We start from the raw sequence: 144179 nt of genomic DNA on the forward strand, positions 1-144179 counted from the left end.
CGGCGCCTGGCCCAGGTGAGGAAACGCTGGCAGGATATCCGGTGCTGGACGCGGAGGATTGCACGGCTCCTGCTGGGGGACTCACCTGAGAGCCACAAGAACCGCGGCCGCCGCCGTCTGAGCCACCTCCACAGGCGTGTGCTGCCGGTGGTCTTTCCAGACCTGGAGAGGCGCTTACAGGCGATGCAGCAGCCGGAAGGGGGTAGGTACATGTGTGTTTGTTGTGTGTCACCGGCATTTGTAAGGGCACAGTAGCATGAATCCACTGGCAGGGTTTAAAGGTGCTGTGCAGATCCTGTTTGCCCCAGTATAGCGCTGTGCCCCTGCCACCCTTCCCCTCCTTGCAATGTGTTCCCTGGTCTGTGTGTAGTCACTCCTTCCCAGGGTAATGTAGGCTGGCGCTTTGTCCACGGGAACAATGTCTGTAGCATCATGTGTGGGGGTGGTGTGTAACAGGTTGTGGGACCTTGCCTGTGCACTGTCAAGTTCACTGCATGTGGGTTCCATGTCAGTTGGCACTGATGCTGACTCCAGACATGGGAGTAGGTCTCTCATGTGTCATGCCTTACAGCGCGCATGTCCTATGTAGTGGCCTGTGACATGATGTGCATGACTGTGCGATACACATAGTGCAGGGATGGTGACGTGTGTTGCTGTCATTACCATTCAGTAGCATGTAGTTGCGTGCCCACTACTGTCCCCTGGGGCACCTTTTCCTCAGTGGTGTATGTGTCATCATGAACGTGGCCACTGTCAGTGTCTACAGCGTAAGTTGTGCTCTGTGCCATTGTCCCCTGTCACCATGTATATAGACGTGCTAATTTGTACAGGTGTCCACTGTGCAGCCTGACCTGATTGTCCTTCTTCATACTCACAGTTGCCAGTGCCTGTGTGTCTTGTTATACTCATCTGAGGATGGGCACTGGTACCTCATTATTTGTACAGGCGCACCTTGGCTGTTTGGCGTCCAATCTTGCTTTTTGCCTGCCCCTGTGTGTATCACCCAGACCATGAGATGTTGGTGCCACCTGTGTCTCCACAATTTGCCTCGTGTAGGGTCTTGTTGGGGCGGGCAATGCCTATGTGTTAAATCCTGATTACCACTTGCTGGGTCTGGGCAGTGTGTGATGTGCCTGGACACACACGCAATGTGCAGTGACCGAGTCATGTTGTGCATGTTTTCAGCATTACCTATGCAGCATGTGTCTCAAGTTCATGGATATGGTCCCTGGTCATCGGTATTTTCGCAAACGCTGTGTGGTGCAGATGCAGTGCTGGATTGTCCCCAGGACCTGGGTGCTATGTCAGACTCCTTTTCCTGTGTTTAGCTATTGTCTCATGCTCTCCATGGTATTTCAGTGGCATGGTGGCTCAACCAACTATGTGTTGCATGCCCTACATCGGTACCCTGTTCAGTAGATGTTAGGGATCTTCCTTTTCAGGCCATGCAATGTTACCTATGTAGATTGGACTCATGTGACAGATGTGTACAGGTGTCTGAATAATTTCTGTCTCTCCACCCTGCCCACAGCATCGTCGGGGGACACAGAGGGAGACATGGACACAGACCAGGCGGAGGGACCGAGCACCAGTGCCAGCCGTGACATCGGGTCTGGCACATCGAGTGGGACAGAGGCGGAGGAGAGTGTGGCCGAGGACCTGTCGACTGGCACATCAGACTACGAAGCTGACAGGTCCGGGGACGATGTCTCCGAGTGGGCGGAGGCTGCACCAGCAGCTGACAGCGGAACAACACCTCGCACCGCCCCCTCAGTTTCCACCAGCCGCCTCCCACTTGCTCGTGTCCCTTCCCAGCGTGCCCGGTCACAGCATGTCTCCTTCCTGCCAGGCACCGCGCCCCCTGCCCCTGTCTCCACTGCTGCCGCCAATGCAGAGTCTGTGGACATCCAGCGGCAACTGCAGGTTGGTCAGGCTGCGATCCTTAATGTCCTCCATGCCCACGGCAAAACCCTCACCAACATCGAGGCTTTCTTGGAGGGCATTCATTCATCGCAGGCTGACCAACGCAACTTGCTGAGGTCCATCGACTCCACACTGACTGCAGCAGTGGGTCTCCTGCAGCGCGACCTCCCCCCACCTACCCCTGCCCCATCCACACTTCCCACTCCCATGCCTGTCACACGTACACCCAGACGTCGGCATGCACCCACATCAACGGACACGGGCACCACACCAGCAGGGAAGGTCCACCGCACTCCTCCTGACACGCACACACAGGGTGAGGTAGGCACACCCACTGGGTCGGGGGGCAAACGTGTGACACGCAGCCATAGTGGGAGTCCGCATTCCACCCAGTCCACTCCCTCCAAATCCCCTCCCCTCAGCTCTCCTGGCCACATCTCCCCCAAGGACTCCTTCATGGCCGCTCTGTCCCTGAGCCCCACAGTTACACCACCACGCAAGCGGTCACGGAGGTCCCCGGTCAGGGTGGTTGAGTCTCCCCCCCTGTCTCCACCCTCCCCCGGTGGCGCTGCGACCCATCCCTCTGACCCCCCCCCCTCCTTGGGGCCTGAGGTCCCTTCGGGTGCAGGGGACTCCCTGGATGACCTTGCAAAGGTGTGTAGTGCCATCCTGGCCTCCGCCTTTGGCACTGACCCACCCCCTGTGGTGGACTCCTCCATCCCTGCACCCACAACGCCGCCCCTTTGCCCTGATGTCCCTGCGGTGCCTGTTGCTCCCCCCCCCCCCTGATGCCCTCACCAGTGTGGAAGACGATGCCATTTGACTGTGCAGGCAAGGTAGGGGACACGCATCCCACTGTGTCCCCCATCCAGCTGAGAATCATTGACTGCCCTATGGGCTTTGTGAAGATTGAACTGCCTGCGATCCACGGACATTGTGCTCCTGCTGAATAAAGCTTAATTTTGTTTTCATTATCACACTACTGCTATGCTGGTATTGGTGTTGGTGGGGCTGCTACATGGTTTTGGGTGGTGTGTAAGGGTTTGGGTGTGTGGGATATGTAGTAGTGTACTGCTCATTGGTGGGACCCTGTGATCTGTGTGCCATCACAAGGTGTTGGCTAACTTTCTTTGTTCATGTAGGCAGTTACTGCATGGTGCACTTGTCCAAGGGTGTATTCCTTCCTCTGTGTACCCAGCTTTCTTCCCTGCAGGGTGTTCCCAATGTTTAGCGCAGAGCTGTGTCTACATGAGCTGTGTGTGTGACGGAGCCCTTCTACTTTGGCCATGCATGCAGGGCCATGTCTCCACCTGCGACAATCGTGGCATCCTTGGTGATCACTGTACTTGTGTGTGGAGTCTGTTGACATGAGTTCATGGGGACATGTTCCCTTGTAGCCAGTATGCATGTGGATAATTCTGGCCTCACACACATGTGTTACACCCCTCCAGTCTCAGGGCACTGCTGGGAGGACTCTGCACCCACCCCTCCTGTCTCAGGGCACTGCTGGGAGGACTCTGCACCCACCCCTCCTGTCTCAGGGCACTGCTGGGAGGACTCTGCACCCACCCCTCCTGTCTCAGGGCACTGCTGGGAGGACTCTGCACACACCCCTCCTGTCTCTGGGCACTGCTGGGAGTGATGGGCACCCACCCCTCCTGTCTCAGGGCACTGCTGGGAGGACTCTGCACCCACCCCTCCTGTCTCAGGGCACTGCTGGGAGGACTCTGCACCCACCCCTCCTGTGTCAGGGCACTGCTGGGAGGACTCTGCACACACCCCTCCTGTCTCTGGGCACTGCTGGGAGGACTCTGCACCCACCCCTCCTGTCTCAGGGCACTGCTGGGAGGACTCTGCACACACCCCTCCTGTCTCTGGGCACTGCTGGGAGGACTCTGCACACACCCCTCCTGTCTCTGGGCACTGCTGGGAGTGATGGGCACCCACCCCTCCTGTCTCAGGGCACTGCTGGGAGGACTCTGCACCCACCCCTCCTGTCTCAGGGCACTGCTGGGAGGACTCTGCACCCACCCCTCCTGTCTCAGGGCACTGCTGGGAGGACTCTGCACCCACCCCTCCTGTCTCAGGGCACTGCTGGGAGGACTCCACACCCACCCCTCCTGTGTCAGGGCACTGCTGGGAGGACTCCACACCCACCCCTCCTGTCTCTGGGCACTGCTGGGAGTGATGGGCACCCACCCCTCCTGTCTCAGGGCACTGCTGGGAGGACTCCACACCCACCACTCCTGTCTCAGGGCACTGCTGGGTGGACTCTGCACACACACCTCCGATTTCTGGATATGTGCGCTTGGCACATACACGGTGGGGTTACGCACACTGCATTAGAGGTGAGGGTACGAGTCTACTGACACTGGTGTGGTGGGGGTACGCTCCGTACGTCCGCGGGTGTGGGTACGGGTCGTACTTACACTGTTGGGCAGGGGGGTACGCTCCTTGCATTCGTGGGTGGGGGTTCGAGTCGTACTTACACTGTTGGCATGGGGGGTACGCTCCATGCATACGCGGGTGGGGGTACGGGTCGTACTTACACTGTTGGGCAGGGGGGTACGCTCCTTGCATTCGCGGGTGGGGGTACGGGTCGTACTTACACTGTTGGGCTGGGGGTACGCTCCGTACGTCCGCGGGTGGGGGTACGGGTCGTACTTACACTGTTGGGCTGGGGGTACGCTCCGTACGTCCGCGGGTGGGGGTACGGGTCGTACTTACACTGTTGGGCTGGGGGTACGCTCCGTACGTCCGCGGGTGGGGGTACGGGTCGTACTTACACTGTTGGGCTGGGGGTACGCTCCGTACGTCCGCGGGTGGGGGTACGGGTCGTACTTACACTGTTGGGCTGGGGGTACGCTCCGTACGTCCGCGGGTGGGGGTACGGGTCGTACTTACACTGTTGGGCTGGGGGTACGCTCCGTACGTCCGCGGGTGGGGGTACGGGTCGTACTTACACTGTTGGGCAGGGGGGTACGCTCCTTGCATTCGCGGGTGGGGGTACGGGTCGTACTTACACTGTTGGGCAGGGGGGTACGCTCCTTGCATTCGCGGGTGGGGGTACGGGTCGTACTTACACTGTTGGGCTGGGGGTACGCTCCGTACGTCCGCGGGTGGGGGTACGGGTCGTACTTACACTGTTGGGCTGGGGGTACGCTCCGTACGTCCGCGGGTGTGGGTACGGGTCGTACTTACACTGTTGGGCAGGGGGGTACGCTCCTTGCATTCGCGGGTGTGGGTACGGGTCGTACTTACACTGTTGGGGTGGGGGGTACGCTCCTTGCATTCGTGGGTGGGGGTACGGGTCGTACTTACACTGTTGGGCTGGGGGGTACGCTCCTTGCATTCGTGGGTGGGGGTTCGAGTCGTACTTACACTGTTGGCATGGGGGGTACGCTCCATGCATACGCGGGTGGGGGTACGGGTCGTACTTACACTGTTGGGCTGGGGGTACGCTCCGTACGTCCGCGGGTGGGGGTACGGGTCGTACTTACACTGTTGGGCTGGGGGTACGCTCCGTACGTCCGCGGGTGGGGGTACGGGTCGTACTTACACTGTTGGGCTGGGGGTACGCTCCGTACGTCCGCGGGTGGGGGTACGGGTCGTACTTACACTGTTGGGCTGGGGGTACGCTCCGTACGTCCGCGGGTGGGGGTACGGGTCGTACTTACACTGTTGGGCAGGGGGGTACGCTCCTTGCATTCACGGGTGGGGGTACGGGTCGTACTTACACTGTTGGGCAGGGGGGTACGCTCCTTGCATTCGCGGGTGGGGGTACGGGTCGTACTTACACTGTTGGGCTGGGGGTACGCTCCGTACGTCCGCGGGTGGGGGTACGGGTCGTACTTACACTGTTGGGCTGGGGGTACGCTCCGTACGTCCGCGGGTGTGGGTACGGGTCGTACTTACACTGTTGGGGTGGGGGGTACGCTCCTTGCATTCGTGGGTGGGGGTACGGGTCGTACTTACACTGTTGGGCTGGGGGGTACGCTCCTTGCATTCGTGGGTGGGGGTTCGAGTCGTACTTACACTGTTGGCATGGGGGGTACGCTCCATGCATACGCGGGTGGGGGTACGGGTCGTACTTACACTGTTGGGCAGGGGGGTACGCTCCTTGCATTCGCGGGTGGGGGTACGGGTCGTACTTACACTGTTGGGCTGGGGGTACGCTCCGTACGTCCGCGGGTGGGGGTACGGGTCGTACTTACACTGTTGGGCTGGGGGTACGCTCCGTACGTCCGCGGGTGGGGGTACGGGTCGTACTTACACTGTTGGGCTGGGGGTACGCTCCGTACGTCCGCGGGTGGGGGTACGGGTCGTACTTACACTGTTGGGCTGGGGGTACGCTCCGTACGTCCGCGGGTGGGGGTACGGGTCGTACTTACACTGTTGGGCAGGGGGGTACGCTCCTTGCATTCGCGGGTGGGGGTACGGGTCATACTTACACTGTTGGGCAGGGGGGTACGCTCCTTGCATTCGCGGGTGGGGGTACGGGTCGTACTTACACTGTTGGGCTGGGGGTACGCTCCGTACGTCCGCGGGTGGGGGTACGGGTCGTACTTACACTGTTGGGCTGGGGGTACGCTCCATACGTCCGCGGGTGTGGGTACGGGTCGTACTTACACTGTTGGGCAGGGGGGTACGCTCCTTGCATTCGCGGGTGTGGGTACGGGTCGTACTTACACTGTTGGGGTGGGGGGTACGCTCCTTGCATTCGTGGGTGGGGGTACGGGTCGTACTTACACTGTTGGGCTGGGGGGTACGCTCCTTGCATTCGTGGGTGGGGGTTCGAGTCGTACTTACACTGTTGGCATGGGGGGTACGCTCCATGCATACGCGGGTGGGGGTACGGGTCGTACTTACACTGTTGGGCTGGGGGTACGCTCCGTACGTCCGCGGGTGGGGGTACGGGTCGTACTTACACTGTTGGGCTGGGGGTACGCTCCGTACGTCCGCGGGTGGGGGTACGGGTCGTACTTACACTGTTGGGCTGGGGGTACGCTCCGTACGTCCGCGGGTGGGGGTACGGGTCGTACTTACACTGTTGGGCTGGGGGTACGCTCCGTACGTCCGCGGGTGGGGGTACGGGTCGTACTTACACTGTTGGGCTGGGGGTACGCTCCGTACGTCCGCGGGTGGGGGTACGGGTCGTACTTACACTGTTGGGCAGGGGGGTACGCTCCTTGCATTCGCGGGTGGGGGTACGGGTCGTACTTACACTGTTGGGCAGGGGGGTACGCTCCTTGCATTCGCGGGTGGGGGTACGGGTCGTACTTACACTGTTGGGCTGGGGGTACGCTCCGTACGTCCGCGGGTGGGGGTACGGGTCGTACTTACACTGTTGGGCTGGGGGTACGCTCCGTACGTCCGCGGGTGTGGGTACGGGTCGTACTTACACTGTTGGGCAGGGGGGTACGCTCCTTGCATTCGCGGGTGTGGGTACGGGTCGTACTTACACTGTTGGGGTGGGGGGTACGCTCCTTGCATTCGTGGGTGGGGGTACGGGTCGTACTTACACTGTTGGGCTGGGGGGTACGCTCCTTGCATTCGTGGGTGGGGGTTCGAGTCGTACTTACACTGTTGGCATGGGGGGTACGCTCCATGCATACGCGGGTGGGGGTACGGGTCGTACTTACACTGTTGGGCAGGGGGGTACGCTCCTTGCATTCGCGGGTGGGGGTACGGGTCGTACTTACACTGTTGGGGTGGGGGGTACGCTCCTTGCATTCGTGGGTGGGGGTTCGAGTCGTACTTACACTGTTGGCATGGGGGGTACGCTCCATGCATACGCGGGTGGGGGTACGGGTCGTACTTACACTGTTGGGCAGGGGGGTACGCTCCTTGCATACGTGGGTGGGGGTACGGGTCGTACTTTCACTGTTGGGGTGGGGGGTACGCTCCTTGCATACGGGGTGGGGGTAGGGTCCGTACATATCTGTCCCCACGCTATGTGATGTTTGTGCGGCCCGTACCCAGGCCTTTGCCACGTGGGTGCGATCCGTCCCGCCATTGTTGGGGTGACGTGTGTGGGCGTGGTCCGACTCGTACCCACGCTCTTCAGGCGTGGGTACGGGACGTACCTGTCTGGTTGTGTTGCCGGTTCGCGTGGTGACGGACTTCCGTTGTGGCGGTCGCTGGATTATCAGGACACGCCCCCACCCCCTCGTGGTGACCAGGGCAAGGGAGTCAGGTATGTCCAGGCCATGTGTAGTGTGTCACTCATGTGGTTGTTTTGTGGCCTGCCCTGGTAGTGCCACCCCCACCCCACCCCACTTTCCCCCCTCCCTTAGTTATTCTGACCTTCTGCGGCGTCTGCGTCGTAACCTGTAGAGGAGGTGGACTGCTATGAGGGCAGGGATGACTCGTAGGTTCGGGTCCATGTCTGTCCGTCACGTACTGGTCCTCCTTGTTCGCGTCGTCGTCTGTCCGTCGCGTACTGGTGGTCCTTGTTCGCGTCGTCCTGATTTCCCGGCAGTTTTTGGCTGCCGCAAAATATTCACCGTGCGGGGTGACGTCGGTGCGAATCGTGATTCCTGGGTCGTGAATGGCTGGCTGCGTGCGTCCCGACGTCAGGTCGGCGCTTTCCCGGATCGCATTGGTAGGTGTTTTTTGTTCGGTCGGGCTTTTTTACGATTCGTACGGTAATGGTGTACCCGTGCGAATCGTAATTCCATGTTTGTATATTTTGACGACCGGGTACGCGTCGGACGGAGAATATGCTCCGTCCGACGGTTCGTACCCGGTTTTTACCGGATCGTGATCGGCACCTTTAACTTTTTAATTTCCCCTTGCCGGTCAGCCAGAGACGCAAGTGCCCAACCCCCGGTGTTATACCCGCGAGGGAGTCCGTGCATGCACCATGTACATGCACACCCCCCTCCCATATGACTTCCCCAGTGGCTAAGTTTACCTCTGGAACGGCGGCCAGTTTCTTGGGTTGTGCTGAAGAACTAGAATCTAGAAATATTAAATATGTTAAATATTAAAATTAATATAAAAAATAAAGTAGATTGTATATAAATTTTAAAAATATAATAAATAAATGTAATTCAAAAACGTTTAACACATACATAATAATTCATAATACATTAATTAATAAACTATTACTTTTAATTTATTTTATCATTGTTAAATTATATTAAAAATTTGAAATATATAATATTACTATATATATGTGTAAATATATATATATATAGATGTATATATATATATATATATATATATATATATATATATATATATATATATATATACATCTATATATATATGTCCCAATAACATAAAATCTAATTAAAAAAATTCTATTATAAATTAAAACGTTTAACTATTTAAAAATCTTCAAACTTACATTTACCACTCCAGTAAGTGCAACAGTAGAGGAAGTATAGGATAGCGGAGGGGTAAAAAAGTACTATTCCCACTAGAGTGAGTGTAGCAGTAGGGAAAGTGTTGGATAGCGAAGGGGTAAAAATTACTATTCCCACTCCAGTGAGTGCAACACTAGGGAAAGTATTGGTTAGCCGAGGGGTAAAAATTACTATTCCCACTCCAGTGTGTGCACCAGTAGGGAAGTGTTGGATAGCGGAGAGATACGAATTACTATTCCCCCTCCAGTGAATGCAACAGTAGGGCAAGTGTTGGATAGCAGAGGGGTAAAAATGACTATTCCAACTCCAGTGAGTGCACCAGTAGGGAAAGTGTTAGATAGCGGAGGGGTAAAAAATACTATTCCCACTCCAGTGAGTGCAACAGTAGGGAAAGTGTTGGATTGCAGAGGAGTAACAATTAATATTCTCACTCCAGTCAGTTCAAATTTAAAAACAAACAACATTTTAACAGCAATAAAAATATTTAGAAAACACAAAAAATTTAAAATATAGAAATATGTTAAAAATTCAAATACAAATATATTTAATATTAAACTTAAAAAACATATTATGTTAAATACATATACCAAATACCTACAAATATCATATTAAATAAAATAAAAAATAATTTCCAAACAAATAAATATTTTCAATTATTTAGAAACAAAAACCTCATTTATTACATACATTTACTTTTTGTATTACCTACCCTATAACACCACACAATTCACAATCCACATGTAGATTTTTAAAAAAATTTACTTCCTCAACTAACATCATTAATTACCAATTATAGAAATATTATTATGAAAAAACAAATTAAAACTCATAAAAATTATTTAACTTCCCACACTTTACCCCTATAATCCCGATAACCCACAGCTAAAATTAAACTGTAAAAAACTTTATTATACAACTAAAACTTATTTTCAATTTAAAAACTAATAGTATTTAACAACTAATTATAAAGTAAGTAAAATTAATTTACTCCCCACACTGTACTCCTATAACAATAAAACTCATACAAAAAAAGTAAAAACAAATACCCTAATTAAATATAAATTAACTAATTAATTAATATTAATTACTAATTATTAATTAATTAAACATATATTACTTTCCACCCTTCACCCCCTAAACCCCAGAACCCACACCAAAACAAATCACACAATTACCATAATTAATTATTAATTAATTAGTTAATATAAATTAACAACTAATTATTAATTAATTGAACATACATTTTTTCCCACCCTTTACCCCTATAAGCCCCACAACACGCACATAAATAAAATACACAATTACCTTGATTAAGTATCAAATAATTAATTAATATTAATTAACAACCAATTAATAATTAATTACAAATATATTACATCCCACAATTAACGCTATACAATCTAAATTAAATAGATAAAAATTAATCATTATTTTTTATAATTAAATTACTTCCCACCCTATTCCTCCAATAACCCACAACCCAATACAGAACTAAAAATGCTAAATTTAATTAAAATACATTTTGTAACTACTAAAAATGTAACACATATATTAAAAACATAAAACATACATCACATACATTTAAAATATAAACTAAAATACATAACACTAATAAAAAAAATCGATATTTAAACATTAATATTTTTGCAAACATATTAATGACTTTCATATTTTTAAAAATGATATTTCTTACCTTAAATTCGATATTCTTGACCTAGATATTCTTGCTGTCAATATTTCTGACTCACGATATTTCTAACTCGATATTTGTGGAAGTCGACATTTCCAACTAGATATTCTGTCTCAGCACCGTCTACCAGTAGGTAATATACATATTTATATATATGCACAACTTCTCCTGCGCTTCAGCAGGAAATACTCGAACACTCATGCATGCTTCAATAAAGGTTTTAATGGCTCCAAACGACGCGTTTCGGCTTTTGCCTTCCTCACGCTTATGAACAAACAGTTGCATCATTTGTCATTATAAACACTTCACTTCACTTTTAAAAATAGTAGAATGACTTCACCTGTATAGTGTATTGTATCTATACCCAACAATGTGTATATTGCTAAACAAATAACAAGTGACCATTTATACGGCCCAAATTTCATATAAAAGCATAAGAATAACTGTAATGATTTAAATATTCATCGATCTGATGTGACGATTCTGTAGCAGCTATAGCACATTCTAAATGTCATTGAATATGTTAATGCACAGACAAAATAACAGTGATATACCATAGCATGTCTCTATGCCAAACATTTAAATAAACTCATGATAATCTTTCAACACCATATTAAATAATGTGCAAATAGACCCCTCACATTGGTTAATACTGCATCAATTACAACCATTCTCAGTAATTTTTCATCCTGGAAGTGGCAATCACAGAAATGGCGTGCTACAGGATATTGCCTATTGTTATGTCATATAGCATGAACATGTTCTAACACTCGTTTTTTCTCACGATGTATCGTGCTCCCTATATATAACTTATTACAGGGGCAAATTAGAGCGTAAACTCAGTACATGGTATTACATGTTAGGGGTTTCTTAGTCACGAATTCCCCGCTAGAATTCGATATTGTCAAGCTTTGCAGTTTTTACAGCAACGGAATCCCGGGGGGACAGTGTTGCTGATCCTCTCACAACTAGTTATTAAATTGTGGCTCAATTCATCACACAGCGAGCGATTTTTCTTAAAAGTAACGTGGGTATTGCAGTTTAAGTTTTTCTTTAGGCTATCATCTGTCATTAAAACATGCCAGTGTTTGCTCAGTATTTTACGCCTCTCCTGTGCCTGACCAGAGAACGTAGTTATATAAATCTCAGAGTCTCTGACTCATCCTCTCGTCTCACTGGGTGTAGAAGCTCATTTCTGATGACCTCCCGTGAGGCGTGAAAATTGAGGTATCGAGGCTGACCCCTGATCTGAGTGTGACGTCGAGGCATTGAGGACCTGTTGCGAGTAAAGGGTCCTTACACCGATCTGCACCTGCACATGAAGGTATCAAATGCAGTAGGGTAAACCCAATGGTCAGAACGAACGAATTGTTACGCAGCATAACGCCCTGGATATCTGGACCTGAGCTGAGTAGTCTTTCCTGGTGCACCGGGATGGTATACGATGTCGGAGGACCCGGAAGACGATTCTGGAGGCACTGGTAGGTGTTAATCTGGTCCGGGTCTTGTTAATCCAGTGTGTGGTTCCTGCTAATCAGAAGGGCTGGGAGCTGACTTTAACACAGGAGTCTTGTAGTCGGCGCTTGCATGCAGCATTTGAATATAAAGAATAATGGCTGCAGCTCTTGAAGCAAAATGGAAAGAAACTGCCAACAAATTATTCTTCACACAATTGGGGGCCAGTGGGAGTCTATCAACCCCAACGCAAAATATAACGGATGAGATAAAAGTGCAAACCTTGTATAACCAATTGGAAAAATTACATAAAAAAGAATTTTCCAAATGGTGGGAAGTGGAATCGCTTCAGAGATATATTGATGTAGGGCGAGTGCCCAGAGGTCTACAGATATTTACTATTCTGACTTACAAAGATCCGGACCCTGACATAAAACAGTGGTCCAACAACTCTGCCGCGTGTTCACTGACAATGATGCGCATTCTTGTTAAATATGACTTAAAAGATAGAAGCAAACTCCTTGCTGAAATTGACGGAGTTCTTGTTGTACTAGGGAAACTGGTAGCAAATGTAGCATTGGAGGAATTTATGAAAAATCTAATGACATGGATGGGTAAACTAGAAGAGAAGATAACAGCGAAAAAGGAGCGCAAATTCCTCAGGGACTTCAAAGATTACCAGGCTGGTCGCACTTTGACATTTCACAATAACAATACCTATTTCACACCTACCCACTTTGCAAAAAACAGGCCAGTTTTGAGTAGAAAACTGTGATGTATCCAGGTTGTGTTTTGGGCCGCTTGCTGTTGCGTGCAATATGCCTACCAACAAAAATGAGGTTCCATTTTTATCAGAAGACTTGAGGGAATGCTGGGTGGAAGGAAGTTGTGGCTCCCCACGGATTCCATAACTTTCCATCAGAAATGTGAGAAAAATATGTTTTTTATGCAATGCGTGATGTTTGCAAGGGATTCTGGGTGAATCAACCTGGTGAGAGCCAATCAAGACACCCCATCCTGGTTTACTCTAGGTGTCTAGTTTTTAAAAATGTACAGTTTTGCTATGTTTCTCTAGGTAACGTCCGTGTTGCATTTTAGGCCGTTTCCTGTCAAAAGCTAGTTACCATTTTAATCAGAAGACATGTGGGAACATATAATAGTATAATATTTGTTATTGACAATTGGATTTTGCTTCATTTGTGCCTTCCAAAACTCCAGCCAGCGTGTAAGAAAAAAGATATTTTGAAAAATACCCTCAAAATCATATGCTTGTACGGGTCCCCACAAATTCATAGATGTACAAATAACCACTGCTCTAAAAATCCATATTTTGGGTACATTTCAGAAATACATAGGTTTCTTTGATACCCATTTTTACTCTACATATTTCACCATATGAATTGGTCTATACTCAGTACACAATGAAAAACTATTTTACGGTGCAGCTCAGATGTTGGCTCTGGGTAGCTCGGATTCTTGGAGAACCTACAAGCCCTACATATCCCCACAGCTAAAAGGGTCTACCGAACGTAATGGTACATTGGTTTTGTAACTCCGCCATCGTGACAAAATGTTACAGATGAGAACATCTAGGGGAGCACGCCCCACAGCTTGAAGACCTTTGGTCTAGAGTGAGGGGAGGCTATGGACTCACTGTGGGGAGCAGTGTCTGGTCCTCCGTGGTGCTGAAGGGGGTAATGAGAGGGAAATGGTGCACCTGTGCCCTCAACCCCTGCACCTCTTCACCCACGGTTTTACCGGGTGTGGATCTGCAAGAAGTAAGCCTTAGTCCAGTGTATCGAGAACTACGCTTTTGGGATTAGGAAACATTAGACTACTCATAGTTGCCTGGACGGTATCCCCCTCCCCAGACATACCCCTCCAGACAACTTGTAATAAGGACTTTTATATCAGAAATGCATTCACAGGTCATTATAATAATCAGTACGTCTCTAGAGATGCCACAGCTCACTGGTGTACACACAGATGAGAAAACGTAAGTCTGAATATAATTCAAGAAACAGTACTTTATTTACATAATAGAGTCGGCATGTATGTGTTCTAGCAGCAGTGAACAGGAGCGTAAAAGGAAACCCTTGTTCGGTGTGAAACCATTTGAAGTTCACCTGCTTTTCTCTTCATTGTTTACTATTGCAAAATTTGTCTAGCACTTCCCGTCCCCTGAAGAAGGCCGGAATCACTTTCTGGATGGTCAAGGAAGTAGCTATTCTTTTATGCATGATTTGAGGAGCGCTGGTTAAGGCGTGGTCTGTTCGTCATATGTTGTAGTGCCTAGAGCTTAATTAATAATAATTTAAGTGCTAGGACCTGAGATATTTCTCAAGAAGCCACTATTGGTGGCTGCCACCGAGTAGTATGAGTGGGGCATGGGGGGGATAGAAAAATAAATTAAACTTGGTCTGAGCGCTGTGGTTTGGCACTTAGACAGGGACTATAAGTCTGTGCATGTCCTCCTCCCAGTCTGTACAATACAGCCGGTGGAGAACATGCTAAGTGCGAATGACTGTTTGACAGGCCCAAGACGGCTGGCCAAACCATCATCCACACTTAAGTCCCCCAACCACCCTTCCCCAGCTGCCTGAGATGATGACAACCCAGCCCGCACCGTAAACCTGCCTCACAACAGAAAAATAAAATGATATTAACATAGTGTTATCATTTTATTTTTCATTTTTCCACTGCTCAATGAGCAGTGGGGCGGCGCTCCTCCGCCTTAGTGCAGGAACTGCAGCTAGAGGCCACCATGGTTGGCACCAACCACTATACCTGGCAGGACTGCCAAATTCTAAACATCACACAATACAACCATTATATCTTGATTATTCCAGGGCACTTTGTTTGTTTTTTGTTTTTAAGTTTATTGAATACTGAGAAAGGTGGTAAATTTACTGAAATTTGCTGGCACAGATAGTGAAAAAATTAGAATGTCCCAGTAAATTAGGCATGGCTAGTTACACTAGCTATGGGTCCTACCATCCAACCAGTGGCTTACTCATAGCAGCCAAGTTTCCACATCCATGCAAAATGTGTTGAGCCAGTCTATGTTTTTTCCTTTGAAATCTGAAACTGGTCATCCTGTTTAATAATGGAATATACAAGACTACAAGTGCCAGAATTCAAAGAAAAAACCTGAACTAGAGCAGCGCATCACGCATGGACATGGAAAACTTGACATGGCTGCTTACTTCTACTAGCCTCTTTCAGCCGTGGGCTTCACACTTTGTCAATTACATCTTGGCTTAGCTTAGTGCCATAGTCCTCTCTCACCTAATGCTACTGACTGTCTGGATGCAGACTTCTGTCTCCGCACCAGTGCTTGCACAGAACTGCATAAAGGATTACATCTGTAGCCCTCTCTGTCCTCCCCGTCTAGCCCTCTGTTGTGAAGTGCAGGAAAGTAGGGGGATCGTGCAGGATCCTTGTTCTGGCAGCTTTTTCTGGGCCCGATCTGGGACCCTGCCGACCCATTTGTCCTGGTGTCATTTTCTGACACCAGGATACAATTCAGCAATGCCCTCCATGTTGTCTGCATTCCGTTAGGTGCAGCAACCAGCAACTTCTACCTCGGCACAAAAAAAGGCCAGATTTAAATGGCCATCAGTGCCCTCTTTTGTTAAAGTATCATCCAGACTGGGGGCCATCTGAAACCAAACACCCAGATGTCAATACAAGGAAAGGAAACAAAGGCTCATAGCTTATCAATTCACAAGTACTTTACAGAAACTATGACTTGGAGGATGGTTTTTGACTTTGTCTTACTCCCACACCTCCCTATATAAGAGATGTACATGCACTCTAAGAATGCATGATATATCTGTTCGTATGAGTAATCAAATTAATAATGATTTAAATGGCACCTACTAGTTTATGTTTTATTTAGTTCTTTTATAGAGTTTGTGCTGATGCACCTGCACCCAGTGAGTGGTACAGAGACCTGAGAAGACTTTGGGAAGCATTTCCAGCAACCCCCAAAAGACTTGTTACTCTTTACTGATGAAGGAATAAATACAGAAACACATGTCTAGAGTTACACAGCACTGGCTGCACCAACAAGGCGGGACAACGGTCACCCAGCATTCATAGCATAGACTATTATTGAAGTAAGTGTTATCATGCACTGTATTTTACCATGATGCATTTTGGCAAGTTGAGTGCTGTGATGTGAGGATGTGTGCTCCAACCCTGTAGGAAAGTGTCTCTTTTTGCATGGATAGTCACACTTTTTGCCTGATGCCTGATGTAATTTCGAACTGTACGTGCACTGGGTCTCTGTTAACCAAGTCCCCCGTGCCAGATCTCTTTCCTAAAACACTGTACCACGTTTGGCACACCTTCAGCTAGCCCTGTAAGTCCCTAGTAAATGGTACCCCTGGTGCCTATGGCATGGGAACTGAAGAGGGTCCTCTAGGATTGCAGCACTGGTTGTGCAACCTCAGTTTCCCCTCACCAAGGCTACACACTCTGCCACTGCAGGCTGGGTGCAGGAAACCCACAGAGTCAACACCATACCACCCCTACACTGTATAAGATAGGTAAGCAACCCTTACTGTAGGCCTTTAGCCCTAAGGCAAGATGCGCTATCTCCTATGTCTGGGCACATCAGCATGAGCAGATATGCCCGTACAATGTCCAGTCCATTCTATGATGTTGTAAGTAATCAGGGAAGCCATAAAGAGGACATGGACAGTTGCTCGTCAGCACGAGATCCGTAGCTCCATGATGGCTTCACTGATTTCCAAGATGTTTGGTACCAGTGTTGGATTTATTAATACATTCACACAGGAGACACTTTTAGAGGATCACCTGAAACCTAACCAAACACTAGTGGGGTTTCTCTCCGGTTGTCACAAACCTGCCACCACTAGACCTGTTTCCGACCTCATGGGGTGAGAGCCAGCACTCTCAGAGGACAGAAACAATACCTACTCTGGGTGTGGGTGTTTCCCTGCTCCTCCAAGACTGATGTCCTTCCCAGGTCTGAAGCTTCAAAGGCAATGGCGCTTTTGAAATCCAACCTGGGAAACCCCAGATAGTGGAGAAGGCCAATCCCCCTTACCTACTCCAATTTGGCAGGAGGAAAGGTGGGAAAATTAGCTAGATGAGGAGCAGGGTCCTCCTTCAGCCTGCACCACCCTAGGACGGGGCAGGCGAGGTGAACACCTCCCCTGAAATTCCACCATCTTGAGATGGTGAGAAAACCACCAATTAGGGCTAGGGTAGTGCCTCTTACTGTAGGAAGTAGTCACTAGTGGGTGTAGATACCCTAACATTAAGTAGCCCACTAGCTAATGCCTGTCTCCCATTGTAACATCCCTACATTCAGTATGTAGGTGGATCCCCGAAACCTTGACTTTAGATTCCACAGACCAAAAGGAGATACAGGAAGAAGACGTGCTGCTGAACCAGGAATTGAGCCCTGCTGCAGAAGAAACCGGCGCCAAACACTTCCAACTCCAAAATGACTCGACAACTGTGGCCTGCCGTCCCTACCTGAAACCGGTGCAGCCTCCAAGAAACCCGGAGATCTGTCTACCTTTGCCAATTGCCTGGGACCTCCCTTTGGATTAGTGGCACTGGTCCCTGGCACACCACCGGTAAAGACCACTGGGCTGAATAACCGCACAGACCATGTCAACGTGATGCACCCCGCCAACCAAAAGTTGCAGCAGCCAAGGCTTGTTGGCCACCAGACCAGTAGCCGAACCCTATAACGCATCAATCTGCCTGAGGGATCCTCACAGTATCTGCAAATGACACTGGACACAGCCTGTACCAGCTTTCTGGTGGCGTTGACTGCATGAAAGCAGCAACTTGGGCATGACTGCACCTGTAGCTGAACGCTGCTAGTGAAGAACCAATTCTGCATCCCAAGACACCTCCGACCTAGGTAACCCAGAATTGCCTACTGTGCCCGAGCCCTGAGACTTCCACAACTCTGACTCCTCTGGAGTAGAACTTTCCCTAAATGCTGGGCGACCGTTGGTCCCCAAAACCCCCTGGTGGAGCATTGCTTCCATCGACCGTAACGGTAAATGTGTTGTCGGTACTCTACTATCTCACCCTGTGTTTTCTTCCCCTTGACCGCAACGGTCTCTGTCTGACGGTATTGGCTGCTGTTGCTTAAAATCTGTAAGCATTTGTGTCTTGATCTGCAGTTGGTTAACAATCGACATACAGAGCAATTACTATCTATTGAACAAAGTACTTGTTTTCTAAAAAATATATATAAAGATACAAGTTTATTTTCCTGTTTGGTCTCGGATTTAATCTTGAGTGTATGTGACAACAAATGCTTAGCTCTACCCTTCGATAAGCCTAACTGCTTGCCCACACTACCACAAAATGAGCATTAGAATTATCTGCTTTTACCTCTGCATGCCTATTGGGTATCCATTGGATTCTCCGCACAGTGAACTTAATTTTAGTGCGCTGCATAGAGAGCCAGCGTCCTACACACCCTCATTCTGTTTGAAAAGGCTCCCTTGAGCTACTAACCTGACAAGCTTGAGTTGCTGCACTTTCACCCAGTGAGTGGTACAGACACCTGAGAAGACTTTGGGCAGCATTCCCAGCACACCCCAAATGACGTGTTGGTCTCTACTGATGAAGGAACGAATCCAGAAACACATGTCTAGAGTTACAGAGCACAGGCTGCAGCAAGGGTGAAACATTAAAGACCACTACTGAAGTAAGAGTTATCATGCACTGAATTTACCATGATGAAGGGGGAAAACGGAGTGCAGGGATGTGAGGCAGTGTGCTCCCACCCTCCTTCTATACTCAGAGTATGACTATGGGGCCACTTGCAGCCCTCCTGACCTTTACATATGGCCCCATGGTGAACAGCAGCACTGGATTTCTTTTTACTTGACTAAGCACTAACATTCAGAAAGCTGTTAAAACAGAAAGTAAAGGGAAAAAAGCAAGTAGGTGTCCTGCACCAATTATACCAATTATCTTTAAGGATGCTTTCGTTGTTAAAGGTATTGTGCAATAAACATGTAAAAATTTGATAGTCTTTTCAAAATTCTAAAACGTTTATCTCCTTCACATGCAGAATGTTTCATCCTAGTGCATCAGACTATAGCATCGCATTAAGAGGCATTTATTAAAAATTATAGTTTTCAAACATGAACTTAGAAACCTTAATTCCTTCTCCTACCCGGACAACAATACCATTAGTGAACCTTGTGGTAAGCCATCTGCTGTGGTGTGCACCCTGTGGATCGCCTAGGTTTCTATTATACATGGAACAACATTATATTTTATTATATCAAACATAAGAGGCTTGTACAACACACATCCCGAGCTCATGTATTTCAAAGTACTCTCATACGTGATAATGAACAAAAAGGCATCAAACTGAAAAAAACAATTGCGTAGGATCACACAATTCGATCAAGTGGGAATGCAGAGATTGATCCTAGACTTTGTGGTTTCACATTGTGCCATTCAGCCCCTAAACAGATATCTCTTTCCCTTTACATCAAAAATTAATGTTTTGTCTTTAATCGTTGCCGCATAAGGTTAGAGTGTAGGTGGCAAACAGAAGTCACATTAAGGCTCAGCAAGTTTTGGGTTTGAGGATCCAAGGCAACCTTGACCTTAGCCAGAGTCAGGCATCTGGTTCATACTCGGTTCAAGCTCTGAGTGGCGATCTCACTTACTATCACATAATGACAATTCAGGGGATAAAGGCGTTGGAAGGATATGATTTGACTATCATCAAACAATTTAATGAATCAGGAGTGCCAACACCACAGTGCAGGACTCCTTGTTTCAAGAGTCATCAATTTATCACTACACCATATTTTAGTGAGTGGGCAATGAAACTAGGTGTTCTCTCCCCCATGAGTAAAAACATATGTTTGTTGTGTTGCAGTCCAGTTGTTTTATCACATACTTACTACAAGTGTTTTTATTTTGATTTGATTTTCCCCACATCTGTTAAATATAAGGAGCAGAAAAGTCTTGTCAGAAAGTCATTACCCAAGAGTGCACATGGCGAGGCCGATATTAATTTAAAAAAAACTGGCCTTCTGTTTCCATTATTTCCATCCTGCTCATTGCACAACAACTGAGGTGTGAGTGATTCTGATGGTGAGACTCAGGGACTACTCTTGCTAATGAAATACCATTATTCTGGGGATCCTGCCCATACTTAAATAAATACGGAGTTTCGGACCAGCGTATTTTGGCAAAATGGTTAAACCACGATAAAACGTCAAATGTAATAGTTACATAGCTGAAACTTTCCCACTGTCCCAAGCCTACAGATGGAGGTTGGGTGTTTGTGTTTGCCCACCTCAATGAAAGTTAGAGGGTCTTTGTCAAGTATTGCCTTTAAAACCTGGTGCCTTGACAGTACATATTTTTAAGCACTCCTAATGTTAATAGATAAGAGACTAAAGGCATAAGGAGGTTTTGAGGCCTAAGATTCTATTTAATTCCATACTCAATATTCAAGTTACGTCCTTTGTACACTTTACTCGCCAAGGTAGCAATATCAAGGAGAGAAGGCTTATTCCAGGGAGTGGTAGAGAGAGAGCAACTCAGATACAGCATAACATAGTATTGCCAAATGTATGAGCCTTCTAGAGACTAGCAGCTTAATTTATAAAGCTGTATGGAATGAAACCCACCAAATACCTCCATGACTAACTGACCACCCAGTGTGAGTGCTTCGCCTGCCCAACATCTACCTTACACCTTCCCAACCCTGGCCACTGCCTTAATGGTGTTAGTGTGGCCCTCAGTCTCACCACAACCCATACATTTTGGCCCCATGGAAAATGTTAGTGAGTACCCATAAACATGACTTAATTAATTCCCTAAGAAGCCCTTCTTTACAATCTTAGAATAAGAACAGATTAAGAAAAAAGCAATAAGGATCTAACAGGCACATGCATCATCATAGGGTTTTGCGATTCCTTAATAGCGATTATTAAGGAATCGCAATTAAGGAATAGCAAAACCCTATCAGGCACATGCATCATCATAGGGTTTTGCGATTCCTTAATAGCGATTATTAAGGAATCGCAATTAAGGAATAGCAAAACCCTATGCATGTAGGAATCGCTAAAGAAATAGCGATTCCCACAAATTCCTTAATTGCGACTAGCAAATTGCGAGTCGCAATTAAGGAATGTCTTCCCATTCATTCCTATGGGCCTCCAGGCCCATAGGAATGAATTAGAGAATGCGGGAGCAATTTGCGAGTACCAGTAGGCACTCGCAAATTGCTCCCGCAATTTCGGTGGTGCAAGGGTGTCAAAATGACACCCTATTGCACCCATGTATGTTCACTCTGCACAAATGTTGCATACACACATGCTCTAAGGGCATGTGTGTGGGCAACATGAAACTTAGAAAAATGCAAATAAGTGCATTTTTCTAAGTTTTCGCAAATTACCATGAGGTCCAGCCTCATGGTAATTTGCTCACGCTAATAGTGAAATCGCTATTTTTTAAACTGTAATGCATTGCATTTAAGGAATCTCAATTAGGGATTCCTTAAATGCTATCGCTATTTAAGGAATCGCAATTTAAAGATTCCTTAAATAGCGATTTTTGCATTTGGGATGATGCATCCCAAATGCAAAAATACCGGTCGCAAAGGGGCAGATTCTGGGAATCTGCCCGTTTGCGACCGGTATTGTGCTTGATGCATGTGCCTGTATGCATGTAGGAATCGCTAAAGAAATAGCGATTCCCACAAATTCCTTAATTGCGACTTGCAAATTGCGAGTCGCAATTAAGGAATGTCTTCCCATTCATTCCTATGGGCCTACAGGCCCATAGGAATGAATTAGAGAATGCGGGAGCAATTTGCGAGTACCAGTAGGCACTCGCAAATTGCTCCCGCAATTTCGATGGTGCAAGGGTGTCAAAATGACACCCTATTGCACCCATGTATGTTCACTCTGCACAAATGTTGCATACACACATGCTCTAAGGGCATGTGTGTGGGCAACATGAAACTTAGAAAAATGCAAATAAGTGCATTTTTCTAAGTTTTCGCAAATTACCATGAGGTCCAGCCTCATGGTAATTTGCTCACGCTAATAGTGAAATCGCTATTTTTTAAACTGTAATGCATTGCATTTAAGGAATCTCAATTAGGGATTCCTTAAATGCTATCGCTATTTAAGGAATCGCAATTTAAAGATTCCTTAAATAGCGATTTTTGCATTTGGGATGATGCATCCCAAATGCAAAAATACCGGTCGCAAAGGGGCAGATTCTGAGAATCTGCCCGTTTGCGACCGGTATTGTGCTTGATGCATGTGCCTGTATGCATGTAGGAATCGCTAAAGAAATAGCGATTCCCACAAATTCCTTAATTGCGACTTGCAAATTGCGAGTCGCAATTAAGGAATGTCTTCCCATTCATTCCTATGGGCCTACAGGCCCATAGGAATGAATTAGAGAATGCGGGAGCAATTTGCGAGTACCAGTAGGCACTCGCAAATTGCTCCCGCAATTTCGATGGTGCAAGGGTGTCAAAATGACACCCTATTGCACCCATGTATGTTCACTCTGCACAAATGTTGCATACACACATGCTCTAAGGGCATGTGTGTGGGCAACATGAAACTTAGAAAAATGCAAATAAGTGCATTTTTCTAAGTTTTCGCAAATTACCATGAGGTCCAGCCTCATGGTAATTTGCTCACGCTAATAGTGAAATCGCTATTTTTTAAACTGTAATGCATTGCATTTAAGGAATCTCAATTAGGGATTCCTTAAATGCTATCGCTATTTAAGGAATCGCAATTTAAAGATTCCTTAAATAGCGATTTTTGCATTTGGGATGATGCATCCCAAATGCAAAAATACCGGTCGCAAAGGGGCAGATTCTGAGAATCTGCCCGTTTGCGACCGGTATTGTGCTTGATGCATGTGCCTGTTAGCCCATAACTTACAGTTTGCATGTATCTCCATTGATGACAGTAAGTAAATTGTTGTGCTATATTAGAAGGATTGCAACTTATGAATAGGAAGTAGCAAAATGATCTTGGTGTCAAAAACAGTAGCCCACTTACCTATCTACATATAATACACAAATGTGATCTGCATTCTCCTGGGTGTGCTTTGCAGAAGGCACAATAACCCTCTATGCTACTTTATGAGTCAAAATTGAGATTGAACAAAACACAGAACCCTTCTACAACTGCATGAACCACCAGCGTTCTCGTACCGCTATTATAATCCCCTCAAAATTGCTGGACATAGTAAGATCTTAAGCAGCAGGTATCTTCGCCCTGTAAGAGATTCTAAAATGCAGCTTCTTTGTCACCAATTAAGGAAGCTAGAACAGATTTACTGTTTTATATGTCAGTATTGTTCAGGGGTGGTTTCTCCATTAGGGCTCTGGGGCGGCAGCCCACTGAAATTCCTACACATTTCTACATAAATATTAAAGAGATCAATTTATTTAGAGATACAATCATATCTCTAAACAAATCGATGTATTTAAGTCTGAGCTGTCTGACCCAGGCCACCTGCCCTGCCTCGCTCTGAAGCAAGAGACAGAAACCAGGCAGTAAATCAACTTTATGAATTGTGATATACGATGCACGGGTTAGGTTTCCAGAGCCCTTCCTTTCCATTGTGATCTATGGCAGAATCCACTGTAGGCCAGTGACTCTTTTTGCATCATGGTTTCGGGCGCCAGAGTCTCCATACCTACGTGATTCCAGATGTTCATCATTCACAGGCATAGATCCCACCCTTTCTCATCGGTCACACGTAGGAGTGGATGCAAGCATATGTGATTTGGTGCCCTGTCCTCTGTAATGGTAAGTGTGATAATAAGAATCTTGGGTTACGTATATTGTGCTAAGACCCCTCATCACTCTAACCTCCCCCACTGTGACACCCCAGGCCCTGGCTGCACATCGCTGGCCCCTTCAGAAGTGGAGCTGCTGCATTTGTTCCCCTGCAAAATTGATCCAAAAGAAGAGCAGGGTCTTTGTTCCCTTGCGAAGTTGATCCAAATATCTTGTGGGCACTTACTTTAGTTGCTGAATGCTGGTTATCTGTGCACTTACCCTGAAAATGCCCTTTTAGTATTTTATTGTTTAAAACTTGCATTCCCCTATCTGTTAGAATGGCCCCCCTCATCTTAGGCCCTCCTTTGCAGCAGACACCAAGTTCCAGTTTGATTCCAGGTAGCAAGGTGGCGTGTAGTGCGCAGAACACATTTCATGTTCAAATTAACATTTTTAACCAAATGTCCTTATTTGCACATAATTGTTGAAAATGCCTTCCTCCTCAGCTCTATTTTTCCTTCACTTACTGGGCTGCAAAGTAACCCTGTCTAAACAGTAGTAGGGGGGGTTTATAAGTGCTTGCTTAACTTTATGATAGATTTTGCATTACATAATTAAATGTTTTTTTTAAAAAACTTCGGTGGATCAGTGAGTTAGACGCTCACCCCATTAGTTGCTGGTTCAGAGAACTGAACCTGTGCACCGGGGTAGGGTTACAGTGAAATGACAACCAAAGGTAGCTTAAAGACAAGAATCTGCCAGCCACAGAATACTTCCTGGGCATAGATGATGGTTGGTATATCCCTGAAAATTAGGAAACGTGAATGACGGCCATAGCCTCACATTCTACCCAAAATGTTAATTAAAGGGAGCAAGCAGAAGATGGATGCAGCGTTCTCCTCCTTTTACCAACATCAGCTGCTTGTAACGTATAGTTAAAAGTAAAAATAACATATCTAAAGCATGACAGACCTGTCTGTTAACGCGCAGCACGCATATTCTTATTCAGGAAACCAGTGTGGTAGCAGTGTAGGGAATATACAAATATCCAAGTCAAGCACATATTTCTTCCTTTGTGCTTGACTTGGACATTTGTATCTTATCTGCTGTATGGCGATAAAAGTGTCCGTATCTTAATGCCCTTAACATTAATGTCAAAAAAATGGATTGATTTACAAACAATTAATGTTAAAAATGTAGAGGCAATGCATATCAGCAATTTAGTTCCTCTTTTTTTCACATGCTTTACTTACTCTTGCATTTCCCAAGAGTGTTAGCTATTTCATCATGTGTTTCTGTGTTTGCTTCATCCATCTTATTACTCTCATATAGTGCATACTTTGAGTCATGACAGGTGTTCTTGAGAGGCTTTGATTGAGAGTCTGGCGCTGAGGCTGAAGGCAAAGCAAAGTGCCTGTCAGTGGGTTGTCTTCTCTGCAGAGTACACAGAACAATGGTCATGTATTCCAGTTGCAATTGAAATTCTATGAAAATGTGTATGAAGGGGGTACACAAATGTTAAAATATTTTCAACGCAAAAGCAAAAGGAAATAAAGTGCTTAAATGTGAGTGAGAACTGTGTATGTTTGGAAGTGGTGATTTCAGGGAGATGCAAGGGAGTGTATTCGGAGAAGAGAAGAAAAAAGTGAGGCGGTTTAGGATGTGCAGATGGACGAGATGTGCAGAAAAAAAGGGCATACATATCTAACATAAAGAGCACATAACTGAAGGCCAAGACTCCTTGTACAGTTATCTATGCTTTTTAACCAAAAATTATTAAAGGGCCCCCTTTACACACAAATGAGAGGCATAGGACCAGGGGGAGAAACCACAACAAATTATTACAGGAAAAGGGGTCCTACCTACCTATATTACTGTTCTACAAGGAATAAATCAAACAGTACCATACCACACTACATATTTATAAAGGCATATTACGTTGCCATATAGTCTTTATTTATATACTATTTTTTCATTTTGTACTTTTTTTTTTACTATAAATTCATTATATACAATCCATTGTTCATTTTCTAATTATTATATAAACAAATGTAAGTACATTTCTTCTTTACACAAATCTGACTGCACACTTCAAATAGCTTTTCATTCTACACATTCATGATAGGATTTAAAATATTCAGTTTGAGAAACCACTCATTCACTTTGCCTCCCGTATCGCACTCACTACTCACATCCCACTCATACTACAAAACATTCATTCATCATCAACCAGTCCGGAAAAACAACCGCCAAAAGTACACCATCAAGGTCTCTATATATTTCTCTTTCTGGTGTAATGGCACTGGACTGAACACACAGATAGTCGATGCATGTTTCGGTGGTCTATATCAGTGGCTCCCAAACTTTTGACTCATGAGGACTCCTATTGAGTCACTATTGGAAGCCAAGGACCCCCAAACAATTTGTACAATTTAAATTTTAAATATTAAAACAGTAGTTTGAAAACAGTAAACACACACTTGTGCACACCAAACAAATACTCAAATCACTAAAGATTTTAATATTTTATATAGAAAGAATTAGCAAAATCGAAAACTTTTAATGGGATGGTTAGTGCTGCATCTCGGCAACTAACTTTTCAATATTCTTTTTCACAGTATGAGGCTCCTGCCAGGGCCAGACTGGAAACCCAAAGCAGCCCTGGCAAATGTTGTCATACTAGTCCCAGTACTGAGTGCAGTGAGTGAGCCTGGCCACTGCAAAGCAAACTTTGGGGGGGCTCTCCCACCAAGGAAATTTGGGAAAAAATGGTGCATTCTGCAACACATTTGTCATTATATATTGAATTGAATTTGCTTTTAAAGCATTGTAAATGATGACCTTACTATACACCAATACAACAATCTTTTTTGGGCTCTTTTATGAATCCCTCACTATCACTCTCCAAGAGTGCCTCTCTTCTCTCAATATCCCCTCTGTCACATGTATTTCAACTGTTTTATAGCGTCTCTCATACAAGTGTAGGGTGTCAGAGCACTTTACATCACACACATACAGAGACAATGAATCGTACGTCTGTAAATCGGTGCATAGAAAATGTTATGTTATATAAGGCAAAGGGGACTTCAAGGTGTAGGATTCACATGTCATCCATACTGGTGAGCATTTTTTAGGAGGGCTTGGTCTGGAGAAGCACAACATCTTGATACAGAATGCAACATAGGGGTTAGCTTTGACTTTAATTATAACAGTTTGATTCTACCCAAACAAACCTTTTTGGTAAAATGAGGATTATGAAAGACTGGGAAAAAAAGATAGCATACTAATTTGTACAATGCAGTTTGCATTCAGCTGTTTGATGGCAGGTCATAGCTTAAGGTGCTAGATTATGATTGTAACTCATAAACTGCACAATAACAAAATAATCTCTGTGACAAAAGCAGTAACCCACTGAGCTTTGCACATAAACTACTGGTTTTTTTTAATGCATGGTACACATTCTTTGCAGCAGGCATCTTAACCCTCTGCGCTACCTTAGATGAGTCAAACCTGCTACTGAACAATACAGGCTTCTCTCTCCAGCAGGTACATTAATCACTGGATGGTATCTTGACACTTTTATAGTTGCACGAAAACTACAGATTATTCAAGGAACTTTGAAGTGCTTTTAAAACTGTTGCCTGCGGACCCCCTGGGAATGTGTCCCCGGACCACAGTTTGGGAAACACTGGTCTATATAATTTGTAACCATCTTCTTCAGGACTAAATAAATGATTTATATTTTAATATAATACAACAGGAGGGCAAGGAAAGAAATCTAAAATGAGAAATAACATAACAAACTATCTTTAATGTAATGCCAAAGTGTGGTCACAGACTGTTATACAATACAGAGCACAAATGGTTGAGCTTTAACATTTCTTTCTATAACCTCCATAACTGGATTATCCCAACACTGATAGACTTTAAAACATACCATACTACCAAGCTATCAAGATATCAAACTCCCCTTGTTGCGTAGGGTTCTGTAGACAGCAACCTATACTATTCACAGAACTAATCTGAGACAAAATCCTAAATTTACTAATTTTGGTAATCACAGAAGGCATTTAGTAGTAGTAAAGTTAGGATTTTGTCGTAAATTAGGATTTCGTCTTACGACCATACTTAAGTTTAACTTAAGACAAAATCCTAACTTAAGACAAAATCCTAACTTTACTACTACTAAATGTCTTCTGTGAATACCAAAAGTAGTAAGTTTAGGACTTTGTCTCAGATTAGTTCTGTGAATCGGCCCCATAGAAAGGAGGGGAAATGGAAGGGACAATTCAAATAGTCACTATGTGGCTATATATCACCTTATGTCATCATTTGGAGCTGTCTAATGTTGATCAGTTGGCAAATATCTAATGTATGGAAGTCTTACTCTACATTTGCCTAAGCCACAAAATTGCACAGTGCTATGTTTAACACAGTGAGGGGAGGCTAGCATGAGCATAACCTATACATACATTACCTTCACTCAGGCTTCAGCAACTTTCAAGGGAAGTGTTTTGGTCTCTCATGGTCCTGCTCTTACCACAGATGAATCTCTGTCTCTCTCCTATACGAAAGATAAAACATAACTATGAAGGGAGACAGAGGTCCCTAGAGAGACTCGCCCACTCCATAGTATTCAGTAACTCACTTGCGAGTACACCATAATTATGTTGTACGCTGTAAAACTGTGACTATCGCACTCTTCCTGCCGATTTGAATTAGCTATCAATACTACAGTCTTTATCTACCATACATACCCTTACCTCTCTCCATGGATTTCTAAGTTCTTCTGTGATCCAATATTCGCAGGGACTATATGTCACATGTCTTGCGGTTTTAAACAGTTACTATCTAACACGCGGACCGTAAAAACACATAGAACGGGGACCATTTCCTTTTTCCGTTCTCATCAAGCAAAAACTCACTTCCTCTCTGTGCATTATGCAAGGCGTCTCTCAGAGTCAAAACACCAATGAGTCTATTCAAACACTCCACCTCACCGTAAAGACATCTAGAAGGATGACCACTTCCGGTTTCCATTTTCAACATGTGAGGCCCCACCACCTCTCTGGGTAAAACACGCCATGTATCTCAAACTCCCATAACACCAGTTGCATTCGTTCCAACAGCCCACGTAGCAGCCCATCCCCATCATCCGATCGCACCTATCCAAAGCAGGGATTTGCACACTATAAGTCAAGAGGTAAAATAACAGTTATTTTTTGGGAAAAATATCTATCGGAAGTCAGCACTGATTCATTGCAGCCTTGAGATCGAAGAAGAGGATAACATGGGCACCTCAATGTGGTGCTGGGAATCACTACAGATATTATGGTGCCTACTTGAGAACTTTCTGATGTTATCCCTCATGCCATAATATTTCCTCATATTACCCATGTTTATTCATTTTAAGAGAAAACATCCAAATAGTTTCTCTTTCTTTGTGTTGTTTTGTATCTGTATTGCCTGGCTTGTTTTTAACCTCTTCCAGTTTTAGCCATTTTATTTCTGTCTCTTTATGGTTCATTTCCATAGAGTGCTTGACTATTGGTGCTTGCATTACTTAGTCTGTGTAGTGGACTTGTGCTCTCCATATCTTGTACAAAAATCTCAGCCTGTTTCTCCAACAAAGCCAAGGATACAGGGACATAAGATGAAATACACAATATTGCTACTTCTACAATTCGTCATTTCACGCAAGATAATGGAATAGTTGTTATTTTCTCACTTCTCTGTTTTTATCACTGTGACACAGGCATGGCAGGTACCACAATGATGATTAACTTTCAGCGCGACTAAACCTGTGATGGTACACTGAAATAGTTTCTATTTTTGTGTCACAGTAAACAATGCTTTCTTACCTGAAGTCCACACTGTGTGCTTCCCAGAGACATTATGTACCAGCATGTTAGCACCCTACCTTATAACTTGTGCTGTAATAGTATCACAAGGAACCCTTAGTAGCGTTCAAGGAGGAGGGACGGATGATGGACGCTCAAGAAGTCCTTGTTGTGGACCTGCAAGGCAACAAGAGAGTTCTATTACGTTTCCTTATGAAGTGAGACTCCCTACACTCCTTTCCTGTATACTATAACAACTAACCATGCAAATTTCTGTTGAATCCTAACAGCGATCGAGTTTGTAGCTTTTAAACATCCGTGGAGTTTTTGGGTGAAATTAACAGTTCCGGCGAATATTCCTTGGAACTTGTAGAGTGTGATGTTGAACTGGAACAACAATAAGAGACCATTAATCGGTTGCCTGCACTTTCCTCACTACTAACCATGTAAGATACAGTGTAATAATATACTCACAAAACTACACATCCGCTGTGGAGGCTTCTTATATCACCAACAGAAAACAAAGTGCTTATTCAGAGAGAAAACAAAACTCAGCACAATACTCTCTGCTGTATTGGAAACATAGATAGGGAAATATAATGTTCAAGTTCTGAGCACAAAGCACTGTCAAGTCCAGGACAGTTTCCAAATCTCTTTAGTGTCTTTTAAATTTAAAGAGGAGGTTCCAAAAATGATTCTATAAAAATATCTTACATGCGGTAGGTGCCGAAAATCTAGTAGTTACTTTTCTTTTTTACAGGGTCCAATTCCATTGAAGAAGATCATAGCGCTGTTACCGGGAAACCAGGAAACCGAACGGAAGAGCAGTCACATTGCTGTTCAGGTAAGCATCCTTGGTTACAGGCTGGTAACCGCTGAAACTCCAGAAGGCTAAGCACCTTCTGGAACCGGGGTGTGGCATTAAATATTCATGCCACACCCAAGATGGCCGCCATTTACATTCTTGACGTTCGCGTCATGTCCTGCCATGACGTACAGCCAATGCAAAGTTCCCATTGTTCTGGCATGGCGAATGCGAAGTGTGCGAAGGGGGAGCCGGACTCAGTTATCCTCCTTTTCGTATATTGTCACATTTCTATGCGATTGCATTGAAATCTATTTCTTACTGCATGGCATATTTCTACATGGCATATTTCTTAATGGCTTCAAATGTAATAAACAGACATTCCCATAAACACATACAATAAGTACAGAGGATGTCAACACTAATGAGAACCAAAGTCAATAAAACGCATAGCTGTTTGGCAGTGCTGGTTGCATGGGATAGGGGTGGGCTTTACTTGATGGGCAACAACAGAGAGGACTTTCCACGCACATTATCCAATGTGCGCAGGGCTTCTTCAGGTTATATCACGGGCCTGCACTGGAGGTATGGAATCATGACATTTTGTGACATGTGTGAGTGGACTAATTTTTCCCTTAGAATTGTGTTTCTCCTTTATGCACATGTGGGTTTCTCCAATACCCAAGACCGTATTGAGGATGTTCCAATTTTTATCAAACATCTTTTTTATCTTAAAATGAAGGTTTGAGTGGTTGATATTACACACCACTTCCTGTTCATCTACTCTGTTGTCTTGTTTTGTAAATAAAGCTTCTTGGTTGTAAAACTTGGCTCCCTTGTAGGCTTGCTTTACAAGTCTTCTATGGTAGCCACGAAGTATGAATTTCGTTTTCAGTTTCTCGCAATTCTCAATGTAATCCTCCACTCTGGTGCAATTCCTTAGAAACTTTCAGTAGGGGACAGAGTCCTTCTAACAATTGGGTTGAAAACGCCCAAATTCTAATAGGGTATTTTTGTCTGTGGGTTTTCTATAGAGCACCACTTCTATATGATCTTGTACTCACACAATCCATATATCAAGGAATTTCACACGTTGTCTTCTGTATTTTTCTGAGAACTTCAGATTCTTATTGCTAGCATTCAACCAGAGAATGAATTTGCTTAGTTCTTCTTCCTCTCCTGACCAAATGAAAAACATATCATCAATGAATCTCACCCAGTTCTTTATATTTACAAAGAAGGGCGCAAGCTCATTCAAGATATGGATTTCCTCGTGCAAGCCCATTTAGATGTTCGCTATGCTGGGGGCACAAGACGCCCCCATCCTAGTTCCCTTAATCTGATGGTATATTTCACAGTTGAATTCAAAATAGTTGTTGAATAAAATCACTGCTAGACAATCTCGAATGAAACTAGCGGGTCTGTTGCCCAGAGTTATTTCTAATAGTTGCTCAACAACTTCAATAGCTTCTTTTGAGGCACGCTAGTATATAACACCTCAATATCAAGGGTTACTAAAATGTATCTGTTAATATCAAATGGTATATTCTCAATGTTGCTGATATTAAATTTCAATAGGCACATCCGAATTGTCTAGACATAAAAAAGCAAACTATCATTCCATTCAAAAGTTCCTTTTCTCATTTTTACATTGCCGTTAAGCACCTTCAACTGGTTTGTGTACTATATATGAAACTTATTATTTATACCTCCGCCTCATATTCAATACAAATTGTGCAGGTAATCAACTTAGTTACAACACTTCTCTTCAACATGAGTCACTGACTCAAAACAGACCCATAAGTTTCCGCTTTTTACACTTTCATATTGGTCGCAACAATTTACGTAAGCATGAATTGCTAAATAGCATCTTATTAGTCAAAACCGTCCCATATGTGGCAGTTGTGCTGCTCGTGCTCCATTCTCTGAAATCCAGACATCGAATACCTAATAGAAACACTTACCAATCTGCGTTGCTGTACACTCTCTGTTTTGCATGAATTGAAGATACCATTAACTATAATGTAAAGAGGAAATCCTTGTGATCACAGACTCTGTTAAGAATTGCAATGTGTACAGTATTAGCTCACTCACTCCAAGAATTATAAATATAATCATTTCTTTGGAACAATGTTACCATTCTTATCATGCACACGCCCAGTTCTTGACCCACTAAGGAGATAAACTAATAGTAGTACCTCCCTGCAATGGCTTTAAAGTTATCATTAGCTACACTGCATACAGAGAGCCCTATTCACATCTGCTCTACTCTTGTTTCCAACACATGTGGTGATAGCTCGTTCACTCCAAACTTTTGTTCGTTTAGTCGTTTGTTAAAAACAATCTTGCCACTTAAATCATGCACACGTCTAGTAATACCTAGTTCGTTTCCAGAGGTGATGCCGTTGGTCGTTGATGGAGATTCGCATTGGCGGTCACCGTGGGCTGTCCATGGCATAGTGCGAAGTCCAGATCTCGCATTGCCGGTCGTCACTAGCGGTCACTGTAGCATGAAGAGTCGAGTTCACCAGAGCTTCATGTTGGTAGCCGGCTTGGGTGGCAAGATCTTGACACAAACTGGCACATTTGCGGTCCCAAAGAGCCCAAAGTTTCAGTATTTCTTACCTTCTTCAAGGAGGGGCTCAACTAATGCCACACCAAAGGACCAGGACCTGAGGGGCACCTCTTGATGATCAGGAACTCACTCCTGTCGTGGCCAGCAGGACTCAGACAGTTCAGTCACAGGTCCATGTGCAGGTCTAGGCAGCAGGTCAGCTGAGCAGAAGTAGGAAGGCCTCTGCAACTTGCTAGATCCCTGTACCCCAGAACAGGAGGTCAGTCAGCTGACCCTTGGAGTCATTTTAGCCCAGGATGAAGGGTGCAGGTCCAGTCTTCCTACTCAGGAAGCAGGGCGGGTCTCATGCAGCAGGGCGTCCTTCTTCTTTAGTATCCACAGGTCCAGGAGTGTACTGAAGAATGGGTCTGAGTGCCCTTTTTATACCTGGTGCCTACTTTGAAGTGGGAGAAACCTCTGGAGCTTCCCTCCACAGAGGTGTCTGGAATTCCCTGTCTGCCTGCCTTAATCCCAATCTGTCTGGGGACACGAGGCTAGTGTGAAGTCCTTTGTGTGTGAGATGAGCCAGTGCCTTTGAAGTGCAAGTGTGGTAGGTGGCAGCCCCCCCCCCCATTAAGTTAGGATGGCCCATCCTGCCAACACTCAGACCCTCCATTGTGAAGCTTTCTGGGAGGAATACACAAGGGCCAACTTCAAACTGTACCCTTCATGTGACCCAGGAACAGGCTGCAGGCATCAAATGGCTAGGACAAGAAAATGCCAACTTTCTAAAAGTACCACAAAGGGGGGCCCTGTATCACACAGCTAGATTGGGCGAATAAATACACAAAAGTGAGGTATCTAGCTGACTATTTAATTTTGCTGTCAACTATTCAACAGACTCAGACCAAAATCCCGGATAAGATGGTCTACATCATTTAATGATTCCTTATTGAAAAATTGTTATACATGTTTGTTAGAAATACTCCTGGCGGAGATGTGCAACACTTCACAATTTACACAGTGTAACACTTTAGATTAAAAAACCATAAAAGAACAAGCATTGGTATAGCCAATAGGTCTCGCCTTTGAGACCTTATGTTTATGTTGATATGTTTCTAAAGCGCTCGAATGCCGAAGCGTCTTGGCGCCGGAGATGTGGTGGCAACAGGAAACAAGGGTCAGCTGCTTATGTGGCTGCGAAAAGCTTGGTTTTTAGGTTTTTTCTGAACATCTGAAGATTGGATTGGAGCCTCATGGACCGGGGCAGCTTATTCCAAAGTCTAGCCGCGCCGTATGTGACCGTCCGGCCTCCCCAGCCTTCTCTTCTGATCTTAGGTACTCTGACTAGACCTCTGACTAGACCTTGGGTGGCCGATCTTAAGGTGCGCAACGGGACATAGGGTACAAAGAAACTTTCCAGGTCCTCAGCAACCCCCCCCCCATAAATTGCCTTATGCACATATGTAAGCGCTTTGAATTCTATGCGCTGCTTTATAGGCAGCCAATGGAGGGATAGTACCCCATCTGAAACGGGCTGTCCTCTACGTAGGCCCAATACCAGCCTGGCTGCAGCATTCTGCAATGATTGCAGTTTCAGCAATTGAAACCTATTGATCCCCAATAACAGGGCGTTTGAATAATCCGGTTTCGAGAGAAAAAGAGCCACAATCACAGTTTTTTTAAGCTCCTGAGGTATAAAGGGGAACATTTTTCTCAGCGTCTTCAAAAGAAAGAAACACGAGGACACGAGACTATTAACTTGTGCAGCAAAATTGAGCTTGCTATCGAAAAGAACCCCCAGGTTTCTGACCTTCTCTACTGGGGACGGACATTCTCCCGCCTCCACCGGCCATCATGATTGATTCCACAAGGGTGGACCCAGCCCAAACTCCATCACCTCTGTTTTGTCTGTGTTTATTTTTAAATAATTCTGGCCCATCCAGGACATGATTTACGTAAGACATGCATAAAATCTACGTGCAGTGATTTCGAGCTGATTGGTGGTAGATATAATCAGTTGGGAATCGTCAGCGTACGATACCAAAGCGAAACCATGTTTCCTGACAAGGTCGGCCAGAGGTGTAACATATAAATTAAACAGAGTTGGAGATAGGGCTGAGCCTTGTGGAACTCCGCAGGGGAGGTGGAAGCTGTCAGATTTCATACCTTACCAGAACAACCTGTGCTCCCTATTTTCTAGGAAGGAGGTTAGTAGGGACAGAGCGGTCCCTTCCACTCCCATGTCCCTCAGCCGCTGCACCAGCACCATGTGGTTGACGGTGTCGAAAACGGCCGACAAATCAAGGAGTACCAGGACCGCCTTCCCTCCGCCATCCACTACCCTGCGAATCTCTTCAGCTGTTTTGACTACCGCTGATTCAGTCGAATGGCCATGTTGAGAGGAGTCTAGCAAGCCATTTGTGTCTAGATGGGCAGTAAGGGTTTTGTTCAGGTGTTTCTCTAGGACCTTAGCTGCCAGCAATAGGGCGATAGTTGTTGGGGTTACAAGGGTCCAAACTTGGTTATTTTAGCAGGGGGATAATAACTGCCTTTTTCCAGGTTGTAGGATATTGTCCAGAGATTATGATTTGATTTAAAATGGGAGTGAGATGTTTAGAAATCGGACCTACAGCTTGATGCATAATAGTTGGTGGACATGGATCAGTGGGTGCCCCTGATTTTAAAGAGAGGAGAGTTTTACTGACCTCCTCTTTGCTCATCGGCTGGAAGCTAGTCAGCTTACAGCTGGAGTATATAGTGGGCCCTGTCGAGTCCAAGGGTTTTCTGAAGTTCGGGAAGTTGTTATATATTTTTTTAACCTTCTCTTGGAAATGGTGCGCGAGGGTATTGCAGAAGCGTTGGTCTGGCTTGAAGGTACTAACTTGCTGGGGTTTTGCCAGCAGATTGACCGTCTTAAACAGTTCTCTGGTGGAATTTCCCACACCCTTGATTTTAACTGTAAAGAAGTGTTTTTTGGCAGCCACTATAGCCTCTTTGTATATTCTAGTAGCGAGACTATATAGAATTTTCTTTTGGCTGTCATAGTCTATCCTCCAATGCCGTTCCACCTTTCTGCATTTAATCTTTAGGCCCTTAAGTTCAGGGGTGTACCATGGAGCTGATGTCTTCACTCTTTATTTTAATTGTTTTTACTGGAGCAACCCTATCGGCTGCTGCCAATATCCAGTCGTTAAACTGCTGCACTGCCTTATTGTTATCATGTTCTAGTTTAATTGGACCCTGATCGAGAGCTGACTCAAATGCCCCTTCCTGAACTTTGCCCCATCGTCTTATTGGACGTTTGACTAAACTTACTTGTGCTTTGGACTGTGACTGAGGAATTTTAAGATTGAGATGGATAGCCTTATGGTCGGTCCATGGCACGTCCAGTGAGTTAGAGAAGATAATATCTGGGTCATTGGTAAAAATCCCATCCAGCGTGTGACCCGCTGTATGGGTGGGGCCAATTATCACTTGTTTTAGGTCAAAAGCCATAAGATTGTCTAGGAGTCTGATAGTATCTGGATTACTGTTTGACTCAAGATAATAATTGAAATCACCTAAAACCGTAAGTGAGTGGGAGTCCGTATATGATTCCGTATATGATTCCAGGAGGGTCAACAAAGCTTGTGAAAAGGCGCCTCTCGGACCTGGAGGGCGGTAAATCAATATGCCCTGGAAGGTCTGCGCATTGTTAAACTTTATACGGAACTGTGATGCCTCTGCCGGGAGGGTAGAAATCGATTCTGTGTGCAGTTTAAGGTTAGCTCGATAAATAATGGCTATCCCCCCTCCCTTGCCTGATGCTCTATTTTGGTCGAAGTATGCATATCCGTCTGGGACAGCAATGTTCTAGTCGGGGGCAGAGGCATTGTCCATCCAGGATTCTATTAAGAAGACTAGATGTGGTGTAGAAAGTTGAATAAGATCCTCCAATTCGTATTTGTGTTTAACCACGGAACGAGAGTTAACTAAAAGACATTTAATGTGTTCAGGTGTGGCTCCTTCGAAGTTGTCGGATACCTGCTCTATATTTTTCACACTGAAACCTGACTCAGCCTCCGTGTTGTTGTCCTGAGGATTGCCCTCTGTCCTCCACCTCTGAGTCTAAAGGTGCAAACTGGGCACCCGACATCAGCTCTAATGGCCGGGACTACCAATAACTTTTTGTGAGCGCATGGGAAAGGCTTTAAATCAAGTAGAACTTGCCTGCCATATCTAACTGGGCCGTAAGAACCAGGGGTCTGGGCGCTGGTCGCGCTCTGGGCGCCAACGGGCTTGCCTTTGGCGTGCCTTAGGCGCGCCTCCAGCGCACCCGCTGCGCGAATGCTCCAGCGTGAAAGAAATAGCAAAGGCGATCTGAGCAACTAGTGCGTCAACCCCAGGTGCAGTGCGGTCCCGATCTACTTCCGGGACCCGCAGGGGTCGAATGCCGAAGTATTCTCTTTCGAGTTAGGGCAAATTAATACAAGCAAGTATCACAAATAAGTAAAAACGATTAAAAATACATTTGGGAAGTAATACAAATGAGCAGCTATTTGTGAAATAAAGTGCAATAGTAGCGGAGGAGTGCAAAATGAGCAGCGTTTCACCTTAAAAACAACGGAGACACTGATGCCCTGCCATATACATGCTGCGCGAAGGCTCCAGCGTGAAAGAAATAGCAATGGCGATCTGAGCAACTAGTGCGTCAACCCCAGGTGTGAGGAAATTCGATTTTCGATCGAATCGATCCGCCATTTTGTGCTCCAACGCCATTTTGTGTTGCCCTCACTCAGGCAGCACGGCGAACATAGTCTTTTCTGCTTTTTCTGCAGCTTCGCGTCAAAATAAGCCTTCTGCCTCTATTTACAAAGCTGATGTTAGCACTGGCCGAGTACACTAATCCCTGTCTGGTTTTTCTAATCCCTGTCTCAACTATCTGTTGGTTCACACTATTCTCTTCTAACTTTATCTTATCGTCTGGCCTTCACTGTCCTCTGCTCGTATTCTCTCGTTTCACAACTGTCCTCCAGAACACACAAACGTATCTCGTCACCTGCGAGTCGACCACAGACCTGTTAATGAATTAGTTCGTGGGGAGGGGTGACAAACACAGTTAGAGGAGAGGCTCTTCGAGTTACCCGATACTTTGTTTTCAAACCTTTCCTATAGTTCTATTCTGTTTTCCAACCTTTCCTATTGGTTCTTTCTATATGTTTTAAGTGTGTTCTTGGTTAATGTATATTTCACATATGACCTATATAAGATTGTGCGCCACGGAGTGAAGTGGCAGTCTCCTGAGAACATACTGTGTGTACTTCTAGGACAACTGTACTAGCTGCAGCTAATAAAATCTGATCTTTTATGCCGACAGAGTGTCCCCGTGTCTCTGTGTAGCTGAGCAGGAGAACCCAGGAGATTAAGGCGTACCCTGCGCCGCCGGACCCGAAAGGTTCTGGTTCTTCAACTGGCGCCCAACGTTTGGCGGCTTCAGTGGTACCGGTTCTGCCTGAAGGTCGTGAGAAACCCCGCAAGAAAATTCTGGAGGAATCGCGAGTCACATTAAGCGACCCCTGTATGTCGAAAGTGGTCCGAAGGTCTTTTGCAGCGCGGTTACTCCTTCCTGACGGCTACTGACGACTGCTGCCCTGACTGCCGCCCTGCTTTGGAGCTCTTTCGATGATGTATGGTAAGGCGAGACGATAAACGGGGCCTCTGTTGGCGTAAGAAGACATCCTTAGTTAAGTATTTGGTGGGTCGCGCCCACAATTTTGGTCCTTTGTTTTCCTCCGGTCCTTAGATTTGACTATTGCAATAGCCAAAGCCGAGGGTAAATTCCCGGCTAGAGGACTCTTGTCCGATTCCTTCGGTTGGAACTCCCACTTATGAGCTCTATTCTAAACATGGTGTTGGCCCCATCGCCTTTAACGAGGTATGGATCCGATACACGAAGCATGATGGTGTTTTAAAATGGCCAGAAAATGGTAGTTTTGAGCCTGATATATTAGATAATTTGGAAGCAGTTTTATTCAAAAGAAAAGCCCGGCCGGCAATGTTTGACTCTTTCCGCCTTTGGCGTAAGGAAGCCAAACAGAAGAAAATTAAGCACGAAAAACGAGATAAGAAAGCACAAGGTATGACTATTATACAAGCTGCTCAACAGTTTGAAAATGATGAGGTCGATAATGCGATGGAGATTTCAGAGAGACAGCATCGTATGACAATAGATAAATGCTATCCGATGTTGCCAACTTCCTCTTCCGATAAAAGAAAGGATTCAGAGGAAGATCCCTTGATGTCGCACCTATTGAGATTGCCTCCGCCCTATGCACAAGGTGCTAATGCACCCCCGTTGTTACAAGCTGTTCAGCCGCCAGTTGTGCCTCCGCCTGCGGTTTTTCTTCATTTGCCTCCTCAAGTATTGCCGCCTCTGCCGGCTTTTCCTTAGACTCCTTTGCCTTCGTCTTCTTTGCCTTCTGCTCCTCCGGTAATTACCGATTCCTTTCCCGTTAATTCGCCCAATACTTTGTCCCCTATTCTTATGTCCAATTCTCCATCTATGCGTAAACGACTTACAGAAACGGTCTCTGGTCTTTTATCTCCTTTCCTTGAGGCATTAAATATGTCTCCGGCATTTTCTCGAAGACAGTCTCGCAGTCAGTTCCCAGATTCCGAAGAACGGGAAATGTTGGACTCTCTTGCTCGAAAATGCATTGAAAAGGGTCCTCGGTATAGTGTACCTGATATTATGCCTACCTTCTCACAGTGGAATGCTCCTACGCAGAGATATGTTTTCAATGCAATGTGCGACACTCTTATTAAAGGATGGGAGGGTATGGACTTGGGTTTGGTTCCTCAGGGTCTTTTAGACATTCAGGCTAATTTTGATAAAGGTCTCATTGTGGGTTCCAAGGTTGAGGATGCTGTAAAGACACTTGTTTCCTTTAGAACCTTATTTTCCTCACAGACTTTTCTAGATTCTGATCCTTCATTTAGGTTGACACTGAAAAATTATCCAATGAGAGAGGTCCCTCCAGTGTGGAGAGAAGAGGTCGCGGGAGTAGGTGGTAATCAACCTATTCCTGCTCACTTCCAGCGAATATGGGTACATGTCCCCTGGAAAAGGTCTGAAGTTTTAGCCCTTAAACAGTCTCTACCAGATCCTCGTAAAAACCCTGCAGGGTATTATAAAGAATTGTCACAAACTGTTGAAGCCTGCATCATGAATTCAGCAGATATTGACATGTTGATGGGGAATGTAGTTCGACAAGCATTATGGGCTAGGATTCATAAAGAAAATCATGCCCAAGAATTAGGTGGAAATTGGGATGCTATCATCGCCGCAGATAGAAACCAAGTGGGTGGTGCGAAACCTGACGCTTTGATTTCAGAACTCCCTGGTAGGATTATTACCTTAATGAAAACGATGATGCCTGCCTTGAGAGTTAACTGGGATAAACTAGCCGCGTGCAAACAGAAGAAAGATGAGAGTGTCTCCGATTTCTTTACTCGTTTCGAGGAGACATTCATTGATCACAGTGGTCAGGATATGACTACGGAAGGTGGACAGCGGTTATTTGTGGATAAGTTCGTATTTAATTTGCTTCCCGAGCTGTCACATAAGTTGAAAGACTCCGAAAGTTCATGGGCTGTTTCTTCTTCAGCCCAGATATTGGCTACTGCTCAATATTATGAAAATAGAGATAAAGAAGAAAGAGATAAGCAAGAGAAAAAGACTAAAGAATTAAAAACTAAGGTTCTCTTGCAACAGGCTTATCCACCTCGTTATGCTCAGCCTCAGTTTCAACAGCCTCCGCAGTTTCAGAGGGTGTATCAAAAGCCTGAGCCATATATTCCGCGACCTTTGTTAGGACCTAATCAATGTGCCTATTGTAGAGAGGAAGGTCACTTCAAGAATAGTTGCCCGGTTTTATTGCAGCAAAATGGCACACCATCTGCCTCACGAGGTCGTGCTGGCCTCCAGTCAGCAAACAGAGGTAGAGGTCGAGGTATGTTGACCCAAGAACAGCGTTCTCCTCCTCCTTCTAATTCCGTGAATTACTTTGATCAGCAAAACGTTCGGTCTACACAATATTACAATGAAGATTGTTACATTGAAGACGGAAATGAAAGTCTTCATGCTAACTAGGACAGCCATGGACAAAGTAAGGGAGTTGTGTCGATTCCAGTAGATCAGAATGGACCTTATGTGAATATCACTACAATGGGTGTTTCAGAGCCATTTCTTTTAGATACTGGTGCGATGAGAAGTTCTATCATTCATTCAAAACTCCCTGGGGCACCTTTGTCTGGCTTAACGAATGTATCTGTAGGATTTTCTGGCGCCCCTATTCGTAATCCGGTTTCTTGCCCTTTGCCCATTTCAATTGGCCCTTATGATTTGGAAGCTCCACTTCTTTTGACGAATGGTTGCGGTGAGACTCTGTTGGGTTTGGACTTATTGAAAAGAATGCATGCTACGATGTATTGTTCTCCTTCTGATGTACATCTTACTTTAGGTCAGAAATTAATTTCTCCAATGTATTTGTCCAAAGATCAGTTTCCATCTGAATTGCTTTCTCTTCCAGCAACGCTTTGGGCCACGGGTCCGAACGATGTGGGCTGTCTTGAGATTCCACCTCATGTTGTTACTCTCAAGCCTAATGTTGAATTGCCTCGTATTCCACAGTATAGAATTTCCACTGAAGGTGAAAAAGCGCTTTTGGAAATCATTCATGATTTGATTCAGAAGGGTGTGGTTGAAGAAACGAGAGGAAACATATGCAATAGTCCTATTCTTCCTGTTCTTAAATGCAGTGATCCTTCTCAGCCTCCTGTATATCGTTTCGTAATTGATCTTCGGGAGGTAAACAAAATTGTTGTACCACAATTTCCTGTTGTCCCAGATATCACTGCTCTGTTGACAATGATACCTTCAACAGCGACTTGGTTTTCTGTTATCGATCTAAAGAATGCCTTCTTTAGCATTCCCATTGCAGAAGAAAGTAGAGATATTTTTGGCTTCTCTCTTGGAGGCCGAAGCTTCCGGTTCAAGCGCGCACCTCAGGGCTATTGTGAAAGTCCCTCTATTTACAGCCAAGCTTTAAAATGTCATCTTGATACTTTTCATTTGCCGTCTGGTGCTGTTCTTATCCAGTACATGGACGACTTGTTAATCGCTGCTGATTCAGAAGATATTTGCAAAAACGTGACTGTTGCGTTGCTACGCCATTTGTTTAATCTGAATCATAAGGTTTCACCTTCCAAACTACAATATGTTCGTCGAGAGGTTACCTACTTGGGTCATCTCCTATCAAAGGAGGGACGACGATTAACCCCAGAACGAATTCAAGCGATTGCGCAAATGTCTGTGACATCCACACAAAGGGAGGTACGTACCTTCCTGGGCATTACTTCCTATTGTAGACAGTGGATCCCTAACTTCTCTCTGTTGGCCAAACCTTTGTTGGCACTTACTCTGAAAGATACGCCTCAGCCCCTTCCTTGGACTGATGAATGTCAGAAGAGTTTCACTGACTTGCGTGCTGCGCTATGTTCTGCTCCTGTATTGGGTACTCCCGATTACAGTAAGCCATTTACGCTATATGTTCATGAAAAAGAAGGTTGTGCGTTGTCAGTTTTAACGCAGCGTTTTGGAGACAAACAGCGACCATGTGCATATTTTTCAGCTACGTTAGATCCGGTAGCTAAAGCATTGCCTAGTTGCCTTAAAGCAACAGCAGCAGCAGCAATTTCTATTCGACAGTCTGCTGGAGTAGTGTTAGATAACACACTTATTGTTATGGTGCCGCATGCAGTGGATACCTTACTAAACCGAACGAAAACGCAGCATCTTACGAGTGCTCGTTTATCTGGATATGAGTTGACACTTTTGGCTAGTCATGTGCATATCAAACGATGTAACACTTTAAATCCAGCTACTTTGTTGCCTCTTCCAGTAGATAAAAATGATGAAATACAACATGATTGTTTCCTCCGTACTGAGGAAGAGACAAAAGGAAGAATTGACTTGAAAGATACGCCGCTAGAAAATCCGGATGGAATTCTATGGGTGGATGGATCTTGCTTTAGGCTTCCTAATGGAGATACAGCTTCAGCCTATGCTGTTACTACTTTACATACAGTTGTGGAAACAGCCCTTATCAGACACAATTCAGCTCAAGCAGCAGAACTGATAGCTTTAACAAGAGCATGTGTGTTGTCAAAAGGAAAAAGAGTGAATGTGTATACTGACAGTCAGTACGCCTTCGGTGTGGCGTTCAATTTTGGGCGTCTTTGGAAAGAGAGGGGATTTCTCACTTCACATGGCACTAAAATACAACATGGTCTGCTGGTGACTGATCTTCTTGAGTCACTTTCTTTACCTGCTCAGATTGCAATTGTGAAGTGTAGTGCACACAAAAAGATTACAGATGATGTTGGTCGAGGAAATGCGTTTGCAGATGAAGTAGCGAAAAAGACAGCAAGAGATGCTACAAGTCGAATGTATGTTGCGGGTCCTGCGAACTGGGTTAGAGAGAGAGGAATGTATGAGGATACAGTGGAAAGTGTAAGGTCGATTCAGGAAGAGGCTACAGAGAAAGAATTGAGCAAGTGGAAAGAAAGTACAGGAATGTTAGATGAGATGGGATGTTGGGTGGAATTATCTGAGCACCAACGTTGGCTGTTACCAGATGCCTATGTACTCCCAGTAGTTACTATGGCGCATGGTCCAGCCCACTTAAGTACGAAAGGTATATGCAAGCTTCTGGCTCCAGTGTGGCAAAACGAAGGAATCCCAAAGTGTGCAGACAATGTAGTGAAACATTGTATTGTTTGTTTGATGTACAATCCAGGAAAGGGAACCCCAACTCCAGCGGGTCATTTTGCTCCTCCGACATAGCCATTTGAAGTATTGCAGATCGATTACATTCATATGGAGAGATGCAATAACCTCAAATATGTTCTGGTGGTAGTATGCGCTTTCTCTAGGTGGATAGAAGCATACCCTCCAAAAGACAATACAGCCTTATCTACAGCCAAAGTTCTACTAAAATAATTTTTCCCTAGGTTTGGTTTGCCGCGCATTGTCTGGAGTGACAATGGAAGCGAATTTGTGGGCCAAGTCATGCAAAAAGTTTGTGCGGGTCTTTGTATCAAGCAAAAGTTTCATGCGGCAAACCATCCACAATCAGCGGGTTTAGTAGAATGTTACAATGGAACCTTAAAGCTAAAGCTAGCGAAAGTGCAGGCTAGTACAGGACTTAATTGGCCCGATGCTTTACCATTGGCTCTTCTATCCACCAGAACTGCTGTACACTCTCGTTTGTGACTTAGCCCTTACGAAGTAGTGTTTGGACGCCCAGCTAATATATGGGGAGTCCCTCGCCCTAAGAAATACTCAGACTTGCCATATCCAATGTTGATCGATTACTTGCATGAACTTACGACTAAATTGCGTGTTCTCCATCAACAGGTTCAGAGTGCTCTGCCGGAGACCTCCACAGACCCAGGTCATTCCATCCGACAAGGTGACTGGGTCTGTACAAAGAACTTCCAAAGGACGAAAAATTTGGAGCCCAGGTGGAGGGAGCCTCGATTGGTTCTCCTCACCACGAGAACGGCAGTAAAGGTCGATGGGAAGAAAAATTGGATTCACGGCGTGCATTGTAAGAAAGTGCCTTTGCCCCTACCCTTTGATCAATGGATGCGTAAAGGCATTAGTGACTCTGAGAGCGAGAAGGTTCCACGATTTGTACCTTTCAGTGATGCACGCCTGAATGGAACATTATCAGAGAAAGAGGACGACGACATTCTTCAGGGAGCAATAACACCACATCGTCGCTTGAATACGACAAATCCGAGAACATTGTTCCGAGACCAAACTGTACCTGACAAAGAACACTATAACCTAAGACCTAGACCAAAGAACACTTAAGATTTTCTCTCTCCTATGTAGTGTTCTATCCCGGTTGCAGGGTCACGGTATGAGTCTTGATTGTGACCTGAGTAGTGGCAATAGGCCTGCAGGACTTGCAGTGTCATAGGACGGCAGATAATCATAATTAAGTGATTGAGGAAAATTGCCGTGAGCATCCATTAGACAGATGGAAACTACATTAGGGAAAAGAGAGAAAAAGGATAAAATGAAGAAAGAATTCTGTAAATTAATGTACAATCGTTTTAGTGTAACCTTGTGTATTATTATATTATTGTGTATTCTTTTGGCGTGTATAAGTTGGATTATTTACGCTCTACAGCAAAAAGTTGTCTCTCTTTCTACCTCTTTGTCTTCTTCTACTGTCTCTCCACATCTATTTCATACCCTACCTCAACATGAACTCATTAGAAGAACCGAGTATTACAACAATTCATTTGTCCAGTTATTACATCAACACCAATTAGTGATCAATACAACTGACTGTTGGGTGTGTGGATTTATGCCACATACCACAGAAAAAGGAATGCCGTATTTAGTTCTCCCGTTCTCTTATGAGGGTTCTGCTTGGGCTTATTTTGTTATCTTCTCCAATGCCTACCAAAGCAAATTCAGACGATCCGTTAGTTCATATATTGGTGGTCCGGATTTCAGTCATAGTTCACTGATTAAGGGAATGGTAGCTATGGCTAAAATCATGGAGAATAGTAAGATTTTCGTTGACGAAAGAAAAGCGTACACCAATTGGAACGTCACCCATTATGTCACTAGCCTTAGTGATAAGGTTAAACAAGGAAAATCTCCACCAATTTGGACTATTCCTCATCAGGGAAATCTCTGTTTGCAAATTAATGGTCCGTCTACTGACACCGTACAAAGAGACAACTGTACCCACACATACGTCTACTCCTCTCAGAACTCGCCTCCTCTAGTACCATCCCAAGGCACGTATTTTATCTGCCACAATAGGGCTTACACGTGGTTGCCAACTGGTTTTTCCGGTACCTGTTATATAGCTTTCCTTCTTCCCCCTACATACACCGCTTCTGCGAATCATCATCGAAACAGATATGGCAGAGGGAATATTGACTCTAAAGACACAGCAGGACAAGAGGGAGGAGATTTCCTCAAAGGAATTCTTCCTTTTTGGGGTCCAATGACCAACAGCAGAAATATAAGGCAACTGGTTTGTGTCGTAGAAACCACTATAGACATCACTGTAGGAGCCTTAAGTAATATCACGGCAGAACTACAGGCAGATCGTCTTATGACGTTACAAAACCGAGTTGCGTTAGACTTTGTTCTTGCGGATCGTGGTGGAGTATGTAAATTGATCGGGTCAAGTTGCTGTATTTTCATACCTAATGACGCTCCGACAGTATACCAAGCTATCTCTAAGTTACATATAATCTCTGAGTCAATTCATCAGGACGAAGGAGATTGGTCATTATTGGAGTGGTTTTGGGGACTACAGTCCAAATGGGGTTGGAAGGTATTGACATTCCTTGGAGTAGTTTTGACCATCATTTTCTCTTGTTGCCTTTGTATGCACTGTGGTCCCGCCGTCTGCGACCTGTGTGCTACTATGTGCATCCCTAAAATCAAACCACAAGTAACAGAGAATATTAGAATGATGTTACAGCAACCGCTCGATGACCTCATGGCCATCGACGTTGATTCAGATTAACGTGAGTCTATGTATCTTGCCTGAGTTCTGGCAAAAGGAGGGTCTGAGGAAATTCGATCGTGATCGAATCGATCCGCCATTTTGTGCTCCGCCGCCATTTTGTGTTGCCCTCACTCAGGCAGCACGGCGAACATAGTCTTTTCTGCTTTTTCTGCAGCTTCGCGTCAAAATAAGCCTTCTGCCTCTATTTACAAAGCTGATGTTAGCACTGGCCGAGTACACTAATCCCTGTCTGGTTTTTCTAATCCCTGTCTCAACTATCTGTTGGTTCACACTATTCTCTTCTAACTTTATCTTATCGTCTGGCCTTCACTGTCCTCTTCTCGTATTCTCTTGTTTCACAACTGTCCTCCAGAACACACAAACGTATCTCGTCACCTGCGAGTCGACCACAGACCTGTTAATGAATTAGTTCGTGGGGAGGGGTGACAAACACAGTTAGAGGAGAGGCTCTTCGAGTTACCCGATACTTTGTTTTCAAACCTTTCCTATTGGTTCTATTCTGTTTCCAACCTTTCCTATTGGTTCTTTCTATATGTTTTAAGTGTGTTCTTGGTTCATGTATATTTCACATATGACCTATATAAGATTGTGCGCCACGGAGTGAAGTGGCAGTCTCCTGAGAACATACCGTGTGTACTTCTAGGACAACTGTACTAGCTGCAGCTAATAAAATCTGATCTTTTACGCCGACAGAGTGTCCCCGTGTCTCTGTGTAGCTGAGCAGGAGAACCCAGGAGATTAAGGCGTACCCTGCGCCGCCGGACCCAAAATGTTCTGGTTCTTCAGGTGCAGTGCGGTCCCGATCTACTTCCGGGAATCGCAGGGGTCGAACGCCGAAGTATTCTCTTTCGAGTTAGGGCTAATTAATGCAAGCAAGTATCACAAATAAGTAAAAACGATTAAAAATACATTTGGGAAGTAATACAAATGAGCAGCTATTTGTGAAATAAAGTGCAATAGTAGCGGAGGAGTGCAAAATGAGCAGCGTTTCAACTTAAAACCAACGGAGACACTGATGCCCTGCCACATACACGCTGCGCGAACGCTCCAGCGAGAAAGAAATAGCAATGGCGATCTGAGCAACTAGTGCGTCAACCCCGGGTGCAGTGCGGTCCCGATCTACTTCCGGGAACCGCAGGGGTCGAACGCCGAAGTATTCTCTTTCGAGTTGTAAGTGTTTAGCCATGCAACAGTTGATGTTGTTGCACCAAGGATATTTTGCTGCATAACTTAATACTTATAAGGTCCCAAAGATGCGACCTATTGGCTATGCCAATGCTTGCTCCATGTTCCCACTCTCGGTCCTCCTGGTGCTTTCCAGATGCTGTGCAGCATTGATAAAGAAAAATAAATGGCACGGACTCCTGCGCCTTTTTGTGTTCTACAAAATGACATTGTACTTTACTTTTTTTTGTTTACTGGTCAAAGATGGATTAGTAAATGAAAAGGAAAACAAGCAGACAGGTTTGACCCAATGACATTATGCTCCACAGTCTAAAATATATATATTTTTTCACTAACCTCAAAACAAAGGCGAGCTTTGTTGTTCCCAGAGAAAGAAGATCACACATTCATAGGGACACTCACTGATATATTTTCACCCACTGGCCTGAGAAACCTAAAAAATGCAACATCAAAAACAAATCCGTAAATTTTAGGAAACATCTGACCGGCAACCATGCAACACATAAAAGGACTACTTTGATAGCGATATACGCATATTTCTTTGAATCTGGAGTTTATATGAAATCTGCCTATTTTGATCAAATATGTGTATCCTTGTGTTTTAACTCCATAGTGTATCTCATAATCTGCTGCACAACTCAAGAAAATAAAAAGAAACTTGCCTATTGCCAAAGCAGGAATGTTGGGAAGGGAGTCGGAATTAACACCTTTGCTTTACATTTTGTGGCAGTGAGAGTTGCCACCTGGCCAATTTTTTGCAGATGTGACACGTATCGTAATGTCCTGGCCAGTACAAAATAAGGAAAGGAACACTGGGGAGGGTGGGGTGGAATGCCGAAGCGGTATGGGAGGGGACTTGAAAGCTACAGAGGGGAGGGTTAGAAAGGATACGAAAGCAACACTGGTTTGGCGGAAAGCAATATGGTGGCCGCAGGTGGTGAAAGCATTGGGGAGAAGAACACAGGCACGCTCGAGGGAGGAGGGTAGGGAGGAGCAGGTGGGCAAGAAAGAGTAACACAGAGTGCAGCGGGAGAGATAATCACGAGGGCGATAAATAAACAAGCGCGCACATATCTGCATCGACGCAAAGACTACATGAAGAGCCGGCAAGAAAGTGAAAGCGACAGCGACCGTGAGCAGGCAAATGTGAGATTAACACCTTTGCTTTACATTTTGTGGCAGTGAGAGTTGCCACCTGGCCAATTTTTTCGCAGATGTGACAAGTATTGTAATGTCCTGGCCAGTACAAAATGAGGAAAGGAACACTGGTGAGGGTGGGGTGGAATGCTGAAGCAGTATGGGAGGGCACTTGAAAGCTACGGAGGGGAGGGTTAGAAAGGATACGAAAGCAACACTGGTTTGGTGGATAGCAATATGGTGGACACAGGTGGTGAAAGCATTGGAGAAAAGTACACAGGCACACTCGAGTGAGGAGGGCAGGGAGGAGCAGGCGGGAAAGAGAGAGTAACACGGAGTGCAGAGGGAGAGATAATCACGAGGGCGATAAATAAACAAGCACGCGCATATCTGCTTCGAAGCAAGAGCCGGCAAGAAAGTGAAAGCGAAGCGACAGTGACCGCAAGCAGGCAAATGTAAACAATCGCGCGCTGCCACGCTAATTACAAACAGATGGCCCTTGCGCGCCGCTGCTCGCCCCCGCACGGTGGATGTCACCACACACACAAGTGTGGGCAAAAGTGCCGACCGATTCCAAAAGGTCATCTCCTAGAGCAGCGCTGATTGTGCTACCTACAGAATAGCCCTGTAGGCTCGACCTAAAAACGATACATTGGTAATTTCACAAAGAAAGACTTCAGAATACAAAATCAAGTGAAGACACAAATACATATATCAACTGAAACTATTGCCAGTCAAAGGAAAAAAGGCAATACGGTACCCCATATAACCGAAGAAACTTATTTAAATGGTACAAATTTGGGATACCATCCAACGGGGGTAATTTGTTTTTATGCAAAAGGGTATATACATTTTGGAGCCATTATTCCCCTTAAGTGCTATACACTTTTTATATACAGCGAACTTTTCCACTGTTGGTAAAAATAGTGCCAACTCGTTTCGAACCCCTTTTTGTGTTAGGGCTACTCTTCAGGGCTGTGACTGGGTTTTGTGAAAGCAAACAGAAAAAAGTTCTTATTTAAAAAAGGATCTTTTTTAATTAAACATTGACCCTTCTATCTCTTCTGTTTAGACACACAACATGTATCTGTTATTCCTAAAGGCTATTTCTTCATACTTGTAAAGTGCTCGATTTATTCACGCTGGCCTGAAACATGAACAGTTCTTCACACAATTAGGAATAAAGGTTGTGGTTATTTTTAGGGAGCACACATTTATCATGCAAGTACTTAATATGCACTTACTCGTGGCTCCTGTTAGTGTTGGCAGAGCTAGAAGAGTTTGAATAAGGCAGGTTGTTGCATGTAAAAAACCACAACCCTTAATTGCAACCCTTATATGCATTAAGAGAGCCTTTAGGTTATCTACCATTGGTAGCACTTACTTGGAAACCGAACGTACAAGGACATCCATTTTTTTGTCCCTTTGCTCTAGAAATGGCAGTCCTCTTCATAGCACGCTTTGAAGAAAAATTTGTTTTTGGAAATAACCCTTACAAGAAACATCGGGCTAATCACCAATGTATCGTTTTCATTTATGTTTTTTGTTCACTTTTTTTAATCTAAAGTACTACACTGTGTAAATTGTAAATTGTTGCCCATCTCCACCAGGAGGACTTCTAACAAGCATGTATAACAATTTTTCAATAAGGAATCATTAAATGATGTAGACCATCTTATCTGGGATTTTGGTCTGAGTCTGTTGAATAGTTGACAGCAAAATTAAATAGTCAGCTAGATACCTCACTTTTTTGTACTTTCTAAAAGTAGCATTTTCAGAACTATGACTTAAATTCCAACTTTACCATTAAAGACAGTTTTAAATTACAATTCCTCAGACACAGAAAATGACATTGCTACCTGCTCCGATACAAATGCATACAAATGCGATAAAATAAACCTGTTGCCAGGTTGAAAAGGCAGTTTGAACTGCACACACAGCCTGCAATGGCAGGCTGGGACATGTTTAAAAAGGCTACTTAAGTGGGTTGCACAATAAGTACTGCCTGTTCATTTAGTGATGGCTGGTTTATTGGCTGCACAGTATTGGTGATGGACAATTCTCGCAGCAGATATGTCTTATGTGAATGTAAGAGGTGTAAATTACAGTTGGCTGCCGACTTCCGAGTGTTATGGTATTAGTATTGGTGTAGGCCAGAAATGTTATGTATGAATCTATGTAACTATGTAATACCGTGGCAAAAAATAGGTCAGCTCTCCTTAACTTACCTGCCTTCTGGAAGTATTTTGCTGGTTGAGTTGCTTCCAATCTGTGGATCGTAAGCTGCAGATTGAGTTTGAGGGTGCAACTGTCTTTCCAGGCTCTGTGGCAGGGATGTGTGGTGGTGGTGTAGTTATCTTGGACATAGCCATGCTTTCAATCGTCTTCTGAAGTGTATAGGTTCCTTGAAGCTTCAAATGCAGTGCCTACTATGGATTTCTTATGGTAAGGTGGTATGATAATTGGTGAAAGCCTGGAGTGCAGTGTACTGATTTGTTTTTATTGCTTGAATTTAGCTCGTAAGTATAGGGGACCTTTTCTTGGAGGCTCTGTGAACAATGACATGTGTCTGGAACATTATCTTCCTTACTATAGATAGCCAGTGGAGTGATTACAAGACTGTAGTTGAGTTTTCTTGGGTGAAGGCAGAGAAGAAATATTGCAGCAGTATTTTGGATGAGTTGTATTTTACGTATTATAAATGGGGGGGTGCCAAGGTATAAGCTGTTGGCATAAACAAACTTGGAGATTACAAGTGAGAGGATGGCTTGCAGTTTCTGTTAGTATACAAGGTATGGAAGGCTGCAACATAGTGTTTTCATTGTATAGGATGATGCTCGTCTGAAATAGCGGATCTGTATTTATTGATAACGCAATACACTTTACCCTTAGAGGCTAAGGAAGCTACGAAATTGACAATTAAAGTGACATGTGGTCTCAAATATGGGTTGGTTTGAATCCAAGGTGCCCCCTAGGTTTCTGGCTTCTTTTGCTACTGATGGTGGTAGGCTGGTATTTTTGTCACTGTCCGCAGGTAATAAGCTCTGTCTTTGTGGTATTTAGCTTTAGATGGTTATTCATCAACCATGTGTTTATGGCCTGCAGGTAGTCATCAAGTATTAAATTGTACAGGTCTTTCAGACCAGCCATTTTTAGAAATGATTTGGGTGTCATCCACATAATTGTAACAGGTGTTGTTGAATAATTTAACCATGTGGGTAAGGAGGTTAGGTAATTTTGAATAACAGAGGGGATATGATGGACCTCTGTGAGACACCACAGTGTTGCATGTAAGGAGCTGATAGGAAAACAGACCTACCAGTCATTCACAACCCATGCCCAATCAGGAAACTCCATATTCTGATATGGCATGGTGCTTTGATTAGCCTATTTTGCTGGGTCATATCACATGTCAGGTGCAACTTATATTTGACCGACATTGTTCCAGCCTACACTGGCCTGTTGTGAAATATAGCCTGGTGTAAATAGGTGTCTTTCTTACAGATTGTTATTTTATTTGCAGTAGCCACATAGTTTGTTAGGTTAATTTGCCTACTGCAGAGGGGTGCAGATACCCTAACTAGCAGCAGTGTGAATCTGAAATGACCCACTATAGCCTGCCATTTCACGAAGGGCTGCTATAACAGACAATCTTTCGGACATGGTTTAATATCTAGAAAACCCTGTCAGTGACCTCATAGCAGATAAATGTACCAAATGCAAAATATATGGTGAACATTTAGGGTAGTGTTTGTATTGCGAGAAGTGTAAGAACACTTAGTGATAGGAATTTTATGAATCTCACAGATTCCAGGTTTTCCCTTCACATAAATATGAGGAAAATAAAAAATAGCCAACATTTGAAGTTTGCAGGCCATTTTGGGTAAGAATTGTAAGATAGATGCAGCAGCAAACAGAAAGGGATAGCGAGAAAAGGCTGAAAGAGGCAGTGGGGCAGTGATTTGGAGTGAACAGAGAAGGTAAGAGAGATCCTAACGGAGCAAAATGATAGCCAGGTAGATGAAGACAAATGGTAATTGGTGATGTTAAGTGGAATTTATAGCTTATCATTTTTGGCTAATACACTTAGCCCAATGTGATTTCAAAGGGCAATTTTGCACTTTATTTTTAAAAATAGATCTTAGTGTAAGATCCATAAATCACCTTATATAGTGATATTCAAAATTCTAATAAGGTCTTACTATTATTACTTGATCCACGTTGCATTTTGCATAGTGCTTAACAATAGCCCCCCCTTGTTATTTGTTACTATATGCTCTTTGTGAGAAGAGCTGAATCCTTCCATTTTAAAACATATCAGCCATGTCTACATTTGTAATTGTAATTGTAATTGTAATAAGATTTCTAGAGCGCATGGCTGCCCTTGAGCGTCCCAGCGCTAAAAGATGCACCAGAGAGATCAGCCGATTGCGGAGCAGAAGGTTATGGGAACAGCCATGTCTTTAGTAACTTTCGGAAAGGCAGCAGATTGTGTTGGGCCCGAAGGTCAAGCGGGAGGGTGTTCCACAGCTTGGACGCGTGATAGGTAAAACACGGCCTCCGGAGCGAGCTTTCTTTATCCTGGGAATTTGGGTTAGATGGGCGTTCGAAGATCGGAGAGTTCTAGACGTGGTATGCGGGACAACAAGGTCCTTAAGGATTGACGGGGCTTTTCCCTGAAGGATTTTGTGGGTTAGGCACAAGGCCTTGAAATGCACCCTTTGCTCAGCGGGCAACCAATGTAATGCTCTAATCGCTGGTTTAGCAGAGCAGCGGATCTTAGTGTTGGTAAGAATCCGAGCAGCAGCGTTTTGCACAACCTGTAGCCTGGCTGTAACTTTCTTAGGTGCGCCGAGATATAGAGCATTACCGTAGTCCAGTCTGGACAAGATGAGACCCTGTAAGAGAAGTTTTCTTGACTGAAAAGGGAGCAGGGGAAGGATCTTGCGGGTGGTACGTAGGAGACCAAGGCAGGTTCTAGCAGTTTTTCTTGCCTGGGTGTTTAGGGTAAGATTGTGATCGAGCCAAATCCCCAAGCTTTTGATTTCGGCTTTGGGGGTTGGGGGCGGGCCCATGCATGGGGGCCACAGAGACTCCTGGCGGAAATGGGACTGGTTGCCCATCACCATTATCTCCGTTTTGTCACCGTTGAGTTTTAGGTGGGATGAGTTCATCCAGCTGACTATGTCCCCCAGGCAGGAATAGAGATCGATGGTGGGATTATCCTGCTGGCTGAGGGAGACAACCAGCTGGGTGTCATCTGCGTAGGTCAGGAGTTTGATACCATACGGGATGACAATCCCTTCCAGTGGTGACATATACTCGTTGAAGAGCGTTGGGCTCAATGAGGAGCCCTGAGGCACTCCGCAACGTATAGGAGTCTCCCTGGAGATGAAGTCGCCCTCCGCCACCTGGAAAGAGCGGTTGTGAAGATAGGATTTTAGCCACGACAGGGCCGGCCCCGAGATACCAAGGTCACTGAGCCGCTGAGCCAAGATACTGTGGTTGACGGTGTCGAATGCCGCGCTGAGGTCCAGAAGGATCACTGCCACTGATCCTCCTGCGTCAATGATCTTCCTAGCCTCCTCGACAACCGCCACCATCGCTGTTTCCGTACCTTGGCCCGGGCGGAATCCTTTCTGTGACGGTTTTAGCAATTCGTTGATTTCCAGGTAGTTTGATAGTTGGCTGTTGATAAACTTTTCAGCTATCTTGCTAACGCATGGGAGAAGGGAAATTGGCCTGAAGTTGGCAAGATTACTGGGGTCAAGATTGGGTTTTTTGATTAAGGCTTTGACTACCGCCTTCTTCCAGCTTGGCGGAACCAATCCGCTTTCTATAGAGGAATTTATCAGATTCACCATTGGTGCGAGAATGGTAGGAGCAACTTGTTTAAGGTGTCTGACCGGTGCTGGTTCATGCGGGAACCCGCTTTTGAGGGATTGAAGGATGGGCCTTAGGGTTTCCTCACAGATGGGAGAGAACATATCAAGTTCTGTGTTCGGGTTCTGGGTCTGCCATGAGTGGGTAAGTGGGGGGTCATCAGGAAGAAGGGGGGGAGATGTTGGAGGATGTTTTGTATTTTTTGATCAAAAAACGTGGCTAACTCATTGCAGTGGTTGTCCGAGAAATTAAATGAGCAGGATGGTTCTGGGGTTTTTAAAAGTTTTTTCATAATTTGGAACGTTTCTCTGGACGAGCAGGATGCCTTACTAATTTTATCATTAAAGAAGGCTGTTTGAGCATTTTTTAGGGCTTTTTTGTAGTTAAGAATAGCCCGTTTATATTCACTTTTGCTGTTGGGATCGAAGTCTTTCCTCCATACTCTTTCCGCTCTCTTGCAGTTTTTCTTTAGGAGGCGGACCTCGTGTGAAAACCACGGGGAGGTGGCTTTTTTCCTGGGTTTTAGATACGGTTTTTTGGGCAGAACGGTATCAAGGGAGTTTTCAATCCAGGACGTGAACTGCGCGTCCGCAGAATGAGGGTTACTTTCAAGCTGTGGCCTGGTGTGCTCTAGTGCATGTTTCCATTTATCAAGGTCAAGTTTCGGCCAGGAGCGAGAGAGTCTGCCCGGTGCTTGGTTGGGAGGAGAGGAGGTCTGGATCCGCCAGCTGAAAGGGATAAGCCGGTGGTCGGTCCAGGGCACTGGTATAGGTGTTCCCACCCTGAGGTCGGAAAAATTGCAAAATATTGGATCAAGCAAGTGCCCGAGATTATGCGTGGGAATATTGTTTTGTAAGTGAAGTTGGTGGGCTGCAAGGTCTAGGATCAGATCAGTTGCAGTGTCATCATTGCTATTGTCAAAATGGACGTTGAGATCTCCTAGAATTAGGAAGTTGGGCCGGGTGCTAGCCAAGGCCACGGAGCATTCCAAGAGTGAGTTATGGAACTGTCCCATGGCTCCTGGTGGACGGTAGATGAGAACTCCTGAAAGGGAGTTACAGGGGGAGATTTGGATAGTGAAGTGCGTGTTTTCACAATCCGTCATTGGGCTGTCGAGAGATCTACAAGAGAAGGATTCTTTAAAGATGACGGCTATTCCTCCTCCCCTACCCTTCGGACGGTTTAGATGTTGTATAAGGAAGCCTTGGGGCAGTGCCTGCACGATGTCGGCGTCTGAGTCTGGGGCAAGCCATGTTTCTGTGAGAAACAGGATCTCTAGATGGTGCTCCTCAATGAGTAGATGTATTTTGTGGGCGTGTTTGGGCAGTGACCTGCAGTTAATCAGAGCCATATTTATGATCGTCTGAGGGTTATGCTCGTTTATAGAGGGGGTGAGTTTGAATGGACAGTGGAGACAATTAGTACAATGGGATTCGGCTCTAAGTGATTGGGAGCATAGGTGTAAGAGAGGCTGATTGAGATGGTGTACGGATTCTCTGGAGTATGTAAGCTTCGACTACTCGCTAGTGCCTGGCTCCTGGCTCGGTCTGGCGCGGACGGGCGCAGACGGGCTTACCTCTGGCGCACCTCCGGCGCGCCAACGACGCCGCCGCTGCGCTCGTCCGCTGCGCTGCCGAAAAAAAGCACATGATTTATAATTGCGGATGAGAAAGATACGGGGCGTGGCCTCAATGAATGCCGGAATGGCGGCAGCGCTGAACTCCGCTGCACAGCCTGACCAGGTGAGCCTAATGCCCAGAATCAAAGTGCCAGGAGGGGGGTTGTGGAGGATAATAACACCAGAAATACGTGACTCTCAAAGTTTTAAAAGTTCCAAAACACACACACTCCCGGCTTCCGCCTCAGGAGAACTCACATGCATCAACCGGCGCTTGTATTCAGCGCCTTATGTATGCTCGGCGGTGGGCGTGGCCTAGATAGGGTCGTGGCCTCAAGAAGGGGGCATGGCCTCAATGAACGCCGGAATGGCGGCAGCGCTGAACTCCGCTGCACAGCCTGACCAGGTGAACCTAATGCCCAGAATCAAAGTGCCAGGAGGGGGGTTGTGGAGGATAATAACACCAGAAATACGTGACTCTCAAAGTTTTAAAAGTTCCAAAACACACACACTCCCGGCTTCCGCCGCAGGAGAACTCACATGCAGATATAGTCGCTGAAAAGTACAACCTACTTGCTGAGAACTTAACGTTCTGTTAATGAGGTGATATGGTTATATGGCTTTCTAGTGTACATTTATTTATGGCAGTCTCTTAACTGTTTCATAACATGAAGCTTGACTTTGATCTGCACCTGTAGTAATGTCCTTCTGCAAGTAAATACTTTCCATTTCTAGTACACATGGCAGGCTTCCATGCGTTCTGCATTCACCACTCAGAAACATGCATTGTCATCCAAGTAATTTTAGCCATATATTGGGTGCCATCTTGAGGGTCCTATGCAAGAAGTCTACTGTATGTGAAAGAAAAGAGAATGTCCATAATTCTGAAGTGGCAGACTCTGCAGTATCTAAATGAGAGGTACCATGCAAGCACTATCAAAGAGAGAAGTTATTACAGAGCAGGAACCTAAATGGAAAATAGTGAAACCACCACTCAGAGCATTAGAGGCAGTTCTGCTGCCAGTGACCGCAGCCAAGTCACAGGCCTCATGTGGACCCATCATGGGCACCTATACTTTATTATGCCTACCTGTCTTGCTGGTCGATGTCTAACAAGTGTCTTCTTTTGTACAACACCTTTCGCGTTAAATGCCTGTTGCTATGAGGGGTATATGACAAAGTCAGAGCTTGCTTCAATCCATGCAGTTTATACTGAAGCTTTTGATGAAATGTAAGAGCACTATACCTCTTTTCTCACAGTCTTACAGTGAAATTAATTGTGGGAACTTCCCAACTTCCCCTGTAAGGTGACACCCAAATTCTATTGCAAATTGGGGTATCTAGTTGGCAAGGGTTTGCACCTATGTCCGAGTAGGGACCCTTCTTCCTAATCAGGTAAGGAAGTTACACTCCTAAAATAACCCCTGCTCAGCCCCTTGGTAGCTTGGCACGAGCAGACAGGCTTATCTCAGAGGCAGTGTGTAAAGCATTTGCACATACCTACCGATAATACAGTGAAAGCACTACAAAAGGACACCACACCAGTTTAGAAAAATATCAAATATTTTTGTATATCCAAAATAAGACCAAAAACGATAAAAAACCAACATACAGCACTTTAAAGAAATATTTACTTGCAAGATATGCTTATAATTGCAGAAATACCTCAAATACACAGTTCGTACGAGCTGGTAGCTCCGTCTGAGCCTACCTCGATGCTGAAACCAACAGAGTCCAACGGTTCCAGCCGACCGCATCGGTACGGGCCAGCAAAAGCGTAGACAGACTCTGTAACAGTACCTTTCTCGTGGCGGCCGGCAGGTTGGTGCGAGCCGGTTGTGGCCACCGTCGCGGTTGTTTTACAAAATGGAAGCGGTGCAGGGTGCGCTGCCGCTCCCTCTCAATGCAGTGCAGGCAGCGGCTCGATGACGATCGTTCAGACAACGTCGGTTAGACCAAGGTTTACGGTGCAGGGCGAGGCGGGGCTCGATGCTGTGCTGGCGGGTTGCTGTGCCAGCGACAGAGCCAGTTAGCGGGAGCTGGCGTCAGTCGGCCCAGACTGCTGTGTGGGATAAGGCAGTGCGTTGTGAAACTTATGAGCAGCGCCCCCGGTCACGATGCGGACACGGTTGTTGGAGTCAGCAGCAGAGACAGAGTCGGTGAGACCAAGATGGCGAAGTGAAGTGAGACGGTGCAGAGTGTGGTGCCCACAGGTCACGGTGCAAGCAGCGGCTCAGTGGCGGCGGTCGCTGTCATCAGTGAGACCAGGGTTGCGGTGCAAGATGTGGATGATGCCTTCTGCGGTGCTGTCAGGACACAGAGCCAGCTACGGAGTCAGTTGCATTTCCCTTCTCTGTGGCAACTGAAACAGCGGTTCCAGGAGCGGTACCCAGAGGTTGGTGAAGTCTTTGCAGTCCCTGAGACTTCAGAACAGGAGGCAAGCTCTACTTAAAGCACTTGGAGATACTCCACACAAGTAAAAGAAAGTTCAGTCCAGTCCTTTCACTACCTAGGGCAGAAGCAACAACTGCAGGCCATCCCAACAAAGCAACAACACAGCAAAGGGGCAGTACTCCCCCTGGCAGCTCTTCCAGCTCTTCTTCTTGACAGGTTCCTTGATTCCAGCGAGTTTAAAAATTCTGGGGTCTAGGCCCCAATATTTATTCTCAAAATCCCTTTGTTCTCTCAGGCAGTGAGTGGCTGTGCTTAGTCCAGACCGGTTCAGTCCTCCCTGGCCCAGCTTCCTGGCAGGAGGTGGAGAAAGCATTGTTAAATGTAGACAAGGCCCATTCAGGAAATCTCCTCCCACTACTCTAAATGCAGCCCAGGTCTATTCAGCCCAGCCCTGACCCATCCAGACTGTCTGGAGCCACTGCACATCCCCTGTCACTCCAAAGCCATACAGTCAATCAAGAAAACCAGCGGAGGCACACTGGATGGCTAAGCAAGAAAATACCTGCTTCCTAAAAGTGGTATTTTCAAACCCAGAATGTAAAAATCACCCTTACTAAAAAATGCATTTTAACATTCTGAGTTCAGGCTTACTAAACTTTATTTTCCTACCTTGTTCCCACGGGTAGTTATGTTTATAAGATGTTATAAGCAAACTCCCCATTCTATCCTATGGGAACAGGTAGCCTTGCAATAGTGAAAAACAAAATTGGCAGTATTTCACTATCAGTACATGCCACACACACTAGGGCATGTCCTATCTTTCACATACACTGCACCCTATCCACAGGGGTACCTTGGGCCTATCTTAGGGATGATTAACATGTCAGAAGAGGGAAAGTTAGGGCATGCCACGTGGGTGCACTTGGCAGGTCGATATGGCAGTTATAAACTGTGCGTAGACTCTGCAGTGTCAGGTCTGAGTTACCTTTACAGGACTACTTCTGCTGCAGGCCCACTAGTAGCATTTGATTTACAGGCCAGGCACTCTCAGTCCACTTTACTAGGGACTTACCAGTAAATCAAATATGTCAATCATGGAAACACCAATCCATACAATTTACAACGGGAGCACTTGCACTTTAACACTGAACAGCAGTGTGAAAGTGTGCAGAGACACCAAACCAGCAAAAACTGAGTCAAAACCAGGAGGTCAGAAAGCAAATAGACAGGGGAAAACCATCAAAAGATGCCAAGTCTAACACTAGTTAAATTAAAACTTCACTTACAAAGTTTGTCGGGATTAGGAAACTCCACACTTTATAAAGCAGATGATGTTTCTTAACTTTACTTGATGTGAGGTTTATCCTTTCTGGCCTTCCGCGTGTAATGATTTCCTAATGCAGAATGTCCCAGGTCAGACATCCTCCAGCAGAACAAATTTGAGTGTTGAGGTTGTATATCCAGCACCTCAGATAAGAGGTGTGAAAGGGAGTGTTCTAAGCTTATTAGATTTTATTTTTATTTTTAAATGATAGGCTTAGCATCACAAAATGCTTGAAGAGTTTGGAAAATACACAACGCTGCCAGTCAGCCTACTTTACATCCTTCTATTTTAAATCCCATCTAACTATTTAATGTTGGATTGTGAAAAGCTGATTTACTGTGCTTAAATATGAACCTCACAAAATCCACATATTCCTTCACATAGAATCACACTGTGTACACCCTGGTAAAATCAGAATATCGATGACAGAATATCATACTGAAAATATTGACAGGTAAATAAGCATAGTTTTTTTATTCCTTACACAATATAAATATATATTTCTGGTATGTAGATGTGGAGTTTGGAATCCCAAATCCATACTTCCCTATTTGCACTTACCTTTCAATATTCTGTCCTCAATACTCTTGTATCACAGTATTCTGGGGGTCATTATCTAGTACTGCAACCAGTATTTGGGAAAGAATGCACCTATAGAGCACAGCTTTGATGTTTGATCATAGCTGTAGGCCATGCCCCCCCTAAAAATATGCTTCTGGATAAGGCCTGTGTCACGTTAGGTTACTTCATTATCCGTTTTTGTTATTTTATCATATCTGATACTTCATTAGGTTTTGTTATATTACTTTACCATATTCTGATATTGCATGTTACTTTGGCTCTACTGTCTTGCTTGCATGCTGCCCCTAGCCGGAGTATTAGCTGGTGTGGTATCGTGGATTTGTTTTATCACCGAACATGATGGTATCATCACATTGTGTTATTTGTTGTTATGTCATTGTGTGCTAGGTCATGTTATGATATTCTATGCAGTGGTTTATTTTTTACATAGATGGACAAGATCACCATATATCCTATAGCCACTGGAATTATGCGGAAGTGGGGGGCCAAATTATGTGGCAGGGAAGGACCAAATTATGCTGCAAGAAAAGACAAATCATGCTGCATATTGTGACATAATATGTGATAGTATTACCTCATTATTTTGTCAAAGGTTTTGCCTCACTAGTACCAGTATGACACCTAAATACACCAACAAGCAAGAGAAATGTGACCGGTCAACCTTAGTGGTGTGCCTTCCACTGTGCTGCAAAATGTGCTGCTGCAATTTTACTAACATTTGATCTGGTTTAGCTAGAAACATTTTTCTGTTAAAATGTGCAGATTATGCAGCAGATTATGTGGTGAATGTGGTAAATCCACACTTATTTATCATCGAACGGGATGTTATCATCACATTGCGTTATCTGTTGTGTTAGATTATGTCATTGTGTGATTGGTCATGTTGTGATATTCAATGCGGTGATTTATTTCAATATAGATGGACAAGATCACCATATATCCTATAGCCACTGGAATTATGCGGAAGTGGGGGATAAATTATGTGGTAGGGGAGGACAAAATTAAGCTGCAAGAAAAGACAAATCATGCTGCACATTGTGTCAAAATGTTTGATAGTAGTACATCATTATTTTGTCGTTTTTACACTTTAACACAGTCTGGGCAAAGGTTTTGCCTCATTAATACCAGTATGACACCTAAATACAGCAAAAAGCAAGAGAACTGTGACCAATCAACCTTAGTGGCGTGCCTTCCACTGTGCTGCAACATGTAACATGTAACTTCCCCTGAAAATAGCCAACAGGAAGACGGGGGGCCCCAAATCCTTATGGTTCACCCCAGAGCTGGGTCTTCTGAGAAAAATTTGTAAAAAGAAAGAACGTGACTGGCGGAAAAACTGGGCAGGAAACTCCAAAGAAGAGTACAGGGCAGCCATGAGAACTTATAAAGTGGCGCGCAATGCCACCAAAGCGGCCTACCTTGAAAATAGGATAAAATCATCAACCAATTCTTCAAGGGAAACCTATAAAATTCTCAAAGAGCTGCTCAAAGTTCCAGTATCTCCAGAACCCTCAGAGGGGAGTACGGACCGCTGTAACCTTCTGGCCCAGTACTTTGACCAGAAAATTCAAAACATCATAGCCGGCCTCCCCGTGTCCCGTCAGAGCCTGCCCTTGGGGGAGAGCCGTCTGGCCACTGATAGAGCCGTGCTGGACAAGTTTGCCCCGATCACCAGGGAAGCTTTCTGTAAAGAGTTGGCCGCGCAAAAAAGTGGCTCTCCGACGGATCCCATGCCTATGTACATCCTAAAGCAGTTTATGGATGTCATAGCGGGACCGGCAGTAGATCTACTCAATGCTTCCTTTGCCGCCGCCAAGGTCCCCCCCAGTTGGAAGCAGGCTATAGTAAAAGCCCTGCTAAAAAAAGCGGGGCTTGATCCCACCGATTTGTCCAACTTTCGGCCAATCTCCTTACTGCCAGGGATGGGAAAGATTGCTGAGAAATGGGTTAACCGGCAACTCTCGTCCTTTTTGGAATCTAACGAGTTGTTACGGCACACCCAGACTGGCTTTCGGCCCGGTCAAGGCACTGACTCGGCGCTGATCACCATGGTAGAAGAGGGCAGGTGCATCTTAGATTCAGGAGGATCAGCAGCCCTGGTCCTCCTGGATCTGAGCGCGGCATTTGATACGGTGGATCATAAGATCTTGATCCACCGGTTGGAGGAGCTGGGAGTAAGAGGCCTGGCGCTCACCTGGCTAATGTCATTCTTGAGTGATCGAACATATCAAGTGTGCGAGGGCAACTATAGATCAGTGCCCACCCCCCTTCAGTGTGGTGTCCCGCAGGGCTCTTCACTGAGCCCTACGCTTTTTAACGTCTACATGGCCCCACTGGAGGGGGAGGTCGCACCCTTTGGAGTGAAACTCGCAACGTACGCGGATGACACCCAATTGATTGTTTCGCTCTCGCTCGCAGAAAGCCATGGTGAGAAGTTTGCCGCCTGCCTTACCAACATCATGGCATGGATGGCCGACTCAAGACTCAAGCTTAATGCCTCCAACACCGAGGTGATGTTGCTGGGAAATCTCTGCACCTCCCTCCCCAAATGTATGTGGCCGACTTGTTTAGGAGATCCTCCGACCCCGAAGGGATCCATAAAAAGTCTCGGCGTCTGGCTTGAACCGGAGCTGTCGATGCACACTCAGGCGAAAATAACTGCAGGGTGTTGCTATGGGCTGCTCCGCTCAATACGGAAAGTTATGCCCTTACTCCCATTAGACTCTAGGAAATTGCTGGTACAGGGCCTTATTCTGTCAAGACTGGATTATAACAACGCCCTTTTCCTGACTGCACCGGAATACACCTTGAACGTGCTCCAGAGGGCACAGAATGCAGCTGCAAGACTGCTGACGAACACACCTAGAAGAACGTCAGCAAAACCGGCCTTGAAAGCGCTCCATTGGCTGCCCATAAGAGCGAGAGTGAAATTCAAAGCGCTCTGTACAGTGTTCAGAGTCCTCCAAGGCACAGGCCCTCCGATCCTCAGAGATCTGATCCGCCCTTACAAATCAGTACGAACGCTCCGCTCTGGCGAGGAAAACCTGGTAGCTATCCCGAGAGCAAAAAGAACAAGGACCGGAGGACGCCGCTTTTCAATAAACGCGGGTCAGCTATGGAACTCCCTCCCAACATCAATGAGGAAAGAACCTAGCTTGACCAGATTCCGAAAATCCCTTAAAACGTTCCTTTTCCCCCAGAATGACTAACATCTCTGGATGCGGCTCAGAGGAGGTCTGTCTGTGTGTACACGTAGCGCTGGGACGCTCAAGGGCAGCCATGCGCTTTAGAAATTCTTTTTCATTTCATTTCATTTCATTTCATAATGCTGCACTTTTACTAACATTTGATCTGGTTTAGCTAGAAACCATGTTTTGTTAACATTTGCAGATTATGTGGTGAATGTGGTAAATCCACAATTATGCAGAAAATGCAGTGACCAACAAAGTACAACATTCCAATGGCCCTACCTGTAATTAAAAACATGGAGTATTAGGTTCAGTGCGTGAAATGGCAATGTGGACTTGCAGGTACTCACTATGTTGGAGGACCGGTTTGCTACTGAGAAGTGCCAGCACTAAGTATTGCCCCTCGCCAGAGAAGTGTAGGTACTCTCCCTTTAAAATGATAGACGTGCAGGTAATCAGTCCCCGACAGTGGCTGCCCATTTAAAGCACTCATTAGATTTAAAATTCGAACCTGAAGCGTTTTTCTGGGCAGCCATTGCAATAAGCACATCACTGTCTGTCTTTTTACAATGGGCTCGGCTGGGGAGGCTGCCATGTGGGATTAAGATAAAATGTTTTCCAAGATCTACTTCGTGTATCTATAGGTTCCCGAATCTAATTTAAAACACTGTCTCCTTTTATAAAAGTATATCTTAACGAGCAGTGGAAATAATCAGATTTCGCATCAAGGGCACCTTACAGGAAACCTCTGGCGTGTCACAGATCAGAGGTGCCATCTGCTCCCAGACTCCTCTCTGCTAATTGTTGTAAATTCCGCAATTTGCTGCAGGTAAAATTAGTATCAATTGACATTGTTTAATAATGGTTGCAAATATGCATGGCAATTTTGCTTGATACCATTTGTTCCATAAAACACACAAAAGCGCACCTCTCACATCCGGTTAACATCAGTCACTAACAAGTGGATGGAGCAAAATTCTTTCCTCATTAAGGTTTGAGTAAAGCAGTCAAATAGTTCATTGTGAATAGATTACTAATCTCTCGTATTGCAATGATCTAATGAGTTTTACATTTAAGCTGCAGCTGTGCCCTGGATGACGCAGAATGTATGCAGGTTGGAACTTGGAACTAGACTAAAATACTAAGGTTAAGCAGAATTTCTGAATCTAGACCTCAGAGAGTACAGCTATCCCTCAGGTATCACAAAGCATACCATCTCAGGCATTAAATCTGTATAAGAAATAGCTTTACTGCAGGAGTCTTAACCTTTTTGATGCCGAGACCCCCTTGTCAAACTTTTTAGGCGTATGGACCGCTCCTGATAACAATTTCTAGAACCTGGTGCTCCTCATCCTCGACAACTATCGACAACCATAAACACCCCCCATACCCATAGCAAATCATTTTTACGGTGGGCAAATAATATTAAACAGTGTTTAGAAAACTTAAGGTCAGTGAACGTGTGGGCGTGGTCATAGGTGTAGCTAAAAACAAAGGCCCTTATTTATGAGGAATTGGCATAGGGCAGCACCGAAAGTTAATTTCTGTGCTGCCCTATGCCAATGTGAAAGGGCAGGAATGTACCGTATTTATGAAATACAGTGCATTTGTGTCTTTTCCCCTTGCATTGGTGAGCATTGCTTAGCACCAACAAAGGCAGGATTGCTGTTGTGCACAAAGAGGCACCTTCCTTCACAAAAGCAATCCTGAGAGGCATTTTCCTCTTTCTATGTGAGCAGCAGAATGTACATGGAAAGAGGAAAAAACAAAGAGAAATTAAAACATTTCTCCTCATTACGAAGGTTTTGGTGCTGCCCCAGGTTTATTTGATTTTGTAAATCTGGGGCAGCATCAAAATCCTTGGGTGTTGCATGGGAACTCCCACGCAACTCCCATGGAACTCCTCCTTGACACAGAGTAAGGCAACAGTGACTTGCGCTGCTTTGTCTTACTCCATATCTATAAGGCCATGCAGGGTAACTTTGCGCCACCTCATAGGTATGGTTGAGATGCTTGCGATGCAGGAGCGTAAGAAAGAGATGCTCTCGCGGTGCAAGCCTCTCATAAATAAGCTCCAAAATATTCTGCACGTTTATTAGGGGTTTCACCCAGGGGCGTAACACAGGCCCCTGCATCCCCCGCAGTGCGGGGGGGCCCCAAGCTCCAGGGAGCCCCCTCAGTACTGCACTTCGGCCGGGGAGCTCCTGATAGAGTCCGGAGGGGGCCCCTCCACGTACCTTGCAGGGGGCCCCATCAATTATCGTTACACCACAGCTTTCAACATCAGGTAGCTACTTATAATATAATGGCATCTTAAATGAAAAATACATTTAAAAAGTTGTTACTCTGTGGGAAATGCACTACAGTACATTATGTAAACTCTATTACTTAATGCACTGTAGAGGTCTGTGTGCAACCAGAGAGCCACAAAATTAAATCTTGGTTGGTGCACTGGAGAATAGTGACTTGTGCATTTTTAGTGCGACAAGGTTACAGCCTTCTGACAGAAAGCACTGTGAATATATGTCATTATTTTATACCTGCATTACACACAGTATAAGATAGGCTGCTACAAAATGTGCAAATAGTTTTACAATAAAATGGTGCTTCCAAAATGTACAATTTAGTAATACCAGAGCTGTGTACTGCAATTATTTTTTACATAACTGTCCCTTCAACACCTCCTTAGGGGTAGTAAGGGCTGTGTAAATACAACTATGATTAAAAGCATCACAGCCCAGTTGTTAACTCTTTGCACTACCACTCAACAAAAACAAATCTTTCTCATCACAAAGCTTGGAGTAATTCGATCAAAGGCTCCCAAGCACCCCATACACCCGCGTGTATATTTGCATTTCATTAAGGAAAGCAGGTGCACTAAAGCTTTTCACAGCACGGGAGACTCAATTAATGAAACTTCAGTTGAAGCATTTTAAGGATCAAAATTAGCAATCACTGGACGGTTGTCTTTTTCCAAAATTAAAACAAACTTTTTGGATTTCAGGTACAAGGCTGAGGAACATGCCCCCCTAGCCAGGACTCCACGCCCCCCCCCCGAGGGTCGCGCCCACAGATTGACGCACTCTGCTTTAATTTCTGAGGCCATGGACAGCAGAGGTAACTCTTGGATTGTTCTCCTCACATGACATGAGTGACTACACAAACAACACAATATCTTGCACATGATCACAATAGAATTCTGTAAGGAATCATGAAAGCTGAACTTTAAAAGCTAGCCCTTCCAGAATGACATTCAATAGGAGATTCTCAAATTTTAAACATTGTTTTGGTTATTTTAATTTCTTTTGTTAGTTTCAATTCGGCCGAAACCCCATTTCCTTTATACTACATTAAGGCTAAACTCTTATGCACTGCTTCTCCCTCCCTCTGTTTCTCTCTCTCTCTCTCTCTCTCTCTGTCTCCTTCACTTTCTCTTACTCCTCGTAACCAGAGGAGCTGGTGGAGAGGTCAGTAACAGAAGCCATCCCACAACCAGCAGGATGAAGAGAGCAAAAAGTATAACTATCGTGGAAAGGAAACATTTATTGTTCAGAAGTTTGACATATTTCTTGTGCGCTTCAGATCCTCGGACTGCTGCCATTGTGCTCCGCCTGTTGTCACTAAAAGGCTGACTGTGATTGGTGGTTGCTTCACTGGATGTGGATACCAAGAGTCCTATGGACATCCCCTTGGTCCAGCATACCAGCACCAGTCTCAGCCGGGATATCACAGCCCTATAGACACCAAACGGGGTCAAGGGCCCGCCCCTTTTCTTGGTCTAAAGTTGTAGCGAGTGGAAGAAGGTATGGAGTGGTCTGGAAAGAGAGCTTCTTGTTCCTTCCCCTGATCCTGCAGAGGAGGGACGACTGGACCCCCCAAGATTCGATCAGTTTCGGCTTCCGTAGTGGTGTAATGAAGTCGAGCATCACTGAAAGGGACAAAGGTCGGTACTACTTCTGTGTCGCAATCCGGCAGTCCTTCTTTCACTCATTGGTCGTACGGAAGGGGGAGAGGCACCCTCTTGCAGTGGGTAGCATGAATCCAGTTCTTTCTTCCTTCGACTTTTACAGCAGTGCGGGTGGCCAGAAAAACCTGTTGGGGTTGCGGCCAGCGGGGCTCCAGACACTTGGTACGCTGGAAATTTTGGATTACCACCCAGTCACCTGGCTGGATGATGTGACCCGGGCCATCGCTCTTGTCGGGAATAGCAGCGTGTACCTGATGATAAAGAGTATGAAAAGAATCAGTTAACTGGTATAGGTAATCAGTCAATACTGGGAACTCAACATCAGACAATTTCTTTGGCCTTGGTACGCCCCATACATTAGCTGGTCTACCGAATACCAATTCGTAGGGAGATAATTCTATCCTTGAGTGGGCAGTCATCCTTACTGACAAGAGAGCAAGGGGTAGGGCATCTACCCAGGTAACACCTGTTTCCACCACTATTTTGGCCAATTTTAATTTAAGTACCCCATTGTATTTCTCCACCAATCCGGCTGACTGGGGGTGATTAGCAGCATGAAACTTTTGTCTGACACCCAGCCCGGAACACACAAACTGGACGACATTGGCTGTAAAATGTTGGCCATTGTCACTCCAAATCAAACAGGGAAGCCCATCTCGGGGAAAATATTCTTTCAACAAAACTTTAGCCATTGTAATAGCTGTGCAATCCTTGGTGGGGTAGGCCTCCACCCATCTGCTGAATGCACAGACCACTACAAGGACATACTTCAAATTCGCACACCTGTCCATGTGGATATAATCCATCTGGATGGCCTCAAAAGGAAACGTGGGAGGAGAGAAGCCACCAGCGGAGGTAACTGTACCTTTTCCTGGATTGTGCATAAGGCAGATCATACATGACTTAACCACTCAGTCAGCATATAGGGTATTTTTTCATTATACCATGTTGGCTCTAGTAACTTGCATATTCCCTTCGCACTGATATGGGCAGGGCCATGGGCCATAGTGACAACCGGGAGGACATGACTGTCTGGTAACATCCATTGCCTCCCTTCGGATATACGCACTCAACATCCCTCTATCTCTTTCTCTGCCAGATGTTCCTCCCATGTGTGCAGTTCTTTTGCAGTGGCATTGAATCTCAACCACACTCTCACTAGTATTTTCCAACATTTCTCCTTCTACCACCCATCTGGCTGGTCCTGTCACAAACATTCCATCTGATTTACTTAGAGCAGTCTGTCTTGCTGTTTGGTCTGCAAGGGCATTGCCTTCCCCTACATCATCAGTCACATTCTGGTGGGCTTTACATTTAATTACTGCAACTTTTCTAGGTAATGTCAAAGCGTCTAGAAGTCTGTGTATCAGGGGACCATGTTGTATTCTAGTCCCATGTGAGGTGAGAAAATGTCTTTCTTTCCAGAGTCTGCCAAAATTGTGAGCCACCCCAAAGGCGTATTGACTGTCCGTATAGATATTAACAGTCATGTTTTTAATGATTTCACAAGCTCGTGTCAAGGCCATTAATTCAGCCGCTTGGGCCGATGCCTGTGGAATTTGTGCTTCTCAACTACTGTAACAAGAGTGGTGAGGGCATATGCAGCAGATGTAGTTCCATCCGATCTTTTAAGACATGAACCATCTATGTATAGTGTTCCCTCAGCGTCTGTTAGGGGGGTGTCTTGTAGATCCACACGACCCTTTGTCTCTTCTTCAGTCCGTAATATGCAGTCATGAGGGTCAGAATTTTTCCTTGTGTCTCAGTAGGGAGTAGTGTAGCTGGGTTTAGAATATTACATCTCCTAATGTCAATGTGACTGGTAAAAAGAGTGAGCTCATAACCTGTAAGTCGTGCACTGGTAAGGTGTTGTGTCTTGGTGTTGTTGAGCAAGGTATCTACTGCATGTGGGACCATTAAGGTCAAGGGTGAAGACATAACAATACCTGCGCTCTGGCGAACCATAAGTGCAGCAGCAGCAGTTGAGGGTAAACATCCAGGGAGGGCTCGGGCTACTGGGTCAAGTGTAGCTGAGAAATAAGCACAAGGCCATGTTTGTCTCCAAAAATCTGAGCTAAGACCGCGCAAGCGCAGCCATGTGTCTCATTGACAAAAAGAAAAAATTGTTTGCCATAGTCTGGGGTGCCTAATACTGGAGCTGTACATAAGGCATCTTTGAGTGCCCATGGAAAATTTCTTTCTGGCATATCTTTAGTAGTGAGAGCTAAAAGAGGTTTGACAATGGCCGAGAAGTTAGGGATCCATTATCTGCAATAGGAAGTGAGGCCTATAAAGGCACGTACTTGTTTCTGTGTCAAAGGGGGAGGCATGGAGGTAATAAGGGACACTCGGTCAGCGGTAAGTTGTCTTCCCTCCTTCGAGAGGAGGTGGCCGAGGTAGGTCACTTTCTCTCGACAAAATTGCAATTTGCTCAAGGAAACCTTATGATTGTGGGAGGCAAGGTGGTGAAGCAGACGTACTGTTGCTTATTCACAAAGTGAAGCAGAAGTGGCTGCAATTAAGAGGTCATCTACATATTGCAACCGAGTGGTTCCTGCTTTGAGTGTCAGGGAGTCCAACTGATTCTTGAGAGCCTGACTATAGATGCTGGGGCTTTCAGTAAAACCTTGGGGGGCACAGCAGAACCGGAAACTCCGCCCTCCAAGGGAGAAACCAAAAAGATGTCTACTGTCCGGATGTATGGGAATGCTGAAAAACGCATTCTTTAGGTCAATAACAGAAAAATGAGTGGCGGTCGCTGGGACGGTAAACAGTCATAATATTGAAAAAAAAATATCGACTGGACAGAATATCGAGTTTTTAATATAGAATGGACAGAATATCGAATTGCCAAAATATAGTGGTGAAGAATATCGAAAATCGATTTACATAATATAGAAGTAAGTAATATCGACAGTCATAATATAGTTGTTAAAAATATCGCATTTTTTATAGTGTTTTAAGTGGTAGTATATGTGTTAAAAGTATGTATTAATTTTGGAATGTATGTTTGAATATTTTTAAAGTAATTAATTTTATGTTATTTAATTTTTGTGTAATTTAATTCCGTAGCGGGTTGTGTGTTTATAGGGGATTAGGGTGGAAAGCAATTTAATTGTTATTAAGTAATTATTAATTGGTATTGAAAATTAATTGGTTGTTGATTAATTATTAATTGGTAATTAATTTGTCTTAATTGGTAATTAATTTGTATTAATTGTTTAATTGATAATTATGTTAATTGTATTAATTAATTTATTATTTGTAGCGGGTTGTGGGTTTATAGGGGAATATGGTAGGAAGTAATTTAATTGTAAATAATGAATTATTAATAGGTAAATAATTTAAAATAAAATAAAATATTTATTGGTATTTATAATTAATTAATTATTAAATATCGTGTGATTAGTAATTAATTTTGATACTTTTTATTGGTATTAATAATTAATTTATTTTTAACAAATATTAAATTATTATTTTCCCTACTATTGCACTCACTGGAATGGGAATAGTAATGTTTAGCCCTACGCTATCCAACGCTTTCCCTACTATTGCACTCACTGGAGTGGGAATAGTAATTTTTACCCCTACGCTATCCAACGCTTTCCCTACTGTTGCACTCTTTGGAGTGGGAATAGTAATTTTTACCCCTTTGCTATCCAACGCTTTCTCTACTGTTGCACTCACTGGAGTGGGAATAGTACATTTTACCCTCCCGCTATCCAACGCTTTCCCTACTGTTGCACTCTCTGGAGTGGGAATATTAATTTTTACCCCTACGCTATCCAACGCTTTCCCCACCGTTGTACTCTTTGGAGTGGGAATAGTAATTTTTACCCCTACGCCATCTGACGTTTTCCCTACTGTTGCACTCACTGGAGTGGGAATAGTAAATGTTGCCCCTACGCTATCCAACGCTTTCCCTACTGTTGCACTCTCTGGAGGGGGAATAGTAATTTTCACCCCTACTCCTTTCAAAGCTTTCCCTACTGTTGCACTCTTTGGAGTGGGAATAGTAATTTTTACCCCTACGCTATCCAATGCTTTCCCTATTGTTGCACTCTCTGGAGTGGGAATAGTAATTTTTACCCATACGCTATCCAGCGCTTTCCCTACTGTTGCACTCTCTGGAGTGGGAATAGTAATTTTTACCCTCCCGCTATCCAATGCTTTCCCTACTATTGCACTTACTGGAGTCGTAATAGTAAATTTTACCCGCCCGCTCCTACGCTAAAAATATTGAACATGTTTTATTACTATTACGTTAATATATATGTATCATTTTTTTTTACTTACATTAATTATTTATTAATTTAAAAGTTATTTAAGTATTTTTAAGTATGTTTTAGTTAATTATATGTATTATTTCATTAATTTAACATTACTTTTAAGACATTTAAAAAATTCGATATTTTGACCAACTATATTTTTTACAACGATATTTTGGATTCAATATTTTTGTACTTACCTGTTTGTAGATAGGAATTCGATATTTTGGCATTCTATATTTTTTCCTCGATATTTTGGCAGGTCGATATTCTCCTCCTCGATATTCTGTCAGTGATCCCGCTGGGACCATGGTCAAGAGGGCTGTGATATCAGGGACAACGGGATACTGTGAGACCGTAATTTTGTTGAGAGCCCGCAGATCGATGACAAACCGATAGATTTTGGGGGCCGCGGGAGAGGGATCAATACATTTTTTAAGAACTGGAATAATTGGACTGTTACACTCATTACCACGTGTCTCCTCAACTACTTCCGTCTTCACGAGATCTGATATTATAGATAATAGGGCAGCCTCACCTTCCTGGGGAAGGCGATACTGGCGAAGACGGGACAGTTGGGCACCTTGCTGGATACAGACAGTATGCAGAGAAATGTCGAGAAGTCCTACATCAGTGTCAGAAGTGGCCCAAAGTGATGAGGGTAGGGCCTGCAGAACGGGAGGGAGGGGTCCAGAGAGGAACATAGTGGCGGAGGAATCTGGTGATATGGTAAGGGACACGCCATCAGGACTGCAAGAAATGGTAGCATGGAAAGCCTTTAACAAATCCATACTCAGAAAATTTTCACTACATCCAGTCGTGAGAATCAAAGGAGCATCCATATGAGCTGGACCGAGATCCAGCGGGAGAGGCTTAGAGATGGGGTTGGTGACAGGGAACCCAGAAAAACCCACGGAGATATTGAGAGAGCCAGAAAGGGGTGCCTCCTGTATCAAGGTGTGCGCAACAGAGGATCTAGTAGCCCCGGCGTCTAGGAGAAACTTCTTTTTATCCCCTGCAACTGACATCTGGACATAAGGACCTCGCTGATCCACAGGATTCGGCACTCTTACATTACCCCTTTCCTGGCTTTCCTAGGGCTGGTAGAAACCTGTCTCATCCGTCTCATCATAATCATCGTTAAAGTATGTCCTAGTGGCCTCATACCCGTTGTCAGATCTGTTAACTGTACCCTGGGGCAGACCCATATGGGGTCGAACATTAGGATCTGGTGCACGCCTCTTCCTAGGAGGTCCCATATTTCCTTCCCTTTGGGTTCGGGGCCTAGTTTTTCCTGACTGAATATTCTGGGTTAATACCCGGCATTCACTAACCCAGTGGCCATAAGCCTTACAGTAGGCACACTGGTCTTTATCAACGGGACCTGCCGACCTGATGGACTTCTGTAAAGGAGACTGAAGGGGCAGCCACTGGACCTTGGCCTCTAGCATTTTGTCCCCGGGGTGGATAAGCTTGTTGTAACAAAACTTTCGTTTTAAGGTCCTTGTTCTTCCTAACCTCTTTATCTTTATCTTCATTCTCTCTATTCTCATGATATTGGGCCATGGCAAGGATGCCTGCCATAGACTGAGCTGACCACGTACTCTCAACCTTCTTAAGGCAGGCCGAGAGATCCGGTAATAAATTAGATACAAATTTATCAATAAACACTGAACCCGAGCCAGGGGCTCTGGGGTCCAATCCACTGTGACTTTTGTACTCAGTTTCGAAGCGGGTGAAAAAATCAGCAACAGACTCATCCTTACGTTGTTTACATGCATTTATCTTATCCCAATTAACAGCTATTTTGGATCAGGCTCAGTCCCTCCCTCTCTGTCATTCTCCATCCTCTCAAAGTCTGTCCAGTCACCATGCAAAGCAGCATTATGGTTGGCATGGCGTATTTTGACCCATATGTCGGGTGGTACTACTGACCCGAACAATAAGCCAATATCCTCTAAGGTAAGGACACCAGAGGAAACAATCTGACCTAATTCCTGATAGTAAAGAGCTGGATTCTTACGGGGGTCTGGTAATTGGGATTTCAATTGAAGAAAATCCGCTCTTTTCCATGGGACATGCACCCACATCCTACGCCAGTGGGCTGGGGCTGCTCCAACACCCTGGTTATTGGCGAGCACTGCAGGGATAATGACGGGAGCTGTCTCTCTCATAGGCATGGCTTTGTCATTCGGAGGTGGCGGAAAAGCCGTTGTGTCTCTGAACGCAATCATGGTAACAAGGGCTTCATGCATATCATCTCCCTGAACATGACCCTTGGCAATAGTTAGTTTTAAATCAATCAATCCCCGGGGAGTATCTATGAACAATGCTTCGTATCTTTTCATTATAAGTGTGCACATATACTCGGCCATGTCTGTTTGTTGTATGGCCATCCATTGTCTAAACGTCGGCCAGATATCTTTAACGCCATAAATATTACCATTATTTATCCAAAGTGCACATTGTTTTCGCATAGCGTCCCTTTCACTACCCCCAGCGAGTTCAGCAGACCTCAAAGACTCCTTTCTAGGGGTACCAAAGAATCCAAACAGGGTATTGGGCATAAGAGAGGACCATCTTGTTCAGTCCGGAGTGGCATAAGGGTCACCAACAGGGGTACTAATAGACTGATAATCAAGCAGACGGGAATGTATGGTCGGGGTTGGGTCAATAGGTGGGGCGGTATGAACTGTTGGAGGGAGGGGTGCTGGAAGGATGACGGGAGTCAAAGGATCAGGCAGTGGTACAATGGGTGAGGCAGCCTGAACCACCACTGGTGGGGGTGGAGCATTAGGAACATTTTGAGGAAGAGCGGGATACATAGGAGCCGGAGCATAGGCAGGAGGTGGACCTTCAAGAATAGCACTCAACAATGAGTCCCCCTCTTCTCCTTCAACCTCAAGGTCCCTGGGAGAACAAGCGGGGTAACATTTTGTCGCCTTAGCCCTATGATGCCTATCTGCCATTTCAACCACTTCCTGAACCTTATTTTCTAAATGCGCTTTTGCATGATCAGCCATAGACATCCTCTCTTTCTTTTTATTCAACGCTTGCTTTTTTCTCATTCTTTGATCTATTTCTTTCCTCCACAACGCGGTGGCGTCAAACATGGCTTGACGAGACCGTTTGCGGAGCAGCTGCTCCTCCAGGCTCGAAAGGGGCTGGAGATCAAAGGAGCCAAACTGTGGCCACTGTAATTCAACATTGCTTTGTTTCGTATATTTTACCCATAAGGAAGAAAACATGATAGCAGATGGCCCATATTTAACATACATCTCATAACTTGGAGTTCCTTCTGGAGGAAGTGGGCAGGCTGCCTCCAGAAGGGAGTCCTCTGTACATACGCAACAACATAACTTTCGGAATTTACTACTGACTGGCATATTTTTACCACATGCAAAAACAACAATTGATGGACAGAATGCAGAACAATGTCATACATTCACCCCAGTACAGAGATCTGGGCCTAAATCCATCGTTTTTTTGCTCACCATGCCATTCCAGTTTGAACCCAGCCATATGCAAATCAGTCTTGACCCTGTGCCCCATGGGAACAGTCCAGCCCGAACTGCCAAGCCAGGTCCTCCCTGGACTGGAAACAAGCATCCTAGGACCGGTTTCGGGCTTTCAGCCCTCTTCAGCCAGGATAGCCTGATTCCAGTGGCATGGAGAGCAAGGGACTCACGTCTGAGCATACCCTTCCCACTCGGGGTGACAAATGCAAAAACAACAATTGATGGACAGAATGCAGAACAATGTCATACATTCACCCCAGTACAGAGATCTGGGCCTAAATCCATCGTTTTTTTGCTCACCATGCCATTCCAGTTTGAACCCAGCCATATGCAAATCAGTCTTGACCCTGTGCCCCATGGGAACAGTCCAGCCCGAACTGCCAAGCCAGGTCCTCCCTGGACTGGAAACAAGCATCCTAGGACCGGTTTCGGGCTTTCAGCCCTCTTCAGCCAGGATAGCCTGATTCCAGTGGCATGGAGAGCAAGGGACTCACGTCTGAGCATACCCTTCCCACTCGGGGTGACAAATGCAAAAACAATTGATGGACAGAATGCAGAACAATGTCATACATTCACCCCAGTACAGAGATCTGGGCCTAAATCCATCGTTTTTTTGCTCACCATGCCATTCCAGTTTGAACCCAGCCATATGCAAATCAGTCTTGACCCTGTGCCCCATGGGAACAGTCCAGCCCGAACTGCCAAGCCAGGTCCTCCCTGGACTGGAAACAAGCATCCTAGGACCGGTTTCGGGCTTTCAGCCCTCTTCAGCCAGGATAGCCTGATTCCAGTGGCATGGAGAGCAAGGGACTCACGTCTGAGCATACCCTTCCCACTCGGGGTGACAAATGCAAAAACAACAATTGATGGACAGAATGCAGAACAATGTCATACATTCACCCCAGTACAGAGATCTGGGCCTAAATCCATCGTTTTTTTGCTCACCATGCCATTCCAGTTTGAACCCAGCCATATGCAAATCAGTCTTGACCCTGTGCCCCATGGGAACAGTCCAGCCCGAACTGCCAAGCCAGGTCCTCCCTGGACTGGAAACAAGCATCCTAGGACCGGTTTCGGGCTTTCAGCCCTCTTCAGCCAGGATAGCCTGATTCCAGTGGCATGGAGAGCAAGGGACTCACGTCTGAGCATACCCTTCCCACTCGGGGTGACAAATGCAAAAACAACAATTGATGGACAGAATGCAGAACAATGTCATACATTCACCCCAGTACAGAGATCTGGGCCTAAATCCATCGTTTTTTTGCTCACCATGCCATTCAAGTTTGAACCCAGCCATATGCAAATCAGTCTTGACCCTGTGCCCCATGGGAACAGTCCAGCCCGAACTGCCAAGCCAGGTCCTCCCTGGACTGGAAACAAGCATCCTAGGACCGGTTTCGGGCTTTCAGCCCTCTTCAGCCAGGATAGCCTGATTCCAGTGGCATGGAGAGCAAGGGACTCACGTCTGAGCATACCCTTCCCACTCGGGGTGACAAATGCAAAAACCACAATTGATGGACAGAATGCAGAACAATGTCATACATTCACCCCAGTACAGAGATCTGGGCCTAAATCTATCGTTTTTTTGCTCACCATGCCATTCCAGTTTGAACCCAGCCATATGCAAATCAGTCTTGACCCTGTGCCCCATGGGAACAGTCCAGCCCGAACTGCCAAGCCAGGTCCTCCCTGGACTGGAAACAAGCATCCTAGGACCGGTTTCGGGCTTTCAGCCCTCTTCAGCCAGGATAGCCTGATTCCAGTGGCATGGAGAGCAAGGGACTCACGTCTGAGCATACCCTTCCCACTCGGGGTGACAAATGCAAAAACAACAATTGATGGACAGAATGCAGAACAATGTCATACATTCACCCCAGTACAGAAATCTGGGCCTAAATCCATCGTTTTTTTGCTCACCATGCCATTCCAGTTTGAACCCAGCCATATGCAAATCAGTCTTGACCCTGTGCCCCATTGGAACAGTCCAGCCCGAACTGCCAAGCCAGGTCCTCCCTGGACTGGAAACAAGCATCCTAGGACAGGTTTCGGGCTTTCAGCCCTCTTCAGCCAGGATAGCCTGATTCCAGTGGCATGGAGAGCAAGGGACTCACGTCTGAGCATACCCTTCCCACTCGGGGTGACAAATGCAAAAACAACAATTGATGGACAGAATGCAGAACAATGTCATACATTCACCCCAGTACAGAGATCTGGGCCTAAATCCATCGTTTTTTTGCTCACCATGCCATTCCAGTTTGAACCCAGCCATATGCAAATCAGTCTTGACCCTGTGCCCCATGGGAACAGTCCAGCCCGAACTGCCAAGCCATGTCTTCCCTGGACCAGAAACAAGCATCCTGGGACCGGTTTCGGGCTAACAGCCCTCATCAGCCAGGCTAGCTTGAATCCAGTGGCAAAGTGAGCAAGGGACCCACGTCTGGGCATACCCTGCCAACTTGGCAGTTCGGGCTGGACTGTTCCCATGAGGCACAGGGTCAAGACTGATTTGCATATGACCATGTCTAAACTGGGGTGGTGTAGTGGGCAAAAGAACGATGGATTTAACCCAGATCTCTTGACTGGGGGAGAATGTCTGCATTGTCAGCATTCCGTCCATCATTTGTTTGTTGTAACGTATTTTTACTACAGGCAGACAACAGTGGGAGAAAAACACTCACCTCACTGGCTTGGCTTTTGCAAAAGTCGATACAGACAGAAAACAGAGCCCCAGTGGTGGATGATCAGTCCACCCTTACCCGAAAATGTTGTTCTCTTCTGCAGACATAGGCACAATTCCAGATCCAGACATAGACCGCACTTAAGGGGACACCAGCAGGACGCAGTCAGGTGGCCCAGACCGGATGGGGAAGACCGTGTGCAAGACCTCTGGTCTACCAGACTCAAAATGGTCCCTCGGGTAGAGTACCTCCGTCGGACTTCCACCACGGGCCCCCTCATGACCATCGGGCCAGACCTACGTCTCCATGGTGTCCCTGTTCAGGCGCCATTTGTAGAACCAAGAAAAGCCCACCTCAAGGAGGAGTGGGGGCTTGGCAGTGCACGAATCACCGAATCTACTCTTACCCTCCCTATATAATAAAGTGGACCCGGAAACCTTCGTCTGCAGAGAGAACCACCTTTATTACAATAACCCGGGCTATGGAACAGAGTACCAAGCTAGTCAGAGACAAAACCCAGGAGGCTGCTGCTGTACTCCGCAGCGAACAAGCCTTATATACATTTTTACTCTACTCTTTTAGCATTCAGTCCATCAATCAGGGTGGTGTTTGTAGTTGATGACCTGATCAAGGCGGTGTTTGTAGTTGATAACCTGATCAAGGCGATGTTTGTAGTTGATGACCTGATCAAGGCGGTATTTGTAGTTGATGACCTGATCAAGACTCGGCATTCAGACCATTGTTCAATCAGCTTGATCAAGGCTCGGCATTCAGATCATTGTTCAATCAGCTTGATTAAGGCTCGGCCAGTCAGACCATTGTCCAGATAACGTGATCAAGGTGTCAAGGATGTTTACCAAGCAGGAAGCAGTAGATGAAAAACAAGCTTGTTTACACAGGGCGTAGGTGTCTCATGGGTTTCTGTTGATGAATTGGCTAACTGCAAAGAACAGGGGGACTTGGGTATGCGATAGTTTTGAGCGTCAGCAGAAATTGAGGCTGTAGGCAGGGTTTTGTCACGAGATGGCAAGGAGTGGAGGAATGTAAGGAAATTATTAGAACCTAGTAAAAACGTATTTTCTTCATACACTTCCGTAACCTAGCGCGGCTTTGTTATCCACGCCCACCCGGTCCATTTTTTTGCCCTTACTATTGTTATTTTTGTTGGAATGCAACATGATTGATTGGCTTATCCCAGATGGTGGTGTGAACTTCAGTGATTATATGCGCTTTTTGAATGGGCAGACTCAGAACGTTTCCCTCTACACTGTTATGTATCTATCGGGTGTGGTCTTTGCTTCGTACGAGCTCTGCTGTTACCAACTTAATATAGGTCAAATCTGTACAGGGTATGTTTGCTAATGATCTTACCCAGGGTTACTATATGCTTTGTGATGTTTCAAAAGCAGCTCTTGTGTGCCCTGCTGTTTTTCTTTTGGGCGCCCTCGCCTCCCCCAATGAGCTTCTTGGGCTATAGTTTGCCTTCCTGCAGCTTTGTTCTTGTTTCTTACATCTGTACTAAGTTCGGTGTATTTTAGAAAGAACGGTTAGCACAACGTTCCCTTTGGCAGATGGTGCAGATGGTGTCTTATCTCCCGTTCAGTCAGCTCAATTTTGTACTTTTTCCCTTTCTATTAGATTGCAGCAAAAATGGGCGGTGATACCGGAGGTACTCCCACTGTGAATTCAAACAATTATGGCTATGGCGGACTGAAGCGCACTCTTGAGGATGGAGGCACACCTTAAAAAACATGGTGCTGAAAGGGGGTGGGGGTTAAGTAGCTTAACGATCACAATTTAGTAATGCGTAAAATCAACAATTTTGGGTTTAATGTGTCCACTTATTGACACTTCATCCCTTTTGTTTCCAACGTAAAATGCGTTTATGTGGTATTTCAATTTGTCAATATATTGTTTTAGCCGTCTTTATTTATAGAATATTTACTGTACTTCAGGTCATTGGAATAGTTGGCTCTCAGTAAAATCTCCCTATTCGTTTCGCAGATCAACCCGAGCCCAAGAAAGTTGCACCTCAAAATGATTGTGTTAAATTGGTATTTAATTCCAAAACGTGTTCACATTGAAACTGGTCAGGCAATAATGAGTTTCCTGGTGATTTGAAATACAGTAGTGTGGCATGGCTGTATTGTAACAGCTGCTGGTCTCTTTTTAGTATTTTTTTGAGTGGCAGATCAGTTTTGAATGATCATGCTCGGTTACTTTCTGGTAAATCTCATTACTTGTAATCCAGATTATCCTAATCAAAGTTTTAGAGGTGAACCCCACATCAGCCAGAAGACAAAAATAGGAAATGGAGGAGTAACCACACCGACCCTCTGGGTGCGATAAGCACTAGCTTTTACCACCTTTACTTCCTGAAAAATAACGAGCCTCTGGAGGGCACCCATCAGGGTTGGTCGTACTAACTGACCACAGCAGTATGGACTAATAATGAGCAGAGCTGCCAAGGTTTCATATAGCCATGTGTACCATTTTCATAATTTCAGTGTAATTATGAGTGACATTTCAACAATTATGTGTGACATTTTCTCGCAAACAAAAGCAAGCAATGAAGATGAGGGAAACATTTAAATATAACAAATGACATCCTTTTGAGGAACAAGAAACTCTAATGTCTTAAAACTGTTGTAAAGCAACAGAAATGGAAGGGCACTAACCTAGTAATAAAAAGCAGTTACTCACAGCTAATCCTCGTGAAAAAACTTTAGTTTTGCAAACATGCGTGGGTCATGTAAGTTAACAGCTACTTTAAAAAGCTGTAGTTTATGTTCCTCTCTGACAAAGAAATGTGTGCGGGCGCTTTGAAAATCTAAGTTTTGCTTAAAATACAATGCTTTCGCAGCTGAGAGCACCTTAATGAGGCCTGCAGATCTTTGCCCCAGACTCCTCTCAGGTGGGGTGAGGAGAGAGTGGCCCATTAGGCCGAAGCTAGCAACCCGTCAACAAGAAGGTGAGTGATCACTTCTTCCACCTGGGTTTGTTTACAGTCCAGGCTGCCCCAAAGTTGCCCTGAGAGGCCAACAGCCTGCCCTCTGGAAACTAAGCAATACAGGCGAATGTGTCCCAGTTCGGCTGGCGCGAGACCCTGCTTGACCTAAACCGCCCGCCCTTCCTTTTTGGAGCCAGGCTGCAGGTGCGGAGTTTCCGCTTTCGGAGTACGGTGGGTAGGGGTGGGCGGAATTTGCGAAAGTGACTTTCGCAAATGATCGCGAAAATGTTAAAAATCTCCGCAAACAAGCGGAAATATCGCGAAGATGCGGAAGTTTTTTTCCGGCATGTTCGCGAGATTTTCTGCATGGTTGCGGGTCGCCAACTTACCCATGTGGTTGCTTGCGGGCGCGGCCATCTTGTTTTCAGTTGTCTCGCGGTACATGATCGCGAGAAAAAAGACGTGATCGCGCGATGCATGATGTCACTGCGGACGCAAACTGTCGCGAGACAGCGCAAATGGCTAAAACAATACAACATCTCATGGAGAACGTGACCGGATCGGGAAAACTTGTCGGCGAACGCGGGGATTCAGGCAAGGTGATAGCGCGCGCGCGAGAATGTATTATTTTACAGCGCGAGCAAGAACCAAATTATCGCAAAGCTGCGGAATGCGGAAATTTTGACATTTCCGCGCTCTCCGGGGAACGCGGAAATGCCAAATTATCGCAAATTCCGCGAACGGAACGGAAATTTTGCCCAGGCCTAACGGTGGGGCTCCCTCGCTTCACTACCTTGTGGTACCGGGCCCTGCCAGTGAGGGTCAAGGCAGCGCCGGCTGCCTTTTCCCTCTGCCTGCTCCAAATCGTCACGTTTAAAAAAAAAAAAACAGCAGCAAAACACAGCAGTGCACCATGGCCATAACGGCAATCTTCGCCTATAATTAACTGAATTTGCAAGCAAGCAGGGCCTGGTGTGCCTATAATGATCAGCTGTGAAACAGTCAGGTGCGCAATTAAAGAGGAATGTATTGTGCCACAAAGGCTCTGCGTGCTAGCACATTAGAGCGTAAAACTCTAAAATCATGATACCTGGGCTACGCTGGGCACTTTCTGCGTCGAGGGCCGGCGAGAGGCAGTGCTGACCAGCCTCCAGCAACCCAACTCGGACCCCGCTCGCTCGCAGCATTGAGGGGGCATGAGGTCGCGGCTCAGCTACATAGCTGCTGCACAGTCTGGAAAGATTTCTGGGCACTGCAAACCACTCCGATTCGTGGTTTAATCAGCAGCCTAAATGTTTGCCACCAGCTGAGGGTGTAAACATCTAATTCAACTGCGGCGGGTGGGCAACTGCAGCAGGACTCACCGCCTACCACACTGGGCACTCGCCGACTCCTCCCACATGATCAGTGAAAGGCCGCGAGGTGAACCCAAACCTGCTGACTGTCTGTTACATTGTAAATAGTAGCAGCTTCCCTCGAGCTCAGGCAGCTCCCAAACGTGTCAGGACCAGCATAGAGCGAGCGCTGCCGCTCAGCACTTTCGCTCTGCACTTTGTTCACAGAAAAAATGGTGGGTTAGCAGCCAGCTTTCTGGGCGCTTCACTGCCCAGGAGGCGCTACAAATGCATGATTTTGCATTTCGGTGCGATGATGCGGATCACCACACTGAAATGTGGTAGTGTCACTCCTGGTGCGTGACACTTGGCAGGCCTGAATGAGTTTTACTGGTCAGTAACAGGCATTATTCCTACGTTCAGGGTTCCCTCTCAAGTCATTACTTTTGAGCATTACTTACGCTGGCTGACTCTAAAACACTATTGAAATTTGATTGCAACAAAAAGATACGCACATAATGTCGCCCGAGAGATCTTAGAGCTAGGATGCCTTACTTTCGCATAAAGAAAGGGCTTTGATTTGTAGGGGTGATCGTGTTTTTTATTACCTACTAAGTCCATCTTCTGGTTATTTAGTACACCGTTTTGCCGAGAATAATGTTGCTAATGTGATTGTGGTGGGGCTGATGTGGTCCCCCTAAAGAGGACTGTAGAATTTATTACTATAGTTATATCTTCTACACATGTACCCATGGTACAAAAGGAAATTGCACATAAGTTACAATTTTTATGTTGTTTTGTCACATTCTGTGTTTAATTATCTCCAAATATTTAAAAAAGCGTTTCACTTGCTATTTTTTGTGCACACGCTGTTCAGGTTTTTGCTTATTTGCATTTGCATACTTGCATGTCATATGTCATAAAGGCGTCTTTCTTCCGCAGCCAACTAGATCTGGCGAAAAACTGACCAAGAGAACTCTTCAACATTGTCAAAAGCCAAACTAACTGCACTCCCTCTCAAGAAATCAAAGCCACCAATGAGCGTTGTGAAGAAATTGCCACCTTCTTCACTAATAAAGTCTCGAAAATTGATCAATCCTTCATCCAAACCTCTAACCCTCCTTCCCTCTTAACCTGCCCCACCCTAACCACCCCTGATCATTCAGAAAGAGTTCTTACCAAGGTCAATCAGGTCTGCCTCCAGCTAAAAAACAATGCGCATTGGTCCGGTTTTGAGCTAATGTCGGAAAATGAGGTTTTCAGTATAATTTCTAACCTAAAACCTTCTTCCCACACCATGGACCCCATCCCATCCACAATCATAAAACAACTTAACCACACCATTTCCCCTTTCTGGACAAAAATCATCAACGCCTCTCTCTCCTGAGGTTGTGTCCCAGACTACCTTCAACTTGGACAAATCACACCCATTCTCAAAAAACCAGGGGCTGACCCTAATGATCTCAACAACCTCAGACCTATCTCCAACCTCCCATTCCTTGCAAAAATATTGGAGAAATGCGTTCTCCACCAACTGAACAAACACATTGATGAGTTCAACCTCCTCAACAACTTTCAATCAGGATTCAGGAAAGGCTGTAGCACGGAAACAGCTATGCTCAACGTCTCTGACGATATTCACAGGGCTTTAGATGATGGTGATGCCTGCCTACTCATCCTTATTGACCTATCTGCGGCATTCGACACAGTAAATCATCCAGCGCTTCTGGAGACCTTGTCGAAGCGCTCTGGCATCAATGGCACAGTACTAAAATGGTTCACCTCCTTCCTTCAACACCGATCGCAACAAATTAAAATCAACTCCTGTCTCTCAAAGCCAACAAAAGTCACACTTGGGGTCCCGCAAGGCTCGATCCTCTCCCCGTCCCTCTTCAATCTTTTCATGGAGCCCCTCACAATCATCTTGAAAAAAGCTGGAGTGAATTACCACCTTTAGGCTGATGACACCCAAATCTATTTCAAAATCAAGTCTCCCAGCAACATCCAACACCTCAATGCCACTCTAACCGAGATCCAAACTTGGTTCAACGCTCACCACTTAAAGCTCAACCCAGATAAAACAGAACTAATCCTATTCTCTCCAAAAAGCAATCATCGTCCAATCCAAGAGTGGCTCAAGAATCTGGTCGCCCTAAACTACCCCATCATCCTATCCGACTCAGTTAAGTCTCTAGGCATCACCATTGACAAGCACTTATCTTTGGAGGCACACTTCAAAAACTCTGCAAAAAGCACTCTTTTCTCTCTAAAACACCTCAAGAAATTGAAACCTTTTATTCCCCATAATGACCTCAAGACAGTAGTCCAATCCCTAGTTCTCTCTAAAATTGACTACGGGAACGCCATACTAACAGGTACGCCAAAAGCTCACCTAACCCCTCTAAGGGCAGTGTTGAACATGGCCGCTCGACTCGTATCTGGAGTAAAAAGATTTGCTCACATCACTCCAGCTCTCAACTCCATCAACTGGCTTCCCATGGAAGGGAGGTGTATTTACAAACTGGCCTGCATCACACACAAAACCCTTCACTCTCCGGCCCCTAACTACCTGAACAACAAACTGGTAAGAGCAGGTCAATCCAGAACACAGAGAAGCTCTAACTCACTCCTTCTTATTCCTCCAAAACTGAAAAAGAAAACCACACAATACCGATCGTTCTCTGGCAACGCTCCCAGGATATGGAACGTCCTCAGATGCAACCCCTCCTTCTCCTGTTTCAAAAGGGACCTGAAAATCCATCTCCTTAACAAACACTTTCCTGACCAACGTCAACTAACCAAGACTTCAATATCTGAGTTTACTCCTCTCTCTTGACATTCAAGAATACTTGGTGACCGGACTGTGTTAAACACTTTATCTTCCATGCTGTATTTGTTTTATCCCTGGTTTTGCTTCCTTACTGCCTGCCTACTATGTAATGCAATCTCCGTCTGTTTTTCTTTACAGTATGTATGTAAAGCGCTCTGATACCTACGGGTCAAGCTAGCGCTATATAAAACTTTTAAAGTAAAATAAATCTTGTCTCGTTTCTCCCACCCTACCCTCTGTTGTATGTGTTGCCCCAGGTCATCCATCTTCCCACCTTCATGTTGTCCTCCCACTCACTCACTCACTCACCCTCCCTCAGTGTTGCCTACCGACCTGCCCTTCATCCATTATAAACAGAAAAAGAAAGTGCTATGACATGGCCAGTGCTGGTAGTGTCATAGCACTTTTTTCCGACCTTTTGCCCCCCAAACGCCTTCTTTTCCTCCATGTTTCACCCCTTCTCACGCCCCGCAAGCAATAAAATAAAGACTCTGCTCCCCGTTAATGGACATCCATGCCTTTCTGCTCCATTTCATCCACCTTGCATTTTTCTGTTTTGCTCTGCTTTCATTTCTTATTTTCTTCTCCTGTTTTTATTTGTTCGTCTGTATTTCCTGCTTTCTTTACTTGGTCAATCTTCGGACATTTTTGCTTACTTTACTTCTCTCTTTCATCATTTTGTCTTTATTGTGCAATTTCCATGTCCCCCTTTATTTTATTTTCAACCCAGTTATCCCCTTTCCCCATATTTGTTCCAGCTCCGTTTCATTTCCTCCTCTCTCTAGCATCCTTTCTGTTTCCATATTCTTTCCTCTTTCATTCATAGGTAAAAGACATTGTCATTTACAACGCCAATACCTCTGACTCTCACAAATGCAAGACCAATTTGCATTGCAAATGCTTGTTTTATTTAGCAGTGCTGTCTGCACACATTGGTGAAAAGGTATTTGCAAAGCTGATAGGCCCTAAAGAAGAGACCTATTTGCTTTGACAATGATTGTTTATTTACAGCTTTTCATTGGTCCCAACACTGCTGCAAAATGTTTGATGGGATTTTTTCTAACCAGACTGCTCCCCTTGCACAATGAATACTTATGTAGGACAGCACAGACATAGGATACACTTAGAGAGAGTGTGCACATTGAACTCTTTATAGTCTTGCCTGTGACAGTGCTTGTGCTGCACACTCTCTCGCTTGCAAGGGGTATTGTTTACAATAAAGAACTTAGAGCCCACCCATTCCTTATCATTTGTTGCTTCATTGTCACTCTTCTATTCTGTCTCCTAATTGGCATGTGTATGCCGGGCATAACTTCCTTTTCTTTCTGTGGAGATTGGAGAATGGCCCAAGCACAGAGTGATTCAACTTAATTAGTGTCTGAATGCTGACTGCGAGGTACGCGTTACAGGACATTTCCTCTGTTTATAGTTCTCAGGCTGTTTTCTCCATAAGACATTGTTTATCTATGCCTGCATCTTATGGCTTGTACAACTAAACGAAAATGGCATCTTACAGCACACTGATAGCTACTTTTTTATTTCATGATGTTTGCTGCCGCACGTCTATTTTCATTACGGTTTAGTAATTCATCCCCTTTATGCCTCATACCTTTTGGTTGATTTTAAGTTTGGTTCCTTGTTTATGTTACTTACCCCCACAACTGTGCTACGCTAAGACACTTACTGTACCCTACTCCACTCTATGCCACTTCACTATACTATATGCCACTCCAAACCACTCTACGCCAATCCAGTCTACGCCACACCACTCCACTTAACGCCACCCCACGCCACTCTACGTCACTCCATTCCACTCGATGCCATTCCACTCTATGCCAATCTACCCTATGCCACTCTACTCGACTCCACACCATCCCACTCTATGCCACTTCACTCTACGTCACTCCATGCCACTCTATGGCACACTAGGCCAGTCCACGCCACTCTACTCTACACCACTGTACCTTTACTCCACTGTACTCTCTGCTGCTCCATACCACTCTACACTGTGCCACTCTCTGCCACTCCACTCTAATCTATGCCACTACACTCTACTTTATGCCACTCCATTCTATGCCACTCTACTCTATGGCACTTTACGCCAATCTACTCTATGCCATACCACTCCACTTTATGCCACCCCACTCCATGCCACTCTACTTCACTCCACTCCATGCCACTCTACTATACTCCACTCTATTCTGCTTTACTCTACACCATCCCACTCTATGCCACTTTACTCAATGTCACTCTACTACACACCACTCCATTTCACTCTAGGCCAGTCCGCACCACTCTACTCTACCCCACAAGATTTAACTCCAGTCTACTCTGCGTCACTCCATACTACTCTATGCCATGCCACTCTCTGCCAATCCACCCTACGCCATTCCACTCTACTCTATGCCACCCCACTCTGTGCCATTCTACTCTATGCTACTCTACTCCACTCTAAAATACTTAAGTCCCTCCATGCCTATCTACGCTACTCCACACTGCTCTACACCACACCACGCCACTCTACACAACTCTACACCACTTCACTCCATGCCACTCCATCTATGATACTTCACTCTATGGCACACACTCTACACCACTCCATTCTATGCCACTCTACTCAACGCCACTCCACTCAACGCCACTCCACTCTATGCTTCTCCGCTTTATGCCACTCCACTCAGCACCACTGCACTCTATGCTAATCCACTCTATCCCACTCCACTCTTCGTCATCACACTCTATGCTAACGTCACTCCACTATACTCTATGTCCCTCCACTGTACTCTATACCATTCTACTCTATGCCACTACTCATCACTCCACTCTATGCCACTCCGCTCTACGCCACTCCACTCTATGCAATTGTAGTCTACGCCACTCCCATCTGCTCTACACCACTCAGCTTTACTCCACTGCGCTCCACTCTACTCTATGGCACTCTTCATCACTCCACTCTGCACCACTATACTCTATGCAAGTCCATGCCACTCTACACTACACCACTCTACTCTATGTGACTCTATGCCACTCCACTCCACTGTACGCTTCTCTAAGCCACTCTACTCCACTCTGCATACTCTGCTCTATGCTACTCTACTCTACACCACTCCACTCCACTCTATCCCTATCCACTCTATGCGACTCCACTCTACATCACCCTACTCTATACCACTTTACTCTTCTTCTACACTATACTCTATGCCACTCCACTCTACTCTATGCCACTCCACTCTACTCTATGAACTCAAGTCTTTGTCACTCCAGTCCACTCTACACCACACCACTCCACTCTACGCAACTCTACTCTATGCCACTCTACTCCACTCTCCTCTACGCAACTCTGCTCTATGTCACATCACTAACTTTTGGCCATGCTGAATAGCACCTACTCTGCTGTACAACATGGTTAAAATACAAAGCAAGGTCAATAGCTTTCATGTAAGCAAGACATATTGGCCTTGCCATTACTTGTTTCAGTAGCTGTGGCATGTCTACTGGAACTTTCAACAGCGCAGTGCTGTATTTTAGACCCAGTGCATTTATGGTTGGACTAAGTATCTAGCCTGCGCAATGTTTTGTGGAAGACTTCCATTTCAGATCAATTCATATTATCTTTTGGATTTGACTTTAAAGCTGAAATAACACTTGGAACCCTTCTGCCTTGATTAATTTCTTTTCAAACTAAACTAACCCCTGGTTCCATGATTAACCCATCTAGAAATTTTCTTCGGTAGAATCAATGTTTCTGCATTAATTGGTCATTATGCAGTTCCAACATTTTGTTCAGATTTAAATTTTAAATTTTTGCAGATTCTATTCCTGAAGAAGAAATTTAAATATTGTTTTAAATATAGTACTTAGTAAGTCTACCCTCCTTCAGAGCACTCCAAACTGGCGGATTTCGCACATGAGAGATAGTGAGATTATGTGAACTTTACAAAATTGTACTTCATAAAATTTGATCGCCCCTAGAGAGTCCAAGGTCGCACAAGAGAGATAGTAAGATTATGTGAACTTTATAAAATTGAACTTTTATCAAATTTGATCGCCCCTAGATAGTCCAAGGTCGCACATGAGAGATAGTGAGATTATGTGAACTTTAAAAAAATTGTACTTTATAAAATTTGATCGCCTGTAGAGTCCAGGCCATTCCACAGAGGACAATGTTAGTCACCAGACCACATTTCCTTCCTAAAACACACCACTTACTATACATATATCATGTCTAGGTGCCCAGACCCACAATTCTACTTGAAGTATTGCAAACTCAGTAGTACACATTTAAATGTGCATTGAAAGATGAAAGGTTGTGGTGTCTGAAAAGTTTCGGTTGTCTCCAACTTACTGAAGTAGAACATTAACCCACTAAGCTATCACACTCATTGTATAGGCCCACTAAATGTATCTGCTGACTGCTAGTAATGATAGTTTAAGAGGTTATGTTGCCTACTAAAGTGACAATTTTGCGTCAAGCAAGTCGTAAAAGGACTAGTCTTAAATCAGGTCTAATCAGTGGACTAATGACTTGACTGAAGGTGTTTGTGTTTGCTCATATAGTCACCAGCTTTTATCCACTCCGTCTTTCATCCTTAGGAGGTCGATACAATGAGTAGCTCTGGGATGGGTAGCAAACATCTATTATTCAGTGTCAATATGAGCGGTAGACAGGGACATTACAAAAACATGTGACAATTTATGTTCCACTGTACTTAACATGCACTGTTAATCTAAGTGAGACCGGTAAATCGATTCATGTTTCTGTTGCTGCGATCCTTGAGTAACCTTCAGATCGTAAGCTTCACCTCACTGGGTTATAAGCTAGCTGCAAAGCTCTGCATATACCCAGCAAGGGCTACATTTGAATCTCTGCCCCGCTGGCTCAGCCTTTCATTCTTTTGAAGTCAATAAAATGAGCAGCATTACGTTGGGTTGCACATGATTCACACGGATGTATGACGTTACAACGCACACTATTACAACGCATGCACTTACAACACATTTTTTACAACGCATAATCCATTACAACGCATGACATTACAACGCATGACACTACAACGCATTTTTAAAAAATACCTTTACAACGCACTACCATTACAACGCATACTACCTTTACAACGCATACCATTACAACGCATAATATTAAATTACATTTAAGGTAAGTATTAGATAGTATAGGGGTAAAAACTACTATTTTAACTCCAGGGGGTGCAACAGTAGGGTAAGTGTTGGATAGTGTAGGGGTAAAAATTACTATTCTAACTCCAGGGGGTGCAACAGTAGGGTAAGTGTTGGATAGTGTAGGGGTAAAAATTACTATTCTAACTCCAGGGGGTGCAACAGTAGGGAAAGTGTTGGATAGTGTAGGGGTAAAAATTACTATTCTAACTCCAGGGGGTGCATCAGTAGGGTAAGTGTTGGATAGTATAGGGGTAAAAATTACTATTCTAACTCCAGGGGGTGCATCAGTAGGGTAAGTGTTGGATAGTATAGGGGTAAAAATTACTATTCTAACTCCAGGGGGTGCATCAGTAGGGTAAGTGTTGGATAGTATAGGGGTAAAAATTACTATTCTAACTCCAGGGGGTGCATCAGTAGGGTAAGTGTTGGATAGTATAGGGGTAAAAATTACTATTCTAACTCCAGGGGGTGCATCAGTAGGGTAAGTGTTGGATAGTATAGGGGTAAAAATTACTATTCTAACTCCAGGGGGTGCATCAGTAGGGTAAGTGTTGGATAGTATAGGGGTAAAAATTACTATTCTAACTCCAGGGGGTGCATCAGTAGGGTAAGTGTTGGATAGTATAGTGTAATATTATGCGTTGTAATGGTATGCGTTGTAATGGTAGTATGCGTTGTAATGGAATGCGTTGTAAAGGTAGTTTTTAAAAATGCGTTGTAGTGTCATGCGTTGTAATATCATGCATTGTAATGGATTATGCGTTGTAAAAAATGCGTTGTAATGGTAGTGCGTTGTAAAAGTTGCGTTGTAAAGGTTGTTCCCCGATTCACACCCATTGGCGCGTGGAGTGCTGGGTGACACCAGCATCTGAATGTCCTCACACTTTCCTAACACAGCCCAGGGACCCCTTACACTGCCTCTCCCTCAGGTAGGGGTGCAGGCTGGCTGGGGCAGGGCACTCATGCACAATGCGGGATACTCGTTTTCCAATTATGGGGCACGCCTTTGAAATTGAAAACGCAGGGGCAAGAGGCCGGATAAAAGGGAGGGCTTCCCACCCTTAAGGGCAGTCATGTCAAACAACTCATCCGATGAAACTGCCTTCTCACCCTGCAAAAGGAGGACAAACATCCCTCTGGCTCCACAAGAAATCAACCACACAGCAGACTCACCCGGTGGCCGTGGTCAATTGTTTTCCAATCACACCTGCTGGGAGGGCAGAAAGGTGTCCCTTCGGGGATCAGGAGGCTGAGTACAATCACCCATGGAGCGACACGCATCTCCCTGAGAGTCGATTAATTTGTTTTATGTATTATTAGCTGTGGTGGAGGGGCACAGGGGGTCTGGAGGAATGCTACTAGGCCACGTGGCCCCAGTTGGCCCCACCTGGGTGACACCACTGGTTCTTCCGTATGTTGAAAGGCTTTGAGAGGATCCTCCCTCTCTCTAGGCCCCCCTAGTGATATCTTCAATAACTGATGTTAAGTATGCTCTGAAGGCCCACCTGTTTAATGATGAGTCCACAGAGCCCCAATAATCCTGCCCTTCCCTAGATGAATCCGTCGCTGTAGCCTAGAGACTGCTTTATCTGCATGTCCTTCACCGTCTGATCATCCATTTACTACAGCTCCCCTCCACTGCTCTGGTTTTATTGCATCCAGCACTAACGCCCACATTTCACGATGCATGGATGCTACTGATGGTTGTTTAGCATGCAAGAGCATTTCTGTAGGATAGGCTATTGACATATGTTTATGGAGCGATTAATAAATACATAAAAGCTGTAACTGTCTCAGCTTCCCTTAAGTATGCTGGGATTTTTTGTGAAAACCCAAAAAGTAAATTTACTCCAATTGAAGCAATAAACATAAGATTGGAAACTTATAAGGATTTTTGGGACTCTGACGTGGTGTTTGAACCAGGCTCAGACTCCCTGTCATAACAATTTGGAATCCAGTTAAATAAACCATGCCAAATTCTGAATCCCTCCTCGTAAACTCAGGTCACCACCTCCCGTCCAAAAATGCATAGAATAACTACCTCATATAGGCACTTCCTCCACAATGGTATGCTTTGAAATGTTAATTCAACGTCATCGATAAAAGGATGAGCAAAAGAGCACACGTCTTCTGTAGGTTTAGGTCGACTGACTGGAGCAGCACTCCCTCCTCCCACCCCCAGCACCTTGAGACCCTCCCGGGTGAGTAGCGCGCTCCAAGATTCCCTGATTGATAGTTTGATTGATTGAGGAAATAAGCAATTAGGGCAGTACCTCTATATCACCCGTTCTCTTCTCAGTATTTACTAACACCAAGGGCCTCATGTAGGTAGCCCAATACCGGTCGGTAATGGCCGATTTTCGGTAAATATACCGTTACCGACCGGTATTTAGGCTTTTGAGATGTAGGGGGATCATTTCTGTATTCGGTAATTTACCGAATCGGTGAAATTACCGAATCGGTAAAATTACCGAATCGGTAATTATACCGATTCGGTAAATACCGAATAAAGAAATGAGATGTAGGTGGACTGTGTGGTGGTTGTGGGGACTCTTTATTTACCACCAACTAATAGTTGGTGGTAAATGACGAATTTGTGTGAAAATGCATTTTTGTGCACTGTGATGTGTGCAATGTGGCAGACATACATGCCCCTAGGGCATGTATGTGCGCCACATGTGCACACATGGACGAATCAGGGGTGCAACAGGGTGTCAATGTGACACCCTGCCACCCTTGAATGTGCTCCCCCCATTACCGAATCGGTATTTACCGATTCGGTAATGAGGCATACCTTCCCATTGATTCAATCAATGGGAAGGTATGCCTCATTACCGAATCGGTAATTACCGACTTACTCCGATTCGGTAACATTTACCGAATTATTACCTACATACACTTTACCGATTCTTAAATACCGAATCGGTATTTTAGAATCGGTAAAGTGTATGCCACCTACATATGGCCCCAAATCCCTGTAGTACACTTTGGGTAACACCAGAGAGAAAAAAAATCAAGCACCTTAGCTGCAAACCCACTGAGTGTAAAAACAAACAACCAAGACATAAACGAACTGAGGTCAGCAACACCAAAGTTTATCCCATCAAAACCCAACTTCAAACCGAGCAATGCTCAGCAAAGCTGCCAACCCCCTTAGGCTCAAAGCGGAATCTGGTCTCTCGTCCAAGGAGCTCTATGACTAAGCAACCACGTATGGTTGTCTGTCCCATTGACTTAGAATGATTTACCTGAGCCGGATCCATTTCAAAGGTTTGCAGCTTTGCTAAGAACTGGTCAGCTAAGTAGGGCCATTTTACTCCTTGCAGGTGAAGCAAGTAAAGTGTGAGTGTTGCAAACGGGCAGAATTATAGCAAAACAAGAGCACATCTGTTTCACAACGGATTAGTGGAGAAATCGGTCTAGGCCCGTGGAGGTCTTCAATCTGTTGGACGGATGCCCGCAGGGGGGCCGTGGAGTCATGGGAAGGGGGTCGCGCATTGGCCATTCTCACTTCTGCCTGGAATCTGGAAAAAGACAACAGTTTCCAAAGGGTTAATCGATAGTTAAAATGCTTCAGCTGGAGTGTCATTTAGAGAGTGTCCTGTGCTGTGAAAGTGAAGGAGGTCAGACAGCTAAGCAAGGGTTCCTGCTAGGGTTCCTGCTAGGGTGCCTGCTAGGGTTCCTGCTAGCACGCAGATGCCAGCTACATGGTGTTGAAGGTGGGTAACCAAGAAACAGAGAAAGCCTGGGCTAGGGAGGGCATGGTGGAAAAGAGATTGTGGTGAAATGTGTTAGAAGAATAGGACTTTTTATTTATAACATTTTGGGGGTTTTGATGTTGAAGAAAAGGAGAGGCTAGAGTGTTGGGGAGGGCAATATTAGCCCTGGGGATGGGTTAGAGACGAGTGTTGGTACAATTGTAAAGAACCAGTATATGCGGCTGGGCAGAAGGCTCTTGTTTCTTGTGAGCTCTGCATGTTTCCAAATAACGCAAGCTTTTCCACAAAACTTATGCAAAAGTCAGTCATTTCCCGAGGTGGTGAATTTGTTTTCTGAATTAGCCAGGTTAAGACTTTAAAAGGGAGCCACTTAGGAGTGTAAGAGACATAAACACATACCCAGAGAAGCGCTCAAACACACGGTAATGTGCATTACAGATTGCTGCTGTAATCTGCGACTTACCTGGCAGGCACATTACGAATTCCTGTTCTGACTTTCCTGTAGCTGACTTTTCATCAGCGGATCAGTAGGCCTGAAGTGCTTTATAGGAGCTGACAATTAGTTAAAATGTTGGGGAGCTTCAGTATCATATTCAAATTAATTTTCACAAAAAGTATTAATGTACTAAAAGACCCTACTAGAAAAGGTGTTTCTGGATGGACAAATGTGCTCTGAGGTTCATGCTTTTAATTGTAATCGTCTTCACATAGCACTTACTGTGGAGGTGTTGAAGGAAAAGGTATATAAAAAGTTGGCATTACGTATAGTATGGGTATTACTAAAATCTATACTTGGAAGCACCATTTTATGGTAAAACTTTTTGTGCATTTCGTAGCAGTTTATCTTATACAGTGTGTAATGCAAATATAAAATAATTACTTACATATGTGCTTTCTGTCAAAGGCTGTGACCTTGTAGCACTAAAAATATACAAATCACCCCCAAACATGACCAAAGTCATCAGTAGCAGCAAACAAATATGACCAGGAGTCAGTTTGTGCTTAAATAGAAGTGTCTGTTTTCATAATGCTAAAAATAAAACCCTTTTTAGAAAAACAGTATGAAAGAAGATTAAGGGTCCACTTCCTCCCCTGGAATTAACAAAAGCATCCTATTTAGGCCTTACAGTTCATCATTAATGATTGTAAATGGTATGTTTTAATTATGATAAATGGTGTTTAGCAACCTCCAGTTCCATGCAGCTGTAAAAGCCAAGCTGTCAGCATTCCATGAAATTTAGTATGGTTTTCCTCAGATGCTGTGCACTGAAGTTGTAGCCCATGAATTACAGCCATTATACCCAGGACCACTGGGATTATGAGATTGTGTGGCCAGGGTGATTTTTGCATTATTGTAGATTTGCTGCATTTGTCACATAATCCATCACCTGCTGCATAATTTACTGATTTTAACAATTTTTTTTTTATAGCTCAACCGGTTCAAAAGTTACTAAAAATCAGTAACAAAGCATGACTAGTCACCTTTTTGTTGCATATTGCTATACTAGTTGTTAAACTGGTACTAGTGAGGTACAACCACAGAGTGACCATCTCTCTGGACAAAAACAGGCACACTTATCACATTAGTTCAGAAAGGTATTATCATCCAAATAGATGTTGTCAAATTATGTTTTATTTGTGAAAAAGAAAGTACCATTGAGCATTTTTGGGTAATTCTTTTTGGAGACTTTTTGTTTAAACTGTGTGGTAAGCCTCTGACACGAAACCACTGTCAGCGATAAACCTTTGGCTTGCTAAACACTATTTAATATTATTCCCCACCGGAAAAATTATTTGCCATGGGAATTGGGCATGTGTATGGTTGTCAATAGTTGTCAATGATGTGGAGTACCAGGTTATCGAAATGTCTGTCAGGAATATTGGTCCAGTGTTTGGAAGAGCCTTGTATGTGTGGGTTAGGAGTTTGAAGGTAATTCTTCTTTTGACTGGGAGCCAGTGGAGATCGCGTAGGTGATGGGTGATGTGGCTGCAACCGGGGATGTGGAGGATCAGTCTGGCTGCGGCATTCTGGACGGTCTGGGGTATGCGAAGGAGTTTCTTGTTGATTCCGGCATAGAGGGCGTTGCCGTTGTCCAATCTGCTGAGGATGAGAGCGTGCATGACAGTTTTACTGGATTCAGATGATAGTCTTCTGTACGTCTTTTGAAGCATGCGGAGGGCGGTGAAGCAGGTCAAGGATACGGTGTTGATTTGGCGGTTCATTGTAGACGATGAGTCTAGTATGATGCTGAGTTTTTGTGCGTGGTCTGTCGGGTGGGAGTATTTCTGAGGGCAGGGGTCCACCAGGAGTCGTACTGTGGTAAATAAATTTCCTTTACCGGGACTTAATTTGATACAGAAACATAATAAAATAGCTCAGTAAAATGAGAGGCAGAATCCGTGATATTAGAGGTTCGGAATGGGCTTTATTCCAATGATCGATTATAATCGGTTGCTCCAAGTTCCATCACCACGGGGGTTCAGGAAGTGAAGTACATACTTTATTGACAAGAAATGACTTTTATAGTACATACATTACAATGAAGCGAATGCAGTAGGCGTAACAATTGATAAGGAAATTGACGATTCATGTGCGTAACCGAAAATGGGTGTAATACGGAGTAAAAAGGAACATAATTGGTTATGATGTCACATATAGGTGGATCTATAAGATAATACTTGGCATAGATGCGCGCGCAGCAGCATGACGTGTAATTGACGTGCAACTAGGGGGTGAAGGGGACTTGACATTTAGCTCTACATGTGGAGACAAAAAGTCTGGGGGGTCAAGTCAACCTAATCCCAAATCATATCTAACATCCTATGTTTAAAGAACTATGTTATCCACAAAAGAAGGACTCTCGGACAGAATCTATTCTATACTGACTGTGCGTGCGTGTACAAGCGTCTAAGTGTCTACACTGAATGCGAGGGGGTAGGAATATTCCATGGTAACAGGGCTATGAATTACTTGCATGAGGACAGAGAAACCGAGCCTTTGCTCAGTAGCTGGAAGAATGTTTACTTAAACTGCTAGACAGGAATGCATCGGCTAAGGAGTGAAGCAGATAATTCGAAGGTGAAATACAGTTCTTGGCAGAGAATAGGCTGATGTCAGGCTTCGTGAGCCGCGCAGAGAATGAGACAAAGTTCATGGTCACAGATGCAGGCTCAGACTCGAGTTTTCAGAGGCAGAAGGCAAGAGGAGTTTGATGACAGAATCAGGGCCTACTTGCCTGGACTGTAAAATGGCATAAGTGAACCATATAAAGCCGGTGGCCTTTCATATTTAGGAATGGAATATCCGGCCTATTCATGGCGGATCTGACAGAGGACATGTTGACGGTGGACGCACATGTATTTGCGTCTTCATAACTGGAACTGGAGGGAACATACATGTACTTGTGACATGCACATAGAACCGTTGGGGTCCAAGATAGGGGACATAACTGATCAGAAAAATCCATATTTCCACATTCCCTCCTTGTCCCCTACTTGCCCGTTAAGAGATATCAATCTTCATCAATCCATTGATCTGTTCATATAACATCATTTGTTCTTCTTTCTTTTTCCGTGACGAATGAAATCTTGGTGGTGGAATACACGATGTGGTACACAGACCACAAATCGCTGGTCCACATTGTAGACATAGACAGCAACTGAATAGTATGAGAAGGCCAATACCTAGGAAGGATAAAACTCTCCATCCCCAGGCTGATATCACACTCCAAAACCAACTGGACCAAGTCCAAGTGCCTGGGTTCTGGTGTATCTGGTTTACAATCTTATGAAGGCGAGTGATGGCTTTATATACAGATGGCGAATTTTCTGGTATGAATACGCAGCAGCTTGATCCGATGACCCTACAAGCTCCGCCCCTATCAGCCAGGATGACGTCAAGGACAAGACGATTTTGAAGCACAACAATCCGCATAGCAGACTGCTCTTCTGTTAAATTGCCTAAGGCGGAAATAGTCTCATTCACTACTGCTTCAAGGGTTCTAGTTAATCTACGTATCAGCTTACTATTAGTAACAGTACCTATATAGGGAAAGATGCCTTTATTAAAATCTACATACTTGTCCCATGCCGTCTCAGTGTAATCGACAATGGGGAGATCTCTCCGCTCTCTGTTGTGTACTAAATGAATATTTCTGTAATAATCAGGAGGAGCTAGGAAAACAGGTGGCAAAAGGAATGCAATGTAGCAGGTACCATCCCAATCTAGAGGTAGACGCATATATGCAGTCTGACCACATATAAAGTAGGAGTGGCGATAAGCTCTAAATGAAGATTTGCCTTGATCACTGAATTCTACTATAGTAGTGCATTTACTATGGCCCATATGTATGGAACCAACCTTTCTTACACACAATTCACCCTTCGCTGGGAATACTGACATGGTGGGTAAGACTAGTTCAACTTCGGATACGACATTTAGAATCATGAGATTAGGTGTAAAATTACCTAATCCATACACTTCATTTTCTAGATCAGTTCCTGTTCTTTTGGGGCGACCCTCCTTGTCAGGGTAGCAGACCTTGAGTAAAACTAGGTTCAGGTTTCCCCATACCCAATGATCTTGGTAAACTGCTGTGTCTGAGTCTATGGAATTGATTAAACTAAACCATGCTCCACAGGAGCCATTATGTGTAAACGGATGTGGAAAGAAAGGCAGGACTCCTTCATAATTCTGATAGGGAGGGAGTCGGCCACACACCCAACAATTGGTGGCATTACTAGTCTGATGGGAATGATGTAACATACTAATGAAAGTGTTATTGCGCAGCGCAAGTCTATAAGACAATTCATGCGGAGGTAAGTCACTAAAAGAATGTTCAGCAGTAACATTATAAACATGTCTAGAAATAGGGTAATATATGTGCAACAATATACTTGCAGTAATTATTAAAAGACTCAAGAAAAACAAAATTAATAATGTCACTATGCAGTGGCTACGCAGTGATTTACAATACGCCTGTCGTTTCAGCATTTTCCGGGTGTTTTCTCTACTCAGGTCCAAGGGATATATGTCAGAGACAATTCAACCGCTTCACCTTGGAGAGGACTTAAACAATCAAATTGCTCGACTTGTTGGGCCTAAGCTTTAGTTTATAGTGTTCAGAGTTATTCTGTTCAACAAAAGGAAGTTTTGAGTCAATGGGTGAAGACACACGAGGTGGGCTGTTTACATCTGCAGGAAGTCCATGAAATTTTTTGATATGACTTGAATGAATCCAGCCTTTCCTGCCTTCGATCTTCACGGCTGTTCTTGTGGTCAGCAGGACCAACTTGGGCGACTTCCACCTGGGCTCCAGCTGAGTCTTTCGGTCGAAATTCCTCACAAATACGATATCCCCCGGAACTACGTCATGGGGTTTCACCTCAGTGTTGTCGGGAAAAGCTGCAGCTACCTGTGAACGACAAGATTGTAGTGCAGACATCAAGGAAGCCAAGTAATCTGTCAGCATATTACAGTCAACATCAGTTATTTTGCGTGGTATAGGCGTCCCCCACATATTTGGTGGTCTGCCGAAGATCACCTCATACGGGGATAGCCCTGTTCGAGAGTGTGCTACCATTCTCATGTAAAAGAGTGCAACGGGTAACGCTACTACCCAGTCGACACCTTTCTCTCTGCATATTTTGGACAATCTGATTTTCAGTATCTGATTATGTCTTTCTACGAGACCTGCTGCCTCGGGGTGTCGGACACAGTGGAATTTCCACTGATATCCTAACAGAAGTGAAACGTGTTTCATTAATTCGGATGAGAACGGCTGGCCGTTATCTGAGTGAACAACACGTGGTAAACCGTATCGTGGGAAGAATTCTCGAACCAACTGTTTAGCTGTTCTGTCGGCTAGATCATTGCCTTGGGAAATGATATCAGTAACCTTCGTATGAGCCTTACATTTCATAATTGATATTGCAGTGGGTAGATGTATTGCATCTAATAAGGCATGAATGAGGGGTCCGTGCTGAATGTGGGCACCGTGGGAAGTTAAATAACCTCTCTCTCGCCACAGCACGCCGAAGTCATGTACAACTCCGAATGCATAACGTGAATCAGTGTATATGTTGACTTTTTTATTCGTGGCTTGAATACAGGCTTGTGTCAGAGCGATAAGCTCTGCGGCTTGAGCTGACAAAGTATTTATACGATTAGTTTCAATGACTTCAGTATCTGTGGTGACTGCGTAAGCGGCCACTAACTCTCCTGTACTTGTTCTCATACATGAACCATCTACATACAATGTCAGGTCTGGATCTGACAATGGGACATCAGTTAAGTCTTGTCTGGGTTTTGTCGTTATAGTAATAACTTCAATACAGTCATGAGCTAGTGGGTCTGTTCCGGTTACTGGCAAAAGTGTGGCAGGATTCAATGTGTTACAGCGTCTGATTTCTATATGTGGCTGAAACAATGTAAGTTCGTATCCTGTAAATCGCGCTATAGTCAAGTGTTGTGTTTGCGTTCTATTTACAAGAACCTCTACTGCGTGTGGTACTTGAACTGTCAATGGATGTCCTAACACTATCGCATCGCTTTGTCTGATTGCTAAAGCTGTCGCTGCCACTGATTTCAGGCACGCAGGCAAAGCCTGAGCTACGGGATCTAATGTACTAGAAAAATAAGCACATGGTTTGTGTGCTCCTGCTTGTTCCTGTGTGAGTACTGACAAGGCAGTACCTTCGCGTTCTGTAACAAAGAGTGTAAACTGTTTTCTGTAACATGGCGTTGCTAAAACAGGTGCTTGACATAAAGCTTTCTTTAGGCTTTCAAAAGCTTGTGTATGTTCCTGAGTCCAAGGGAGAACAGTCGATGTGGCTGCCTCCTGTGTTGTCAACTGAATGAGTGGTTTTGCTAGAAATGCATACTGAGGGATCCACTGCCTACAATATGAAGTGAGGCCTATGAAAGCCCGCACCTCCTTTTGTGTCTTGGGTATTGGCATGTTAGCTATTAACTGAATGCGTTCGGGTGTAAGCTGCCTTCCCTCCTTGGACAGCGAGTGTCCAAGATAAATAACTCGCTGGACACAGAATTGCAGCTTAGAAGGGGACACCTTGTGCCCCTTTTCGGCTAGAAATTGTAAAACTGTCAGTGATGCTTTCTCACATTCGGGTTCGCTTCTCGCGGTGATCAGCAGATCATCGACGTATTGGAGCAGAGCAGTGTTAACTGGCATGTGGATACTGTCAAGTTCTCGTTTCAGTGCTTGGCTATAGATGCTGGGGCTTTCTGTAAATCCTTGAGGTGCGCGTGAGAATTTAAAGCTACGCCCATTTAAACTAAATCCGAACAAATATTGGCTTTCCGGATCTATTGGGACGCTGAAAAAGGCATTCTTGAGATCAATTACAGTAAAGAATGTTGCTTCGGAATAAATAGCTGTCAGTAATGACGAGATATCTGGGACCACAGGAAATTGTGGCACAATGCATTTGTTTAACTCGCGCAGATCAATAACCAATCGATATACTGGCGGGGCCGTTGGATCTGTTCGTTTAAGAATCGGAATTATCGGTGAATTACATACATTGGAGTCTGTTTCCACAACTACTCCTTGGGCAATGAGCTCGTCAATGATTTGTAGTAAAGCCACTACAGCATCTGGTGGTAACTTGTATTGTCGCATTCGTGGTAGCACCACTCCTGCCTTTAATGTGACTCGATATGGTGTAATATTCATGCAACCAACATCAGTAGGGCCTTGTGCCCATAGATGTGTAGGTAAAGTCTGCAGTCGGGGATCCATGTCTCTAGACACATAGTGACCTTTAAAATCACGTAAAAACAACCTTACTCCTTCCGGAGAACAACATATTATGGCTCCTAGAGCTTTCAGTGTTTTTATTCCTAACAAGTTTTCTGGGCATGATTTAGTAAGCAATAAATCTGTAGTTCGGGTCAGAGGTCCTATCGTAAGTGGAAGAGGCTGTGACACTTCATTAACAATAGGTTTTCCTGAAAAACCAAGGGAAATATTCTGAGAGCCTGAGAGGGGTGCCCCTGGAACTTCACTACGTTTTATAGTTGTTCGACTTGCCCCTGTATCAAGTAAAAATTTTCTATCTTGGCCTAATAATTCACTATGTACATAAGGTCCTTCTTGATCTACTGGGATTTCAATAAGGGGTAAGTCAACTTCCCTCTCTAGGCTTTTTCATGCGTAACGCTGATACTCAGGATATTCATACTGTGCGGTCTGATACATTTGTCGTGTTGTTGTCTGTGTGGCAGCAACAGGCAACGGTGGTGCAGCTGGCACAAACTGTATTGGCTGTTGTGCGGCTGGCATGGCCTGTGCATGCTGCAGAGCTCCTTGTTCATTCTGATCTTGTCTGAGTGGCCGTGATCTTTCTTGTGTTTTACCTATGGCGATATTATGTTTTAAAACTGGACAATCGTGTACGTAATGACCTGGCTTTTTACAATAATTGCATGTCCCTTTTACAGGTCCTGCTGAATCGGAATGTGTCATACCCTTTTTATGTCCTTCAGCTGGAACTGTCTGGGAAACTAGCATTTTCATTTTCGTGTCTTTCATGCGTCTGTGTTCATGTTCTTGTTCCTCTCTAATTCTATTGTGATGGTACTGTAACATTTGTAACATTTGTGATGGAGTGTTACCCTGCCAGGTACTCTCGAATTTTAATACTCTATTCTTTACTGGGGGCAGGGCATTTTCTACTAATTTTGTTACAAACAGATGCGGGTATGATTCGCTACTTGCTTTTATGCCACTATTTATACCAAAACATTTTACGAATCGGGCATAGTAATCACTAGTGTCTTCATCTTGCTTCTGTTTACAGGCTGAAATTGTACCCCAATCTTCCTTTTTCGTAGTTAATAAACGTGGCAGTACCTGTACTAATAAACCTGGTAGTGCTTTAGTTTTATCCCCAAGTCCTGCTCCTGCAGTTCGGGCCTTTTCTTCTGCTTCTAACACTGACCATTCTATCTTTTGGTCTCCTACCTCCCACTCTTTTTCCTTGAGTTTCTCATAAATACCAGCAGGCATCAATACCTTTAATATTGTCATAATGTCGGGATAGGTATACTCTCCCATGAGTAACATGTCTTTAATTTCTCGGTGAAAACCCGCTGGATCTTTGTCATGACTGGGTACCACTTTCTTCATTTGTAACAATTCTATTTTCGATATGGGCGTATATACAAATACGCGGTTAAACTCGTTGTCCTCGCCTTTTATTGGGTGCACTTCTCGTAAGGGATTCTGTCTATCCATGTGATACGTGGTTCTTTCCTTGACGGGCAATGAGACATGCTCTGAGCATACAAAAAGAATATACTGCTTTCTTGATTCTAGAATTTCTTTAATTAATTTAGTACCTGAACCTCTCCATTTATTCATAAGCAATTCAGTCAATATGTCAGGTAAGGGACCAGGGTCCGAATGCTGACTCCGATATAGTATAATGAGTTGTTGAATCATATAAATCCCAGCTAACCTCTGTTCATCTGGGGTGAGATTCAAAAATGTGCGTACTACTGTATCATCACTATATTTTCCGGGACTGTCCACCCAATGGACAGCTGCCCTGGGTAAATCTTGTTCATCCATAGAATCGAGAAAATGATAACCCCTTCGTTCTCGTAGTAGTTTGTCGGCGGTTTGGAACGAATGCTCGTTAGACCTTATATTAATTATAGGTATTTGGAAATTCCTGTTATTATCTGGACATATCGGACGTATCGAGTCAGTAAGACATCTATTACTATTACAAGATCTTCCTCTACCTACATAGGCTATGGTGTCCGACTGTCCCGCGGGCAGTCCTGACCCCTCTTCCTCGCTTTGTTCGAACTCGTCTACCTCTAATCTTTCTTCGTGTAGGCGTTCTATTTCTTTACGGATCTTTCGGCACATGGCTATTATACAATTTTTCTTATCATGTCTACCTTCTGATATATTCTGGCTCCATCTGGTAAGAATTTGCATTGCTTCCGGGTCTACCCCCGGTCGGTCTTGATTTCTGATCACACAGTTTATGAGGAAACGTAACAGTTCCCCCTGTATCTCTACTTTCTGGTATTCCATAGCTCTGTTAATACATTCTGGATCTCGCCCTGTTTGGACAAAATGATATATTTTATCTAGATGCGCAGTCATTCCTGGTAACTTCCCTAAATACACTGCGGCTCGTCTGATACGCAATGATGCCAGGGTCATTTCGTCCTCTTTACCGGGCACCGGGTCATATCTACAATCTATAAGAAGTTCCTTAAGCGTACGAGCACTTATGAGTTTGGGTGTACGTGAATGTGCTGACTCTTGAAAAGTAAGTTTATTTATTCTGGGTGGCGTAGAAAAAATATTGGTAGCACCTCCCGTAGCCCCATCTGGGGTGTCGGGTGTGAAAGGATTCGTCGAACGTGACACAGCAACTATAGGTGTGGACACAGCTATAGAAGTAGCTGTAGGAACAGATGCAGAAACAGATGTGCTTGCCGGAACTTGTGACTCGATCTGTTGCTGTAGGGATACGGGTGCTGGATCTTGGCGTTGGACCTCCCTGGTATGCGGTCTATGTGGGGCGGAATTAGCATACTCGGGAGCTGCGTCATCTAAATATGAGGAAAGAAAAACATCTTCTGCGGTTCTAGGATGCCCCTTAGGGTGTACCTTAATTGGGAATAATGGGGGTGGCAAGTCTTTCGGTATCTCTGGAGTAGCCTTAGGTAATCCTTCGGCTAGAAGGGGATACATACCATTCATAAGGGCATTTCTTTGTCTATCTACTTGTTCTGATTTCACTCGGATACCTTCCTCAATTAATAGATTTTCTCGAACTTTATTCGGATTCTCTTTACTCTTCTCTTCCTGTCTACGTGCTTTTTCTGTACGTCTATGAGATTCTTTACGCCATAACTCAACGGCGTCTTTCTGTGACTGTCTGACTTTCCTTTTCCATAACTCTTCCTCGACTTTCATGATGCACTCTGCATCCCAGGTCCCCGCTGCGGGCCACCTCTGACTTTCTGGTAATCCCTTGGTGTAGTCTACCCATAAATCAAGAAATAATATAGCGTCTAAGCCATGTTTGTGATACATGAAGTGCCCTGGAGTATCCCTAGGAGGAATAGGGACGGCTTCTTCGAGTACCCCTTTTCTAGTAGTGATCTGTCTTAATTTCGAAAAGAGCGGCATATTGACAACTGATCCGATACTTAATCTTGAACACACTTAATACAAAAGCACAATAATGGACAACCATCCATACCACAATATGCAGGACGTTTTAACACATTAAACATTAAACATTAAACACATTTTTAACCTTTAAAATAAACAACACTGATGATCGTCTGCATAACTAATCACCAAGCATAATTCTTGACAATAGCTAGATACTTCGGAATACTTGATATACTGCTAAACAGTACATATACACTGCTAAAACAGTGCAGACCGGATTTGTGTACCCAAACCCGTCTTGACCGGCACAACCTATGTGCACGTCAGAAATGCCTCCCCAGTAATGGTACTCACCGGGTAGCTTCGGAAACGGAAGGCCTCGGCAACTGAACTTGAACCGGACTGGACTCGACTCGACTCGTCGGAAACTGGACTCGACTTCGAACTGGTGGGTCACTGTATACCTCGGATCTTGCTCTCTCAGCTAGGCTCTGGTCGGGATACTTCGCACTTCTCACCGCCTCGTCTGGGTGTTGATCGCAGCCTCAGTCGCCCCCGCTTGACCGGAGGGAGATACAGGAAATCCTGCTGGTACGCGTTATTGTCCGTCCAGCTGTGGCAGGAGACCGGGCCTGCAACTCACCGCCGGCGCGTGAGATGAGAAAGTGTCCCTGTTCGGGCGCCATTCATGTGGTAAATAAATTTCCTTTACCGGGACTTAATTTGATACAGAAACATAATAAAATAGCTCAGTAAAATGAGAGGCAGAATCCGTGATATTAGAGGTTCGGAATGGGCTTTATTCCAATGATCGATTATAATCGGTTGCTCCAAGTTCCATCACCACGGGGGTTCAGGAAGTGAAGTACATACTTTATTGACAAGAAATGACTTTTATAGTACATACATTACAATGAAGCGAATGCAGTAGGCGTAACAATTGATAAGGAAATTGACGATTCATGTGCGTAACCGAAAATGGGTGTAATACGGAGTAAAAAGGAACATAATTGGTTATGATGTCACATATAGGTGGATCTATAAGATAATACTTGGCATAGATGCGCGCGCAGCAGCATGACGTGTAATTGACGTGCAACTAGGGGGTGAAGGGGACTTGACATTTAGCTCTACATGTGGAGACAAAAAGTCTGGGGGGTCAAGTCAACCTAATCCCAAATCATATCTAACATCCTATGTTTAAAGAACTATGTTATCCACAAAAGAAGGACTCTCGGACAGAATCTATTCTATACTGACTGTGCGTGCGTGTACAAGCGTCTAAGTGTCTACACTGAATGCGAGGGGGTAGGAATATTCCATGGTAACAGGGCTATGAATTACTTGCATGAGGACAGAGAAACCGAGCCTTTGCTCAGTAGCTGGAAGAATGTTTACTTAAACTGCTAGACAGGAATGCATCGGCTAAGGAGTGAAGCAGATAATTCGAAGGTGAAATACAGTTCTTGGCAGAGAATAGGCTGATGTCAGGCTTCGTGAGCCGCGCAGAGAATGAGACAAAGTTCATGGTCACAGATGCAGGCTCAGACTCGAGTTTTCAGAGGCAGAAGGCAAGAGGAGTTTGATGACAGAATCAGGGCCTACTTGCCTGGACTGTAAAATGGCATAAGTGAACCATATAAAGCCGGTGGCCTTTCATATTTAGGAATGGAATATCCGGCCTATTCATGGCGGATCTGACAGAGGACATGTTGACGGTGGACGCACATGTATTTGCGTCTTCATAACTGGAACTGGAGGGAACATACATGTACTTGTGACATGCACATAGAACCGTTGGGGTCCAAGATAGGGGACATAACTGATCAGAAAAATCCATATTTCCACAGAGGGTCCGCAGAGGGTGTGGACCTAAGGATGAGGACTTATCTTTTCTCTGAGTTGAGTTTCAGGCAGCTGTTCTTCATCCAGGTGGTGACAGCTTTCATCTCTTCATCGAAGTTGTGTTTGATGATGTTGGGTTCATTGGTAAGGGAGAGGATGAGCTGGGTGTCAGTGTAGGAGACGATGTTGAGCCCCTGGTTCCTGACGATGATTGTAATGGGGGCTATGTAAACGTTGAAGAGGGTGGGGCTGAGGGAGGAGTCCTGGGGCACTCCACAGTTGGTCTCTGTCGGTTCCGAGAGGTAGGGAGGGAGTCTGACCCGCTGAGTTCTGCCGGTGAGGAATGAGCATATCCAGTCAAGGGCCTTGCCGTGGATGCCGGCATCGTGGAGTCTGGTGGTTAGAGTGCGATGAGAGACGGTGTCGAAGGCAGCCGAGACGTCCAAGAGGACAGCTGTTTTGCAGTGGTCGAGGATTGAGCAGATGTCATCTCTGGCGGTGAGTAGGTTGCATTCACAGTGCTGTGGTTGATGTGCAACCCAGTTTGGAAGGTGTCGAGGATGTTGTTAGCCTCGATGAAGTTTGCTAGCTGTGTGTTGATGGCTTTTTCAATGACCTTGGCTACAAATGGAAGCAGGGAAATGGGCCTGAACGTTTTGAGGTTTGTCCGGTCTGCGGAGGGTTTTTTCAGGAGGGGTTTGACTTTGGCCTGTTTCCAGTCATCGGGGAAGGTGGCGGTTTCGAAGGAGCAGTTGATCATCCGACATAGTTTGGGTGCGATGGCTGAGGCGGCTCTGTGGAAGATGTGATGTGGGCAGGCATCTGAGGGTGCTCTGGAGTGGATGCCTTTTGTGGTCTTCAAGGTGGATTCTGTCAATAGTGGAGTCCACTTAAAGAAGGTGCTGAGTCTGTTGCAGAGGTCTTGGGATGGTGGGACGTCTGTTGTTTCGCTGCAGGGTTTAGCAAATTCCTTGATGATGGAGAAAAGTTATTTGGTATTGTGAGCATTCGTGAGGATTCTGTCCTGGAGGGATTTCTTCCTTATGGATTTGTTGAGATGGTGGTGTGTGGTGGTGGTTGCTTAGTAGTTGGCATGTGTCTCTGGGGTTTTGTTGTTCCTCCATGTCTTGTGGAGTCATCTGCAGGAGCGTCTGGATTCTTGGAGTGCAGTTGATGAACCAGCTGGCTTTCTTGATGTGTCTTCCTGTGGATTTCTTGAGGGGGCAAGTGTGTCGGTGCAGTTTGTGATTCAGCGGTGGAGGTTGCGTGCTGCCGTGTTTGCACCTGGCTTAGTCTGTGGTGGGTGCTGATGAGGCAAGAGGTGAGCCGGTCTTCGCTGACTTTGTTCCCACTTCTGCAGGTGGAGGGGGCAGTGGGCGTGCTTGTGTACAGTGGATTTTTTTGAAGGAGAAGTGGATGCAGCGGTACTCTGTCCAGAGGAGTTCCGTGGTGTGGCTGTAGAAGATGCTATTTCCTTCCACGGAGAAGGGGTCGGGTGTGTTTCCCACTGTGTGTGTGGGGGTGGTGACTAGTTGCTTTAGTCCTATGTTGGCGAGGTACTCTAAGAGCGAGGCAGTGTTTGAGTCGTCGTTGTTGTCCAGGTTGAAGTTTGAGCTCCGAATAGGATGTAGTCTATGGAGGCAAGGGCATGGGGTGTGGTGAGGTCGGGGATGGCGTCGGTAAAGGGAGCACGGGGGCCCGGTGGCCTGTAGTTGAGGGTTCCGCAGAGAGTTGTTTTAGGGTTGGTCTGGATCTGGAAGTGGCTGTGCTTCAGGAGGGTCGTAGTGTCATCCAGGACAGTGGCTGCCATTGGGAGGGTGTATTTGTGAACAATGGCGATGCCTTTTCCTGGGCGGATGGGGCGGGCCTTGTGCTGGATGTGGTATCAATCAGGAATGACAGTGGTGATGTCGGGTGCAGAGTTAGCGTTGTTCCAGGTTCCAGTGAAGAAGGCGATTTCGGGCGAGTAGGTGTTGAGGAGGTCCCCGATATCTATGGTTTGCTTGTATAGGGAACGTACATTGAGGAGGATGCAGTTGGATGGTTTGGGAACTGTGAAGTCCAGTAGGCTGGGGGATGCTGCTAGGATACGGAGGTGGGAGAAAGTGCAGCGGCAGTGTAGACAGGCAAAGGGCCTTGGATGTTGTTTGGTGTCGAGAGCTGACAGTTGTTGCTGTGTCTGGGGTTGAGAGCAGGGAGGGTGCTGGAGTTGTAGCAGAGGTGGGTCAGAGGACCAAGGTCCCTGATGCTGGCCGCGTCTGAGTCGCACACGGGCTCAGACGGGCTTGACTTTGGCATACCTTTGGCACGCCAATGGCGCGGCCGCACAGCTGCCACCATTAAGTAGAGTTCGGGGAGGGTGGGTCAGCTGGGCAGCAGGAAGGATACACTGGAGGGGGAGGGGCCAGAGGGGCAGCAGCGGCAGGGAAAAGACACCACACAAAAAAAGAAACGTGGTGAAAAAGACAGAGAAAGAAGCGAAGAAAGCGTGTACAGAGGAAAAGAGGCAAGGGAGAATAAAGAGGGCACAGAGGAAAAGAGGCAAGAGGGCTAGTGGCAGAACAGCAGAAAAGCAGTGTGCTCTTTCACTGGACCACCAGGAGTGAGGCCCAGGCAAAGGCCTGCGGTGGAGGAGGACCTCTAACACCCTGCAAGAGTGAGCTCAGGGGGCAACACTCAGTGCTGGAGCTGCTTGGGGGAGAGCAGTCACACTGACCAGCTCAGTGGTCTTGCTCTTCTTGCTGCTCAGCGGCCGCCATTAAGTAGGGATCGGGGGGAGGGCGGGTCAGCTGAGAGGCGGTAAATGGTAACCAAATCAATCAAACCTCCAATTTAGACTTACATCCATTATGGAAAATACAACAAATTCGGACTATACACAGTATATTCGATGTGCCTCAAAAAAGAATTGAAAAAGATTAAGGAAGCTTAGGGCCTAAGTTAGAGTTTGGCTGAAGGTGGCTCCATCCCAAACATCACAAATATCTCGTCCACATTATTACAAGTATAATAGGATATAATGCACTTGTACTAAGGCGGACAGAATATTCATCATATTTCTGAGTACACTTCCGCCAAATTATAACGCAGGCCATAAATAAGAAAATGCCTGATACCATTGTTAAAGGTAGCCTATTAAAACAGCCCATCTCAGAAGACATATTCCATCTTCACAAAACAAAGCACTACTTTAAAAACACCTGGGACTGCCAGTTTCCAGTGCTTCAAATGCAAACAAGATCTACATTTAAACATGGAAACTGGCACTGCTGCAAATGCAAGCAAGGATTCCTTTTTTGGCCTCAAAAACAAAGGGGATAAGCAAAGTCAGCACCGAAGATCATTGAGGCTTCAAAAGAGACACAGATTTAGCAAAACATTGTTATCAAATGTATGCTGAGCAAGTAGCAAGCACTATAGGGGGAACAACCTTTACAACGCAACTTTTACAACGCACTACCATTACAACAAAACTGTTACAACGCAAATGCATTGACAACGCATGCCATTACAACGCAAGTCTTTACATCGACTTGCACTAGATGGCGTGCTAACATTAAAAATAGTGTAGTTTACTATCCAAACACCTTCCCTACTGTTACGTGGACTGGAGTTAGAATAGCAAATTACACTTTTTTAATGTTAGCACGCCATCTAGTGCAAGTCGATGTAAAGACTTGCGTTGTAAAGACTTGTGTTGTCACTGCATTTGCGTTGTAAAAATTTCATTGTAACAGCATGCGTTGTAAAAGCATGTGTTGTAACATCATACATCCGCACCATAGTAACAACAAAACCCTTTTTTAAGACCACTGGCTGGTTAAATGTGGTAACAATAAGGCAAACTTTTAACGATCTTCCCGGTATCAAACTTAACTAAGACACTCAATGTGATAAAGAGGCCATGAATTAAAAAGTATTTTTGTTTAAATTACAAACTCATGGTCTAGACACACAAAGCTTTTGTATAAATAAACCTACAATGACCAAGAACCCAAAAATCAAGATATAAGCTCCATTACACAACATTAATTTTGTTATGGAAAGACTGCTGGAGCCAGAGGTAACTGTTTAAACAGTGCAAAAAAATGCAAGTAGCTAATAATAAAAAGGATCAAAGCAAAGGTAACATCTTACTTATGAATAAATTCTGCTTTGTCAGCTTGAATAAATAGTCATTAAACTTAACCAACAAATTCTCAAACTCAGCATGCAACAATACCTTTAGCTCCTACGCGAGCTCTAAAAGATCTTTAAATGACTGCCACAGAACACCAGGCGAACTGTCACGCAGGCACTCATCACCAGCAGACTCTACATCAGCAACACACTCTATGCCTGAATCTCCAAACAGCTCACACACAGACTAAACACCATCCAGAACACCGCCACAAGACTCATTTTCAACATCTCATGCACCACCTACATCTCACCTCACCTGGCTCCCCAGCCACAAACACAGCCAGTTTAAACTTCTCACACACATACAAAACCTTGCAAACCACCAGTCTAGCATACCTGAACAGTTAAATACATTTCCACCAGCCAAACAGACACCTTCGCTCAGCTCACTCTCACACACACACCCCCCACATTCACAAAAACACAGCAGTAGGGTGCATGTTCTTGTACATCGTACCCAAACCTGGGAATGAACTCCCTCAACACATCCGAGCCTCCTCCTCACTTTGAGTTGTGCAACAAACTGAAAACCTGGCTATGGGAATAACCATATAGGGACCTCTTGCCTTCACTCCTGCTCAATCACCTGTATACAGTCACTTGTGATTAGCGCTGTCCACAAAACGCTATCACACAATATAACTCCTCAATGTGCTTCCAAATCTTTGCACGATTATTTGATCAGCGAAAATATCTGAAAAATGCTAAAAGATGTACCTCAAGCGTAACAGCATGTTTTTTCTAATTAATCTATCATCAACGTTGCTTTTGTTCCACCTCAGCATGGAGAGTGCCACAAATCTGCAACATTAAGGCTCAGTAACAAAGCAGAAGGGACATTTCTACTATCTCATAAGCATATATTTGATGACTGTAAAATTGTGGCTTTGGGGCCCACACCTGAATGATATCTCTCTATCCTCAACCATGAGAAAGTATCAACAGGGTTTAGGGAAATAATCATGCAGATTATGTCACAACAGAAGAATGAAAACAACTGGTGAGAGGGGAGTGAACTTAAATGTATGCAGGGTGGACTAACGGTTTAGGCAACCTCAACAAAATTTCTTTAGAGCCTTAAAGTAGCAGTTACTCCTGAATAAATTAAATATAAAGGAGAAGAGGCTGTGGTTAATGCTAACGGGCAGGGAAGTAGACGTTACAAAGTCAAATAACCAAACTCTTCTAAGCATGATTGGACCTGATCATCAATGGAATTGTCCAGCAATAAGTTTACTATAGTCCCCTAGCATAACTCCTTATATTGTTCTTAAAAGGTACAATAAATGTCTGCAGATTGGCCAATATCATATTGACTCACTGTAAATATGTTCTTGGAATGTGGCTGGAAAGACACAACTTCAAGAGCAAAAAAGTACAAGAATGTGTCTCTTTTGCTTCCATGTCATGTGTTTACCGAAATCTGGAGCAAGTATTTAGACTTTTATCTACATTCCAGTTCTGGCCAAAGAATTTCAAATGTAAACAAATTGACAAAATATATGTGCAAGGCTACATCCTGCCACATAATTTCGGGTTTATAATTACAGGAGATTTTAATTTAAACCTAAAGCTCATCAGTATAAATAATTTGTGGCCACAAGATGAAGATCTAATATGGAAAACTCTAACCCACGCAGACTTCCCAAAATGAAAAGATCCATTGGATATACTTCTCTTAGACACTTTCATATGGTGAAAAGTATTAAATGAACGTTTACCTGCAGACAATTTAATAAGATGTACTCATATTTCAAAAGCGAGAAAACTATCACTTCAACTGAATTAGTTAATCTTTTTTAATCATATGAGATAAATCACAAATTGGATAGCGATCATAATCCCTAGTCAATGACATTACCAATAAAACAGCATCTGGTTCTGTGTACCATAGCTATTGGGAACATTGCCAGACACCAAAAAGAAAACAGAATAAAATAGGGTACCACCACAAATGCAAAGGAATGTGAATCGAAAATATTGCTCCCAACTTTTCCAAGTTTCTTAATACTATTGCAGTAAATAAAGAGTCTAGCAATACAAGAATATAGGACCATTCTATAAATGAGTTAGGAAATACCCTACCATCAAAAACGACCTTCTTTCCAGTCAACAATAAAACGATTAATAATACATAGTTCACACCAGACTTAAGCCAAGGGAAAAGAAAACCTGCTAGAAAAATTAGATAAGCAACAAACAAAAAAATGAAGGTCTTATTCAAAAAGTTAAATCACAGAGGCGCCAGTATGACAAATTCTTTTGTGGCGGGAAAAGAGCTACAAAGTGAAACAATGGATGGCCTTGCATAAATCCTGTTCTTTCTGTTGTATGAGACACTTCTGGCTAAAATTGACAGATCAGAGGGCATTCATGTAGGGAATAATGTTTCCTCTGCTCTTTGAACTACTTATCTACACTTCCGGCTCTGAGTAAATAAAATTGGCAGATCAGAGGGCCTTCATTTAGGGAATAATGTTTCCTCTGCTCTCTGAACTTCTTATGTCATTGTATTTAACTGAACAATTCAAAATGGATGACCCTCGGTAATTTACAGGAATTGAAACACTTGATGACATTCAAAAAGACCTTAATTGCAAAATGCATACACTCAAAACAATTGCATCTGAAATTATTGATTTGACACTCAATGAGAGGATTGATACTTAGCAAATTCTGGCAGAGGTTAACAAAAGGATGCAGGAGGCTGCACCAAGTCAAAATGGGTTGCCAGCTGCAATCCTTAAAACGTATCCAAGATTTTGTTTAGAATCAATGAAAAATCTATTCTGGAACTGTAACAAAACGGTGCCTGTATCATGGAGAAGATCACTTATCTATGCGATACACAAGAAAGATTCCAAGCTAGATCCTTCTAACTACTGACATATAACTCTCTTGGACATTGGTCATTGCCATTTCCTCATTGGTGTATAAACACTTCTTAAATGTAGTTACTTATTTGCTACTTTCATTGACTTCAACAAAACTTTTCACAGCATCAACAGAAGGTTGCTTTGCACGTAATTGGCTTAATGGGGCATATCAACTAAACTACTGAATGCATTTTTACCCTGTATTCAAACAGTTGGACACAAGTCGGATGGAGTGACAATTTGACATTATCTGAAAACATATTATTCAGCATAGTCCTAAAACAAGGATGTGCACTGGCTCCACTTTTATCAATCTATAAGTGGTCAATATTGAGTACGCATTAAATAACCACAGAGCATGCCTCCAAAATGTAAGTGGGCGGCATTTGCCTATTACGCAGTTTGCTGATGATACAGTACTTTTAGATTGCATTATCAGTGGACTGCAACAAACATACTCTATAAATAAATTTAGCTCACTTTCCCAAGTAAACAAATTTAAGGTCCACTGTGAGAAGACAAAAGTACTGGTCTTTACTTCTTTACGTCTTTAGAGAGACCTAGGCGTAAATAGAGTTTCGGTGGGCAACCTATTGTGCGTACCCAAATACAAATATTTGGTGAAGGAATTTAAAATGAAAGAAAAAAGTAAATTACACCTAAAATCATCGGAAAGTAAAACTGCAAATTTAAAGTCTTCATTTATAAACGTATCCAAAAATCTTGATGGTCCATCGATATCACCACTTCTTATGCTAATGAAAATAAAGGTTCTTTCCTCGTTAATTTATGGGTTGGAGGTACTGCCATGTGATTTTGGTAGGTGGTTATACCAGGCTCACAGTAAGCTACTTATCTCAGACTTTTGATTGCTTCAATCAACAAGCCATGAAAAAGTTAGTTTAGAGTTCTAATTGATTGACCAGTCATCACTGGCACAGAATGCTGCAAAGTTAAGATGTTGGTTCGAATTGAAAAGTGCTAATAAAAGGTCTTTGAGGGACACTCTCAGTAAGGAATTTGACTTGTTAAATTATTCTACTAAAACTCAGTGGCATATGGTTATTTATTCGACGCTTCAGGACCTTGGCATGTGAAACGTCTGTGGGAGTATATTCTTACAAACCAAAGTTTCAAAATGATATTGCAAAAGTAGATTAACTCTATGTCAACTGAGTAAGACCTTAAAACTTTCAAAGAAAGATCCCAACGTGAACAAGGTTTAACCAGCTCTGAGCAAAACAACCCCCAAGCTTACCAGGAACTTCCCATCTCATGGGAGCTGAAGATTAAATATCTTCATTTGCATTTTAGATTGCACGACTCAGAAGAAGTTCTGCAAACATGTAAGTGTAGTTTACATAATGGCAGTTATAGATTGTGCAAATATAATAATGAAATCCTAGTTCATGCTGCATGCTGCTGACTCGTTTTTTAAACAATCATTAGGATGTATTTTGACCCAGCCTTTCACTAATTGAATATACGAAATTGCAGAACCGCGTTTGTAGCTCGTTTTAATAGTATTTTAATTTGTCGAGTCATAAAATGCACAAATTCTGTCTTAATAACTTTTGACAAAATGTAAGAACTTAATAAAGGATGAAATCAGTGAAGCCTTGCTATATGATTATACAAAATGACCCGCAATTTAATCCGATTTTGCCAAGTGCTTGCTCTGTGAAGTATCTGCTTTTAGCTACAATTTGTATTTACTGAAAGGGTTTTATCAACTGTCAATAAAAATGTACTCTACACACAGAACTATCTCTCGCACTCTGCTTCACTCTACTCAGAGCGTGGGCTCAGCTACACAATCTCCTCTACTCATCCCACACTTCTAAATACACAACCCACAACGACCAATGCCAGGATCAGAGTTCACATCACGCACAACACCAAGACACTTCGCACATACATCCTGCTGCCAGTCAACACTTCTAAATACACAACCCACAACGACCAATGCCAGGATCAGAGTTCACATCACGCACAACACCAAGACACTTCGCACATACATCCTGCCGCCAGCCAACACTTCTAAATACACAACCCACAACGACCAATGCCAGGATCAGAGTTCACATCACGCACAACACCAAGACACTTCGCACATACATCCTGCCGCCAGCCAACACTTCTAAATACACAACCCACAACGACCAATGCCAGGATCAGAGTTCACATCACGCACAACACCAAGACACTTCGCACATACATCCTGCTGCCAGTCAACACTTCTAAATACACAACCCACAACGACCAATGCCAGGATCAGAGTTCACATCACGCACAACACCAAGACACTTCGCACATACATCCTGCTGCCAGTCAACACTTCTAAATACACAACCCACAACGACCAATGCCAGGATCAGAGTTCACATCACGCACAACACCAAGACACTTCGCACATACATCCTGCCGCCAGCCAACACTCCTAAATACACAACCCACAACGACCAATGCCAGGATCAGAGTTCACATCACGCACAACACCAAGACACTTCGCACATACATCCTGCCGCCAGCCAACACTCCTAAATACACAACCCACAACGACCAATGCCAGGATCAGAGTTCACATCACGCACAACACCAAGACACTTCGCACATACATCCTGCCGCCAGCCAACACTCCTAAATACACAACCCACAACGACCAATGCCAGGATCAGAGTTCACATCACGCACAACACCAAGACACTTCGCACATACATCCTGCCGCCAGCCAACACTCCTAACCAAGCAGCGAAATAGAACATGGGGGGGTGTTTGTTCATAAAAGACATGAATGAAATAAGAACGGAAGACAGGAAAGAGGGCGCCAGGGAAAGGGAAGGAGGTGCCGCGAGAGGTGTGCATCAGTGTGCATGAATTATTACCCCGCCCAAGCCCTACCCACTGTCCCGAGAGAATGGCCTGCCAGGAACATCCTGATTTCCCAATCGCTAGGCCCCTGTGGGATCAGCCCGGGGCAGCCACCAGGGACCCAATGCCGATGCCAGGGAGCAACGTGCGCCAAGTGCCCTTGAATTACCTTTCCTGGTAGTGCTCACTTAAAATAATGGGATCCTCATGGGGGCACGTGCCCAGCAGGGAAACCCCACCCAACCTTTGCATGATAAGAGGGAAGAGACGCTCAAAGAATCCTGGGGAAAACATGCATTCTATGATTCGAAGCCAACTTACATAATATTAACTTTTTATATTGCATGTCACGCCCTACTTCTGCGGTTTCTAATCACTGTTGTAAACAACAGGTGCTGACCTGGCACTAGGAACCACTAACAGGCAGAAAGACCAGCTCCGCCAGAGGAGGACAAGCGCCCAGGAACCCCCAGTTCATCTGCAGGGCAGAAGGGCATTTGGGGTATTTTCTTGCCAGGCTGCCACAGCATTAACTTATCTAACAAGGTCATTATAAGGGGGTGTATGTAGGAGATTTACATGACCGGATTAGTCAAGCCTCTTCCGTTTGTGACTGCCATAGTGATGGACCTGTCAGCCCTAGGGTGGTCTCCCCTTCTATTTTTGTATCGTGCCTCATTTTTTCCACCCTCATTTTTATGTTGGACTAGGTCTCCGGGCGCCTTTTCATTGCCAATCAGTGTTAAGGTGCAGGTGCTCCCTTCTCCCAAGATGGCTGCCACAGGCCCCTGCTACTGCAGAGTGGTCTTTCATAGTAGCACCCTAGCTGCCAGGAGCTGGCTGGAACCCCACAATAATGTTGCGACTCCAGCCCGCCTTTTTGTCCCATAGGTAGAGTGGGGAAGCTCCTGGAATGTGCTGGAACCTTCTAGAAGGGAGGTGGGGTTTTTCTTTTGCCGCCTTGGCCAGAGGTCACCTGACCTAGGGCTACTTAAGTGAGGGAGGGAACTTTTTGTGGTGAGTTGGCCAGTGGGGTGAAGCAGAGCTGGAAGAATCCACCAGGAGTGTAGGCGGTAGGGCCTAGCCAGGGACTTATGCCTCTGAGAGTGACAGGATTTAGGTGCTGCCTCTTAAGTGAGTGAGGGACCCTGTGAAACCCACTGATCTTGCCCAGCAGTAGGAGGACCCAGAGAACCTCTGCCCAGCCTGACTAGGAAGGACCTAGTCGCCTTCTCCATCCCTACCCCCCTGTAACAGAACCCCTTTAAGGGCGCCAGATACATCTGCGCCAACAAGACTTCATCTAACATCTGAGAACAGAGACTTATATGCCAAGCACTGAGACTGCGTGTCCTGATTGAACTCTCAAACTTATATGCCAAGCACTGAGACTGCGGGCCTGATTCACAGAACTAACTTAAGACAAAATCCTAAACTTACTACCATTTTCGTATTCACAGAAGGCACTTACTCATTTCGGCATTCACAGAAGACACTTACTCGCTTCGGTATTCACAGAAGTTAGGAGTCCTAACTTTAGGACTCCTAAATGCCTTCTGTGAATACCGAAAGTCTTAAAATTAGGATTTTTCTCAGTTTAGCAGTCCTAAAGTTAGGATTCCTAACTTTACTACTGCTAATTGAGAAAAATCCTTATTTTAAGACCTTCGGTATTCACAGAAGGCATTTAGGAGTCCTGAACTTAGGAGTCCTAACTACACTACTACTAAACTGAGAAAAATCCTAATTTTAAGACTTTCGGTATTCACAGAAGGCATTTAGGAGTCCTAAAGTTAGGACTCCTAACTTCTGTGAATACCGAAATGAGTAAGTGCCTTCTGTGATTACCAAAATGAGTAAGTACCTTCTGTGAATACCAAAATGGTAGTAAGTTTAGGATTTTGTCTTAAGTTAGTTCTGTGAATCGGGCCCTGCGTGTCCAGATTGAACTCTAAAATTTATATGCCAAGCACTGAGACTGCGTGTCCAGACTGACCCCTGAAGCCGTATGCAAAGCAGATTGAAGAGCCACCGGGGATCGACCAGGTATTAGCGTTGTGACCCCTGCGCTCCCTGACCTGGCCTGGGACCCCCGGCAGCGTGCTCCGCTGAGCGCGGAACCCCCATCCTTAACTTGAGCCCCCCCTGTGACGTGGAAGCCAGCGCGCTCACCGCCGCAGCCCGGAGGCCGGAAGAAGTGCCCTGCAGAGTCGCGAGGCCCGTGAGAAGCCCGGGGCCCCAACGCTGCCGTCGCAGCTGTGTGAGAAGGTGCGCGAGGCCTGGGGCTGAGTTTCCCATCGTCGCTGGAGTGGACGCCGTCTGACGCCGAGAACGAGGTAAGCCCGGAGGCTGGGATTGCCCCTGGTGCGCCCCCTACTGGTTGGGAACCGCACCGCACCCTCAGCCCGGGTCCCCTCTCCGTGGGAGTTCCCCCTGCCATCACGACGGAGAGACCCCGCCGAGGGATCCTCTCCTTGTGCCCCCGTGACTGCTCTGAAGCGCGGTGCCCTACGAACTGCACCGGAGCCGAGAGACTCGCTCCTCCCATCCCGGGCGCTCCCCACTAAAAGCTCCGTGAGGCGCATTGACTGTCCTACCCCGTATTGAAGTACTCAGTGCCCGTAATTACGAGTAGCGCTCTGTTATTCCTGTGACGGATTGAAGTGCTCAATGTCAATAATTACGAGTAGCGCTCTGTTATTCCTGTGCCGGATTGAAGTGCTAAATGTCAGTAATTACGGGTAGCGCTCTGTTATTCATGTGCAATATTGAAGTGCTACATGCTAGTGATTACGAGTAGCGCTCTGTTATTCATGTGCCATATTGAAGTGCTACATGCTAGTGATTACGAGTAGCGCTCTGTTATTCATGTGCCATATTGAAGTGCTACATGCCAGTGATTACGAGTAGCGCTCTGTTATTCATGTGCCATATTGAAGTGCTACGTGTTAGTGATTACGAGTAGCGCTCTGTTATTCATGTGCCATATTGAAGTGCTACATGCCAGTGATTACGAGTAGCGCTCTGTTATTCATGTGCCATATTGAAGTGCTACGTGTTAGTGATTACGAGTAGCGCTCTGTTATTCATGTTCCATATTGAAGTACTACGTGCTATTGATTATGAGTAGCGTGCTGTTATTCACGCCAATGTTGAAGTGCTACGTGCTATTGATTACGAGTAGCGCGCTGTTATTCATGTTCCATAATGAAATGCTAAATGACATCTATTACGAGTAGCTCTCTGTGCTAGATGCCCCGTTCTGAGGTCGTCACCAGTTAGCGCGCATAGCGCCATAATCACCCCCCTAAGGCGCGACAGGAAAGTGAAGCGCGAGTGTACCTCTAGGTGAAGGGTAGTTGTACCTCAGGCAGTACTGATATGTTATGAATGTCATTTGTGGTATTACCAGCTTATGAAATGTACTGCTACCTCATGAACTGCATCTAACGTGATCTGCTTGGATAAACTTGAGTATTTACTTAACTCCTAACGTGTGGCGTCACTTATTGTGTGTGTTCCTTGTCCCATGTGAGGTGCGTGTTGTATGGTTGCTTTACACACAGACCTTTGGTGGCCCGACCGCTCGTGTCACGTTACCGCCCCATAGGGCCTGGAAACCCCAGGTCCTACATTGTTGGCGAGCGGTGGGATCCTTAGGACCTGTGACCATACAGCACCCTTCCGTGAGGCGAAGGGCGCCACAATTAAACGCCTATTTGTTCCAGTGCTTGAAAACCATTGATTGCTGCATTGTTATTTCCACTGTCCAGGTTGAGAGTGCAAGGAGCCTGGTTAGCTGAGAACTGTTGCCTATCCCATAGGAATTTTTCTCCTTAGTGTCTAGGTCCCCACCTGCCAGAATGGAATTCCGGTTAGCTGACCTCGAGGGGTACTCGGTGAAGCAACTGAGGGAGTTCGGGCAGGGGATGGGGGTGCCTGGGGTATGGAGGGCCAAAGGACCGGAACTCCGCACCGCCATTAGGGCATGGGTAGAGGCCCACCCAGAAGGGAACGAGGATGAGGGACAGGAGGCGCCAGATGCACCTCAGGAGGAGAGCGCCCAGGAAGTGCTAGACATCTTGAATGTAGATATGTCGGAAAATGTGCCCCGAGGGAGACGTTCTGGGGCCAGTAGTAGGACAGGGTCTAGTAGGAGCGCGTCTCCAAAGGAGTACGAGGACAGGAGGGAAGAGAGGCAACTAAAATGGGAGCTAGCGAAATTGGAACAGGAAAGGGAAAACAAGAGATGGGCAATGGAGGAGAAGAAGCTTGCGCACGAGCTTCAGCTAAAAGAGCTGGAGTTACGCGCCCTCCAATTGAACGCGTCAAATAAGGACAATGGTGGCAGCATACCTAAGGAACCTCAAGAATCAAAGTTCTACCTACCTAAAGAGGTAATTGCCAATTACACAGTGGGGGACGACATCATGAAATGGTTGGAGGCATACGAGGTAGCCCTGACGGCCCATGGGGTACCCGAGAGTAATTGGGGAGGTGGTTTATACCGGTATATACCTCCCAATGTTAGGGACACCCTGCTATATTTGGCCAAGGCGGATCAGGTAAGGTATGTCCCCATGAAAGAGGCCTTGTTAAAAAAGTTTGGTCTCAACCCCGAGAGGTACAGGCAAAAGTTTCGTGGCAGCCATAAGCTGTCCACTGTAGATTTTTTTGATTATGCGAGGAAGGCACTAGATGGTTGGGTGCGTGGCAGCGAGGTGCAGGACTACCAAGGGTTGTACGATCTTTTTTTAAGGGAGCACCTCTTGGATAAGAGCTTTCCGGAGCTGCGCCAACATCTGGTGGACCGCAAGTTGATGGATCCCCGTGAGCTTGCGGAGGAGGCAGATATTTGGGTGAGCACCCGGGTGTCTCACAAGGGCCCCGGGGGAGATGGCTCGAAAGGCGGACAGGGTTTCCCCCAGAAGAAAGAGGGGGGAGATAAAAAGGTGGAGTTCTCGAAAGGTCCCCAAAATAAGTTTGGGAAGGGAGTAGGAACCCCACCCCCGTCCAATTCCACAAGACCCACTTACCCTGACAGGAGTCAGCAGCCTAGGATTGTGCGGTGCTACGAGTGTGGGGAGATTGGACACTACAGGGGAGATCCCAAGTGTCGCAAGCGACCACCAGCCCCAACGGGCGGGAAAAGTCCCGGGGTGAGTAGTATAGCGCTTGGGGTGGAGCTGCCCTTAGATAGGGAAGGGGAGTGGACAGGCCTGACGCTGGTTTCACTCGGGGATAGAGAGGTGGTCCCCGTAGTGTCCCTGCCCCCGAACACTGCTAAATATCAGCAGAGGGTGAGAATTAATGGGGAGGAGGTGGAAGCTCTGAGGGACACAGGGGCCAGCATGACCACTGTCGTACGGCGGCTGGTGTCCCCAGACCAAGTAGTCCCCGAGGAGTTCCATCCGGCCGTATTGGCTGACGGCAGTATGAGTCACTATCCAGTGGCTCGTGTTCCATTTGAGTGGGGAGGAGTCAGAGGCCTGCTGAGAGTTGCTGTGAGCCCTGCCTTGCCTGTGGGGTGTTTGCTAGGGAACGACCTGGAGCACACCAAGTGGAAAGACGTTGAATTTCACGCTCACACCGAGATGCTGGGATTACCAGGGTGGACTTGCGTCAGTACGCGGTCCATGGCTGCCCGGCATGGAACTCACCCTGGGTTGGAGCCTGGAATCATGGCCCAACCCAAAGCCAAACATGGAAAGAATAAGGTGGTAGAGGACGTGCCCCGTGAGATGGATGGGGAGGCCGCAGAGGTGCCCCCGGAGTCCGCGGAGGTAGATGTCGTTCCTGTGGAGGACTTGCCGACCCTTGCTGACTGGCATGTGGAAGGAGGGCCTACCCGGGAAGAATTTTGTCAGGCACAAAGGGCGTGCCCCACGCTTGAAGGCATGCGGCGGCAGGCCGAAGCCCAAGTGGCCAGTCAGGAACTGGGAGGTTATCACGTGTATTGGGAGGATGATCTCCTATACAGTGAGCCCAGGGTGCCGGTACATGGATCTTCGAGGGCCGTAGTGGTCCCCCAATGTTACCGGGCCTTTCTGCTGGAGTTAGCGCACGAGATACCCTTAGCCGGACACCTGGGTCAGGACAAAACCTTTGCACGGTTGGTCCCCCATTTTTATTGGCCCAGGATGAGGATTGCATCAGACACCTTTTGCAAGACCTGCAAGTCTTGTCAGGCTAGTGGCAAGACTGGGACGAAGTTGAAGGTCCCGTTGGAACCGCTCCCCGTGGTCGGGACCCCTTTTGAGAGGGTCGGTATCGATATTGTTGGGCCATTGGACCCTCCGACCACAGCGGGACACCGGTTCATCTTGGTTTTGGTGGACCACGCCACAAGGTACCCAGAGGCTATTCCTCTGAGGACCATCACTGCACCGGTGGTGGCACGGGCACTGTTGGGGATATTTACCCGAGTGTGATTCCCCAAGGTCGTGGTGTCGGACAGGGGCACCAATTTTATGTCGGCCTACATGCAGGCCATGTGGAAGGAGTGTGGGGTGACCTACCGGTTCTCCACTCCTTACCATCCCCAGACTAACGGACTTGTAGAGCGCTTCAATAAGCAATTGAAGGGGATGATCCGAAGCCTTCCAGAGGGCTTGAGGCGTAAATGGGACGTCCTCCTCCCCTGCTTGTTATTCTCCTATCGGGAGGTACCGCAGAAGGGAGTCGGGTTCAGCCCGTTTGAATTGCTCTATGGCCATCCCGTTAGGGGTCCCCTCAGTTTAGTGAAAGAGGGGTGGGAGAAGACTTCACAGAAGCTTCCGCGTGACATTGTCAGCTACATGCTGGCGTTCCGCAGCCAGATGGCCAAGCTGTGGAAGGCAGCAACAGAGAACCTGGAGGCTAGCCAGACCGTGATGAAGGAGTGGTATGACCGCAACGCTCGAACGGTCGAGTTAGACGTTGGACAGAAGGTGTGGGTTATGGAACCTGGGGAGCTTTGTGCCCTCCAGGACCGGTGGACTGGCCCGTTCGACATTGTGGAGCAGCGTGGCCAGACCACGTACATTGTAGATGTGAAAAGCCCCCGTCAGCCCCTCAGGGTGCTCCACGTCAACCGCCTGAAGCCGCACCATGAGCGATCAGAGCTTGTTCTCCTTATGGTGATGGATGGAGCGAAGAGGAAGAGAGTGAGGCTCTTCCTGACCTTCTAGCAGTACAAGAGAAGGATGGTTCGGTGGAAGGTGTAGTCCTCTCCCCATCCTTTACCCCAGAGCAACAGAGGGACTGTCGCAATGTCCTGGGACAGTTCGCCTCATTGTTCTCCCTCACGCCTGGAATCACTCATTTGTGTACCCATGATGTGGACACAGGGGACAGCCCCCCGGTGAAGAACAAGTCTTACCGGCTCTCTGACCGAGTGAAGGATAGCATCCAGCGTGAGGTGGCAAAGATGCTGGAGCTGGGGGTGATAGAACCTTCCAGCAGCCCGTGGGCTAGTCCAGTGGTGTTGGTGCCGAAAGCGGCCCCACCGGGTACGACACCGGAGCTTCGGTTCTGTGTGGACTACCGGGGGTTGAACTCTGTCACGAAGACAGATGCTCACCCCATCCCACGTGCAGACGAGCTGGTGGACCGGCTGGGAGCAGCCCGGTACCTCAGCACCATTGATCTGACATCCGGATATTGGCAGATTGCCATGGCCGATGGAGCACAGGAGAAGACAGCGTTCTCCACCCCCGAGGGCCACTACCAGTTTCGAGTGATGCCCTTTGGGCTTAAAAATGCTCCGGCCACATTCCAGCGGTTAGTGAATCAGGTACTATCTGGCCTGGAGTCCTTCTCAGCAGCCAATCTGGATGATATAGCTGTCTTCAGTGGCACCTGGGAGGACCATCTGCAACACCTCCAGGAGGTATTGCAGGCGCTGCAACGCGCTGGCTTAACAATTAAAGCCAGCAAGCGCCAGATTGGACAGGGATCTGTCGTGTACCTGGGACACCTGGTGGGCGGAGGTAAGGTGCAACCCCTCCAGGCCAAAATAGAGACCATCTTGGCTTGGGAGCCCCCCAAGACCCAAACAGAGGTCCGAGCTTTCCTCGGCCTCACTGGGTATTACCGCCGGTTCGTCAAGGGATATGGTACCATCGTAGCCCCCTTGACGGAATTGACCTCAAAGAAGCAACCTCGCAAGGTCATATGGACAGCTGCATGCCAAGAGGCCTTTGACATGCTGAAACATGCGATGTGTACTGCTCCAGTACTAGCAACACCAGATTTCAGCAAGGAATTTATTGTACAGACAGATGCCTTAGAGCACGGCATAGGTGCGGTGCTCTCGCAACTCAATGCCGAGGGCCAAGATCAACCAGTGGCCTTCATATCCAGAAGACTCCTCCCTCGGGAACGGCGATGGAGCACCATTGAGAGAGAAGCCTTCGCGGTGGTCTGGGCCCTGAAGAAGTTGAGGCCATAACTCTTTGGAACTCACTTCCTTATTCAGACCGACCACCGGCCCCTTCGCTGGCTCATGCAGATGAGAGGCGAAAACCCCAAGTTGTTGAGGTGGTCCATTTCCCTACAGGGGATGGACTTTCGCGTGGAACATCGGCCCGGAGTTGACCACGCCAATGCTGACGGTCTCTCCAGGTTTTTCCGCCTTAGTGATGACAACTCCCTAGAGGTTGGGTAGCTCTCCCCTCTTTCGGCTGGGGGGGACGCATGTTGGACCTGTCAGCCCTAGGGTGATCTCCCCTTCTATTTTTGTATCGTGCCTCATTTTTTCCACCCTCATTTTTTTTTATGTTGGACTAGGTCTCCGGGCGCCTTTTCATTGCCAATCAGTGTTAAGGTGCAGGTGCTCCCTTCTCCCAAGATGGCTGCCACAGGTCCCTGCTACTGCAGAGTGGTCTTTCATAGTAGCACCCTAGCTGCCAGGAGCTGGCTGGAACCCCACAACAATGTTGCGACTCCAGCCCGCCTTTTTGTCCCATAGGTAAAGTGGGGAAGCTCCTGGAATGTGCTGGAACCTTCTAGAAGGGAGGTGGGGTTTTTCTTTTGCCGCCTTGGCCAGAGGTCACCTGACCTAGGGCTACTTAAGTGAGGGAGGGAACTTTTTGTGGTGAGTTGGCCAGTAGGGTGAAGCAGAGCTGGAAGAATCCACCAGGAGTGTAGGCGGTAGGGCCTAGCCAGGGACTTATGCCTCTGAGAGTGACAGGATTTAGGTGCTGCCTCTTAAGTGAGTGAGGGACCCTGTGAAACCCACTGATCTTGCCCAGCAGTAGGAGGACCCAGAGAACCTCTGCCCAGCCTGACTAGGAAGGACCTAGTCGCCTTCTCCATCCCTACCCCCCTGTAACAGAACCCCTTTAAGGGCGCCAGATACATCTGCGCCAACAAGACTTCATCTAACATCTGAGAACAGAGACTTATACGCCAAGCACTGAGACTGCGTGTCCAGATTGAACTCTAAAATTTGTATGCCAAGCACTGAGACTGCGTGTCCAGACTGACCCCTGAAGCCGTATGCAAAGCAGATTGAAGAGCCACCAGGGATCAACCAGGTATTAGCGCTGTGACCCCTGCGCTCCCTGACCTGGCCTGGGACCCCCGGCAGCGTGCTCCGCTGAGCGCGGAACCCCCATCCTTAACTTGAGCCCCCCCCTGTGACGTGGAAGCCAGTGCGCTCACCGCCGCGGCCCGGAGGCCGGAAGAAGTGCCCTGCAGAGTCGCGAGGCCCGTGAGAAGCCCGGGGCCCCGCCGCTGCCGTCGCAGCTGTGTGAGAAGGTGCGCGAGGCCTGGGGCCGAGTTGCCCCATCGTCGCTGGAGCGGACGCCGTCTGACGCCGAGAACGAGGTAAGCCCGGAGGCTGGGATTGCCCCTGGTGCGCCCCCTACTGGTTGGGAACCGCACCGCACCCTCAGCCCGGGTCCCCTCTCCGTGGGAGTTCCCCCTGCCATCGCGACGGAGAGACCCCGCCGAGGGATCCTCTCCTTGTGCCCCCGTGACTGCTCTGAAGCGCGGTGCCCTACGAACTGCACCGGAGCCGAGAGACTCGCTCCTCCCGTCCCGGGCGCTCCCCGCTAAAAGCTCCGTGAGGCGCATTGACTGTCCTACCCCGTATTGAAGTACTCAGTGCCCGTAATTACGAGTAGCGCTCTGTTATTCCTGTGCCGGATTGAAGTGCTCAATGTCAATAATTACGAGTAGCGCTCTGTTATTCCTGTGCCGGATTGAAGTGCTAAATGTCAGTAATTACAAGTAGCGCTCTGTTATTCATGTGCCATATTGAAGTGCTACATGCGAGTGATTACGAGTAGCGCTCTGTTATTCATGTGCCATATTGAAGTGCTACATGCCAGTGATAACGAGTAGCGCTCTGTTATTCATGTGCCATATTGAAGTGCTACGTGTTAGTGATTACGAGTAGCGCTCTGTTATTCATGTGCCATATTGAAGTGCTACATGCCAGTGATTACGAGTAGCGCTCTGTTATTCATGTGCCATATTGAAGTGCTACGTGTTAGTGATTACGAGTAGCGCTCTGTTATTCATGTTCCATATTGAAGTACTACGTGCTATTGATTACGAGTAGCGCGCTATTATTCACGCCCATGTTGAAGTGCTACGTGCTATTGATTACGAGTAGCGCGCTGTTATTCATGTTCCATAATGAAATGCTAAATGACATCTATTACGAGTAGCTCTCTGTGCTAGATGCCCCGTTCTGAGGTCGTCACCAGTTAGCGCGCATAGCGCCATAATCACCCCCCTAAGGCGCTACAGGAAAGTGAAGCGCGTGTGTACCTCTAGGTGAAGGGTAGTTGTACCTCAGGCTGTACTGATATGTTATGAATGTCATTTGTGGTATTACCAGCTTATGAAATGTACTGCTACCTCATGAACTGCATCTAACGTGATCTGCTTGGATAAACTTGAGTATTTACTTAACTCCTACCGTGTGGCGTCACTTATTGTGTGTGTTCCTTGTCCCATGTGAGGTGCGTGTTGTATCGTTGCTTTACACACAGACCTTTGGTGGCCCGACCGCTCGTGTCACGTTACCGCCCCATAGGGCCTGGAGACCCCAGGTCCTACACATAGAGTTCACGTTTCTGTTGGCAATGGCCATACAATAGTCGGGGGGGAAACTCAGGAATTGAATCAAGGTCAACTGATAAAACGAGCCACAGGGAGACTGAGAAGAAGGCACATCTGCCTAGTCACCCCGTGTCGTAAGTCACATCTGTCGTCTTTCTGTCCTTTCAGCCCATTGCACTTAGCATTCTCCAATTTGAAGCAGAGGTCTCAAGTTTACCAGTTCATTTCATGAGAAGTTCATCCAGCACAGATTTTGACTTTGCATTCTGGGATTTGCAACATTTTTTTATGGTGTCATGGGGACTGCAAGTCCCAGAAAGCAGACGAAAAAAACTGGACAATATGAACTATTTTGAATGAGTTTGGAAACTTGAGAGCTCTGTTAAAGACCTATCATTATAAACAGCTAACCAAAACTGCAAGTCTCAGAGTGCAAAGTGTCGTTGGCTAAATGCCAATATTGGCTGAGTTTGTGGCATGTGACATTGACTCACACTGCAGTCACCATGGGTCAAAGAGAGGGATAATAGTCACTATCAAAGCAGGAGATGTAAACAGAAATCAAGGCAAGATGGAAAGGAAAGGGGAAAGGAGATTGAACTGTTATCTAGGCCTGGGCAGAACTTGCAGAGTTTAACTCAATGGAAATCTACGGAGTTACGAAAAAACTCAGCAAGATTCAATAGAATCCTGCGAACAGATGGAAATAGGAACTTGTGCTTGATAGGGCAGGGTTCCTCTATACCAATTAACTCAGGAACCCTTGGTCAATGAATCTTTGTTGCCTGCTGAGAAGTGTAGAAGGGAGAAATGACTCATTAAAGCAAACTTAACAACTTTAAAGAACCATGTCTCTGAAGAATCACACACTCCAAATTCCAAGTTAGTAGATTTATTACAAAGCCAAAAATAACTGGACATACAGACACCTCAAAACGAGGTTGTAGAAGTACATTGGAGCTAATACAAATCCAAATCTACGGGCGAGACGAAGAAGTACACTCACGTTGTATGGGTCAAGTAGCCAAAGCTACAGAGCTCGTTCTAAGATGCTCCTTCCCTCTCCATCAATCTCCTCACCTCCTCTTCTGACTCAACCCCCAGGCCACTGTCCCTAATACAAAACACACAAATGTAGGACACGCCCACAGAACACCTCATCTCGCTGGGAACTTCTCACGGGTGATTTTCCATTAGTTTTGGTACTCCCAGCTCCTGGCTCAATGAACTTGATTCCCAGGCCTCCTTCAGTGAGTAAGAACACCGTATCCCAATTATCAACATTCCTTGGATAAAAGTATCCTCTCCTCCCCAGCCTAGCTCCTAAAACAAAAGGCGTTATTCTAACTAACAAAGACGACTTTCTCCACCTGCAACAGAAACGTGAGAACAGAACAAATTCAACATGCACATGAAATCTACTAACAAGCCTAATTTGAGAGCCTCCAGGGAAAATACATTTCAAGCCTTCAGATATCAGCCAGTCTAAGAGTTAGGCACATAGGCTCTTCGAATACCCACATAAGTGAACATTTCATTTAGGCCCTTCTACATCATTATATTACAAAAGCACAGCAATTGATATTTTATTGCAAGCAACCTATGAAATCCTACACGTTAAGCACAATTAGTCGCATCTACGTGCAAACTTTAATATGGTGCACTTTTGAGTCAAATGCACTACAATATAATGGGCAAACTTCGTTAAGAAATTGCAAGTAGATACCAAAGGTTACATTATTCAAAACACAAATACCACTTTGTTTCTTTACAAGGCACGGAACATTTCTATCATTTCACTTTCACATGTTATTACTGAACACACTCCAATGACAGAATGTTAACACAACAAAGGAATATATGTGGGTGCAGACTACTCGTGATTATGATGCACCCCTACAAATGAAAGAGCACCATCGAGCTCCATCAGTCCCCCCCTCTGATGCCAAGTGTCATCACAACCAACCACAACGTCCTGGAGAAAGAACCGACCTAAACAGAAGTTGTAGCCAGTCTTCCCTGTCTAAATCTTTCTAAGCTCTTGAGATTCTCATAGTGACTGTCCTGCAGTCTCTCCATTCTCCTCTCACGCTCCCTAAGAGATCTCTCGGTCTGACCTGCCTTATGCCACTTGTAAGCTTTTACCAATCCCAACAAAAGAATCCCACCAACCACTACTATAATGATGGGCTTCAAGATGTAACCAAGGATTCCTTTCCCAAGGTTGGCAAACCAACTTCCAATCTTTCCAAACCCTTTCCCAACTTTGCCTCAAACACCCTCTGTGGCCAAATCATGCACCTTATTGTGAATTTCAGTGGTGTTACTTCTATACATTTTCAGATCTTTACTATTGTCTGGTATATAAGTGCAGCACTGTTGAACCCTCAATACTTTACAGACTCCGCCCTCTTTTGCTAACAGGACATCTAGAGCAAGACGGTTCTGCATCACCATAGCCCTTATCGACACCATCTCTCCATCCACAAGCAACAACGACTGAGCTGTATTCGCTGACAACTTATCCACAATTGTAGACAATTTTCCAATCTTTATATCAATCAGAACCACTCCCAGCTTCGTATCATCTCCAATGATTTTTCCTGGACTTACACCTCGCTTTTCTCTATGATGAAATAATCCACCTTCTATATGCCACAAATCCTCTACATGGTATATCTTGGGGAACACAAAAGCCACGTAACACGTACCATACCAATTCAGAGGCAACCTCACATAGGCATTTCTCATGCACACAAAATACACATTTGGCACCACCTGCACCGCATCTTGGAGGAACTTCTTTGCAGAGGCCTCAATTGTGAAGATGTGATCACACACACTCTGCCCCACTAAAACCTCACCATAGTACGTCTGTACCTGTTGGAAACAAAGTTTCCCCCTCTGCTCAAAATCTAAAGCTATTGGACCAGAACTCCCCCTCTCTTTGTGAGACAACTCATCCTGGATCCATTCAACCTTTCCTCCTCTACTATCAGATTTGGCTACTAGTTGACTATGTCTATCTTTCACTTGATCTATAAACTTCTTCTCTATGTCCGTTAGTATGCACGTTAAATTATGACGATGTGCATAAGCTGTATCTAGTGTAATAGTAGGTATGAAATAGTTCCCCACTCTATCCTCCTGCTTGTAATAATCATGATTGTTCAAGTGCTTGTAGGCTGGAACTTCTGAAAGCACTAGTAACAGTGTGAGAAATAATACTCATAATGACCATTACCATAAACAATACTAAGCAGCAAACAACAAGAAATATCATACGTTAAAGGAAGGTGGTGCTAACCGATACCCTCCGCCACAGATGCAGGCAACTGCATGCACACATAGCAGTCTCTCACATCCATCGTGCTTACATACTCATATAGCAGCTTCGCATAAGCATTGAGTGTATAGTCACCTTTGGACAAATCTACGTGTAACATATGACTAGTCTGATCTAGCATAGTCATTTCAGCTCCTATGACACCCTCTTTTGTGCTAGAAGTAACAGGTGTGGTTGACCTTTGCACTCCCACCCATTCAACTTCAGCTTCATGTGAATTTTTTACAGTCACAATAATAACTGTTGCTATCACGATGACCACTCCTACTGTGAGTGTACCTATCACTCACTTAAACCTATGGTTCGAATTTAGAGACTCCATTTTTAATAGTGTTGGTTTAGACAGCAAGAAAATCAACAAAAGTCTGTTTCTCTTCCTCAGATCCCTGGAGTTCTGGAAATTGATTCCCAGTTTGTTGCACCTTATTTACACAGTTTAAAAACAGTCTTCCTTAGCCCTCCTTCTTCTTCTACGGAAAGTACCTAAATTTGTTCTTTTTCCACTCGGACCTAGGTTATCTTCTTTTTCAAGCAAGCTTTATTTACAATTCACAGTTCAATCAACAGTCTCTTATCAGATCCAATTTCAATAATGACACGTTGTAGAATCTCCAAACAAACCGCTGCAATTTCCTGTGCTGGTGGCTGGTATTAAAAAGTTAGAAAGGACAAATCTCGCAAAATCAAAACTCACACTCTTCTCAAAATTGGAGGTCTCGGTACAGTCACTGTCAGCACCCCCTCGATTTCCAGTCCAGGGACTACTAGCTCAATATCAACTTTCTGTTCCGGAGTTCTGTTGATCAATCGCGAAGACCTCAGTCTCCCGGTCCCCACCGCTCCCAGAATCTGTGGTCAGATAAGTCCACTCTGGGGCAGCGTACCTCTGGCAGGGCACTCTTGCTTTTCTCGACATCCTCTGGCTTTCTTGTGCTTGTTCTGCGTCACTCGGCTCTGACTCAGACGTTTCAGACACTCGAGCAAGATCTCTTGTAGATGTCAGTCTCAAGTTTAGCCTTCTCTGTCTCACAGGCCACATTTCACTTGCAGGTTCTGATCTTCTTTGCTACACCTGACCACTTTGCGCACTAGTTCTTTCAGCTGAGTCTGACTCTGTACCACTCACAACGTTACCATCTCCCTCAGAGTCACTACCTGGGCCTTGTGTAGCGCAACCTCCCTCAGCGTGCTCTGGTGGGCAACCAGCTTTGTCAGCAACCCTCATAGCTGGCTTGTCCTCTCCTGTGGTCTCACAATCACAGCTAGATTTTCTTCTGGGAGAGGAGCTGTTTACTCCGAGGATTTTGAAACTCTGCGGGTATGGGAGGCATGAATCTAGTTCAGTAAGCCACCGCACTTCACAGCCGTATTTGTCACCAGAATCACTTGATATGGACCTCTCCAATGAGCATCAAGACAGCTCTTCCTTACGTGCTTGCGAACGAGCACCCAGTCACCCGGGCACAAGTCGTGGCACAGATCCTTCGAGGTCGGTGTAGCCGTAGCTTCAATCTGGTGAGACACAGAATGGCCACATCAGCCAGTCCTTTGCAATAATCCAGGATAAAATCATCTGTGATGTTTATCAAGGCTGTAGACGGCACTGCAGGCAAGCACATCGCCTCCCCATCAGAATCTCATGGGGCGAGAGACCTGTTCTCCTATCGGCGATACTACGAATACTCATCAGCACCAAGGGCAACGCATCAGGCCATTTCAGAGACGTGGACGAGCACACCTTTGCCATTCGCATCGGATGTATGACGTTACAACGCATACATTTACATCGCGGTACATTACATCGCGGTTTTTACAACGCAAGTCATTACAACGACTTGCGTTGGAGGGCGCTGGACTTAGGAGTAGTATAATTTACTATTCCAACTCCAGTCTACGTACAGAAGGGAAGGTGTTGGATAGTAAATTATACTATTCCTTGTCCTAGAGCGCCATCCAGCGCAAGTTGTTGTAACGACTTGCGTTGTAAAAACCGCGATGTAATGGCATCGCGATGTAATCCCTGCGTTGTAAACGATGTTTCCCTTCGCATCTTGAGAGTTCCATTTATTTGCTCCACTAGGCCAGATGCCTCAGGCCTGTAGCTACAATGCAGTCTCTGATCAACTTGTAATGCAGCACAAAGCAGCTTAATGATCTCACTATGGAAGTGTGTTCCTCTATCCAACTCCAATGAGGTTGGAAATCCAAACCGAGGAATAAGCTGTCTAAGCACCGATTTCGCTACTGTGAGATTATCGCTCCTTCGTGTTGTATAAGCTTCTACCCACTGTGAAAAGACACGCACCACAACCAGAATGTAACTCAATCCATTACACCTACGCATCTCAATGAAATCAATCTAGATTCTGTTGAAGGGTCCCCTAGATCTCACAATGTATTGTATTGTAATTGTAATTGCATTAATATAGTGCTTACTACCCCTGACGAGGCGTCAAAGCGATTTTTCAGGGAATAGCACGCTACTCCGGAACCCAGGAAGGATTAGTGTTGAATTAGTATAGTGAAATGGGAAAGTAATTTGAGTGGTGGATAGGTCAGTCAGTTATTTGGATTCAGAAGGATAGCGGAGGGATAGAAGAGGCAAAAAGGTTTGCATTTATATAGTGCATGTTACCCCTGATGGGGTGTTGAAGTGCTTTTTTTTAGGAGTGGCACACTACTCAGAACCCATAGAGGATTAGTATAGTGAAATATGAAATTTGATAAGTGGACATGTTAGTCTGTTATTTTGATTGAAACGGATAGTAGAGGGATAGAAGAGTGAAAGATTTCGATTTCTTTTTTTTTAAATGCTGGGGGACGTTATAGCAGTAGTGGGAAGCTTGGGATGAGTAAAAAGGGATGTGGAGGGGAAGAGTCAGAGGGAAGAGTTTAGAAAGGCTTGTTTTGGGGGATTAGTAGAGTAAAACAAAGGTGTCAGATGGTGCAAGGAGGGGTAGAATAGGGGAGAGTCTATAAAGGGCTATTTTGGGGGTCATAGTAGTGGTATTGGGTTTGAGATGAATGAGAGAGTGGATGTAGAGGATATATTGATAAAGGTATAGGGTGAGAAATAGGGTAGTGCATTGGAGAGAGTGGTAGAAAGAAGTTTGAGATGAGTCAGAGAGTTGAGGTAGAAGATATACTGAGAGAGGTATAAGATGAGAAATAGTGTAGTGCATTGGATATGCTGAATTAGAAGAAAGTAATAAATATATAGATCCATAAGTACATGGAACGTTTACAGATGCATAAAGGAAGTAAGTATATGTAGATTAAAGATATTGATAGAGGTATAGGGTGAGAAATAGGGTAGTGCATTGAATATGCTTTTTTGGCGTAAAGTAATAAATACATAGAACCAAGTACATGAAAGGTATATAGATGCATAAAGGAAGGAAGTATAAGTAGATTAAAGATGCATTTGATAAACTCTGGTTCTCAAGTGTTGTAATTAAAAATGTATTTATTAAATAATTAATTTATGAATTTTTTTAACACAATTATTCGACATGTTTATACAAAGCAATACACATATATCAAGATACACATCTATAGCACAAATAAATGCTTATATACAGAGGGATATGCTGTATATTCCTGTTTGTGTATGGTGCTTATGTGGGGAAGAGTAATTTTCTGAAGATAAGGTGGTTGTCGGTGGATCTTATGTTGGGGGTAAAGAGTTCCATATTTTGGCTGCTTGAACAGAGAAGGATGTACCACCCATGTTTTTTTTCTTGTATCTTGGGATTTTGAGGTAAGGTGCCACTCTAGAGCGGAGGTTCGTATGATGAATGTGTTTGGTGATTTTATTCCTGATAAAGAGCGGTCCAATCCATGTATCGCTTTGTGGGTGATACAAAGCAGCTTGAACGTGAATCTTCTGTCAACCGGTAACCAATGGACGGTTTTCAAGGCAGGGGAGATGTGGTTTCGCAGTTTGAGATACAAGAGTAGTCTGGCAGCTGAGTTTTGAATCTGTTGTAGTCTTTTCATAGTTGTTAAAGGTGATCCGTGGTAGAGGCTATTGGCGTAATCGAGTTTGGACAGAACAAGGGAGATGGTAGCTTGGACCTTGTGTGGAAATCCCAAATAGGGGAAGATTCGTAGCAGAGTTTTTATAGTAACAAAGCTTGATCTTGCTAGTTTTTCCACTTGGGAATTCATCAACAGCTTGGAGTCCATGGTCATTCCGATGTATCTGACTTCCTTGGATACTTTAGGCAGTGACCCCAGTTCATAAGGCCAGGCGGCAAGTGGGTCATAATGTTTCCAATCACCGCACTTGAGAATTTCTGTTTTGGAAGCATTCAATTTGAGATGGCTCCACGGCATCCATTGATCCACGGCTTTGAGACAACTGAAAATTGGCGAGTTTCCAATGTCTTTGGGGCATTTCGGTTGAAGGAGTATTTGCATGTCATCTGCATAGTTATAGCACGTGAGGTGAAATTGATTGATCAGGACCGGTAATGACTTCATGTAGATGTTGAAGAGCATGGACGAGATGATAGAGCCTTGAGGGACCCCAGCTTTTGTAGAGTACGGTTTGGATGAGAAAAGTGGGGTATGGATGACATTAGTTCTGTTTCGAAGGTAGGACATGATCCAGTCTAAAGCAGTCCCTTCTATGCCGGCTTCGTAGAGTCTTTGTACCAGAGTGTCATGGTCAACCGTGTCAAAGGCAGTCGAGCGGTCCAAGAGGAGTAGCGCAGCAACCCCGTTGCGGTCAACTGTGTTCTTCAGGTCATTCCAGATAGCAAGGAGGGCAGATTCTGTGCCTCTTCCCTGACGGAATCCCGTTTGGAAGTGTGAAAGTATGGCATTGTCTTCAATGAATTGTGACATCTGGGCGAACGCTGCTCTATCAGTTTGCCCAGGAAAGGGCATAATGGGTCTGTAGTTGCCAGGGTTCAGCGAGTCCAAGTTTGTTTTCTTCAGTAAAGGACGTATGTATGACTTTTTGAGTTCTTCTGGAAATATTCCGGTAGTTAAGGAATCGTTGATGATTCTTCTTACTGGATTGGCAGCAGAGGTTGTGAGAAGAATTGTTTTGAAAGTTTGCGGTGGACACTGGTCAGAAGGGCTGCCAGCAGGCTTACTTGCTTCGACCAGGTCCATAAATTCATTGTTTGAAATGTGTTGGAAGGAACGGAGAGGCTGAGTGAGAGTATTCTTGGATTGTTGTTTTGTAAAATGGTTAGGCTTTGTCTCTGTTTTAAGTACGAGTCCAACGTGACTGCTTTGTCCGTGTAATGATTTGCCAGTTTGTCCGTGAAATCTTGAGTAACGGGATGAGTTCCTTCTAGGCAATTTGGTTTACGCAATTCATTGAGTATTTTATTGAATTCTTTTTTGTTTTTTCTAACTTTCTTTTTTATTTTGTTGATTGAAAAGAAAAACATACAATTGGGAAAAGGAGTCGTTAATGCATGAATTATGCTCAATTGCGGGCAGCAAGTTACAGCAATGGCCAGACTCTTCAATGAGAAACACAGAGTTACATCAACATCACATATACGCAAATACATAGGTCAATTCTCGTACAATCGTAACCATCAGGCATGGGCTAGGCATCACGGTTATTAACTACTTGGTTCTGTCCTGCCGTGTGAAAGGTCTAGACTTCCCCCATCCGCGTCCAAGTCCAGAGTGCAGTATTTTATCCAAATTTTTCGGAATTTATGCGAGCAGCCCCTCGCCTTGTAAATCACTTTCTCCGCAACCATATATAGGTCCATATTAGACTTCCATTCCGTGAATGTGGGAAGTTGTTGGGCCCCCCAGTACTTAGCTATGTCTCTTTTGGCTACCACTAATCCTAGATTGGCCAGCAGGAGCCAGTGTCGCGGCAGTTTGATGTCTGTGGGGATACCCAGTAGCAGGATTTTCGCATCTAACCCTAGTTGAGCTCCCAGTATATTGTTTAATTCTCTCAGGATCGTGCGCCAGTAGGTTTGGATGTGGCTGCACTCCCAAAGCGTGTGTATGTACGTGCCGCGCTCCACATGGCATCTGAGACAGGTTGGATCCTCTACCCTCCCCATAGTGTGTAGACGTGCCCTGTCAAAATAGAATCTGTGGAGGATCTTATATTGTATGAGATGCAGATTCAGTCTGATCGCTATTTCACGCGGGTGCATGAGGGCCGCCTCCCAATCTATATCTTCAAGTGGGCCAGTGGTGAGTTCCCACTTGGCACGCAGCAGACCAAGGTTGTCAGGTATATTGTTGATTTGTGTCTTGTATGTCAGGGATATCGCCTGGGTCGGGATCTCTATTTTATAGACTTTTTTATTTACTCATTTAGCATTTTGAATTCTGCCTGATAAGTACCTTTTCTTTGTTTTTTTGATAGCTGACTTGTATAATCTGTTAATTTTCAGTAGGTGAAGTTTGTCTTGTTTGTTTTTTGTTTTGAGCCAGGCACGTTGCAGCTTTCTAAATTGTAGTTTTATGTCTTTTATCTCTGTATTTCTCCAAAGTGCTTGTTTTATTTTGTTCTGTTGTGTGGTTTTGACTGGTATCAGGATATCAAAAGCTTCCCGTAGCCACTCATATAGTTTTTGAACAGAATTTATTGTTTCCAGATCTGTGCTGGATGCTAATCGTGTTTCTAAGTGTTCCAAATTGAGTTTGTTCCATGGTCGATAGGTGGATGCACGTAAGACGGTTTTATGAGTCGCTTAGTGTTGTTTTATGTTGTAAAGCAAGCAAATGGTGGTCTGACCATGTGACCGGAGTTATAGTTTGAAAGGTAACTAGTTTGGTATTAGCAAAAATTGACATCTAGGATATGTCCAGCAATGAGTGTGGGTTTCTGGACAATCTGATGCCGGTTAAGTGCATCTAGACCATTGATTATTGTTTTTGGATGGGTCATATTGGGTTTGTCAAACCAAATGTTGAGGTCACCCACAACGCATAGGTTGGAGTGTATTGTTATCAGGTTTGAAACCATGTCTAGAAGTGCGTCTTGGAATGTCGCCTTGCTAGGTGGAGGTCTGTAAAGGAGCAGGAAGTTACAGGAGAAAGATGGTGTAGGATTGCATCTTGTGAAAAGAGCCTCACAATTCTTTATGGGGATGTCGTCAACTTTAGTGATATGTAATGTTTGTCTGAACACAACAGCTAGACCACCTCCATTTTTGTCTATATGATTTTGGGTGATCGTTTGATAGCCTGGAGGAATAGCTTCATGCAGGACTGGAGCCATATCATCTCCCAACCATGATTAAGTTATGAATAGTATGTCTGGTTTAGCATCGGTGAGAAGGTTGTAGATGTGATGTTTGTTTTTAGAGAGTGATCAAGCATTTATTAGTGGACAGTTTAGAGAATGTGCCTTGGTGACAGGGAGACCTAGTGTTGTATAAGAATGGCCAGTATTGTGTGGGTTAGTAGCAGGTGTGTTTTTAGTGCTGGAATTATCTGTATTAGAATAGCAATCAAGTAGCTGTTCTGTAACGTGTACCTCATCCAGCAGGCTAAGAAGGCATTTTGATGGGTCTGCGTGGGTGGGTGGTGAAGATGGTGTTTGAGGGTGAGTTGGTGTGCTGCGTTGTTTTTTTGGTGTAACCTTGTTGTACAGTAGACACGGAGAAGCAAAGTTGTGATGTGTGGCATGTTGCTTATATCGTTTGCGTATGTTTAGGGCGGAAGTTGTATGACTCAGTGGTGGTGGTGGTGCAGCATGTGGGTCATGTAGCAGGCTTCAAAATTGTTCAATGAATGAGAGGCGGTTGGAAGAGAGTTGCTGTGTTGCTATATGTGTGTTAGGTGAGGTGGAAGAGAGAAAGTTTGGCACTGTGGTTTGTTCCTTTGTGTAGTTTGAAAAGTGGGTGTATGATTGTATTTTGTGACTGTAAGTATTATGAGGTGTTGTACTTGAGAGATTTTGTTGTGCTGATGTGTGTGATATGTTTTGTTTTTGAGAAGAGTGATAATAGTTGCTGATGTATTTATTTCATCAGATGGATTTGTTTGTATACTATTGTCTGTGCATGGAATTTGTAAGGTAAAGGAGTGGTGATGTGTTTGGGAGTAGAGCGTATGTTGTGTGTAGGAAGAGATGAAGTAGATTTGAGACTGCTTGTTTTAGACCTGTTTTCTGCAAGAGTTAAAATGTGTGGTGTAGTGGCATGTAAGTGTTGTGTTGTGTTATTGTGGTAGAAAGAAGAGGAGGCTGTTGATTGGACAAATGATGGAAGGCTGAGTATGGGTTTGTTAATGATAAAAGTGGGTCTGTTAGGAGTAGTTACAGTGGGGAGTGTGTGTCTGGATGGGTTTTAGTTAAGTATGGTATGGATTTTGGTTGTGTTTGTGATGAGTGCATTGGTTAGTGGTATAGGATAGAGTTGTGGACTGTTCCTAGGTGATGGTGGACATGTGTGTTAGTTGGGATAGAAGGGCATATAGACATGGTTTGGGTGGTTTTGCAGTGTATGCTGGTACATTGATTTGTGCATAGGGTTGGTTTTTTGTAAGTGTGTGGTGTACATTTGGTGTGGGTGTGTTACTCTGTTTGTGGTTGGTGTAGGGTGGGTATTACTAAATGGGAAAATGGCAGCATTTCTGGCCCTAGTCCTGACCAGACTCGAACAGGCTCAAACAGGCACCTGCCCTTGTCCTCTCCAACCTTAGCCTCGACACCCGGACGGAGACGCCCTAAGCCTTGGCCTTTTATAGCCCTAGTAGTCAGGTGAGCCCTTCAGCTAATAGTAACCCTGCCCTAACCCTATCCAATCATAACACTAGCCCTAAACTCTAGAACGAACACGAGACCAGGGCCTCACAGCCAAACTTAGCCCTAGTCAATGCACTTAATTAAGTACAAAACCCCTTACCTCAACATCCAATATGTTATGTTAAGTGGAATTTATAAAGCGCACTGACACCGATGGTTTCCTGGTGCTGAAATAGAGGCCCTAGCCCTAGCTGTTGTCCCAGCCCTAGTCCCAACAACCAGTGACACAGAAATCCTTACTCCCTACTGTCAATAAAAAGCCTAACCCTAGTCTTAGTCCCACACCTACTCCAGCAACCAATCACACAAGAATCCCTAATCGCTACTTCCAATGGAAGTCCTAACCCTATCCCTAGTCCCAACCCTAGTCCCAACAACCAATCACACAGGATTCCCTAGTCCCTACTGCCAATAAAAAGCCTAACCCTAGCCCTAGTCCCAACCCTACATTGTTTGAATCACACACCCAGAAACCAATCAGAACCCTCAAATATCCAACCAATGAAAACACTAACCCTAATCCAATAGAAACACCAGATACAACCACCAATCAGTGCACACATGTAACAACCAACAGCAGACTATATAATCAATCAAATCAATCAATCATGGGTTTGTTAAGCGCTACTACTCACCCGTAAGGGTCTCAAGGCGATGGGGGTGGGAGGGTGCAGGTTCCAGTCCATCAAGGAGTGGGTCTGTCGAAGAGCTAGGTTTTAAGGTTTCTTGCGAAGATGGGGAGCGATGTAGTCTGTCTGAGGTGGAGCATAAGGGCATTCCAAGCTCTGGCCGCCAGGAAGGAGAAGGAGCGGCCTCCCGATCTGGTCTTTCTGGTGCGGGGGATCACGGCGTAGGAGAGCTTGGCTGATCATAGGGTCCTTAGGGGTGCGTGGAATTTGAGTCAGCTGTTCAGGTATGCTGGTCCGGTGTCATGGAGGGCCTTATGTGCATGGGTAAGCATCTTGAAGGTGACTCCAGCCTCGATGAGGAGCGAGTGGAGTGTGCGCAGGTGCTGGGAGATGTGGCAGTGTCTTGGCAGGTTGAGGACCAGTCTTGCGGCTGCGTTCTGGATGTTCTGTAGCTTGCTGGTGAGGTTTTTGTTAATTTTGGCGTAGAGTGCGTTACCTTAGTTGAGTCTGCTGGTGACCAGGAAGTGAGTGACGGTCTTTCTGTGTTTGGGGGGGATCCATTTGAAGATCTTACATAGGAGGCGGAGGGTGTGGAAGCAGGAGGAGGAGACAGAGTTGATCTGGCGGTTCATTTTGAGCTCTGAGTCCAGGATAAATCCCAGGTTGTGTGTGTGGTCCGACAAGGTTTGCTGGCCTGGGAGTGGAAACTGTTCCTCTTTTCAAAATCTCCTAGGAGAAAGACAGGCTCAATCCACACTTTGGACTTCTGCAGGTACGGGCCTAACAAATTTGTCCTCTAACAATACTGTTTGTATAAAACTTTACTCACTCTCCTAGCCAAAAAACAAAGTGCACAACCCCTTTAAAACACAGCTTAAATAGCTCAGAGCAGATTGCTTCTATCTCAGCTCACCCTCTGATGTAGAACATCCCTGTTGCTGGGGGAGGGATGGTTTCACTCACTTGCTAACACAACACGGGGAGAGGAGTTGGCCTAACGGCTAGGGCGTCCGGCCTCGGACCTGGAGAACTGGGTTCGAGTCTCGGTAATGACGCTGAACATCCTGTGATTCTGTGCAAATCACTTAATCTCCCCGTGCCTAACAACAACAACAAAAAATGAATGTGTAAATCTGGTGCTATGTAAAGCGTTCTAATATCTGATTGGATTCGGGTCAAGTTTGCGCTATATAAAACTCTGCAAAAAAACAAATGGGAGCTGCGGGTGCGCTGCTCAACATACAGGTCTTAGTACAAAGCAAAGGAGAAATTTGGAGGGAAAAACTGATAGTCACGGGGAATGAGAGGGAATAATTACTGCGTTTGGACTGCAAATCCCACAATTCAACAGGTAAAATGTAGACAGTCACGGGTGTGAGAAAGTACCATCTTTCTTGCATGGTATGCCCCCACTTTTTGCTGAATTGCTGAATGTACTTTGACTGAGTGTGCCCTGGACTCCTGCCAATCAGGTGCCCAGGACCTATGTTCCTTCCCTAAAAACCTCAAACCCAAATTGGCAAACCCTGGCCACATGTCAGCCCCTGGTAAATGGTACCCTAGGTACCCAGGGCCTTGTGACCAGGGATGGCCTCAAAGGGCTGCAGCACTTATTGTGCCACCCTTAGAGGCCCTGTACCCTAACACAAACACACTGCCCTTGCAGGCTGAGTGTCTGGGTACAAGACAAAACAAAGAGTCGACATGGCACACATCCCTGTGTGCCATGCCCACAACCTACACTGCCCTGGCATACATCAGCCACCCCTCTAGCTGGGTGCCCTATGCCAGTGGTGTGGGCACAGGAGCATGAGCCCTGTGCCCCTACAGTACCCAGGTCCATTCCTGGGCACTGTAAGTGCAGTGCTGCCATTTAAGAGTATGTGGTGCTGAGAGCTCATCAAACACGAACTCCACAGCACCATAATGGCAACACTGAAGACTGAGAAGTTTGGTATCAAACTTCTCAACACATTAAACCTGCACTGATGCCAGTGTGGGATTTAATGTACAAAGCACTACGGAGGGCATCTTAGAGATGCCCCCTGAAACCTAACCTACAATCCACGTCTGGTCTGGGAGGCTGCCTAGGCTGCCACACAGCAGACATGTTGCTGGACCCCTGGGTAGGAGAGCCCCTGCTCTCCTGGGCCTGCAACAATGCACATCCTATGTGAGGTCCTAGGTCTCCTCCCCCAGGATGGACAGGGGGAAGCTTCAAAGGCATGCCGCCTCTGTGAGCTTCCCCAGGCCACTTGCTGTACCCAGCAAACTGGCCCCCACCGGTTCTAACCCCCGCGCTGGTGGGAAGACTGCCCGGAAACCCCAAATAAGGACAGAGGATGTACCAGCCTGTCAACCCCACCCCTCAGGTGGGGGAGGCGAGGTGAAGCATATCTACGGGCGCTCGCCATCTTGAAGATGGGAGGCCCTGCCCAATCAGGACTAGGCTACTGCCCCCTCCCACAGGAGAGTGGCAGGATAGGGGGTGTACCCACCCTAGGGCAGGGACCCCTTGGTCCCTGCCCTTTACCTACCTGTAACGCCCCTAAATCTAGTATTTAGGGGCACCCTGAACCTTCCTTCCTTAGATTCCAGATTCCGAAAAGCAAAGAAGAGCAAGAAGAAAGAAGACCTGCCGTGCAGCTGCTAAG

This window comes from Triturus cristatus, chromosome 7 (genome assembly GCF_964204655.1).
Source record: "Triturus cristatus chromosome 7, aTriCri1.1, whole genome shotgun sequence".
NCBI lineage: Eukaryota > Metazoa > Chordata > Amphibia > Caudata > Salamandridae > Triturus > Triturus cristatus.